This window comes from Megalobrama amblycephala, linkage group LG12 (assembly GCF_018812025.1).
Source record: "Megalobrama amblycephala isolate DHTTF-2021 linkage group LG12, ASM1881202v1, whole genome shotgun sequence".
Classification (NCBI taxonomy): Eukaryota; Metazoa; Chordata; class Actinopteri; order Cypriniformes; family Xenocyprididae; genus Megalobrama; species Megalobrama amblycephala.
Genome location: NC_063055.1, coordinates 1 through 130,000, shown reverse-complemented (window position 1 = coordinate 130,000; position 130,000 = coordinate 1). Strand labels below are relative to the sequence as shown.

Sequence of the window (130,000 nt, the reverse complement as noted above, 5' to 3'; positions counted from 1 at the left end):
ACAGACAGACAGGATAGATAGATAGATAGATAGACAGACAGGATAGATAGACAGACAGGATAGATAGATAGACAGACAGGATAGATAGATAGATAGACAGACAGACAGACAGAAAGACAGATAGATAGACAGACAGACAGACAGATAGATAGACAGACAGGATAGATAGATAGACAGACAGACAGAAAGATAGACAGACAGACAGACAGACAGACAGATAGATAGATAGATAGACAGACAGACAGACAGACAGATAGATAGATAGACAGACAGACAGACAGAATAGATAGATAGATAGATAGACAGACAGATAGATAGACAGACAGACAGACAGACAGATAGATAGATAGATAGATAATGTTTAATTATGTTTCGTAAACAGCTGTGTTTGTCTCATTCAGAACAGTTCTGCTCTGGTCCGCCCTTCTGCCTTCAAACCCGTCGTGCCCAAGAGTTTTCACTCCATGCAGAATCTAGTCGGTCAGTCAGGAGGAGGCGGACGCTCAGCTGGAAGCGGCGGCGGATCCGACGCCCCACAGTCACTCTGCGAGCAGGACAGTCCGGACCGGGACCCTTCAGGTGGAAACGATGGTCAGGGCGGCATGTCTGACTCCGGAAGGAACTCCTTGACCAGCCTCCCCACATACGCGGGGCCCAGTATGAGCTACGGCCCTCCTCAAGCTCTCGGTCCCCTCAGTGCCTCAACCAGCCACATCAACAGACTGAGCAGCACAGCGGCGCCGCTGGAGAAAGCCGACAAGCCCAACTATCAGAACGGCCTGAGCGTATCTGACAGCGGACAGTCCTCCTCCGGGAAGAGCTGCTTATCATATCACAGACTCTGTCATCTGACGGACACGAGTGCCACCGTCCAGCCGTCGCCCTCCACCGATGACATCATTCAGGACCTGGAGGATCGGCTCTGGGAGAAGGAGCAGGAGGTGAGGATCACATTCACAATCACGTCCCGCCATTACACAAAAAAGATCTGTTCCGTTACAATTGTGTACATGAAATATGAAATTCCAGCAAAATAAAGTGAGTTTGTGCTTAAAACAAGAATTAACTGTTCATGCCGTCACGATGCTCTTTCTGCAGGTGATTCACATGCGGCGTAACCTGGACCAGAGCGAGGCTGCCATCGTGCAGGTGTTCGAGGAGAAGCAGCGTGTGTGGGAGCGGGAGATGGAGGAGTTGAGGCAGAACTACGCCGGCCGGCTGCAGCAGGTGACCCATCGGGCCCAGCGCACGCAACAGGCCCTGCAGGCACACATCGGCCGGCTGCAGCAGGACAAGGGCCGCCTGCAGGAGGAGATCAGCGCCCTGCTCGCCCAGAGAGAGGAGCTGGAGAGAAAGTGCCTGGATTACCGCAAGGAGCAGGCGGATATTCTGCCCCGGCTGGAGGAGACCAAGTGGGAGGTGAGAGGAGCAGCAGATCATGAGTTAAACAATCAAAATACAACATTTATTAAAGAAATATGTAATATTTGTTAGTAATCGATCACCAATGTTCTAAATAACTAATTAAATTATACACCAATCAGGCATGACATTATGAGCACTGACATGTGAAGTGAATAACACTGATTATCTCTTCATCACGGCACCTGTTAGTGGTGGATATATTAGGCAGCAAGTGAACATTTTGTCCTCAAAGTTGATGTGTTAGAAGCAGGAAAAATGGGCAAGCGTAAGGATTTGAGCGAGTTTGACACGGACCAAATTGTGATGGCTAGACGACTGGGTCAGAACATCTCCAAAACTGCAGCTCTTGTGGGGTCTTCCCGGTCTGCAGTGGTCAGTATCTATCAAAAGTGATCCAAGCTCATCTGTTGGTCCGATCCAACAGACGAGCTCCTGTAGCTCAAACTGCTCCAGAAGTTAATGCTGGTTCTGATAGAAAGGTGTCAGAATGCCTCAGTTTGTTGCGTATGGAGCTGCATAGCTGCAGACCAGTCAGGGAGCCCATGCTGACCCCTGTCCACCGCCGAAAGAGCCAACAGTGGACACGTGAGCATCCGAACTGGACCACGGAGCAATGGAAGAAGGTGGCCTGGTCTGATGAATCACGTTTTCTTTTACATCTCATGGATGGCCGGGTACGTGTGCGTCTGTTACCTGGGGAACACATGGCAACAGGATGCACTATGGGAAGAAGGCAAGCTGGTGGAGGCAGTGTGATGCTTTGAACAATGTTCTGCTGGGAAACCTTGAGTCCTGCCATCCATGTGGATGTTACTTTGACACGTACCACCTACCTAAGCATTGTTGCAGACCATGTCCAGCCTTTCATGGAAACGGTATTCCCTGGTGGCTGTGGCCTCTTTCAGCAGGATAATGCTCCTGCCACAAAGCACAAATGGTTCAGGAATGGTTTGAGGAGCACAACAACGAGTTTGAGGTGTTGACTTGGCCTCCAAATTCCCCAGATCTCAATCCAATCGAACATCTGTGGGATGTGCTGAACAAACAAGTCCGATCCATGGAGGCTCCACCTCGCAATTTACAGGACGGCACTTACCAGATACCACAGCACACCTTCAGGGGTCTAGAGGAGTCCATGCCTCGACGGGTCAGGGCTGTTTTGGCAGCAAAAGGGGGACCAACACAAAATGAGGAAGGTGCTCATAATGTTGTGCCTGATCTGTGTATATTCACATAGAAAACAGCTGTTTTACATTGGAATAATATTTCACAATTTTACTGTATTTTTGATCAAATAAATGCAACCTTAGTGAGCAGAAGAGACTTCTTTCAAAACATTAAAAAAACTTAATTATTCCAAATTTTTTGTACATTTTTCATTTCAAGTTTCAGAGGGGTTCACAGACAGTGACTTGTGTTTGTTTTGCGTTGAGCAGCTGTGCCAGAAGGCGGGCGAGATCTCTCTGCTGAAGCAGCAGCTGCGGGAGAGTCAGAACGAGGTGACGCAGCGGGCCGGAGAGATGGTGGCCCTCAGGGGTCAGCTGAAGGAGCTCAATGCCCAGCTGAAGGAGCGCGAGGAGACCATGATCGGCCTGAAGGACTCGTACGCCAACAAGAGCCGAGAGCTGGAGAGATGTGAAGGAGAACTGAAGAGGACGCTGACAGAGGTACACACATACTCATATCCAGTGTTTGTTATGTTTTAAATGACTCCACACATGCTGTAAGCGGTGGTTTGTGTCTCTGCAGGTGTCGATGTTGCGTGACAAGCTGGTGGTGTTCGAGGCTGAGGTTCTGGGTCTCAAACGGGCTCTGAGCGAGCTGAGCTGCAGGAACGATCGCGCCGCGGCTCTGAGCGCCATCAGCGGCAGCAGCAGTTTACCGTGGGCTGGACTGCACTCGCCCCGCACACCCGAACCCCTGACCGCGCTCACGCCGCTCAGCGCCACCGTCGACACCTTCCTCAGCCTGCAGAGCGACGAGGCCAAAGCGCAGCGGCAGGAGGCAGGAGAGCTGCGGCGTCAGCTGGAGCGTCTGCAGGGCGAGTTGCACCTGGAGCGGCAGCAGCGCGAGCGGCAGGCGCTCACCTTCGCTCAGGAGCGCCACACCTGGCAGGATGAGAAAGAGCGTGTGCTGAAGTACCAGGCACAGCTGCAGCTCAGCTACGTGGAGACGCTGCAGAGGAACCAGGCACTGGAGGAGCGGGTCGGGCAGCTCGGAGCCAAACTGGTCACGACGCCCGGATCCCCGCCGCCCATCAGCCTCTCGATTCCCGTCCCGGTGACCGTCACTCTGTCCCCGGCCACGGACGATCCCAAACCGCCCGCCCTGCATCAGCTGGCACCACCGTGGCCGGGACCTTCTCGCTTGGAGCGGATCGAGTCCACAGAGATTTAGACATGAACTTTTGTAAGAGACAATCGACGTCTGCGCAACAGAGACCCGAAGAGGGCTGAGATGAGAGAACGACAAATGCACACGTTTCTCCAGCTTTTATTGACCTTTTGACATCTGCTCATCAGCGATATGAAAGGGGTTCTACACTACCAGTCAGAAGTTTGGAATAATTACGATACTTTAATGTGTTTGAAAGTCTAATATTTGATCACAAATGCAGTAAAAATTATGAAATATTTTTGTAATGTAAAACAGATGTTTTCTATGTGAATATATAGTAAAGTGTAATTTATTCCTGTGATGCAAAGCTGAATTTTCAGCATCATTACTCCAGTCTTTAGTGTCACATGATCCTTCAGAAATCATATCAACTGTTTTCATGTTTCTTGAGCATCAAATCATCATATTAGAATGATTTCTGAAGGATCATGTGACACTGAAGACTGGAGTAATGATGCTGAAAATTCAGCTTTGATCACTGGATATAAATTACACTTTACTATATATTCACATAGAAAACAGATGTTTTACATTGTAATAATATGTCACATTGTTTCATATATTTGTCATATTTTTCCTTTTTTTTAAAATATTTTTCATCAAATAAATGCAGATAAGTAAGAAGTAACTTTCCGATATCTTAAAGGTCCAGTGTGTAATATTCATGAGGATCTATTGACAGAAATGCAATATAATATACATAACTATGTTTTCAGTGGTGTATAAAGATCTTACATAATGAACTGTTATGTTTTACTTTAGAATGAGACATTTCTATCTACATACACGGCGGGTCCCCTTACATCGAAGTCGCCGTTTTGCGCTGCCATGTTTCTACAGTAGCCCTAAACGGACAAACTGCTCTACAGAGCGCGTTTGCTTGACTGGCTACTCTCTGCCATCTCAAGGCAGGTACACACCAAGCCGACGGTCGGCTGTCAGGCAGTTTTCCTTCGTCGACCGACTAAGTTTTCTCAGTGTGTTCCGCACCGTCGGCTGAAGTTGGTCCTCGTCGGCTTTTTTTCGGCCGATTCGAAATGTTGAATCGGCGTTGGAGCTCGTCGGGCCATCTGATCATTCTGATTGGCTGTTCAGCTACTGCCGCCTGCTGGTTCGGAAAGGCATTTCATCTCACGCAGGCGCAGAACTGACGTGCTACTTGGTCGTCGGCTGTTTAGCGTCGGTTTGGTGTGTCAGGGCAACTTTGGACACAGACGCTGCCGATGTGAGCCAATCCCGCAGTCTGCTTTCGTCACCACTAGTTTGTCGGCATCGGCTTGGTGTGTTCTGGCCTTCAGACAACATTTTTGTCCTGTGTTGGCCACCGTAGCTTCTCCATGTGCTTCAAAAGGGAGGGGTGAGCGGTGGACTGAGCCAATTCGCAACCTCACCGCTAGATGCCTCTAAAATTTACACACTGCACCTTTAATTACTCCAAACTTCTGACCGGTGGTGTGTGTGACAGAGGGATGTGTTCAGTATTTAAAGGAATCTGGAAGCTTCAGTGATGGTTTGGTGTTTCAGGGATGTTGGGGAGCAACAGTTCCCATCACTGCTACTGCCTGTAGTGACTCAACGTGAACACCAGGGGTCATTAGACGACAAACCGAGGGCTCCTATCTGCAGATAGAATTACTTGAAAAAAAGAAAAGTTGTTTTTGTCTCAGATTTTTTTTTTTTTCATTCGGTGCAAAATAAAAGCCAACCGAACTTGCTTTTACTTATTCTACATTGGTGTTTCTGGAAGGTTCTCTGAGAGTTGCTGCTATGTTCTGATGTGACGTCGCGGTGTCGTGGGTAGACAGGCAGGCTGTGAATATGATGGTTATTTATGTGAAATCGTTATTTCCAGTATACCAACATATTGAGTGTGAATATTTTGAAAAGATGAAAATTACTGTTATTTCATTGTTCTGATTATTGTGAATTAATAAAGCCGATATTTCAGCTTTGTTTTTCTGTAACATGTAACCTGCTGGGAAAAAAACCTGTTAAACCAGTCTATGCTGGTTGACTGGTCCCAACTGGTGTTCAGCTGGGTTAAACTGGTTTAAGATGATGTTCAGCTGGTTTTAGCTGGTCTCCCAGCCTGACCAGGTAAAGCAGTGCAAACCCCTCTAAAACCAGCTTGCCAGACTAGTTTAGGCTGGTTTTAACTTGTTTTTTTCCAGCAGGGAATACTTTTCACCTATGAAATGGTTCAAATGCATCAACAATTTCCAAAACCACATTCCTTTTGATGTAGTTCTGATGTAATTATTTGATTTGATGATGTAATTAATTGATTTAGAGAACAAATGCTATGTTTTTATACTTCTATTGTTTGTATTTATGTTACTGTAATGACTTGGGTAAAAGCATAATCAATCAAAAACACATTAAACGATAAAGACACATCAATAAAATAAGTCAAATAAGTGTATTATTGTGTACTTCAAAGAATACCACAGCCTAGTTTATATTTTTTCTGGAACAAAAACAATAATATAGCTACAGTCATAACCCAGATTAAATAAATATGAAATAGATCATAAAACAAGTAAAGTAAGTATATAATATTACAATAATCTCTCATGGTGTTTCTCGCGTGGCCTCTAGCGGGCGCTGTGACGAAACGCATATTGCAGTGAACAGGCAAATCTGGAGGAAGATTATATTCGATGCCTCGTTCATTTCTGTGATTTAGTCTCTCATTAATGAGTTAAACGACGTTTCGTGAATCCGTCAGATCCGTGATGTGCGCGTCCGCGTTATTAGAAGCGCGCGGTCTCGCGTCGTGACTGTTTTCGTTTACCTTTAAATGGAAAACGTTTGGACGAGACCGTGATTGGACCGTCTAGCTGTCAATCACTCACAGCGGGGCGGAACCTTCTGTTACAGACTGGAAAAATCAGCAGTGGAGCAACATTCGTCGAGTTGAAAGAAACAGCTGAGATTACAGCAGAAATGGACATTAAAGCAGAATTATGTTTGTTCCGTGAAGCTCGTTATGCCGCGATGATCGCGTGTGTTTGATGAGGAGGATCGCGCTCGATGTTACAGGAAGCGGGGGAGGAAGAGCCGCAGCGACTCTATTTTTATCTTTTTGTATTATTTGGACTCGACATGAGCTAAAGTACCGTCACGGTCTGTGTGTCTGACAACACCGAACAAACGGGCCGTTAACGGACACGATCGAGGCGGAGATCAGCGCGAGCGGTAAGAGCTGCGGCCTCCGGAGCCTCAGAAACCGAAACACGAGCACTATTCACGGGTCTGAGAGAAAACAAGTACACATCTAGTTCGATAAATCCTGTTGTTTGCTGTCAGACACCCCGAACAGTGAATATGACAGAAACTCTGATCATAATGATAATATGGGAATAGCTGATGGTGATTGGTCAGGTTTTGCTGTATATAGTGACACTAAACTGTATAATCGATCGTCATTATATAGTAAGTGTTTATATACGTACACTGTAAAAGGAATTGTTGGTTTAACTTGAAAAAGTAAGTTGCCTTTAAATTTTGAGTTAATTTAAATTAAAATTTGAGTTAATGAAGGCGATTGGTTTAATCAACAGAAATTAAGATATTGTGCTATCTGAACCACATTAATTATTAAGTTGTGATAAAATATATATATTTTTTTTACAGTGTAGATATGTCAGTGTCACGTGATTAAAAACATTTACACTTCAACCTTCATGTGATTTATTTGTCAATATTTATTACTATAGCTCTTTATACAGTAATAAAATATCAGAAGTAACATTAAAAAATGTTGGGTTGAAAATGGACAAACCCAGCGGTTGGGTTAAATGTTTGGGTTAAAAAATGTAGTTTTATTTATCTCAACTATTGTTTAAAAATTACTGTATTGCTCGCTTAAAATGATCCCAAAGTATGTTGGAAATTAACATTTCTTAAGTTTCATGAATAATAATTAAACATACTTTTATTAAATTGCTTATTATTAAATGTTCACTTTTTGATTATTATTGTTGCCTCTAGTAATTATGTGTCTGATTTTACACTGTAAAAAGGAATTGTTGACCCAGCAAACATTTAACCCAACCGCTGGGTTCGTCCATTTTCAACCCAACATATTTTTTAATGTTACTTATGATATTTTCATGTTTATTACTGTACAAAGCGTTATAGTAATAAATCTTGACAAATAAATCACATGAAATATCGGTAAATGTTTTTAATCACGTGACACTGACATATCTACACTGTAGAAAAAATATTTTACCAAATGTTAACTTTTGTCAAATCAACTTAAATAATTAATGTGGTTCAGATAAGACAATATCTTGAGTTTCTGTTGATTAAACCAATTGCTAATTGTATTAGCTCAAATTTTTAATTTCAATGAACTCAAAATTAAGCCTATTGTTTAAAAATTACTGTATTGCTTGTTTAAAATGATCCCAAAGTATGTTGGAAATTAACATTTCATGAATAATAATTAAACATACTTTTATTAAATTGCTTATTAATAAATGTTTACATTTTGATTATTATTGTTGCCTCTAGTAATTATGCGTCTGATTTTTAATTTCCAACTTATTTTGGGTCCATTTTAAGCCAGACATATAGTAACTTTTAAACAATAGTTGAGTTAAATAAAACTACCCAGCAAGCATTTAACCCAACCGCTGGGTTTGTCCATTTTCAACCCAACATAATTGACGAATTTTGCAACATTGACACTATTCTTGATGTGATTAATGATTGCAGCAGAATTTGAATTTGTCTATTTGAAAGCTGACATGTTGATTCAGTTCAGTTCAATAACTGTGTAAACTTCATCAAGTATGAACTGATTTCAGTTCAGCTATAAAGCAAAATGTTCACAACAACAATGCAAACTTGTGTGGAAACCGTAAAGCATTAAGATGTCTGATTTTGTGTTGTTTTCATCTGCAGGACGGAGCCGCAGGGAAACCCTGTGCCATGGATTTAAAAACGGCTGTTTTCAACGCCGCCAGAGACGGCAAGCTGAGGCTCCTCCAGAAACTCTTGGAGAACAAGAGCGATCACGACGTCATGAAGCTCATGGCGGAGAAGACCAACGGAGCCACGCCGTTACTCATGGCGGCCCGTTACGGGCACCTGGAGCTGGTGGAGTTCCTGATCGAGTGCTGCTGCGCTCCCGTGGAGATCGGCGGCTCGGTGAACTTCGACGGCGAGGTCATCGAGGGAGCGCCGCCGCTGTGGGCCGCGTCGGCCGCGGGACATTTGAAAGTCGTCCAGTCTTTGCTGGGACACGGTGCCTCTGTCAACAACACGACTCTCACGAACTCCACCCCGCTCAGGGCCGCGTGCTTCGACGGACATTTGGATATTGTCAAATACCTGGTGGAGCACAAGGCCGATCTGGAAGTGGCCAACAGACACGGACACACGTGCCTGATGATCTCCTGCTATAAAGGCCACCGGGAGATCGCGCAGTACCTGCTGGAGAAAGGAGCCGACGTCAACAGGAAGAGCGTCAAAGGTATCATATCAGTGCCAATAGAGGATATTTACAGTAGCTCCGCCCACCAGTGACTGATTGGGCCAGAGAAAATTACAAAAGAAACCTGTCTGATAACCGGATGAGGGCGTTAGCTTCAATATCTGCCTGAATGATACATTTAGTGTCCAAACTCTTTTCTTTTTTTTTCTGTTTTTTTCAGATGGTTATTTTTGTAATAATTTGTTACTCATTGTCATGGATCACAAGATGTTACAGACCAAAACAATATAATATTTTCTGTAAGAAGTGTCTAATATAGCTGAAAATCATGATTTCTTGTTGTCCGAATTAGTCAGTGTCAATTCTGTTACTGTCAAACTCTGTTATCAAGCTAGAGTAACAGTGTTGACCGTGTGTAACAGAACTGACAGTGAACAGAGAAACACACACTCTCTCACACACACACTCTCTCACATACATGATTGTCAACACTGTTACTCTATCGTGGTAACAGAATTGACACTGATTAATTCAGGCTAGAGCTGTCAAAAGTACCGACTTCGGTACCAAGTCAGAACAGAAATTTTAAAAATGACTCTTTGAGCGCTGTTGAGCGGATTCATAAACGCCTCTGATTGGTCAGCGCACTCATCATATGTGTCTGTGATTGGCTACAATGATCAATGCTTCATAAACGTTGTAAATAGTCATCAGTAGCCGTATTTCCATTATACGCAAAACTTCTGTGATATTTTCTAAATATCGATAAAAAAACGATTGTGAAATGCTGGCATTTACATTAACCGATGTTATGCGACTAAAACGCCCCCCCCCCCCCCGCGCGATAAGTCATTCCAAAAGTCATGGAACGGATGTTGGTAGGTTTACGTATATCCCAGTCACTGCTCTAGCCATTATTCTTAATCAAAGGAGCGTGTTGATCATTATAGCCAATCACAGACATATCTGATGAGCGTGTGAACACAGTGGCCAATCAGAGGTGTTTACGAAATCGCTCAACTGCACTCAAAGCGTCACATTTCAAAATTTCAGTACCGAATTCAGTACTTTTGAAAGCACTAGTCGGTAGTCGGTGTCAATTCTGTTACCGTCAAACTCTGTTATCACGGTAGGGTAACAGTGTTGACAATCGTGTGTGTGTGTGTGTGTGTGTGTGTGTGTGTGAGAGTGTGTGTTTCTCTGTTCACTGTCAGTTCTGTTACACACGGTCAACACTGTTACGCTCAGAGTTTGACAGTAACAGAATTGACACTGACTAATTCGGACAACAAGAAATCACGATTTTCAGCTATATAAGACACTTTTTAAACAAAATATTATATTGTTTAGGCCTGTAACATCTTGTGATTCATGATAATGAGTAACAAATTATTAAAATAATTAAAAAATACGATCATTTGAAGAAAGCAGAAAAAATAATGACTTTGGACACCAAATGTACCTGCCATTACAGAATCACTCGCCTAATTCAAATCCACCTTTTTCCAAACTCATTCTTTTCCCTATCAATTATCAGCACGGAGAGGAAATAGAGAGGTGAGAAAATAAATCGAAAAATGGAAATAAAGTGCCTAAAGGTTATTTAATAGTGGGAATAAAATGTAGGGTTAGGGCTTTAGGAACAGGTACAAGTAATGTCCTAATGATATATTGATATATTGTGTCACAAAATATTCCAATACAAAAAAGAAACGGTATGTATCGTGGATAGTTCACCCAAAATGAAAACTGCTATGTGAGAAAAAAAAATTCAAGTTTACAGAGTTTTAGTGTCAGTACTACATTAATCTACTTTATATAATGTATAATAATGCAGCGGGGGAATATTTGTGGGTCCTGATAATGTCAAATGTCTTGTGTTAGCAGTAAAAGTGGCCTGCATTATTTTAAATATATGTAGTCAAGGATAAAGTGCATGCATATTTGTATTTTTCTCTATTTTCAGTGTTTGAATCATGAATATTTTTATTGTGGTGTCACCATTGTCCTGTTCATTGGGTTACCAGCACCAAGTGCAAGCTTATTCACTTCCACCCCCAATATAATACCAACTTTTGTCTTGTTAAAGGGTTAGTTCAGACAAACATGAAATTTCTGTCATTAATTACTCTCCCTCACACCCGTAAGACCTTCGTTCATGTGCAAAACACAAATTAAGATATTTTTGTTGAAATCTGAGAGGTTTATTATGACTCAATATCTATAATCAACACTTTCAAGATCCAGAAAGGTACTAAAGACATCGTTAAAACAGTCATGTGACTGCAGTGGTTCAACCTTAATGTTATGAAGAGACGAGAATACTTTTTGTGCGCAAAAACAAAACAAAAATAACCACTTTATTCAACAATCTCTTTTGTGTCATTCTCATACGTTGTTTACGTCCAGCGCTTCCAGGTTCATCGTCAGAACGGCGACTCATTATTGGCCGGCTCCTGCGTCAACTGATCACATGATCAGCTTCGGCCAATACTGAGCCGGCATTCGGACGTAAACACGGAAGCTTCACTGTGTTACTGTGTCACCTGCGTGAGATAATGACAGAAGAGAAGAGATTGTTGAATAAAGTGGTTATTTTTGTTTTGTTTTTGCGCACAAAAAGTATTCTCGTCTCTTCATAACTGCCACTGCAGTCACATGACTGTTTTAACGATGTCTTTAGTACCTTGAAAGTGTTGATTATAGATATCGAGTCATAATAAACATCTCGGATTTCATCAACGATATCTTAATTTGTGTTCTGAAGATGAACGAAGGTCTGACGGGTGTGGAACGACATGACAGAAAGTTCATTTTTGTCTGAACTAACCCTCTAAATCTTTGTGCATCTCTGGCGGTTTTGGGCCGTTGGCCTTCCGTTTCTCATCCAGCGTTTGTTGTGTTTCACTGTCGTATTGATCAGCGGATCCCTGACGTCTTCGGCTCTCTGTGCTTTTTGTCCTTCAGGTAACACGGCTTTACACGACTGCGCTGAATCCGGGAGCTTGGAGATCATGAGGATGCTCCTGAAGTACGGCGCCACCATGGAGAAGGACGGTTACGGAATGACCCCGCTGCTCTCGGCCAGCGTGACGGGCCACACCAACATCGTGGACTTCCTGACGCAGCACCCGCAAACGGGCCGGACAGAGCGCATCAACGCTCTGGAGCTGCTGGGCGCCACGTTCGTGGACAAAAAGAGGGATCTGCTGGGAGCGCTGAAGTACTGGAAGAGAGCCATGGACCTGCGGCACGGCGACTCCAACCACGTGCTCTCCAAGGAAGAGCCCAAGCAGCTGGTGATGGCGTACGACTACACCAAGGAGGTGAACACGGCGGAGGAGCTGGACAGCCTGATCGCCGACCCCGACGACATGCGCATGCAGGCGCTGCTCATCCGCGAGCGCATCCTCGGCCCGTCGCACCCCGACACGTCCTACTACATCCGCTACCGAGGAGCCGTCTACGCCGACTCGGGGAACTTCGAGAGGTGCATCAAGCTGTGGAAGTACGCGCTGGACATGCAGCAGAGCAACCTGGAGCCGCTCAGCCCCATGACCGCCAGCAGCCTGCTGTCCTTCGCCGAGCTCTTCTCCTTCATGCTGCAGGACCGCGCCAAAGGCCTGCTGGGGACCTCCGTGTCCTTCGACGAGCTCATGGAGATCCTCGGCAAAAGCGTGCTGGAGATCGAGCGCGCCGTCAAGCGGCCCGGCCCGGACCCGGCCCAGCTCAGCAAGGTGTTGTCCATCATCCTGCACCTCATCTGCCTGCTGGAGAAGGTGCCGTGCACGGTGGAGCAGGACCACTTCAAGAAGGAGACCATCTACAAGTTCCTCAAGCTGCAGGCGTGCGGGAAGAACGGCTTCAGCCCGCTGCACCTGGCCGTGGACCGGAACACCACCTGCGTGGGCCGCTACCCCGTCTGCAAGTTCCCGTCCTTCCAGGTGGCGTCCATCCTGCTGGAGTGCGGCGCGGACGTCAACTGCCGGGACGAGGACGACAACAGCCCGCTGCACGTGGCGGCGTCCAACAACCACCCGGACATCATGAACCTGCTGATCTCCTGCGGCACGCACTTCGACAGCACCAACTCCTTCAAGCAGACGGCGTGCGACCTGCTGGATGAGAAGGAGATGGCCAAGAACCTGATCCAGCCCATCAACCACACCACGCTGCAGTGTCTGGCGGCGCGCGCCATCGTCAAGCACGGCCTGACGTACCGCGGCAACATCCCCGAGCGGCTGGAGGCCTTCGTGCTGCTGCACAGATAGTGACGCTCCGGCTCGGGATCATCGGCATGCAGCTCCTCCTACCATCTTTGCTGGGATTTCTTCTGTGTTTCTTGCCGCTTGTCGACGGGTTTGCTTTCTCTTACTATCTCTATGCAAAGACGGTAGGACCCGCCGGTTCACTGGAACGCTGTCATCGCTCCCCTCCAGCGTAAACGAACATTATGATGAAGATGATGATGATGTGCTTAATGTTTGCAGATACCATAAGTGCTTTTACTCCTCTATGCACAGGCTGTAATATCGGGACTGTTCTGTGTTACTGGATTGTGCCACGTGTTCATGTGAATGCCTCTTTTTTTGTTACTGTACATTTCCTCAGCATCTCCTCATCTGGATCATGTTTGGCACGAGGTTTTAAATCTGTGATCTCTGAACCCGGACGAGCTGTAAAAACCAAACCATTGGCCCAATAGTCATTGCACAGCATGAGCTGAAGTGTAACGGTTTAGAAATATTGCACCGACATTAGCTTGAAGTCGAATTTATTTTGTGATGATGATGATGATGATGATGATGAATCTTCAGCTCTGTGTAGTTTAAGTTCAACTTTACATGTGTGCGGTTTGAACTCAAGGGCTTCTGATTCTTTTACAGGCACGATACACTAGTAAATGAAACAAATGTACAGTCAAAGGGACTTGCACTTTATTGCAGTGAAATTTGATATTCATATTACAATAGCATAAAGCTTGTTGATGTCCTTAGAGCATAATTGATAATAAATCTCTGTTGCACTCGAGCGTTTGTCCCTGTTTTTCAGTGATTCAGTCATGTGACCAGGCTTTCCTCAGAGCAGAAGTGACGTTCTGTCATGTGATGATGATTCAGACCTCTTCAGACCGAAATATCAGCAGCGTAACATCACATAAAAACTGAGTCAGGTGCGCTTCAGAGATAATTTAGCAAATATTTTTGTTCTTTGTAATAATAAAAGGCACTTGCTATTTTGCCACCGTGTGATTGAGTGAATGACGTGATGCAGGAATTCCCCTGGTTCTGCTCGTTCTCTCTGACGGGTGATTGGCTGTTTTCGGTTTTTCACTCCTTCATTTCCTTGTTGCACTCTTGCTTTCTCAACACTTTCCTTCAGTCTCGTTTGAAATGTCCTTAAAGTCAGAATGAAATTTTTTGAATGTCACTTCTCACAAGCTGATGGATAATCCCTTTATTTATTTTCTTGTTCGATGCCGTTTGGAAATGCGTGGGTATATTTACCGTGTTTCATCATGTGACACTAACTCTAACACACAAACAGATGCCAGAAGCAGTTAGATGTCAGTCAGATATTGTGTTTTTTCTGCATGTTTGTCTTTAAAACAGCAGTTTTACTCCTCCTAACCCTGATTTCTCTGCTCAGTCAAATGTACGTCTTCTAACATCTTAATATCTGATGCTTCAGGCTCACATGAATGAACTTTGAGCATTTACGGGTCATTCTGCAGAACTGGTTCAAAGTCAGAGTTGAGAAAATCTCTTTTTCCACAAATTTTGTATGTTTGCAAATTGTATAATATCCAAGCTACACATTTCTAGTAATTCTGCAGTTAATTCTCATATTGTATTTTCAGAAAGTTTTGAATATTTTTCCTCTCCCCACTTTTGTCACTACCGAGACACAATAATAAATCATTTAATAAGAAGGGTCACATTGACCTGTTAAGATTTTGTTTACATCTACCTTGGAAATATATTCTTTGCTATTTTTAAAAAAAAAAAGTTTTCACAGGTAAATCAATAACAATTACAATTTTATCAATATTTCAAGTGTAATTAATGAGATTTGTTGTATTTTGAATCCAATCTTTCTTTGTAAAAGGCATAAAGTTTATCAAACTGATGTCAAAGTAAAGGATTCATTAGTATGAATAAACACTATCATAACATCTTAGTTGATCATTCAATATACTTTATTTCTGACAAATCATCCCATGTTTCGGTCGTGATGCACAGTTTCAGTAGTGACAGTAATGTGTTGGTAGTGACCGCATCACATGACACAATTCAATGATTATGTGTTCCCTTTTGTCACTACCAAAACAATGATGACATGTTTCGGTAGTGACGATTTCAGACACTTTTGAGCCGCTCAAAGATGCAGATCAGCACATGGTTATCTTGCACAGTTCTGAACATTTGTACACAGAAAACAAACTAAATTTTATCAGATAACACTCAAAAAAACAATAATGTCACTACCGAAATGTGTGTTGAAGTTTCGGTAGTGACATAATTGTTTTTTGAGTGTTATTTGATAAAATTTAGTTTATTACCCACACATAAAGACTACATTTTATACAATAACACCCAAAAGAATTTGCTTCATTGCAGAAAAAGGTGTTTGTTTCGGTAGTGACATGAACATGCGGGACACTTTTTTTACATAGTTTCATGATTTAAAAAAAAAAAAAATATATATATATATATATATATATATATATATATATATATATATATATATATATATATATATATATATATATATATAATTTTTTTTTTTTTTTTTTTTTTCACTTTAAAAAAAAATAAAAAATGGAAAAATTGCAAAATTTATTTCTATATTTTCACAAGTTGAAATTTAGGGGTCAGGGTTCAGGACAGACACTTCCCAATTGAAAGTACCCAATAAATGATGATTTTATATATATTAATCTTACTGATATTTTAAATATCATTGTGGGATTCAATAGATAATAGAAGAATCTTAGTAAACATCTAAAATCTGAATACTTAAATGCTTTTTAAATGTGTTTTTATGGTTGTGGGACAGCAGATTGCACCAGTTCTGTAGAATGACCCATAATTTTTTGTGTATATCTAACCTCTAATGCTGAATTCAGACAATTATCTTCTATATCACCATCTTTTATTAATCTTGAGGAACTCTTTCATCATCCCGCTTGACTTGTCTTTCTGTGTTTTTCGTTCGGGAGTCGACACGTGACACTTAGCCTACTTTTGTCACGTCTTTAAATAACCTTGAATAATGTGGCGCTCAGAATCTGTCCTACATACTGAACTACATCAGAGCCGCTCAGGTACAGAGATGAAGCCAGCGTGAGCTTCACGTGTGCTCGATGTGTGTCATGAGATATCACTGCCAGCAGATCCAGCAGAAGAACATCAGACCTGCCGCTCCGACAGAGATCCGTCTCTAAAATAAACCAGGATGGAAGAATTTCTGTCACATTAACAGCTGAAGAAGTTTCTGTCACAAAAGCCGTTTTGGTCATTATATAGTGGAGTGATTGTTCTTCATTGGCTCCTTTGGCAGGTTTTGCACACGGTGTAGTAACACTGATTCTGGTCCAACATCTGAACTCAGATCAGCGTGAAGAACTTCCGGATCTGCAGTGAAACACCAGGTTCTTGTGATACTGATATTTTAACAGAAATGGGCCTAAAACATGACAAGACCCATTATAAACCTTAAACTAAAACTTTATTCAGTCAAATCTAATAAATCCAAACCATCAAAAATTATGAAATCATCTTTGATAAAGTTCTGGTGATCAAAGAAAACCAAACTAAGCAAATATCTGAGTGTGTTTTCACACAATGATCTTGTCTCGCTTTCTCTGAAACAGACACAGATGACCAATTATTTAGTGATAAAAATAGCTTTCAAGTAATTAGCTGATTAACCCAAAGAACGTGTTGATCTTCAAGACACTGAGAGTTAAAGTGTTTGTTTGACTCTTTATAGTGTTAAAGAAACTAAATTCAGACTGTCGTTAGTTTTCTCTCTTTCTGAGGCTGAAAGTATAAAGTGAGACTGTAAACGAGCCCTCGAGGCTCAATCTGTTAAAGCTTCAGGATAATTATGTCTTCACATCATGATGTCTCGCTCAGAGAGAGTTTCTGCACGACACTTACATCATCTCTGAGAGAAACCAGAAACACTCGATGAAACCGAGTCACGAGAACATCAGAGGCCACACCGCTCATGAAATAACCTTTCATTCATACAACATTATTATTTATAATTCTTGGTTATGTGAAAGTTAAGGGAATATTCCATAAATCATTATGGGAACGTTACTAATTGAGGAAATCGATAAGAAATATGTAGAATTTTTATAAAGCATTTGACACCATAAATCATGATATTTTACATAAACTCGAGAGGATTCAGAGAGACTGAACTGGGTGAATATTATTTGAGAAACAGGCAACAATTTGGTGAACATGAATCTACATGAACATCACTTGTGGTGTACCGCAAACTCCTCATGATGTGTGTGATGATGATGAGTGATTATAGGGTGATGGTGCAAAATATAAAAAATTAGTTGGTGTTTATTAGTGTACCTAAATTAATTTGTTATCTTGCTATGAATATATAATAATAACACACACACACACACACACACACACACACACACACACACATACAGTACAGTCCAAAAGTTTGGAACCACTAAGATTTTTAATGTTTTTAAAGGAAGTTTCGTCTGCTCACCAAGGCTACATTTATTTAATTAAAAATACAGTAAAAAACAGTAATATTGTGAAATTTTATTACAATTTAAAATAACTGTTTTCTATGTGAATATATTTGACAAAGTAATTTATTCCTGTGATCAAAGCTGAATTTTCAGCATCATTACTCCAGTCTTCAGTGTCACATGATCCTTCAGAAATCATTCTAATATGCTGATCTGCTGCTCAAGAAACATTTATGATTATTTTCAATGTTGAAAACAGTTGTGTACTTTTTTTTTCAGGATTCCTTGATGAATAGAAAGTTCAAAAGAACAGCATTTATCTGAAATACAGAGCTTCTGTAGCATTATACACTACCGTTCAAAAGTTTGGGGTCAGTAAGAATTTTTATTTTTATTTTTTTGAAAAGAAATTAAAGAAATTAATACTTTTATTCAGCAAGGATGCATTAAATCAATCAAAAGTGGCAGTAAAGACATTTATAATGTTACAAAAGATTAGATTTCAGATAAACACTGTTCTTTTGAACTTTCTATTCATCAAATAATCCTGAAAAAAAATATTGTACACAAATATTTTGTACAATTGTACACATTAAATGTTTCTTGAGCAGCAGATCAGCATATTAGAATGATTTCTGAAGGATCATGTGACACTGAAGACTGGAGTAATGATGCTGAAAATTCAGCTTTGATCACTGGATATAAATTACTTTGTCAAATATATTCAAATAGAAAACAGTTATTTTAAATTGTAATAATATTTCACAATATTACTGTTTTTTACTGTATTTTTAATTAAATAAATGTAGCCTTGGTGAGCAGACGAAACTTCTTTTAAAAACATTAAAAATCTTAGTGGTTCCAAACTTTTGGACTGTACTGTATATATATACATACAATATATACTGGAACTATAAAAATAACAAGCTTTTGCTTCATGCTCCTTTTCAGAAATGCAATTATTGTTTATAAAACTTTATACATATTGTTTTTTCCTTCTCTTATATGTTGTAACTCACTTATTGTATTTTTATATTGTATTTTTATTTTTATTTTTTTTGAAAAGAGAAAGAAAGAAAGAAAGAAAGAAAGAAAGAAAGAAAGAAAGAAAGAAAGAAAGAAAGAATGTTCTGGAACAAGTTCCAGAAAAAAATTTAAAAAACGTTAGACGAACGTCCACCTAAACGTTTCATGAATAATGTGATAATATTTTGAGAACATTCCTACTGAACAAACGTTCTATTAAAGTTACTGAAATAACGTTTATTCATAACATTGAGAGAACATTGAGAGAACTTCTTCCGCTTGCTGTAAATAAACAAAAAGGCTAAAATCTCTCGTGGACTTTTAACTTATATTTTCCCACTCGTATTTACGACTTTGTGGTGATGTTCAACTCGTAAACACGTGACCCGCAGTGGCCGTTATAAAGGAGTCGTTGCCATAGCAACAGTTCAAAACAAAGCCGCCATACGGATATTTCACTGACTGACATGATTTCAGCTCGATATCTGCACATGATTATATTATTAATTATATGATTATATGATTATAACATTCAGCCGTTTCTCGTTTTGATCGCGCGCTTCATTTAACCGAATGTCTGCCTCGGATTTTCTACGGGAAGCGGAAGGTCTCAGAAGACTGTGAGTTAATTCATTTAACTCTGTTTAACAGAGACTCTCGTGTGTTTATGGGTTATTATGACAGATTCTCTTCATTCTCAGGCTGTGTAAAGAGGAGCGAGAGAGCAGAAGAACCGACCTGAGACACACTTTCAGCGACTGTACCGAGCTCAACAATCAGCTCCGCGCGGACAGTACGACACACACACACACACACACACACACACACACGTTTGTTTTTGTGAATTGTGGGGACATTCCATAGGCGTAATGGTTTTCATACTGTACAAACTGTATTTTCTCTCCCCCTACCCCTAACCATCACAGGAAACTGTGCACACTTTTACTTTCTCACAAAAACTCATTCTGTGTGATTTATAAGCCTTTTGAAAAGTGGAGACATGGGTAATGTCCTCATAAGTCACCTCTCCTTGTCATACCCATGTCATTATACACATTTGTGTCCTGATGTGTCACAAACACACACGGGTTCAGGGGTCATGAGGGTTCACAGTTCACTGTGATGTGCGTATGGACGGCATTTTCCGCCACAATAAAAAATATGCTTTTGTAAATTACATAAAATCGAACTTTTGACATACTAAATTATGACAAGAAGTCGAAATTATGACACACTAATTCATATTTGAGATGAAAAGTAGAAATTATGACAAAAAATTGAAATTATGACATACTAAGTCATATTTATGAGATGTCAGTGTTATGACATACTAAGCATACTAATGACATGACAATTTGAAATTATCCCATAAAAAATCAAATTGTCATACTAAGTCATATTTATGAGATGAAAAGTGGAAATGAAGACATAAAAAGTCGAGATTATGACATACTAAGTCATTTATGAGATGAAAATTCAAAATTATGACAAACATTTGAAATTATGACATACTAAGTCATATTTATGTGATGTCAATGTTATGTTATGACATACTAAGCATACTAATGACATGACAATTTGAGCTTATCCCATAAAAAATCAAATTGTCATACTAAGTCATATTTATGAGATGAAAAGTAGAAATTATGACACTGCATAAATATGAGATTAAATCATAATTATTACATAAAAAGTCTAAATTATGATATGAAACGTCAAAATTTCGAATTGTGCGATCTGTACAGTGTCATGATGGAATATTAATATCAGTGTTTGTCCGTCAGTGATGAAGGTTCAGCAGCAGCTGCAGAAACTCAAGAACGCCGTCTTCAGGTTCCAGCAGCAGCTCATGGACGCCAAACCGTCTGCGGATGGTAAAACTCCACCACTGATCATTTCCCACAGAACTTTAGTGTTTAATTCAGCACGTGTGTGTTTGTTCCTGTTGAATTTCAGTGATTGACAGATTAAAAGACACCATGATGGACATCGAAAACTCCATCAGCATGTTCAAAGACACGCAGCATCAGAGGTACGAGACGTGTTTCTGCTCAGATGTGTTCAGTGCCGCTCGATTCCTGCTCTCACACACACCTCTCTAGTTTTGAGGAGCTGCTGAAAGACGAGAGGATCTTCTGGCAGGAGATCTGTGCCTTCGAGAAGAAGATTGAGGCTTGGAGTTTGCCTGTGAAAGCAGACGTCCGTCTTCCCAGCGCTCGCTCGGACCGGCTGCGCGACGACAGGAGGAATCTTCCGGCGGAGGTGACGGAGCTCGAGACCTTCCTCCAGCGGACGGGAGGCCGGCGGGGCGGCTGGGACGAGTACGACCACCAGAGCTTCCTGAAAGTGTGGACGAAGCACAGCGGGAAGCCCTCGTACAGACAAGAAGTGAGGCTTTATTTACCTGGAAAGACTGAGGAAGAGCTGAAGCTGCACGAGGAGTGGTTTCTGGAGCTGCGGCGCCGGCAGGAGAAGAAGAGGGAGGTGCGTCCAATTTATGATGTTTACTAAAATATGTGATCGGGAAAAAAGATTAACTGCGTCCGTTGGTCCTCCAGGCCGTCCGCAGATGGAGAGAAGCCAAGCAGAGAGAGCGAGAGCTGCAGAGAGAGCAGCAGGACGCAGGCGACACGAGGACGGAGCCGCAGGACGAGGAGCAGCGGCGGCTGAAGCAGGAGGAGCGGCGGAGGGAGGCGGCCGAGCGGCTGGAGGCCTGGAGGAGCCGGAGAGAACAAGAGCGAGAACAAGAGCAAGAGCAGCGGCTGAGGAACGAGATCCTGCAGAGAAGAAGAGCCAAAGAAGAGCAACGCCGACAGCTGGAGGTCAAGCTGATGGTGGAGGCTCACGCCCGGCAGAAGAAGGAGGAGGAGGAGCTGCGTCTGCTGGAGGAGGAGGCGCAGCAGCGGGCGGAGAGAGAGGAGCGACAGCGGCAGGCAGCCGAGGCCATCAAACGCTTTCAGGAGAGAGTGAGCTGAGATCTGTGCTGATGATCCAGTAGAGCAGATCCTGAGGGACTCAATGACCTGTTGCTCTTTCTCTCCTCAGGATTCACTTCGTCTGGAGGAAAAACTGCAGGAGAAACAGAGTAAAGAGGAGGAGCGCTGGGAGCGGCAGAGGACGCTGGAGAAACTCAAGGAGAAGGTTTGCTGAAGAGATGTTATAAATGATGTGTCAATCTCACAAGCAGAGCTGGCACTGTGGTTTTATTATTTATTTTATTTTTTTATAATAATATTACTGAATATCTTAAAACAAATGAAGCAGCCCCAGCTCTATCTGCGTCAGGTTCATGTCAGCCGCGATCCCTCCAGACTGTGGAAGCGCACTAAAGTCTGGGAGGAGCGCATGAGAGAGATCGGCCCGTCTGGATCTGGAGCCGCACCGCTGCTGCACGTCTTCCACAGGTGATGATGATGATGGTGAAGATGATGATGATGATGATGGTAGTGATGATGATGATGAAGATGGTGATGGTGAAGATGATAGTGATGATGATGATGATGATGGTGGTGATGATGATGATGATGAAGATGGTGATGGTGAAGATGATAGTGATGATGATGATGATGGTGAAGATGGTGATGGTGAAGATGATAGTGATGATGATGATGATGGTGGTGATGATGATGATGGTGATGGTGAAGATTATGGTGGTGATGATGATGGTGAAGATGATGATGGTGATGGTGAAGATTATGGTGGTGATGATGATGGTGAAGATGATGGTGATGATGATGATGGTGGTGATGGTGAAGATTATGGTGGTGATGATGATGGTGAAGATGATGGTGATGGTGTAGATGATAGTGATGGTGATGGTGAAGATGATGATGGTGAAGATGATAGTGATGATGATGATGATGATGGTGATGGTGAAGATGATGATGGTGAAGATGATAGTGATGGTGATGATGATGGTGAAGATGATGGTGAAGATAGTGGTGATGATGGTAGTGATGATGGTGAAGATGGTGGTGATGATTGTGATGATGATAGTGATGATGATGGTAAAGATGGTGAAGATGATGGTGGAGATGGTGGTGATGATGATAGTGATGGTGAAGATGATAGTGATGATGATGATGATGGTGATGGTGAAGATGATAGTGATGGTGATGATGATGATGGTGAAGATAGTGGTGATGATGGTGATGATGATAGTGGTGATGTTGGTGATGATGGTAGTGATGATGATGGTAAAGATGGTGAAGATGATGGTGGAGATGGTGGTGATGATGATGGTGGTGATCATCATGGTGATGGTGAAGATAGTGGTGATGATGGTGATGGTGAAGATGATAGTGTAATGTTGGTAATGATGGTAGTGATGATGATGGTAAAGCTGGTGATGGTGGAGATGGTGGTGATGATGATTGTGGTGATGATAGTGGTGATGTTGGTGATGATGGTAGTGATGATGATGGTAAAGATGGTGAAGATGATGATGGTGAAGATGATGGTGAAGATGATAGTGATGGTGATGATGATGGTGAAGATAGTGGTGATGATGGTAGTGATGATGGTGAAGATGGTGGTGATGATGATAGTGGTGATGGTGATGATGGTAGTGATGATGATGGTAAAGATGGTGAAGATGATGGTGGAGATGGTGGTGATGATGATAGTGATGGTGAAGATGATAGTGATGATGATGATGATGGTGATGGTGAAGATGATAGTGATGGTGATGATGATGATGATGATGGTGAAGATAGTGGTGATGATGGTGAAGATGGTGGTGATGATGATAGTGGTGATGTTGGTGATGATGGTAGTGATGATGATGGTAAAGATGGTGAAGATGATGGTGGAGATGGTGGTGATGATGATAGTGGTGGTGATCATCATGGTGATGGTGAAGATAGTGGTGATGATGGTGAAGATGGTGGTGATGATGATGATGGTGAAGATGATAGTGTAATGTTGGTAATGATGGTAGTGATGATGATGGTAAAGCTGGTGATGGTGGAGATGGTGGTGATGATGATTGTGGTGATGTTGGTGATGATGGTAGTGATGATGATGGTAAAGATGGTGAAGATGATGATGGTGAAGATGATAGTGATGATGATGATGGTGATGGTGAAGATGATGATGGTGAAGATGATAGTGATGGTGATGGTGAAGATAGTGGTGATGATGGTGAAGATGGTGGTGATGATGATTGTGATGATGATAGTGGTGATGTTGGAGATGATGGTAGTGATGATGGTAAAGATGGTGAAGATGATGGTGGAGATGGTGGTGATGATGACAGTGGTGGTGATCATCATGGTGATGGTGAAGATAGTGGTGATGATGATGATAGTGATGATGATGGTAGTGATGATGGTGAAGATGGTGGTGTTGATGATGATGGTGAAGATGATGGTGATGGTGAAGATGATAGTGGTGATGTTGGTAATGATGGTAGTGATGATGATGGTAAAGATGGTGGTGATGGTGAAGATGGTGGTGATGATGATTGTGGTGGTGATCATCATGGTGATGGTGAAGATGGTTGTGATGGTGATGATACTTTTTATAATTTATAGTAAATACTATAGTGTTTTTGAACCATACTATAGTAAATTGTAGTATACTTGTATATATTATAGTATTTACAACACTTTGTTAATGAATGCTTCAGCATACTGTAGTATTAACTATAGTGAACTGATTAACTGTAATAAATACTGTAGTATACTTTAGTTTTTACTTCAGTAAACTGTAGTCTATTATATAGTATAATATACCCTATAGTTGTAAAAATGAGTACAGTATTGGGTAAAGTAATTTGTTTATATTACTATAGTTGTTATATTATCACAGCAACTATAGAATTACCACAACAAATCAATTCAAGTACTTTACTGTAGTATGGTTAAAAAAACTATAGCATTTACTATAAATTACTATAGTATTTCTTCATGTGGGTGATACACAATTATAGATAAACTGTGATTTATTGACAATATTCCAAGCACACATTTGTCATTATTACTCTGATGATGATGATGATGATGATGTTTGTGTTTTCCTCTCAGGGCTGTTCCAGCATGGAGACAAGACTTGTGAAAGTTCTGCTCATTCTACATCACTTACTGCAAATCAAAACTCAATCAACTCAAATGTTGCATTTTTAGGTGAAGTTTTTCTTCAGGATAAGAGTTCGCGCTCATTAAACATCTTCACTCAGAATCAGAGCAGCACAGAAGAGACTCTTATTTTGCCGCGTGTCTGTGCAGCGGAAGCGGAAGCGGCTCTGACAGTGGTGTGTCGCTGTTGCTGTTGTGTTGATGATGATGATGGCGGATTTTGACCAGGTAGATTTTCTGCGGGAGCGGCACGTGCGGTTCTTCCAGCGCTGTCTGCACGTGCTGCCCGAGAGATACGCGCCGTACGAGACCAGCAGGTACCGAGACACGAGCTGCGCTGAGCCGCGGGAGCGACAGACCACCGACACACTCTCACACACACACACATATCACTGTAATAGCGCGAGATCACTGTGTAATTCTTCTGTTTGTGCTGTAAACTGTTGGAGAGAATCAGACTGTCACACTGAGTGTAAATATGAAGTGTTCTTCATTCAGTCTTCATCGATCATTATAGTTTATGATGTATGTGTTTATACAGTGATTAAACTCTGAACATAATAAACAATGACTGGATTTTACTGTCCTTAAAGAGAAAAGCAATCATATTTCTGTTATATTTGGCTTAATAATAGTAATATTATTAATAATAATAATACATCAATAATAATCAATTTCAAATAAAAAGTGCCTGTTCTGATGTTATGTGGATAAAATATTATTGTATATTAAAGGGTTAGTTCACCCCAAAATGAAAATAATGTCATTAATTACTCGCCCTCATGTCGTTCCACACCCGTAAGACCTTCATTAATCTTCAGAACACAAATTAAGATATTTTTGATGAAATCCGATGGCTCAGTGAGGCCTGCATAGCCAGCAATGACATTTCCTCTCTCAAGATCCATTAATGTACTAAAAACATATTTAAATCAGGTCATGTGAGTACAGTGGTTCAATATTAATATTATAAAGCGGCGAGAATATTTTTGGTGCGCCAAAAAAACAAAATAACGACTTATTTAGTGATGGCCGATTTCAAAACACTGCTTCAGGAAGATTCGGAGCTTTATGAATCTTTTGTGTCGAATCATGATTCGGATCACGTGTCAAACCGCCAAACTGCTGAAATCACGTGACTTTGGTGCTCCGAATCATGATTCAACACAAAAGATTCATAACGCTCCGAATCTTCCTGAAGCAGTGTTTTGAAATCGGCCATCACTAAATAAGTCGTTATTTTGTTTTTTTTGGCGCACCAAAAATATTCTCGTGGCTTTATAATATTAATATTGAACCACTGTACTCACATGACCTGATTTAAATATGTTTTTAGTACATTAATGGATCTTGACAGAGGAAATGTCATTGCTGGCTATGCAGGCCTCACTGAGCCATCGGATTTCATCAAAAATATCTTAATTTGTGTTCTGAAGATGAACGAAGGTCTTACGGGTGTGAAACGACATGAGGGTGAGTAATAAATGACATTATTTTCATTTTTGGGGTGAACTAACCCTTTCATGATAATTAATTTAAATAGACCCTCTTTTATTAATGCCAATGATTACACTATTATAATATGATTATTATCTTACATTGACATTTACTGTAAATAATGTACTGTTTAAAGCTCCTGATCACATGACACTATCAAAATTCAACACTTTCAAACTGTTTCATGGAACATTAAAAAAAGCAGTTATATATTTTCATGTATAAAAACACAATCAATCTGTGCAGAAATTAATATTATAAATGTGTTGATGATGTCACATTGTGTTTTTTCCTATTCTCTGTGTATTTAAATAAAAATGTATTTGTTTAGTTTAATCTTTTATATTATGTATTTATTTGTATGTTCCTGCGGTTCTTCTGCTCTCATCATGTGTTTATTTACAGAAGAGCAAAATCTGACGGCTGACGCTCTGACCCGCACTGCTTCTTTATAGAGTTTATAGAGTTTGTTTAGAGTTTATAGAGTTTGTTTATAGAGTTTATAGAGTTTGTTTCTCCGCCGCAGGTTGACTATAGTGTTCTTCGCTCTGTCGGGTCTCGATGTTCTCGATGCCTTGGATGTCGTGGACAAACCCGGTCTGATCGAGTGGATCTACTCACTGCAGGTTCTTCCCACTGAAGACAGTGAGTCTCTCTCTCTCTCTCTCTCTCTCTCTCCATCATGTATCATCAGCTCGTGTCAGTAATTAGTTTGGATTATTTCTCATCAGACGTGTGTTTTCTCTTCAGAGTCCAATCTCAGACGCTGTGGCTTCCGCGGCTCCTCTCACATCGGCGTTCCCTACAACACCTCTAAGGTACGGCCGTTCAGCACACAGACAGCAGGGGGCAGAACTGACCAGAGAGCTCTGATGAAGCTCACTTTACAGCCGTGACATCAGAGTCTCTCAACATGAAGTTATTTCACTCAAACTCTTTCACAGACGTGTTTAACAGTCACCCTGAATCCATTTGAGAGTTTTTATCTAAAGCAAACTTTAGAATACTTATATAGGTTTTCAAACTGCTCATTTATTATAGGCTGTTGTGATTATTGATTCATTTTCTGATCAATTCTAATCACAATTATTTGAGATAACTGCAATAATTATGTGTTTTAAATTTTAATCACATTTTGCCAAAGAATATTAAAAAATGTTGTGTACATAAAGTACTTATGAAATGAAGGTTTGTGTGTTTAATTGCATTATATTTTATTATATTATATTATGTTAAATATATTATATTACATTAAATTATACTATATTATGTTATATTACGTCAAATCATATTATGTTAAATATATTATATTAATATTATATGTTAAATTGTATTATATTATATGAATAAATAATCTTTCCATTGATGTATGGTTTGTTAGGACAATATTTGATCGAGACACCACTATTTGAATATCTGGAATCTGAGGGAGCAAAAAAATCAAAATATTGAGAAAATCACCTTTAATGTTGTCCAGATGAAGTCCTCAGCAATCCATATCCACTCTCAAAAATATTTTTTTATATATTTATGGTAGGAAATTCACAAAATATCTTGTGATCTTAGTATCCTGATGATTTTTGGCATAAAAGAAAAATTGATAATTTTGACTCTTACAGTGTATTGTTGGCTATTGCTACAAATATACCCATGTGACTTACGACTGGTTTTGTGGTCCAGGGTCACATATTATTATATTATATTATGTTAAATTATATCACACTATATTATATCAGTGAGAAAGCGCGTGTCTGTCCGCAGGGTCCCGGTTCGGCTCATCCGTACGACAGCGGTCACGTGGCCATGACCTACACCGGGCTGGCGTGTCTGATCATCCTGGGTGACGATCTGAGCCGCGTCAATAAAGCGGCGTGTCTGGAGGGGCTGAGAGCGCTGCAGCTGGAGGACGGCAGGTCTGTCAGGATCTTCAGCGCTCCTCTCGTTATAGATCACGTTTGCAGTGCATGAATGTGTTGCTGTTTTTGCCCTGCAGCTTTTACGCTGTCCCAGAAGGCAGTGAGAACGACATGAGGTTCGTGTACTGTGCCGCCTGCATCTGCTACATGCTGGACGACTGGTCTGGGATGGACTGCCAGAAAGCCATCGATTACATCAGGAGAAGCACAGTGAGTCCCATAATGCACCATCACCCTTCTCCCGTAACTCGATCCTCACCATTATCCCAAAACATTCACCTCCTGACCTCCAGCGGAGAGAGTCGGCCGGGGTCAGAGGTCGAGCCGAGGGGAGCATGATGTAATCCAGTCATTGGATGTGCTATAAACTGACACTGCAGAGGGTAAATCCGCTTCCTGACTCCAGCGGGTTCAGGGACCTCAGCTGACATCACAGCAATCCATAAACACATGACGCGCTCGCACAGAAACGATCGTTCTGACATCATTTACTTTCCTTCTGAGAAACACTAAAGAATGTGAAGATCAGAACAAAACTTCTTCTTTTGTGTTTTTGGGTCATTGACGAATAAGGTTTTTAAAAGTGTAAAAAAACATAATGGAGATATAATTAATTTAGAAGTTTTATTAAGTGTTAACAATGAGATTATGTGCTTTTTATAATCAATTAATACTGCTTTTGTCAGTTTTTACAAGATGGTCAGAATTTGTCACCAAAAAAGTTTAACCAAAATCTCAGTTTTACCGAATGGCAATATTTTCAAACAATGCTAACAGCTGATATCTAGCAAAAGGACAATCAAACATTTTATATTTAGTACAAGTTTTTAAAATATTACATCATTTTCCATGTTTTATAGCGGTTGCACCGAATGACCTGATGTTTCGGGACATGCGTATGATCAAGAGAAAACATGAATTTATCAAATAGTTAAGAGAGAGTTAGTTACTTTGTTTCACAACCATGTGCTCCTTTGCAGGTGTCTGAATGATGTCACATCCTGTCACATGATACTGACCACATGACTTGATCCAAAATGGTCCCTTTATATCGGTTACTCTGAATGACATCAATGAAATTCATTTTTCCGGACATTCTTTCTCATAACAAAGCAACGACTTCTACACATAATTTTAATACTATTTTGCACTATGTTGATATATGATGTTATAAAATCATGCCAGAATAAAAAATATATACATTTATTACATTTTAAGATATTTATTCACAAATAAACGGTTGGACGGTAAAACCGAATGAACTTTTGACACTTCAAAATCTTTAAAATACCTTTATATGAAGCAAAATATAATTAAAACCTTTTGGATTCAATAAAAGAGATCTAGTTGTACTGCCTTACACACTCTGGATGTCAAATCTTTGTTTTTTATTATTATTGAGGCCTTTGGACAGAAAAAATGACCCGTCACATCATTGACCCACACACAAGTCAAGTCATCTTCATTTATATTACACTTTTTACAATACAGATTTTTATTTTTACATTTTTAACAGGAGAAATAAAGTCAGAGGTTTGAAGATGGAGTGAATGATCATGTTTGTGTGAACGAACACTTTAAAGACTGATTCCTGCTGATGTTGATCTCATTATGTTCTTGTTCTCTGTCATTCAGTCGTATGATAGTGGGATCGGTCAAGGAGCCGGACTGGAGTCACATGGTGAGTTTTCACTCTTTTACACACACTGAACAGTGTCAATAAATGACCTTCCCAAGAACTGAAAGTAGGAAGTGCTGTCATTCGAGTGTGTCTGAATGTTAAGATGGCAAGAGTTTCTTAGTTGAACAGTGTTTTACTGATGTAAAGAGTGTTTCATGTCCAGCGTTGGGACACGTTTGATTTAATTATAAATGATGATGGTGTTTTTTATTAAACTATCAATTACAGTAAAAAGAAGGGATGAATGTGTTCATAACTGATCATGTGAAGTCAGTCTGTTTGCTCCAGAAGTCATGAGATCACGTCTGTATTTACTGAAGGATCAACAGACACTTGAACACGTTTTACTGGACCGTCCTGCTTTTATTCACTAATAGATGTTTGTAAAATGGTTTTGAGAACATTTTTAAACTTGTATCAAATGTTAAACTGAATGATATTATGTATTTATATAGTTTAATTGTGTATTGAGTTGAAATTGCGATGAATATAGCTCATATGGCTTAATATAATGAATGTAACACAGACGAGCATCGGTTCAGTGAGTGAGTCGGATGTTGATTCAGTGAAGTGATTCAGTGAACACTGACTCATGAAGCTTCTCCTGTCCTTCCCGTCTCTCTCTCTCTCAGGTGGATCCACCTTTTGTGCCATTGCTTCCCTTTGCATGATGGGAAAGCTGCAGGATGTTTTCAGCGAGCGCGAGCTGAACCGAATCCGGCGCTGGTGTATCCTCCGACAGCAGAACGGCTTCCACGGCCGTCCCAACAAACCCGTGGACACCTGCTACTCCTTCTGGGTGGGAGCGACGCTGGAGGTACGTCAGTCACGGATGTCTTTCTGCACCTGATATCTTGAATGTTGATTATTCTCCTCATATTCTCCATTGTTCAGCTCCTCTCTTCCCAGTCTGTCAGTAACGCTCTGTTTACTTCCTGTCTCTATGAAGCCCCTCCTTCTGAAAAGCACACTGTGCTCTGATTGGTCGGCTGGAGCAGTGTGTTGTGATTGGTGTTTGGGAAATGCCCCGCCCCTTACCATAACCGCCAGTTTCAACACACTACTGACTAACTCAACCAGGCCCCGCCCCTTTATTCTGCACATGAATTATTTAAATGAGGAACATTGGCCTCTCTCAGAGTCACATGTGCTCCTCTTGCGTCCCGCAGCTCTTGGACGTGTTCCAGTTCACCAACTTTGAAAAGAACCGGAACTACATTCTGTCCACGCAGGACCGTTTGGTGGGCGGCTTCGCTAAATGGCCCGACAGTCATCCAGGTAAGATTACAGCAGCGCCGGAGAACTTTTGTTTGCCGTTGTCAGTCGAAACCACAGTGAAACTCGATCCAGCAGAGATGAATGTGTAATTGATGAGGTGTTCCTGGAGATCTGGAGATGTGATGCGCTTCATTGTTACTCGTGACCGATAATCACACTGACCTCTAAAACCATCAAAGTCAAGTGACCTTTATTGTCTCCAAACTGCAGATGAACACAATGCTGTGCCTCATGGGAACATGTGAAATGCACACATGAACACAAGGAATCAGAATGAAGGTGTAGTTTACGACATGTGATGCAGAAACGAGCGGAGGACGTTAATACTTAAGATACATTTATATTTTAATATTTTAAATAAAAAAAAGGATTTTAAAAAAGAGTTTGAAGCCATGAAGCAAACAACCATATGACATCATCACATTAAAAATGATGGATAAATAAAACTTTTGATTTAAAGATGCTGATTTTGAATATAGAAACAATATATTTTGTTTATTGCAAAACAAGGGCTTGTATATAAATTAGGGCTGTCGATTTAATGCATTAATTTAATTAATTAGTTATAGAAAAATAACGCTTTAAATTATTAATGCATTTAACGCACTCGCCCCAGATCAACGTCAGCCTAAAATTCAAGATATCAGGGCAAAAATATCAGCGTTTCTGTTCTGAATGAATCTTTTTTGAATCTTTTTTTTTTTTAATGAACTCTGAATGAATCTTTTGAGCGAATCAGTCGGGTGAACGAATGATTCAATGACTCATTCATAGAGAGAGCCGTTTATTTCATTTCTGAATCAATCAGCCCTTTGAACGACGAATCGAATCGAATGAATGAACGACTCAATGACTTACTTGTTTAGACATTTACCGCCACCTACTGGCAGTTTTAGTTTCTTATTTAGAGTATTATTTTATTTAAAAAAAAATATTACATAATAAAAAACCCATTAAAGATATAGTTCACCCAAAAACTTAAATTTTATCATCGACTCACTCTCATGACCGCTGAAACCTAAAAGTTTGTGTAATAAATTCTCTTGAATCAATTTTTTGTTTCTAAAGCTTCTTTTTGTAATGATGCTTTTCTCATTTAACACAATAATGACTTTAAATGATCTTTTGAGAGTAATTTCTCAGCCAAATTTGATGTGCAATTAATTTGCAAATAATTAGATGAATCGCCACATCGTGTAATTAATTAGATAAATTATTTTAATCGCTTGGCAGCTCAAATATATATATATATAAAAGTAGTTAGAGAGCGATATTATTATTCGCAGTGCGTTATGGGAGTGAGCGGCACTAAAGGATTCTCCGATTGGTGTTGATTTCTACGCAGAATCATGGGTAATGTAGTCTTTCTGCTGTTAAACATAATTATCTAAAAAATATGTTGAAATAACGCAGGCTGATGACTGAACGGTTTCTAAACGATCATTCAATCGGAACAAACTCGATCCTGGAGGGTTCAGCTCAACCCTAATCAGTTCTAGAAACTTCCAGGCAGGTGTCTTGGAGCTGAACTCTGCAGGAGCGGGTTTGGACACCCCTGCTCTGTAGAGAGCGACTGATGACATCACAGGTCCTGAATGAGGTCAGCGTGAATTATTCATGAGCTCTTAAAGGCGCAGTAGCCGTTTGTTTCTCCGCAGTGGGTCTGTCAGCAGCAGGTGTTGCTCGAGTGTCTGACCTCTTGTCCCGTCTGTCTCCTCCGTCTGTCTCAGACCCTCTTCACACCTACTTCGGCATCTGTGGCTTGTCTCTGATCGGAGAAGCGGACCTGCGCAAGGTTCATCCCGCCCTGAACATCAGCGTCCGGGCGTTCGACGCTCTGCGGCAGCTGCACGGGACGTGGAGGCAGAAGAGCACATGACCGTCCGTCCGTCCCGACCTCTGATACCTCAGCAATAACAGCCAACGTGATGAATAAATGATCAGATCCAGCGTAATCTATTATTAAAGGTGTCGCTCTTTAGCCGTAGGTCACAAGATCGCTTCGTCCCGTCGAGCAGATTCATCGCTCCTCTTCAAGCTTGTTGTTATTATTTGTGCTGATTTCTGCCTTATGAAGGAGGACGAGCGGATGAGAAGATGGACGAGACGAGCTGATGTTCCTGCAGTAACACTGTATATCTGTTCATATTTTCACACGCAACAGACGTATTGTTTCTCTTATTCTGTGTAAAATCATGTACCTTCAGTGTCCTCTTCTGAATGTGCCTCTGACAGTGTGTGTGTGTGTGTGTGTGTGTGTGTGTGTGTGTGTGTGTGTGTGTGTGTGTGTGTGTGTGTGTGTGGCATCTTGACACTTGAATGTGTGTTTCAAGGATCAAAAAGTGAAATTATTTTTTCTACACTGTGGAAGTGACACTGCTCATATTTTATGATGATGTAAAGTTCGAGTGCTGGAGCTGACGGTCAATAAATCCAGAGCTTTTATCATGTGAGAAACAAGCGTTTATGACGGTTCACGTGTTTAATAGCAGTTCAATAAAACGGATGAATTTGAGATTTCTTCTGTCAGTGTTCAGTTTCTGAAGATTTAATTCATTATTTTTAGTCGCATCAGGACAAAAACACCAGTGTGAAACATTACATTATCTATCTTCTGCGCTTAATGTGTGCTTTGAGTAATATATTCATTAAGGGTTGTGTGTGTGTGTGTGTGTGTGTGTGTGTGTGTGTGTGTGTGTGTCAGCTAAAGTAAATCATTAACTTATAATCATGTTTGATTTTGAAAATAAGAGTGCTATTAAACGTCCTTGAGCAGAAAACATGACGGATATGTGAAGGACTGACCACACACACACTCACTCATACACACAGACTCACACTCGCACACACACACTAATAAACACAAACACACACACTTATTGTTTGTCTATATTGTGTTTTCTTTGACTGTCGAGACTGAAGAGCTGCACAAAAGTACGAATGTTTTATTCACATTAATTTTTTATTAATTTCTCTCAGAATCTCTGAATTTCAGGTACAAAGACACAAATTCCTGAATAAAACTCTTCCTTTATATTATTTTATAAAATATTGTGTCTGTCTGGATCTCGTGGAATAAGAGACTTCGATGCTGCAGAAGTTCATCAGGTGATAAATCAGATCATGCAGAATTATGGGTCAAAGATGGTTTGGATGTGAAGTCAGTCCCTCTAGAGCATCAAATGAATTATTGGATGTAACATTTAATAAACATCTGAGGAACAAATACTGTCTGAAAGACGAAGGACTGCAGATTTGTGTTTTGAAGTGAATAAATGACCCACAGATGTAATGAAGGTCACGTGTGCAGTCTTACACTGTATTTACTGTAACAAACTTCAGAGCTTCGACTCGATTCTGCGGGAGCTTCAGCGTCTGATTGTGTGACATGATGAAAGTTTTATCAGATCCACACAAAGAGCTGTCAGTCAGGCAGGCCACGCCCACAGCCCGAGCGAGTGGGCGGAGTCTCGCGTCTCCCGGAGTTGAATGAATCTCTCTGAAGATCCGCTCGCGGTTCGTGACAGAATCTCCCGGAGAGCGGATGATGCTGACTCGAGAAAACACATAATCATCTCCTCCACACCGCCGATCTGACCGTCAGGATGTCGGACTCCGAGATGTCCGAGTTCGCGAGTATCGTGGAGCGCCTCGAGAGAGGAGAGGTGAGGCGATCTGATGATAATAATGATGTGATCGATCGATTTATCACTGTCTTCCTCTGCAGGAATATTCCCTCATTCATCCGCTGCTGCTGTCAGTATATCCCGAATGACGTCACTTCTGTACGTTGCGTTGTTTTCGATCGTTTATAATATTTTGCGCTCATTTTCAGCGCGAGGAATCTGAATCCGAATGATGATTATTTTAATGTATAAATGTGCCGTTCTGTCGCGGACCCCGCCCCTTATTTAAATACTAAATGGTTTCGCTGCAGGGTTGCTATAGTGACGGCAGTGACTCCGCCCCACAGGCGGCTGGTCGGTCTCGCGCATTAACGCGCGTCACGTTGTTCGGTTCGTACTGAGATTCCCTCATTCAGAAGTTGAAGCGGAACGCGGAGTTTCTTTATTCCGCTCGCGATGATGTCCAGGCGAAGCTCGATCCTAGTAAGTCCCTGTTCATCCTCGTCAATGAAACTCCTGTTGTTTGCTGATTGTTTTGGGTTTATTTGATAAATGAGGCACTTTTAGGCTCTGAATAGAAAGGCGAAAGTGAACAATGGAAGTTTCGTTACTTCCCCAAGCGCGCGAGAGATCATCTGACCCGGACTCTGGGAGTTTAATCGCTGTGTTTGTCGTCGACAGGTGCCGATGAAGAACATCGAGCGGGAGCTGATCTGTCCCGTGTGTAAGGAGCTCTTCACGCACCCGCTCATCCTGCCCTGTCAGCACAGCATCTGCCACAAATGTGTCCGAGATCTGCTCATGCCGAACCACGACGACTCGTTCAGCACAGACGCGGGATCCGAGAGCTCGAACCCGGGCAGCCCTCGCTCCAGAGTCCCGTCCCCGAGCATGGAGAGGCTGGACCGGCTGGTGCGATCAGGTAAACCGCCTTGAGTCCGGATCAGAGAGACAGACTCTAGATGTTTTGAGGCTCCTTCCATCCGGAAGACCGTTAATTAATCAGGTTGATTAATGGATGGAAGTAATGTGGTTTAATTATTATTTATTTTTAAATCTGATTCTAAGATTTCTGCATCTTATAGGGTGAATTCAGGTTCACGTTAAGTGTCCTAATCACCCTGAATTCATTATATAAGAACTTATAATTAGACGCAAATCAGCTTTATAAATTCTAAGCCAAAATTGTTTATTTGTTGTTATCCTATTAAAGCAGATTTAAAGGGTTTGTTCAGACAAAAATGAAAGATCTGTCATTAATTCCTCACCCTCATGTCGTTCCACACCTGCAAGTTCTACGTTCATCTTCAGAACACAAATTAAGATATTTTTGATGAAATCCGAGATGTTTATTATGACTCAATATCTATAATCAACACTTTCAAGGTACTAAAGACATCGTTAAAACAGTCATGTGACTGCAGTGGTTCAACCTTAATGTTATGAAGAGACGAGAATACTTTTTGTGCGCAAAAACAAAACAAAAATAACCACTTTATTCAACAATCTCTTCTCTTCTGTCATTATCTCACTCAGGTGACGCAGTAACACAGTGAAGCTTCTGTGTTCACGTCCGAATGCCGGCTCAGTATTGGCCGAAGCTGATCACGTGATCAGTTGACGCAGGAGCCGGCCAATAATGAGTCGCCGTTCTGACGATGAACCTGGAAGCGCTGGATGTAAACAATGAATGAGAATGACACAGAAGAGATTGTTGAATAAAGTGGTTATTTTTGTTTTGTTTTTGCGCACAAAAAGTATTCTCGTCTCTTCATAACATTAAGGTTGATCCACTGCAGTCACATGACTGTTTTAACGATGTCTTTAGTACCTTGAAAGTGTTGATTATAGATATTGAGTCACAATAAACGTCTCGGATTTCATCAAAAATATCTTAATTTGTGTTCTGAAGATGAACGAAGGTGTGAGGGTGAGTAATTAATGAGAGAATGATAATTTTCAGCTGAACTAACCCTTTAATGACACGAACTCCATTATGTTTTGTTATCATGACACAATAACTGGTGTCGTTCAGACGCAGGAGTGGATCAGGAGGTTCGGTCACTGCTGTTTCAGTGTCTCATCTCTCCTCTGGCTTTCACTGCAGTTTTTCCCCCACAAGAAATGTGATGCTGTTTTCATGTTCGTACAGTCATTGGTTGTGAATCAGGTTTCACTCCACTTCTGTTCACGTTTAATCATTGTTAGTCTTGTCTCACTCTTCTCTCTGTTGCCTGCAGCCTCACTGAGGAGGTCGTTTGGAGGGAGAGGTAGATGTGGGTTATGTGATCTAATTAGCTGTAGTGAGTGAGTGTCTCTAGAACCCTGTGTGCTCGTTCTCTCGCCCGCCGCGAGCGTGTAGACGGACTCCGCCCGTACCGAACCTCCGCAGTGCGTCTGAGAGCGTGAGAACCGAGAGACGGCGCGCCGTTGCCGTGGAGGAGCACAGGAATCCCAGAGCGCCTCAGTTTCCAGCGTTAGTCTCCTGCTGAGAGACAATATTGAGACATTTTTTCTTCTAGACAGCAGCAACTAAATAAACAGCAGTGAGCTTGAATCAGGCAGTTGTTAAATAACGTCTCGTCACGTGATAAACGAGTGAACCCGCTCTACCCTTCTGTGTCAAACGCTTCTCTCCCGACTAACCGATTAACACTCCGTCACCCGCCGTCATCACTGACAGGCTGATGTGTGGTTTTGTAGGGGCTGTTTCTGGTCTGAGCGTTTATTTTTTTTCCCCCCCTCTGCACTGAGTCTCATTGCGGCAGCATCAGGTCCCAGCATGCCGTGCTGCAGCCTCCCCTCCCCGAGCGGCGCAGCACACTCACGGCCTAAGTACACGCTTTATTTAATCATGCACACTCCCATCCCTGATCTGACCCGGCGCTCGTTCAGATGCTCGTCTCCGCTCGTCATCTTCATCTTCATCGTCCGCATGCGTCGCTTCTCTCCATCTGTGCTGCACGAGTGTCTCTGCTGACGTTCTCTTCATTCAGTGTTTGTTTGGATGTTCTGTGTTTCAAATGCTTGCTGGAGAAGTGATTCTTTCACCCTGAAATGATTTTCCTGCTTGTGAAGCAGAACTGACCTGGACAGACGGGAGAGAGAGGCTTCGTGCTGCTTTAAAGCTGCAGTGTGTGTTGATGTGATCTCTGGGATAGATACCGTATGTTGACGGTAATGAGGTCACAGCATTAAAGGGGTGGTTGATTACGATTTGACTTTTTTAACTTTAGTTAGTGTGTAATGTTGCTGTTTGATCATAAACAACATCTGCAAAGTTACGACGCTCAAAGTTCAATGCAAAGGGAGATATTTTCTTTTACAGAAATCGCTTTTTAAGGACTACAACGAGCTTCTTCCTGGGTTAGTGACATCACAAACCCTAAAATTTACATAAACCCTGCCCCCGAGAACACACAACAAAGGGGGCGGGGCCATGTTGGGCTGCTTTAGAGAAGAAAAAGAGTTGTTTTTGTAAATGCCGTCATTTTACGCCGGACTGCTTCACAAACGAGGGTCAATTCAACACAAAAGATGAACATGACGGCACATGCTAGTGGATGAGTTGAATCAACTCCACAGCAACTACATCAATTTATCCACTAACCATTCAGAAACGTCTAAAAGTTGTAACTTCTTCCTGAGTCTCTCCATCAGTGTCGACTCCGGTTTGAACAATGTAAGGCTGAACACCGTTACTGACAATCCTCATTTTGGCTGCGTGAGATTCTCCAGCTTTGTTGTTGTTGAGCTGTTAAAGCTCCGCCTACTTTCCAGAAGAGCAGCAGCTCATTTGCATTTAAAGGGACACACACAAAAACGGCGTGTTTTTGCTCACACCCAAATAGGGGCAAATTTGACAAGCTATAATAAATGATCTGTGGGGGATTTTGAGCTGAAACTTCACACACACATTCTGGAGACACCAGATACTTTATTACATCTTGTGAAAGAAGCATTTTAGGTCCTCTTTATTAAAGCTTGTTTACCTGCAGATTCTGTTGAGCACAACATCTCGCGCTATACAGACCGTAAATGAAGCTTGTTCTGCCTCCTTTTCTGTTGAAGTGAGGAAAAAATCTTCTGTATTCTAAGCAATATTTTAAAGTATTATACAATATTGCAAAAGTTGTTGTTGGAGTCTAGATGTTAGATTAGTAACACCACCTGAAGGAAGAACAAGTAATCATTAAAAACAGATTTAACTGTGTGTCCAGAAATACTGGTTTTGGTTCCAGCCAAGTTTCTTTAAATAATGATGCATCACTAATTGGTGAAACACTGTGACTCTTTCACGACATTGTTCTGTTTGTTTGAGCAGACCAACATCTGCTAGTCATGTGGGTTTGGGGCGGGACTATCTGTTTGACTGACCAATGACTGACCAACCTGTTAGAAAATGATATTTGATCATCTTTGTAGTTCCGTTTGACAGAAATGACACACTGCAGCTTTAAAAACGGTGACCTCGATCTCATTCATCACTGTGAAATTCCTTATAATCATGTCTGTCATTCAGTTTTGTGGTTAATTTGCATTTTTGACCCATTTGAAGTTTCTCTTGTCCAGATCACTGTCTGCTGTTGTGCTGTTTCACTTTCTCTCTGAGTCTCTCCACTGTGTCTGACCTTATTTGATAGTGCTTCATTGTGTGTGTGTGTGTGTGTGTGTGTGTGTGTGTGTGAGTGCCGTCCACCCCTTTCATCTGACCGTTTCACGTGTTGAATCAGGGTCCATATCTTCTCCCGGATGGAGGCGTTCCTCTGTCACTCCCCGCGTCACCACCTTCCCGTGTCCGGGGTGTCAGCATGACATTGATCTTGGGGAGCGAGGGATCAGCATGCTCTTCAGGAACTTCACGCTGGAGAGCATCGTGGAGCGATACCGTCAGGCGGCCCGCGCGGCCGTCGCCATCATGTGCAACGTGTGCAAACCGCCCGCTCAGGAGGCCACCAAGAGCTGCATGGACTGCAAGGCCAGCTACTGCAACGAGTGCTTCAAGATGAACCACCCGTGGGGAACGCCGAAAGCCCAGCACGAGTACGTGGGACCCACCACCAACTTCAGACCGAAGGTACGAGAGATCATCCCCTAATCTGACCCTCCTCTCCAGAAATGTACTGAGCTGATGTTATCCGTCGTTTCTAGGTGTTGATGTGTCCCGAACACGAGATGGAGAAGGTCAACATGTACTGCGAGGTGTGTCGGCGTCCCGTGTGTCATCTTTGCAAGCTTGGCGGATCTCACGCTAATCACAAAGTCACTTCCATGAGCAGCGCCTACAAGATCCTCAAGGTACGTCCGGTTAACCCTCAGGGGTCTGAGGCTGATTTGGGGCCTGGAGAAGTTTTGACATGCCCTGACATTTTGTGCTTTTTTCAGTTGTTCATAAACATATTAATGGAAAAAGTGTCATTACACTGTATTCAGCACAAACTAGGCTACAATAATATGTGAGGAACATGTATGTACATGTTTGTGTTTTTGAAGGAATAACGTTTATGTGTGGTTATTGAAAAAACAAAAAGTGACTTAAGTCACTGAAATAAAGCCAAAAAATATATATTAAATCTGTGTTCACAAGACTTCTGGGTATTGGAGGTTGTAGACTAGAGTTTTTGCTTCAAAATTATGTAAAAATTATCCTTCCTACTCCTTCATATAAAACAATAGAGAGATTTCAATTTTCTAAAACATCTTTGGTCAAGAAACACAGTATGTGTGGAGGTGTGAATCATCATGAATAATGGGTCATTCTCATCTGAGAAGACAAAAGAATCGCATAAAAGAGCTCTAATGACCTGCATAAATAATGAGGCCTTTCAGTCAGATAGGCTGTGAAAAAACCCTCTGTTGATCATGTCTCAGCTCATTATAATGTAAATCAAACATACAGAAAAAACAGCAATACTGTGAAATATTATTACAATTTAAAATAATGGTATTCTATTATTAAAATATGATACTATGATACAAAGTGTCTGAACAGTTATGTTACCTCTATGTCATTTCATATAGGCTTTTAGCTTAAAAGCATGCACATTTGGAGAAATATTGATGGATTCTCATGTTTATGTCAATTTTCTATACAGAGGAGTAATATTTATTCAATATTTATTGTTATCACTATGAACGCTGGATACTGTTTTTAATTCATACTTGCAGCCGGAGGGCGCTCTGTGCACTTTTAGTCCACAAATGCCTGCTAAAGAAGAATAGACAATCCAGGAAATAACTGAACTAACAGAGGCCAGAGATCGCTAACTATGGCTATTCAAAACACTTTTCAAGACAATAAATACACGATTGAGACGATGAATGCATGTATTGACTGAATTTGCGTCTGAATAGCGCTGGCTCCGTGGGCGTGGCCGCATTAGCGGATAATGAATCAAGGACTTCTGACATGGCTCTCTTTTCATACAGATTACATAAACACAGAAGGTTTGTTTTCGATTTGACTTGTACGATTTAAAACCTGACATCTTAACGTTTCTTTAGACATAAGTGTAATTTTTTTTGTCATTCGTATTCACTAAGTTACAGTTCATTTTCTGAGAACTATCAGATTGGAGTTCCTTCAGAGGGAGAGGAGAAATCACGCATCATGTTAGTTTTCTTTATTTTACAAAAAGCACAACATTTTGTTGTTACTCTGAGTGTACACAAATAAAAGAAGATATTCCACAGATTAAAATGGTGTATAGCTCTTAATTGTATGTGCAACATTGACGGAGTATTTTGAGTCTCTTTCACACTAGTTAGAAAAAAAAAACGCGGTGATCACACCGGCGTGACCGCCGACCCGAGGGAGTTAAAGAGCCGCCACTGAACATCGGCCTGTCCTTCATCATCAGTGCTGGGGCGACGCATTACAAGTACCTCCAGTTATGTCATCAGATTACTTTTTCAAAATAACTAGTAATGCATTACTTTTAAATTTACAACAAAATATCTGAGACAAAAAAAATATCTACCACAAAAAAACAAAACAGATTCAGAATTACTCAAAATTAATGAAAACAATTAAATGCTATCTCAGAATATTACCCAAACCTGCAATAATTAAATATATTAAATTACACAAATATACTTTATGAACTTTTCTGCTGACCTTCAGTGATCCACATCAACTGTACTAATAAGCAAAAAAGACTTTAGATAAACAGCACATTTGTGTCTCATTTTTAAAAAATATTTATTGCTGAAGTGTGTGTTGAACTTTGAATGGCAGAACAGCTGAAAGGTTTTTTGTCCTGTGCTCTCTGTACAGGCGTGAATTTGCATTTCCTTCAGCCTGAGGCTTATTCACTTCACTTTTAGTGTGAAAGAGCATTTACATTTGCCAAAAATAGAACTTTTTTTGTTATTAAAACAAACAAACAAACAAGCCCAGCACAGGAGAGAAAAAGTAACACAAAAGTAATGTAACACTTAGTTCCTTTTCATAAAAAGAAACTTAGTAACAGTTAATTACTTTTTAGGGAGTAACGCAGTATTGTAACACATTACTTTTATAAGTAACTTTTCCCAACTCTGCTCATAAGAGCTCATGAACTGCATTATTTTTATTATTTTATAAGGTTTCTGAGCTGCACTTATAATATTAGTAGGATTTTTACATTAAAAACTGTCATAATTTAGAAATAAATGGTCATTTTCCACCCTGATTTTAGTCTCCTCAGTTGAACTGTTTAAGACTTCAGTGTAAACGCCCACCTGCTGTGATTGGCTAACATCTCTGCATGTATAATAATAGGGCTGTCAAGTGATTTTTGAAGTGAATTTTTAATCTAATTAATTACATGATGTGGCAATTAATTAAAATCATTAATCGCACATCAAATTTGGCTGATTACCCTCAAAATTAGTTTGAAATCATTGTGTAAAGCATCAAATAGACATTATTAAAAAAAAAAAAAAAGCTTCAGAAAGAAATATTTTATGTGATTCAACAAAGTGTATTACACAGAAACTTCTGGACCATGAGGTTGAGTAAATGATGACTCTGATGATTCTCATTTTTGGGTGAACTATACCTTTAATGTGGAAATACGGAAAGAAAAAAGAAATTATACTCTAAATAAGAAAATAAAACAGCCAGTAGGTGGCGGTAAATGTCTTAATGATTAAGTCATTGAGTCATTAATTCATTCGTTCAAACAGCTGATTCATTCAGGAGTGAAGTAAATGGCTCTCTTTATAAATGAGTCATTGAATCATTGGTTCGACCGATTCGTTCAAAACACAGAACAGTTCTGCTTTATTATATTTTCTTTGGCAAAAATTGAGCAAAACAGACAATATTGTGTCTAAAATAACACAACATTAACTTCTTTTTATTGAACTGTTGTATAAAATTTGTGTATCGCATTTGCACTCGTGTTATTCTGGACAGAAAAACGGCACATGTGATAGCTGCTGCGCTCCTTACTCGTGTGATATTGCTTAACTACATGATGTAAATATGAGTCAAAAACTCAAACGGCATTTTTGCCCCATATCTTGAATTTTAGGGACATTCTGACTCATTGTATATGTTCAGTGAGCTGTTGCCCTGCATCAGATTCATCATCAATCAACTCTATGAAATGTCACATGACCTACCCAGGTCTGGGCTGGGGCAAGTGCGTTAAATGCCTTAATAATTTTAACGCGTTATTTTTCACCGTAATTAATTCATCTAATTAACACGTTAAATTGACAGCCCTAATAATAAGAAGTGACACTCTTTTGAAAACCTTTACTATGTTTTTACTATTTCAGCTGCTGAGATCAGCTAATCCTGGAAAGTGATGATCATTATATCTAGATCTGGTCGTTAGGGTAGCTTGGTTTCAGGTTTTTTGTTTAGTTTAGTTTTTTTGTTTAATGAATGACCTCTACTTATATGCCAAAAGGTCAAGGAAGTTTTGATTTCTCAATTCAGAGAGTTATTCCTGTATCTGCCGGAGCTGAAAACGAGCGCTATCGTGTTTCTGGTGAATAGATTTTCCTGCGAGGGACCGTGATTAAGAGGCTCCGCCGGCGTCTGCTGAGTCAGAAATATTAGACGACTGTAAACAAGAGCTGTGACTCATCCATTTTTAATGTGATCGTTTCCATCTTATGATGTTCTGGGCGGATCACGCCAGTAGAGCTGTATTGTGTGTCTCTCGCTGTGCGGAAATCATGCGGGAGGTCGATGTTTCCACTGTGTTCTAATGGGCTTGACTTTTCTGTCAACAGGAGAAGCTATCGAAGAGTATCCATTACTTAATTAGCAAAGAAGACCAAGTGAGGACTCAGATTTCTGAACTGGAGGTGTTGATCAATCACACAGAGGTAAGAAGCCTGCTTGATCCTGATTGGTTGAGCTTCCAGAAACTCATTTTTATACGATATATTCTCCGTATCGCACACCCTTCTCTGCGTACGTCAGTGTTTTTGCACGATCGTCTCACAAGCTTCTCGTGAACGCAGGAAAACGGGCAGCTCGCAGAGAGACGAGCCAACGAACACTTTGAGCGTCTCTTCGAGACCCTTCAAGAGAGAAAGACCGAGATGTTGAGGTCCATCGAGCAGTCCAGGAACCTGCGTGTGGACCGGCTCCGGGGTCAGGTGGAGGAGTATCAGGGCATGCTGGAGAACAGCGGCCTCGTGGGATACGCACAGGAAGTGCTGAAGGAGACCGACCAGTCCTGCTTCGTTCAGACAGCCAAACTGCTGCACGTCAGGTTTGTGTCTCCAGGCTGGTTTGTCTCGCACTCGTTTTAGGGTCTCGCTGACGGAAGCTGATTAGTGACGTGTCTGTAATCCACTGGCTTGTGTTTCCAGATTTAAACCTCAAGGTTCACGGTACAGTCGCTGTAATCCTGATAACTGATCTCTATTAGTCCACAAAGCAGCTTTGACTTTCACTTTCCCACAAACCCTCACTCATTAATAGCAGCTATAATATAATGTGGCGAATCGACTCATTAGATCATCCTGGTCCGGATGGACTCTGTCCAGTCTCGTTTATTTCTACAGCGCGTTACACAATACCGATTGTTTCAAAGCAGCTTCACGGTAATAAATCATGTTGATTCTTCCTCTCCTGTAGCAGAGAATGAACGACATTGTTCCTCTTCTTTTTTGCTGTATGTCTTGTAAATGTTAGTGCGATGTGAATGACCTTCGTTGTTGTTGTTGTTGTTTTGAACAGGATTCAGAAAGCCACAGAGTCCCTGAAGACCTTCCAGCCCTCGGCGACCCCGTCGTTTGATGAGTTCGTGTTGGACACGTCGAAGGAGGAGATCTTGCTGAAGGAGCTCAGCTTCGGTGGCGGTAAGAATGAAGATCAGCACTTTCACCCGCCATGGCTCTGTTAGCAGAAGCTCTTTAGCACAGTAATCCCGTTACAGGCGTCACGAAGTCAATGAGAGAGTCTTGTGTAACACCTGGCCGACGCTGACAGGATGTCAAACCCAGTTTATGTGGAACATTCTGCACATCATTACAGGGTCAGAGGTGAATGATTGGGTTTTATTGTGTGTTTATTCATGGCACACTCGTCCTTGAGCTCAGGTCAGTCCTGCGGCTTTATCCTAATTAGCAGTTCCGCCACCTGGAGGATTTTGTCTTTGTTTAGATGATGGCATCTCTGCAGCGCTTTTACCTTAAGTTTCCTCTGTGAACGAAGGAAATGCTCACTTGCTGACCGCAGAAACGAAGGCACTTTCCTCTGAGAAACATATTGATCGACACTAATGCTCCTGTTGGCTGTAATCTTCATCACGGCAGCCGTCTAATGTGATTGCTGACGAGGCAAAACTCAGCGATGCACTTAAATCTTCAGTCTGCAGTGCAACAGATTCTCTCGTCTTCCACTCAACGTTTTTTTTCCCCTGCCATATTTCCTGGTTCTGCCGTCTCATGGTCTCCTCTGTCCGGCTTAATGCGGCTCCTGTTTGGATCAATAGCTTGTTATTCACGGAGAAGCTTTTGGGCGTCGTGCCCGGGCTCTTGGCAGACTAACTGGCAGCGACGGGCCCCGTTTCCACGGTGAGCAGCGCAGCTCCGTCCTCGGGTCACGTGTGTCTCGCGGTTGGAAGGGTTTAAGGTCTTTCTTAGAGGAACAATAATAGGACTGTGTGACGGCAGGATGATGCCACACTTTAAACCGGTTCACAGCAGCTCTTATTAGGGCTGGGTATTGACACAATTTTCACGATTCGATTACTATTTGATTTGATTCAATATCGATTATTTTGGATGTAGTATTTCAGTTTCAGCACATGGCAAATTTTCTAGAGGAAAAAAATGCTGTAAACTACACATGAGAGTCAGCTGGTGCTACTGTAATAATACTGAAGGTTAAATTAACTTATTGATATACAAACACTTAAATTACACTCAATTATGTTTTTATTATAAATAAAGTTCAGAATTACATAATCATATTTCTACTCCAATTCGTTTTTTTTTAAATATAAACATTTAAATCGTGGCTGTCATAACTGATTTATTCAAACATGCATTAAATATTGAAGAACATTAAAGATTATAATGAATATGTAACGGTGCATAGCTATATTTATCTTTCTAGAGTTCACTTTTCTAGCTGACTAATGAGTTTATGGTCACTGAATGTGTTTTTCTGAGGTAAATGTGACGTCACGTGACATTGAAGCTGTTTTATTGACGTCTTTCCGAGGTTGAAGCACTGATTGAGCGATTACACAAGACATGATACAGATTTCAGTAAGTTGTACTGTATATTTTAACATACCTTCAGATGTTCATGTTTATTTCGCTGTAACTGGTATTAAAGCGGAGGAGAGGATGATCACATGCTTCTCTTTAACTGAGGCGCTAAAGCGATCCGTCACGCCACATTAAACAGTGTTTATTTTCTGAATCTCATAATAAGATGGACGTCATTTGAAATCTGAGACTTTGCTTCATATCAAAAGTAACAGATTATTGCGATTTATTGGATGGGAGGAGCTACATATTCTGCTCATTCATCAACTGAAAACAGACTAGACTAATCGATTCTTGGGATTTAAGAATCAATATCGGTTCGTAAAAATGAGAATCGATTAAAATCGAGAAATCGATATTTTTTTACCCAGCCCTAGCTCTTAAGTGACTCTGAGATTCATCTCGACCTTGTGTCACGTCACTTCTTCTGTTGTGTTTTGTGAATAAATATAATCATCTGAAGGTCCAGTTATTTGTGAGTTGTGTTTTTAGAAGGAGTTTATTGTCTGTATATTATTTTTCTGCCAGCACAACCTTCTATTGTGCCGTCCTCTCGTGAACATGGTGTTTTTTCTTTTAAAGAAGCTGCTTATATAGAAAATAGTAAAAAACTGCAGACTCGTGTTCTGTATGTTCCCTGAGAGAGTCACATGACAAACAAGAATGACAGAAACGTGTTGTTCATCCGTCTTTATTGCAGCAGTTTCACGTCATGTGACAGTGACGTGTGGATGCTTGTGAATAACTAAAAGACTGAAATGCTGTTCATCTGTTTCCCATCAGCCCCTGAACCTCCTGTGATTGACCTTTCTCGCTGCCGCGTTTACAACGAGGGCCTGATCCACTGGCGTCTGTCTGAAGACTCGCTGCCCACAGATCATCATATTGTGGAGTTCAGGAAGCTGGGCGGAGAGGATGAGGAGGAGGAATCGCGCTGGATGGTGACCGAACGCGTGTACGGCTCCAGCACGGTGGTGTCGGATCTGGCCGGCGACTGTCGTTACGCCTTCAGAGTGAAGAGCTGCCGTAACGGCCTGTTCAGCCCCTGCAGTCCTGAGGTGACCTTCCACACGCCTCCGGCTCCAGGTAAAACACTCCGGACCAGATCATCACACACACACACACACACACACACACACACACACACACGTTCATCGTTGCGTTGCTCCATTTATCAGACGCTGCAGTGAAGTTCCTGCTGATGTTGATTAAATCTGAAAGGCTCTATGAGTCAAACAGCCATTGATTGAGATCTGTGACTGATGAATTGTGTCTCTCCAGTGTTTGGCTTCCTGTTTAATGAGAAGTGTGGATTCAGCGCGGAGCGGCTGCAGCTGAGCAAACGCCGGGACTCTGTGGAGAGCATGGCGGGGATGAGTTTCCTCTTGGCCGCAGAGCGCGTTCAGACGGGAAGTTACATATGTCTCGACTACATCATCGGTGATACGGGCATCTCTCACGGCCGCCATTACTGGGCTTTCCGTGTGGAGCCCGATTCCTATATGGTGAAGGTCGGAGTGGCCTCTGACTGCAAACTAACAGAGTGGTTCCACAACCCTCGTGACACCAGCAGCCCCCGGTGAGACACACACACACACACACACACACACACACACACACTCATTCAGTAGACACTTTTATCCAAAAAGACTTACAAATGATTCATCTTAAAGGGGATCTATTATGCAAAATTCACTTTTATAAGGTGTTTGAACACAGTGTGTGTAAACAACAAAATCCACCCACTCCTTTTTTATAATCCCCATAAATCATAAACAGTCTCTCCAGATTTCCCCTACTCTTAAAGTCGGTAAAGTGTTATATATTTGCCCAAATCATTTTACACCAGACTGCTTCACAAACGAGGGTCAATGGACCATATGCACGGAGCGTTCTTTAGAACTTCTGCATTAATATAATCCAGCTGGAGAACGTCCGGTGAGAGTCATGTGCTGGTGTGTGGAGCATCAGTAGTGTCATACTTAGTTTATCATCAGAATATAGTCACTTAAATAGTCAGGCATAGCATTAATTTAGTTATTCAAACGTGAGACGGCATAAAAAAATAAATAAATAAAGACGTTCCTCAGTGTTCCTCCTTGGATAAATTCAATTCGACCATCAGTTTTCACTCTTTTATGTGGAAAAAAGCTTCAAAAATTAAATATTGTGCACTTTAGCTAGTTAGATTAATGTGTGTTTTCACAAGTGTGCTGAAATCACTGATCTTGTGCTGCACTGACTGACAGCTGCTGTGATTACAATAGGTGTCCGATTTCTGTGTCATTTATTCACAAGAAAAGTTATAGTTTTTATTAAGATTTTTTTTAACATTTCATATTTCACACTGACAAAATGTATTTTTAAACCTAGTTATTTTATAATGTTCAATATTTAGCCAAAAACAAAGTGAAAAAGGAAATGGCTGATATATGCGCAGATAAATGCTACTTTGCCGCCACCTGCTGGTTAAAGTAATTATTATTATTGGTAATTATTGTCTTATTTATTTTTAAATAAGTGTTTTCTATCAAATGTTGAATTTCCTACATTTTTAAATGTTCGATTTTACAGTGAGGACAATCTCAGAAGGATGAACAAATAATGTTTATGGTCATCACATTAAAAATAACATTTGAAGTGCTGAAGTGTGTGTCTAATTACAGACACGGCATTTATAAACGGTCCCAATAGCTTCATCTTTATTGCAGTCAATAAAAACGTCCAGTTTCATTCTAAAAGTTGTAACTTCTTCCTGAGTCTCTCCATCAGTGTCGACTCCGGTTTGAACAATGTAAGGCTGAACACCGTTACTGACAATCCTCATTTTGGCTGCGTGAGATTCTCCAGCTTTGTTGTTGTTGAGCTGTTAAAGCTCCGCCCTCTTCTGGAAAGCGGAGCTCATTTGCATTTAAAGGGACACACACAAAAACTGTGGTTTTTTTGCTCACACCCAAATAGAGGCAAATTTGACAAGCTATAATAAATGATCTGTGGGGGATTTTGAGCTGAAACTTCACACACACATTCTGGAGACACCAGAGACTTTATAACGTCTTGTGAAAGGAGCGTTATAGGTGCCCTTTAAAACACATCAACACATATTGCTCGCATTACAGTTTGTAAAATTCTCCCCAACATTTTCTGTCCCTCTTCTTTCCACGCAGGTACGACCATGACAGCGGGCACGACAGCGGCAGCGAGGACGCCTGTTTCGAGGTATCGCAGCCCTTCACGCTGGTCACCATCGGCATGGGCCGTCTCTTCATCCCCAAAGCCTCCGCCAGCGCCGCCTCGGGGGAGCACGGCAGCCGCGTCCTGCCCGCGCCGCAGAGGATCGGAGTCTGCCTGGACTACGACGCCGGACGGGTGTTTTTCTACGATGCCGACAGCATGCGCTGCCTGTACGAAAGACAGGTGGACTGTTCTGGCACCATGTACCCTGCATTCGGACTCTTGGGTGGGGGGGCGGTCCATCTGGAAGAGTTCATCACAGCCAAGCGGCTGTCCTACATGTGAGGGATCCCGTTTTGGGGCGTCCCGGAATATTGGTGTCTGTTAGTATTCTGTGTAGTTCTCTCGAGTTCCTCAGTAGATCGTCGTGTGGGTCGGCCGGGGGCGTGTCGCTGTCCAGTTATACAAGTGAATCTGGTTCAAGAGCCAAATCCGATCTCGAGTGCCTACGTGCCTTCAATGACATCAGCCGAGCGGAAGTTTCACACAGACCATCAGGTTTCACGCAGGGCACCTTAATACACCGAAATATAATGCAAAGCCTCACAATGTCACTTTCTGAACAATGTGCACTGATACTGTTGATTACTTACCACCGTTTACACGCAGTTAATGAGCTTAAGGATGATTTGAACACAAGAATTCACTACTGATTGTGCACGGTTTTCTTTTATTGTAGCAGCACCTGCAAAACTTAGAAATGTTTGAGAGTAAATAAAAACAAATAAGTCTGTCCTAGAACATCATGTAGATATGATTGTGAGTTTTCTGAAACGCATGAAACACCTTTAAACGAAATGTAGCCTCTGAATCAAACCGGTGCTGATCAAACAGAACCTAAATATGATTCTATGAGACAGACCTGAACACCTTAAATGTACTTACTGTATGCACTATAATTGCCAAGGCAAATGTCTTGACTGGACTAACATGGCCTTATTGAATAACCGCAGGCTCGTCGCTTCATTGGGCAGATTACAGGCTAGAAAGGGATTGGACTGACTCCTGCTGGGATATTGGAGTGATTCTGCAGGCACTACCTACCTCTGAGTGAAGCTGGTTCTTGTAGTTTATGATGTAGTTGTGCTGCACAAGTCTTGTGATTTGATTCGTATTCTTCTGAGGAGGATATAAACATGTTGGAGCATTTTAGGGACGCGTCCTACTACTTGATTAGTGTGTTATTCTGTGAGTTATTTCCCTCTTTATCTTGTCAGTAAATCTCATGCTAATCATTTTGGTACATTGTGAGCGCATAAAAGGAAACTTGTCTTCTGAACACTTTAGACGATTAGATTGAGCTTTTACCTGTTTGTGATCATTTAAAAAAGTGTGTTAATGTATGAAATCAGTGGTTTTTCCAGAAGGACTAGTGTGCCGTGTGTGCAATTCCACAGTTTTCTTTCAGGGTTGTTTAGTTGCTGTATGATTTAATTTTCACTTTTTCACATACTCACTATCAGAACGGTTTATTTTCTTGGGTTCGATGAGGAGTTAATGTCACAGGTGTGTCATGTCACAGAACGTGTGTGTTTTGGAAGCCTGTAACCAAATGTTTTGCCAGTTTCTTGTACATGTTAAACTGGGTCTGTAATCGTTGCGGTGTGTCGTGTGCGGTACTGAGGCACTTTAAAGCATGTCAGCCACTGAGCTTGGTGCAGGTGCAATATCATGTAGAAGACAGGTGGCGCTGTACGATGCTTTAATGGACACAAGGATCTGTCTCTGTCACCTGCTGTTATTTTTAATGTACTGTGGGCTTTTGTATTAAATAAATGAATGTCCTTTTAGGATCTGTATCAGTCCTGTTGTTTCTTTCACCCCATAAGAACTGTTTAAATAACAAAATTAAATGATTAAAAAGGGATTTAAGGGGATAACGAAAAAGAAATAAGATCTGTAAACATTCCAGGTCTATATTAGGTAATCAATTCAAACTATTTGCAAATAATAATATATTTTTTATATTTAAAAATAATAATATTTTTGTTTCTTGTCTCGTTACATTCAGTTATGAATTGCATAAATCATTTCATAATAATCAAATAATATCATGTTTTCTATTCAAAACTGTGAAATTTCATAAAAATGGTGAGTAGTTTGCAACACTACATATTAATGATGAACGCTGTTTTGTCATCTTAACAAAAAACAAAGTGGTGCATAATGGAGAGCAGCATCAAATATTTGGAGGGACATTTTGGCCATTTCTAATTATTATCTCAGTGTCTATGGTGGTTAAGGCCCTGCTATGACTGATGAATATATTCTGATGATGAAATATAAATAAATTAAAGCCTACAGAAGAGTCTGTCAGGCTGTAGAAAGAATAAAAAAACAACTACAAAAAAAGAAGAAAAAAAAAAGTGGCTGTCCAGGTTTGAATAGATAAGTGTAAATAAGATAAGAAAAGAATGAATGTGTTCTTAAATTGGTTTAATTTTTGCGTCATTCTGTCTCACAAAGCAAAGCTATTGTCATATAAAAACATCTGCTAAGTAAAGTTAATCCTGTGTAATGTAAAATAATTTATATTTTAAGATGAATCAGTCTAGTGTTTTTTTCCAGTTGATGACGTGCTGCTGCTGATCACGTGAGTGTAGTTCGTTACTGTGAGATTGTGTGGTTTTTATAATAAATTAACACTGCTTTTGTCATTTTTTTACAAGATTTTAGACAAAATTTTAACCAACATTTTGGTTTTACCGAATAACGATATTTTCAAACGATGCTAACAGGCTGATATAACTAGCTATCAAAAGGACGATCAAACATTTTATATTTAGTACAAGTTTTTAAAATATTACAACATTTTCCATGTTTTATAGCGGTTGCACCGAATGACCTGATGTTTCGGGACATGCGTATGATCAAGTGAAAACATGAATTTATCAAATAGTTAAGAGAGAGTTAGTTACTTTGTTTCATGACCATGTGGTTCTTTGCAGATGTCTGAATGATGTCACATCCTGTCACATCCAAAATGGTCCCTTTATATTGGTTACTCCGAATGACATCAATGAAATTTTTCCAGAAATTCTTTCTCATAACAAAGCAATGACTTCTACACATAATTTTAATACCATTTTGCACTGTTAATAAAGGCCTTCTGAAGCGAAACAATGCGTTTGTGTAAAAAAAAAAAAAAAAATCCATATTTAACAAGTTATCTACTAAATATCTAGCTTCTACCAGACCACCCTCCGTATTCAAGTTAGGAAGAAAGTGTAAACAAGCGTCGCGTCAGTTACACTTTTTCCGTAAATTCAACAGGGAAGGTGTAGGACGTAGCGTAAGCTTTTTGAACTCTCTCAAAATGGATTTTACTCTTTCATATGGAAGGCGGTCTGGCGGAAGCTAGATATTTTACTTCATAACTTGTTAAATATGGATTTTTTTTAACAAACGCATCGTTTCGCTTCAGAAGGCCATTATTAATCCCCTGGAGCCGCGTGGAATATGTTAATAATGGATGGATGTGGATGGAGACACTTTCTTCAGCTCATACTCGTTTGGTAACGCTTAACGTTACTGCCATTATAAAGCTCGGATGCGTTTATTAATATTTCTCTGATTGTATTCATCAGAAAAAATAAAGTCCTATACTCCTAGGATGATGGCTTGAGGGTGAGTAAAGCTTGGGGTAAATTTCATTTGAAAGTGAACTAATCCTTTAAGGCCTTTGGAGGGGAAAAAAGACCCGTCACGTCATTGACCCACTAATACACAAAAGTGTTTTTATAGGATGAATCAGTCCAACACACTGAAACTTTCATATGCAGCGACTGAAACTGATGAAAACCTCCTCAGATGTGCATTAAAGCTGCTCATAATATTACATATAATACACAAATACAGAAGTCAGTAATAAAACGCCCATCATATCATTAATTACCAACTGGTCATGTTTAATTCTGTGATTCTGCGCGTTTACAGCTTCAACTTCCGCGCTTTCCTTCTCCAAACCCTATCAACGAATTAGGACCGAATTAATTCTGGACAACTGTCAGTATTTTTATTCGTTGTTATTCATTGTCAAATGTTTTGCAGCTTTTCCCGATAATTCCTATTGAATTGATTACCATGTTGTTGAATATAATTATTGTGTAGTGTGAAACTAACCTGAGCCGTAGCGAGGACAAAACACGGACAGATTCCCTCAGCATTTCTTCATCTGTTTTACCGCTGCGGCTTTAATTCACCAGATTTTCTCTCGCGCGCTTCAGCTTTTAAACAAGCATTTTAAAAAGAGCGCGACTCCGTTACTAGGGCAACGGTGACGTTGACGTTCAATCTCACGCCTAACGGTCATTCTGTCCCATCATGCACTGATGTTAAGCTTCTCAGTTATTTCTTGTGACGCGTTTATTCAAGTAATTCTGTGAAGAGTTTATGAATGTTTGCCCTAGTTAACGCCCACTAATCGGTGCTGAACTGATCTGGAGCGGAAAGTGTTTGATTCTGTGAGATTGTCTGAAAGTTACTGGACTTTAAAGCGAGAGTTTTCTGTCACACCATCGCTTTGATCAGCTATGGTAAGTGTTTGTGATCTTGTTTTAAATATTGTCTTTATTCTTCACTTAAAATGTGTCGAAGACTTGAATTATTTCTATATTTGACATAGGTGAATTAGTTAAAAGCTCTTCAAAATACATCTGTTTAATTGAGATTAAGCTCTTATACAACTGTGCTGTACTTCTGCAGCACATAAAGAAATGCCATGTAAACAAATGACTGTAATCTGTGACTAAAACCCAAAGTCCATTTGCTTGTTAGAATTAATTCATTATGCTGAAAATAAGCAAGTCCAAAAATGTGGAAATTGGTGTGTAATTAGATAAAGGACTGAAATATATACCAGTTCAGAGAGACACGAGGGTTAGATGAAAAGTGACAAAATTAATTTAGAGAAATTAGTTCTTGAGTTTTTAGTTTTTCTCACAGGAAGTTTTTCTGCCACCTGATAGAAAGAACACTTTTAAACTTCTACTTGAGCTTTTAGGCATTCACAGGTCCTGATATACTGTAGATGTGATGATGATGATGATGATGATGAAGATGATGAAGTCACTCATTTACTGAACTCACGCAGTCACCAGGATCAAATCTCTGATCTCTAACCCATACAGGACCTGAGTGGGTTTTTTAGGGTTGTATGAACCTCATCTGTCATCAAACACTGCAGCATTTCTTATGACTCTTGATTAATTAAAGGGTTAGTTCAGCCAAAAATAAAGATTCTGTCATTAATTACTCTCCCTCATGTCGTTCCACACCCGTAAGACCTTCGTTCGTCTTCAGAACACAAATTAAGATATTTTTGATGAAATCCGAGAGGTGTATGACTCAATATCTATAATCAACACTTTCAAGGTCCAGAAAGGAACTAAAGACATTGTTAAAACAGTCATGTGACTGCAGTGGTTCAACCTTAATGTTACTTTTTGTGTGCAAAAACAAAACAAAAATAACCACTTTATTCAACAATTTTTCCTGTTCTGTTAGTCTGTTACGCAGTTGCTGCAGTGCTGCGTTTCTGTGTTTACATCCGAACGCCGGCTCATTATTGGCCGGATCCTGCTTCAGTATCACGCGCATGCATCATGCTGATCACGTGATCAGGCGTCGGCCAATAATGAGTCGCCGTTCTGACGTAGAACCTGGAAGCGCTGAAACGACAATAGTGTAACAGAATGGCAGGCTAAAGACTAATTTGTTGAATAAAGTCATTATTTTTGTTTTGTTTTTGTGCACAAAAAGTATTCTCGTCTCTTCATAACATTAAGGTTGAACCACTGCAGTCACATGACTGTTTTAACGATGTCTTTAGTTCCTTTCTGGACCTTGAATGTGGTTGCTTTCAATGGAGGTAAAAAAAAAAAACCTCTCGGATTTCATCAAAAATATCTTAATTTGTGTTCTGAAGATGAACGAAGGTCTTACGGGTGTGGAACGACATGAGGGAGAGTAATTAATGACAGAAACTTAATTTTTGGGTGAAGTAATGATGTGGTCCTGTAATGAGCACATGTGTGATGAAGGTGGTGGCAGCTTTCTTTCCTCGTGTTTAAAACTGTATTTTGTGTATCTGTGTGTTGGATAAAAACCCTCAATGACTGCTAAACATGTAGCATTAAAAAATGTGTTGATTTTTCTTCACCGTCATCTAATAACAACAAAAAGTAACTATGAGGAGATTGGGGACCTTGAGGAGAAATAAATATGGTTTTCTCTTTCACTTTTGCAGGCACTTTTGAACACATTTGGGCAAATCTAAAGGTTTGAAACGCATCCGTTCTCTAAAGCAGCAGCTCCGTTTGAGAGCAGCATGGCGAACGAGTCTCTGTCCGCAGGCGTCATCTGTGATCAGGAGATCAGGAGGGAATATGAGCTCGTCCCAGCCGTCACCTGCTCCACCTGCTTCGCTCTCGGCCTCATTTACTGCTTCTGCGGTGAGTCTGAAGGAAAATCATTTCAACATTAACGAGGTTAACTCACATGAATGCATTAAGAGTGTTGAAATGATTTGTACTGTGGTTTTCTTTAAAGGTAAAGAAAAGATTTGACTATTTACTTTGTGCAGTTAAATACACATACAGTAAAAACGGAAATTCAGTATAACCAACTATAACTTTAACATGTATTTTATGTGAGAAATTTGAATTTGCTGGCAATTGTTGTGGGTTATTTTGCTCTGATCCTTGCAAACAGGGTCATCTCACACAAACCGTTTGTCTGTGGATCATGAGAACCGATCTGACCGACATGGACTCGCGCGGCTTTCTGCTCTCAGCGTTCATGTTTTGAGCTGGTGCAGCAGTAATAGTTACACAAGGAAACTGAGAACAATGAGAAAGTGTGTAAAATGTTGTGATGTTTAAAATATGATTAAATTCTATTATAAAAACAGATGGACTAAACAAACACTTTCTGGGACCAGCCTTAAATCTCTGTACTTGTTTCTCCAAATTTAGCTCTATTGTTACACAGGAAGGACTTCCAAAAATACCAGAACAGCTAACCTGCTGCGTTTGTATAAAAGCTCTTCCTGTTTTTTGCTGAGCGACAACAGAATTTGACTTTGAGATAGACAACTAACTACTGCATCTGGGATCATCAAAACACACTATTGTAATCGGTTTCTTGTTGTAATAGTGGGAATTAAATAAGTGTGTGCAAGTGAAGCTCTGACTATGATTGTTGTTGTTCAGGTTACCGCTGTTTTAAGCTGGTGATGTTCCTGTCGGGCCTGGCGTTTGGCTCTGGCGTCGGACACCTGCTGTGTCTGCAGGAGCGGCTGCTGGACGGTCAGACGCGTGCGGCCGTGTCTCTGGGCGTGGGGTTTCTGCTGGCGCTCGTGGCGGTGCTGGTGCGCAGCGTCGGACTCTTCCTCACTGGTCTTCAGCTGGGGTCGCTGCTCTCTGTCGCCGCCCTGCTGCTGCTGGGGCAGTATTACCCCATATTTAACCCCGCGTGGGTTCCTGTCGGAACGGTCCTAGGAACCAGCGTTTTCTTCGCCGTGATCACGCTGTGCTGGAGGAAGGCCATGACGGTCGCTGCTACGGCGGCGGTTGGGTCTGCCGTGGCTGTGGCGTGTGTGGATTACTGGGTGGAGATGCCCATGTTGGTGTCCCGGGCGTATGAGGGTCTGCAGAGACGCCAGGGCTTGTGCTGGTACAGCTGGGCAGTGATTGGGATCTGGCCTGTACTTGGAGCACTGGGAACGCTGGTCCAGTGCAGAATCACAGCCGCTGATGGTAGGAGATCATCACTGACAAACCACAGAAAACATCTAGGGCCACATTTCACCACATATCTTATATCTTGAGAAATAAAAATAAAGTGTTTTTTATGGAAGCTTGTTTCTGCCATGAAATGAAAAATAGAAAGGGTAATTGTGACTTTTTATCTCACATTGCGAGATATAAAGTAAGAATTGCGAGATATAAAGTAAGAATTGCGAGTTATAAAGTCAGAATTGCGAGATATAAAGTCAGAATTGCGAGATATAAAGTCGGAATTGCGAGATATAAAGTCAGAATTGCGAGATATAAAGTCGGAATTGCGAGATATAAAGTCGGAATTGCGAGATATAAAGTCAGAATTGCGAGATATAAAGTCGGAATTGCGAGATATAAAGTCAGAATTGCGAGATATAAAGTCGGAATTGCGAGATATAAAGTCAGAATTGCGAGATATAAAGTAAGAATTTTCGAGATATAAAGTAAGAATTGCGAGATATAAAGTAAGAATTGCGAGATATAAAGTAAGAATTGCGAGTTATAAAGTCAGAATTGCGAGATATAAAGTCGGAATTGCGAGATATAAAGTCGGAATTGCGAGTTATAAAGTCGGAATTGCGAGATATAAAGTCGGAATTGCGAGATATAAAGTCAGAATTGCGTGATATAAAGTCAGAATTGCGAGATATAAAGAAGTCAGAGTTGCGAGATATAAAGTCGGAATTGCGAGATATAAAGTCGGAATTGCGAGATATAAAGTCGGAATTGCGAGTTATAAAGTCGGAATTGCGAGATATAAAGTCAGAGTTGCGTGATATAAAGTCGGAATTGCGAGATATAAAGTCGGAATTGCGAGATATAAAGTCAGAATTGCCTTTTTTATTTTTTTATTTAGTGGCGGAAATCAAGTTCTATAGTTTTTATTTTAAAAACAATGTAAAAAATCTCATTCTTTGTACTGTAATTTGAAAAAAGAATGATGTATCATACACTAACTAGAAAAAGAGCAACTGAGGCATTAGCGTGGATTGGAATAGTTGATTTGTTCAGGGTTTTCCTGGATCACGGATGGCGTGTTGATTGACATGTCGTATCTGTGTGTGTGTTAGTGACGGGTAAACAGAAGCAGCTGGATCTAACGAGGATCGGACGGACACATGACCAAGGAACGTGTCGCCGCAGACCGCCGGTCCTCCAGCGCTACACAGGAGACGTGCTGGCCCCGGTACGGCCCGATCACATGACACATCCACAGAGACCAATAAGAACTCATACAGATGAACAGTGTTTAATCTTAGTCTTTCTTTTTCTCCAGAGTTATCTGGCGAGTTTGCGAGAGCGGCAGACGAACACGGGCTCGTCGCTCTGGAGTTTGACTTCCGTTCATCACACCGTAATTGACTTCGATTCTGAAACGGGATCATTGGTTCCTCTCACAACTTCACCGTCGGCTCTTCTCCGACTGTAAGGAGAAGGAGGATCTGTGGATTTTCATAGACAGGTTTTCTGGGCTCTTCATCCTTTCATTCTTCAAATCACTGCTTGACTTGCACATTGTAGGGAGCTGACACTCTGGACGAATGGTCAGTCCATCACAGGACTCACACACACATTCACACTTATAGACTATTTAGTGTCTTCAATTCGCCTGTCCTGCATGTCTTTGGATTGTGGGAGAAAGCGGAGCACCGGAGGAAACCCACACCAACACGGGGAGAACATGCAGACTTCTGACAGAAAGACCTTCTGGCTCCGCTGGGACTCGAACTGTGGAGAACAGTGAAGTACCATTAACTGAGGGGCGAATTCATCGAGCACTGAACACGGCATCATTTCTTATTCACAAGACACTTTGATTACATTGAGATGTTTGCATAAACATTTATATATATATATACAGTGCTGGGTAGATTACTTGCAAATTATAGTTTGTTACTGATTACAAATTACATGACGAAAATTTTAGTTAGTAATTTAATCTAGATTTTCATTTTAGGTAATGTATTCTATTTTTAGATAGATGGATAGAAAGCAGTATAACGCCACCTTGTGGACACACTGTTACTTATATATAAAATTTCACACTTGCTGAATTTTAATTGTCAAGTGTTAGCAGCATTTTTGATTCATCTGTTAAGCATGTTAGCAGAAGATGTTACATTTGTAACTTTGATTAAGCAGTTGTATTGAAGTTGTACTGTTTTTGTGGCGCCCCCTATTGGCAGAACTGGCACAATGTCCTTGTTCTTGTGGGTACTTTCAAAATGAGTGATGTTCTCTTGCTGAGTGCACTAAAACATGTCATGTGACTCATGTGTCATTTGTGTCATTCACTCCAAACTGTGCCAAAACCTCCTGTGCTGTTAGAGGTTCAGATTCATTGTGCTTTTAAATCTCATGTTTAATTTAAAATCATTATTTCTGGCATGACAAATATGTGGATATTCAGCAGATGTTTTCCAGGAGGTCAGATTAACTTCATCAATGATGAGACTGATTCATCCAGGAAAATTCTGTCATCCTCATGTTCATCCAAACCCCTATGAATTTCATCCTTCTGTGGAAAACAAAAGGAGATGTTCAGCAGAATGTCCTTTATTCACACTGGACCTCAACAAGGACACATCAGTATCATAAGAGCGCTCCAAGTGACTAATGATCTAATGATGCTTTATATAAGAAACAGACTCAAAAATAAGCTGATTCTCAATTCCAGCATGAATAGGATGAACAGTGAAGAACACTTTTATGGTGCCTGTTTGGCACTAATGGAGCTTTTTTCATTGTCCAAAAACAGCACATCATGGACCCAATGCATTATTATCCTTTTGTGTTCCATGGAAAAGTGAAAGTCACAAGGGTTTGGAAGCTGAAATATTCCTTTAAATGTGATGCATTTATCTCGGTCGTCACTGAAAATGATGCTGTTTGCACCAATGAAAACATTTACAATTAGTTTCAGTCCTTTTTATTAATATTAATACAGATGAATAATGAGCCACTAATACACCTGTTGCTTCAGTCATGTATCATGTTAGAGAAAGAGAGACTACTAATAAACTGCTGACAATGACTTCCTAATATGTCTTTTATCTTTACTGTAGCGATTTATGATATGAAAATAATTTATATTCATGAAAATAATATTTGATTAAAGCAGGTCTAATCGTCACACGGCATCCATGGCTCTCTGGCGCGGAGCGGATAGCCCTTCTCCAGCAGCATCGCGGGACTCGTGCGCCAGTACTGCTCGCCCCTGAACACGTACACCTGTCCGTCGGTCCGTGCGAAGGCGGCGTCCGGATCCGAGGGCAGGCCGGCGATGAGCTGGGCCAGAGGTTTGGGCTGGAGCAGGAGTTTGTTACCTGAGCCCAGTTCATCCCAGAGCCAGTAATCTGATCCCTACGGAACAGACAAACAATCCCTGGTTACGCTTTTCACTACAATGACTCTGAACTGATAACCAGAAGGTTCTTTCTGCCCTCCTTGTTTTCAGGATTTCGTCACCTTTATGAAGACGAGCGCCCGGCGGCTCTTGAGGTAGAAAGCAGCTTGTATGTTGGCGGGAATACGGAGTCGTTTCGGGTATCCGTGGTCCAGTTTAAAGCCAGAGTATCTCCACACTTTATCTCCTGTGGCAATCAGGTACAACTGGTTATTATTATTAATAAAGGCATGACACCTCAAAACTGCTCCATACTGAAATTACAGCCACTTTTTTATTTGTACCTTAAAACTGCAAGTCTATTTCGGTTTCAAGAGCTCTACATACAGTATCTTATATTCAACACAGTGTTAGTTTACAGTTCACCTTTAAGGAAATAGGATTTGTTGGTTCTTTGAGAGTGAACCGCTGCATTGATGTTGCCGGGCAGTTCTTTCCAAAGGGCATTAATGTGAACGGGAGCGCTATGACCGGAATCTGAGACCGTCCACACGTACTGACCTCTGAAAGCAAATGTCTTGTGGAGAGGCCCTTCAGAGAGGAGAGAAAAACACAAAGACATGAGGCTGATGACCCACTTCAGGTGTTGGACTGATCAGAAATCAGCTGTACTTTTACACATCATGATGGCGTCCAGTGGCGCGGCGCAGTGGTCCGGGGCCGACGGCTCTGCTTCTGGCTTTCTCGGAGCAGCGGAAGGTCTTTCCACAGGTTTTCCTGAGAGAGGTGATATATATATAACCCTTTGGGCTGTGGTTGAACTTCAGGAAACACAACGGCATGTTCTTACCGTACAGAGTTTGGATACCGCGGATGTCATCATGGTGCAGTTTGAAACCGTCCCGATATCCCTTGTACACGGGGCCCATGAGAGCACTGTGGAACTGGGAGTGGCCTAGTCCAAGGGCGTGGCCTATCTCATGGGCAGCTACGATGCGTAGGTTTGCTCCGTAACTCCGCCCCTCCGTCCACACCTCATCGGCATCAAAGTGAACCGTGCCAGACTCCGGGCCTTCGGCGTGACCCAAAACCTGGCCTGAACCCGGACAGCAACAGAAGCTGAACAAACATTTTGCTCCCAAACAGACAAATTTCCTGATGTTTAGATAACAATTTTCTCAGGTGGACAAGCCATATTTCACAAAAATGCCTTGAGGAGTCATTTTAAACGCTAATATCTAATGTTTACTGGAAATACGTGTTGTATAAAGGTGAAACGCAGTCTCACCTGGTCCGTCAAAAGGAACCGGGCAGCCCTGGTCTCTTCTGTGGAAAGAGAGGTTGATGTCCGCGTGACCTCTGCTGACCTCCTGGAAGTGAAGTTGAGAGACGTCGCTCCAGTAGCCGAAGGCCGCGCGAATCGCTACTCGTGTCCGAGCCAATCCCAGATGAAGCGGATGGTTATAGATGCGATAAGTCAGTCTCTTCTTACGCCAGTGACCTGTGGCCGGATGCATACACTGCTTATGGCACATTTCCACTGCATGGTACGTCCACAGCTGTACCTACTGCTGTACCGATACTAAAATGTGACGTGTAAACACTGCAGATCACTGATTGGTCAGAGAGAATAGCAGCATCCACAGAGACACTACCAGCGTCATTGGATTTGTGAAACGAGACACTAAAACATATAATATAAGCTAAGCTAGCAGGCTAATTGGGTAGATGTATGCTATGCTACTGTAGTACATAAGCTAACTAAAAAACAGTAAGAAAGAGAAATGCTTGATTTCACAACCTATAGCTTCATTTATAGTAGTATATATGAATCATGTAATTTAAAAAACATTAATGGTCATCATAACGCATTTTAAACTATATAAATCTTAACGTGATTTTGCAGGAATTATAATCAGGCGCTAAAAATACACTATATTGCCAAAAGTATTGGGACACTCCTCCAAATCATTGAATTCAGCTGTTCCAATCACTTCCATGGCCACAGGTGTATAAATCAAGCACCTAGGCATGCAGACTGCTTCTACAAACATCTGTGAAAGAATGGGTCGCTCTCAGGAGCTCAGTGAATTCAAGCGTGGTACCGTGATAGATTGCCACCTGTGCAATAAGTCCATTCGTGAAATTTCCTCACTACTAAATATTCCACGGTCAACTGTTAGTGGGATCATAACAAATTGGAAGAAATTGGGAACAACAGCAACTCAGTCATGAAGTGGAAGGCCACGTAAAATCACAGAGCGGGGTCAGCACATGCTGAGGCTCACAGTGCGCAGAAGTCACCAACTTTCTGCAGAGTCAATATCTACAGACCTCCAAACTTCATGTGGCCTTCAGATTAGCTCAAGAACAGTGTGTAGAGAGCTTCATGGAATGGGTTTCCATGGCCGAGCAGCTGCATCCAAGCCTTACATCACCAAGTGCAATGCAAAGCGTCGGATGCAGTGGAGTAAAGCAGCCGTCACTGGACTCTAGAGCAGTGGAGACGTGTTCTCTGGAGTGACCAATCACGCTTCTCTGTCTGGCGATAAGATGGACGAGTTCTGGGTTTGGCGGTTCCAGGAGAACGGTACTGGCCTGACTGCAATGTGCCAAGTGTAAAGTTTGGTGGAGGGGGGATTATGGTGTGGGGTTGTTTTTCAGGGGTTGGGCTTGAACCCTTAGTTCCAGTGAAAGGAACTCTTAATGCTTCAGCATACCAAAACATTTTGGACAATTTCATGCTCCCAACTTTGTGGGAACAGTTTGGGGATGTTCCAACATGACTGCGCACCAGTGCACAAAGCAAGGTCCATAAAGACATGGATGAGCGAGTTTGGTGTGGAGGAACTTGACTGGCCTGCACAGAGTCCTGACCTCAACCCGACAGAACACCTTTGGGATGAATTAGAGCGGAGACTGTGAGCCAGGCCTTCTCGCCAACATCACTGCCTGACCTCACAAATGCGCTTCTAGACGAATGGTCAAAAATTCCCATAAACACACTCCTAAACCTTGTGGAAAGCCTTCCCAGAAGAGTTGAGGCTGTTATAGCTGCAAAGGGTGGGCCAACTCCATATTAAACCCTACGGATTAAGAATGGGATGTCATTAAAGTTCATGTGCACATAAAGGCAGACATCCCAAAACTTTTGGCAATATAGTGTACATCCCATTAAAAGTCTGTTGAACCAATGGGATCACTCGGTGTCCGAAAGGAGACCTAATTCCTGGGGGGGACTCGACTTCTCACCACACCGGCGCAACTATAACCATCAGTCTATAATCCCGCCCACTAACTGCAGTGGCGCCATTGGACTAGTCTTACAAGTTACTCACCTTATTTAAGTCACTTACATATAAAGGTAGATTGGTCTAATTTGAATCTGAAAAGTATGATGATTAGCCCTAACTAACTGTTCTCAAGACACGGGCTTAATTTAGTGGCTGTTTATGGAACTGCAGTGCAAGGTTTCAGTCAGGAGAACAGTGTAGATCTCAAGAACAAGCCTTGCGTAGATAAGAGCAGCTCCGGGCAAACAGAACAAAACCAATCATAATATATATTGCAAGATATCATGAACATTCTTGAATGAAATGACATAAATCAAGATAAACGGCGCATGGTGTTCCTGAAGGTACATCAGCTGATGTTAGTACAGATTAACCCTAGCGACGCACCCAGGACGCGATACTCCAGCGTGTTGTTGAAGGCGTCTCTCAGGCCGCAGCGGGCGGCTCTCATCATGGCCAGCGTTCGGCCGTCCAGGCGGCCCGTCACCGGTAATTCTGTCACCTTCTGGAAGATTCTGAAACAGACGTTTGTGACATGATGAAGGCTGACGGGTTTGTGTCTGTGTTTATATAGCCCCTTTCACACAGAAAATATACAGATAATGTGTTCGTTTTGTATCGTTTGATTTTGGTTCATTCGCACTGATTTTCTGGCACCTGTGCGTGCGTTCACACACATCCCGTAAAGATCCCGTAAAGACACTTAACATCAGGATGTGAAGTGTGAAGTCTCTGCAGCGTCTTTAGTTTGCTTATGATCTACAATTTCTCCACACTTGTTCGATCAAAAACTAATGCATCGCGTACCGTTCCATAAGCTGGCGAACGATCTCAGCTTCGGCGCCATCATTATAACACACCCCTTACGGCATTGATTACTGCTTTTGTTCACCATGGTAGCTCCCCATCCCGGGATCGATCCTGGAATAAATCCCAGGACGTGTTTGCGTTCACACAGAAGGCACTCTGGCAATTTTATGCCGCTGTGTGAAAGAGGCTTATGTTGGTGTTGACTTCAGGAAAAAGAGATCTGTTCAGCTGTGGACGATCACAGACAGCAGGAGGACAATGGGGTAAGATGTGTCACCCCATTTGTCTAGGAAACTGTGCAGAACAAGTTGGGATCATTTTATCATCTATGTTCATCTTTTTGTTTGAAATGTAAACGGTCACTGATTCACATTTCTGTGTTCGTTACAGACACATTCTTCTCGTTTCAGAGGATAGCAGATATCCTGAAAAAGATTTAGGAGTTTGGGTTTTACCTCATCTTATTTCTCCTTCCCTGGAGGACAACATAAGTAAAAGTGGCACAGCTTACCCCACTGACGTGTGTGTGAGTGTGTGAGATACCGAAGAGCCTCATTCATTTGCTCAGTTTGAAGCCCCTGATGATCTGCGCTGGATGAAGAAGATAAATAACCGTATCGCTTCAGATAGACCTGAGAGACGGAAACAAGCTGATTTAGCAGAATAATCACAGAAGTGTAATGCCTCATCGATGGGTTCCTTCTCACCGTGGCCTCCTTCAGCGCCGCTGGATCCAGAGCGACACACGCTGAGGTGAGCGCCAGCATCATCATCTTCATCATCGTCGCTCCTCTTCTCGTCTCGGGTCCGAGTGCGACTCTGGTGTTTGTGACTCTCGTCTCGTCTGGGCGTGTGCGTCTGCATTTCAGAGGAGGTTTGGTGTAAATCACTGCGGTCATCCAGAACTATGTGATGCAGAACAAACACGAGCTCGTATCTCACCCCACACTCTGAATGATCCCGCAGGAAATGACATCACAATCCAAGAGCCAGGTGCACACGTCTGGGACAGCGGTTACTCGTGATGTTAGCAGATTTAACAGGGCGTTTCACTGTCAAAAACAAACAGTTCTTTGACGAAAATCTTTTCACTCAAGAGATCTGCTAAAAAAGACTCATCTAAATATATTCATGAACAGATCTGAGTAAACAAGCCGATCCTCAAGAGGGTGTTGGGGTTGAGCTACAGGAAGTGACATCAACACAAGTTTATAATTACCAGACGAGGATTGATGTGTGTTTTTGAGTAGTAAATTCTGTCTCTCTTCTGGAAAGCCCTCATTAATTCTCTTGTGTATTCTGTTATTCTTAAAACAAGTTTGTGGTGAGTTTAACCCTAACACTGCGACTCTTTCACACATTGATCAGGGCTGCGTTTCCCAGAAGCATTGATTGTAGAGACCACTGCCTGTTTGACATCTCAACTTCTGACTCACGTGGGTTTGGGGCGGGACCATCTGTTTGACTGACCAATGACAGTGTTTTTGGGAAACAATCTTTGAATCATTTCTGCAGTTCCGTTTGACAGAAATGACACACTGCAGCTTTAAAAACAGTCGATCTCATTCATCACTGTGAAATAACTTTCTTTCATTTTTTTAACTTTTGTTCAAAGTTTCTCCAGATCACTGTCAGCCGTGTCTTTTCTGTTTGAGCGAATAACGGCAGACTTGTTTAAACTGATAAATTTACTACACACTTCAGCTTCAAATGAATGTTTTTTAAATAATATTTTGAATTATTTAAAAAATTGAAATGACACTTTAGAAGGTGGCGGCCGGTCCGAATCATTTATTCAACTGATTCGTTCATTTATTCAGGAAGGAAACAAGTGACTCCCTGCATCCCAACGTGCATCCACCCTAAATAGTGCTGAATATTACTAATGTCACATACTATTTAGGATGGATAGTATGCGCATTGAGACGCAGGTCTTTATGGATAGATCACTGAATCATTGATTCGTTCAAAAAAAGCTGATTGATTCAGTAACAAACACCAGTGAGTTGCTCAGCTCTGTTTGGAAAATAGAGCAAAAACACACAATACTGACTATTGTGTCTAAAATGTAAATGTTGTATAAAAGCAATATCACATTTGCATGATAATCTGTAAAAACAGCAGTGTGATATGGCTCATTTTTACCCCCTTACGCTGAATTTCAGGTTCATTGCGAGGCAGTGAAAGTGTGCACTATTGTCACAATCACGACATTGTCACAGACAGTTTTCCAGACAGGGACAAGAAACAGGAGGATTGTTATGCTATGTTTAATATAACACAATTCTACACATTGTTATTTCATGCCGTTATGCACTACGGTGGTAAAAAAACGATGACATCATGATTTTTAGTCCATCAGTCTCAATGATAACTAACGTTCACTCTAATCTGAGACGTCACACAGATGCGCTCCCGCAGGTGCTGCTGAAGACCTGCACAAAGAGTCCAGAGCGCAGGACGTGCCGCCGCGAGTCTCCATGATGTATAAAACACAAGAATGAAGTGACCGACACACATGACTGGAGACAGTTGATTGACAGCTGGCCTCACAAATCCCCTTCCAGCAGCTGTAGCTCCGCCCGTAACGCCTGGCCCCGCCCCAGTTTGTCCAGCTGTTCCTTGCTGGGGCTCTTCAGCTCTCCGGAGCTGATCTTCTGCTGGAGCTCCTCCACCTGCCGCAGCTTCTTCCGCAGGTTCTTGATCTTCTTGGCTTTCTCGGCGGCCGCCGCCGTCGGGTCTGTGCCTTCGGGCTCGGGGTTCACCCTCTTCTCGTCCTCGCTGACCTTCACTCCGTCCAGCTCCTCGCTCAAGGCCTTCACGTCCTCCTGCTGACTCTGGCTTTGCTGCTTGCGCTTCTCTTTGCGCTTCATGTTGCGTTTGGCCGTTTTGGAGAGTCCGGCGGTGTCGCCCTGTTTCTCGGCTCCGCTGGAAGCCTGCGCCGCGTCCTCCGGGTTCATGCCGGGCGGCAGGTCGGGTTTACTCTTGAAGAACTTCACGTATTTGTTCTCATAGCTGAGAAAGGAGAGAGAAGAGAGACTCGTTAGCGCACGTGTACGGCAAATACATCAGCGCTCTCGTCTGGGTTCTTCGACGCAAAAGCAGCACAATGAACTGTGGGTCGAGCGCTTACACCGGTACCTCCTCCTGCGGAACGTATCCGTCCTTCACGCGCCGCGGTTTCCTCCACGTGCCGTCCGGCCGCTGCGTGGCGGCGATATATTTACCTAAAACACACACACACACTTTCCTGAAAGAGCAGCACAGACTCAATATTTTGAAGCTCTCTGATTTTCTGAATCAGAAAAACTTTTACTCTAATTTACTGCAATTACCTACGTAAAGTAATTAATATTTGTTATAATTAATGCTGTTAAACACTCTACTATACTAAATAATCATCATGATTTGTTGTATATATTAATATTGCATATATTATAGATCATTTATTGTATATATTATGGTCTTTGAGGCAGTGTTTGTATCAAAGTAACGCGCATATAAAGGAAAGAACCGGATTCGCTTCATTTGTGTCGCGATCCGCGCGAGACTCGTTCTGTTCCTTCAGCCGCGCGCACACACACACGGGCGCGCGCGCGCGACACCGCGCACTGTCGGTAACTTACATGGCAATGGGAATATATGACTATCTACACAGAAATGTATGTTTGTGTGTGAAATGCTTTACCAGATTCATCTGTCACATAGGGGGTTGCCATCTTTAACAAAGACCAACTTCCGTTTCCGGCTTGTTTAGCTATCGCGAGACAGCGACAAAACACGGTAGGTGGCGGTAATGATCCTGAACGGCCATTAACAAGACGATGAAGAAGAAGAAGAAGAGTTTGTTTGTCAGTCAGAAACACAAGGGAAATGCGGCTAATAATAATATTCTCCAGAGCTCTCTGCGATACACAATGATTGTGCTTCTTTTGTTTTTCTTATTCATCAATTAAAATAAGCTTGTATTTTCCAGATTTCTCATGTTCTGGTGGTAATAAATAGATGTTACACAAATTGAAAAATAAAAAGGTTCATTTGTACAATGAACGACATGATCTTAAAGTTAAACTGGTTTAAATGCAACAACATCAAAAGAGGATATTGTGCCACTTATTTATTAATGCTAATATTATAATACATTTAATCAACAAAAAAAGTGAATTATTGTTTAAATCATCTATAAATTGGAAAAGAAAAAATGAGTCAAACCGTTTCATTTCATGGATGTGGAACTGCTCAGATCAATATAAATGCATTTCTTTATTTCTCTCCTATTGCCATTAAAAGATATTTGAGTTCCACACATCTGTAAAACTATATTTTTCCACATTAGTCAAAAACACTTATCAGATGTTCTTCAAGATTCACACATCCAATAAATATTGTATTTAAAGGGACAGTTCACCCAAAAATGAAAATTACCCCATGATTTACTCCTCATCAAGCCTTCCTTCAGACGAACACAATCTGAGAAATATTAAATAATATCCTGCCTCTTCCAAGATTATAATTGGAGTGTTTTTAAGCCCCCAAAAATGCCTCCGTCCATCATAAAAATAATCCATACGGCTCCAGAGGGTTAATAAAGACCTTCTGAAGTGAAGCGATGGGTTTTGTAAGAAAAAATATCCATAATTAAAAGTTTATAAACTATAATAACTAGCTTCTGGCCGTACGCCTGACATGATGATGAACGGGGAAGCTCAGAGGAGAGAGCAAAGCAAAACACCGGTCATGAGTTAGAAGTCTAAAACGAGAATTTTAAAGAGAAATGATGAAGGATTACGATATAAGAGAAGAGGAGCTTGAGTTGTTTTGAACCGTGAGGCGTCTGAGCTGACGATACTCTGCGTCACACATCCCGCTGTATGAGTACTGCAGTTATTTTAGTTTAGAAAGTTTTAAATATAGATTTTTTTTTTTTTTACAGAAACCCTTTATTAACCTGGAGCTGTATGGATTATTTTTATAATGAATGGATGCATTTTTTTGGGCTTCAAAACACACCTCCCATTCACTCCCATTATAAAGCTTGGAGGACTAAGGATATTTGTAAATATATCTCCGACTGTGTTCGGATCTTCATATACAGCTAGGGTTGTTGGATGAGGAGTAAAACATGGAATAATTTTCATTTTTTGGGTGAACTCTCCCTTTAAAGGCCCACTGAAGAGTGTTGGAGCGCGCAGCATTATTCAATGTGTTGACGTTAGCTGTGTTCGACATCGGCTGCGGCCGAATGCAACCGATCGGCAAGAGTATCTGCGTGCAGTCAGAGAGGAGCTGAAAACGAAGACATGAAGTCGGACACTTTCTGCTTCCCGTAGTGACGCTCGCGCTGCGTTTGCATACTTTATCACAGCTGAAGTGAAATAAATGCAATTTTTGACTAATACACTGATGTTTCAGAGACATTTTCATTCAAAACTTTATGTACTGCTTACAGCGTCTGTTTTTACAAGAATAAAGTTCAACATAAGCATATATTATTTAAATGCCAATGTAGTGGGGTCTACATTTTTTATCCATTTTATTTTGATAAACATGACACAATATAACATCGCGACTACATGAAAAGAGCTTTAACTGTTATAAAAACACAGATTTTTGAGTATAACTTGAACTGAAGGCGTGACAATAAACACGAAACACACGTGATCGTTGTCATGCAGTGAATCCGGCCAATCGTGGAACAGCTGTGTCGTCATCAGCGCTCGTGCAGCTGCTCTTGAGAAACTGCGCTGGCTGCCTCAGGCGGCTGATCTCGAATCGCTCTCGTGGTACTTTGAAGCCATACGTCACAGTCACATGATGTCAGCGCTGTCTCAAGTCAGACAAAATTTCTTACCGGCATGCACTGCTTCAAGTCAGCCGCCGATCGGTCTGTGCGGCGCTGCATGAGCTCGAACACTCCTTTTATCTCAACTGAAACAGGAAGACCGGGCGATGTATCGAACAGCCCCGCCCCTTTTTAAATAGCCAATAGTGTTTATTTTGTTACAGTTCGCCAGAGCCGTTAGACTCAACCTCATTTTCCTTCTAATCTCTAACATTTCTCCTCATGATCTCCTCTATATCACTTATATACAGCATTCTGTGCAGAATTCAGATGGGTCCGATAGGTTTTGTGGTCAGATCCGCTCTGTGCGCTCGTGTCTCTGAACCGGAGCAGACTGTGCTCGCGCTGCAGCGGCTCACGTGACACTAACGTTAAAACGGACTTCATAGAGTGCCCCAGGGATGACGCGTTTTTGTAGGCCAACCCGGAAGTTAGCGGCGCGCGGGTTCCCTCGGTTGAAAGCCTATGCATTTTTCCCATAGACTTTTGGAAAATCGCAGAAAATAAGCTCTGTTTAACAAAGGGTTATGACACTTACACGTTTTGTCTATCAAGATAATCTTTACAAGTGAACACAACATTTATAGATTTTGAAGCCTAAATAAAGTCGTCAGATATAAAAGGCTAACAGTAGGCTATAAACAGACTACGTCGCGGATCAACGTCGTCACCACCAAGCTTCCTCAAACTTTATTTAGAAAACAACTCTATTTAAAAACATGCTCGCTGATTATGATCTGTGCTGTTATGAATACTTATCCACTTTTTCATGAGAAATGCTGTCCAAATGTCCCGTTTTTAATGATGACGTCTAAAGTCCCCGCCAAAGGAAGTAGTCCCTTTTAGCAATTTATTAGCAACCGCCGATTTTAAGACACAGTAAAAGTTTAAAAAATCACAAGTGGGTTATAACTGGTGTGTTTTATGTCATAGATCAAAACGTGAAAGTATTTAGAGGCTTTGTTAACCACAGACCTTATTTCAGGCGATTTAGCAAAAACCAATTCAAAAAACCCATAGACTTTACGGCGTTGGAACCGGAAGTCCTAAAATGCTAACTCGCTTCCGGGTTTTGCCTACAAAAACGCGTCATCCCTGAGGCACTCTATTCGCGTCAAAGAAAAGCATATGTGTAAAGATTTTTTGGGTGGATGTGGAAATTTTCATTAGAAGGAAAACAAATGTTATATTTAAATTAAATAATTTTGATATATGTATGTATTATTCCAATGAAAATAACAATAATAATAATAATAATTTTAATTTTATTGTACAACTGTTTATTATTTGGGGAAAATTTCATATACACAAGAAGGAATGGTCAGGATCCAAGCCAAATTTTATTCATTTTCTTCAGGAGACAAAAGACTACGGCACCAGTTTGGAGAACATTATAAATAAAAAAGCAAGGAAGATTTGATTTTTAAAGAATATTCATTTTTTTTCATGAATCAATCAATGGTTTGTACACTCTGGCCTGTTTTTTCTGTGCATTAATATGTAAATTTCTGTTTATTATTGTATATTTCTGGTTTCTGGTTAATAAATAAAAAAAAAGCGTACGTGTAGGAGGAGGCGGGACTTCAGATTCTAGAGAGCATTTGATTGGCGAAGTGTGAAGTGATGTCATGAAAATACATGATCCATTTTAGCAGAAATGAGAGACTAAGTTTTGAATGCTTATGTGAGTTTTGTCATTGTTTTGGAACACACCAGCGTATTCATAACCTTAAGGCTAACATATTCATTCTAAAAGCTAAAAAACTTGACCTCTTGACTTGTTCAGGTTCATCTGAAGGATCTTCTGGAGTTTCCTGTGGCCTGTTTGAGATTCATGAGTACAGTAAAGTCTGCGGTTAACTTCACTTTGTGAGACTTTCAAGTGTTTTTCTACAAAGTAAAAATGACACGAAGCAGTTTTCTGGCGCTTCCTCTCGTGTTGACTTTGCACGAGCATTAAACTGTCAACATGCACCTCCTGCTTGATCAATATTGAACTTTTGATGAACTTCTACTGTATTTCCGAATGGTTCAGCCGCGCGCGCCGATATATAAACCAGGGCGGATGTTCGGGGCGCGCGCTGGTCGAGCGGAAGTGACGCGTGAGCCGGCTGAAAGAAAAGACAGTCGTTCGCACATAAGCGATCGCAGAAAAGTCAAATAAAAGAGCGTGCGCTGCAGGTGTGTGAGCCTCGGATTCCTGCAGCTCTCTCAGGTAAGATTTTCCCGCCATCAGTCTCGTGATTAGACGCTTTCTATCATCCGTCAACGCGGCAGCGCGCGTGATGCGAACGCGAACAAAAACAGCAGCGTTCACGCGTCTGGAGGGAGAAAGGCAGCGAAAGTGATCTGTTAAACCTTGTGCTTTTACAGCTGTTTTCATCATTTGTGTGTGTGCTTCTCTCGCTAGCATACATTAGCTCAGCGGCTAGCTGAGGCGTTGCTAAGATACTGCCACATATGCATCGCGCGAGCCGCGATATGACTGATGTTGTGAACGCGCTTCTCCGTTATTAAACTCGTGAAGAATGAAATGCAGATGCGGAGAGAATATGAGAATAAATGGCCGTTATTAAGGAACATAAACAGAGTTTCAGAAGCTCCGCAGATGCTTGAAGATCCGCGTGCACTGATTGTTTTGACACCTGTCAATCATCGCCTCAGCTGTACATGTGGCGCGCGCTGCCACATCACCGCTTCCCGCCTCAGCTTCAGGACTGTTCCTCGCTTCCTGTCGCAGTGTGTCGCATTAATAACAGGCTGAGCAGGATCCTGTTATTATTAATTATTAGGTGTGGAGCAGAAATTCACTTTCACTTCTGGAATCTTCTGATTGCGTCACAGAGTCTAATCGCCGCGTTCCGCCTCTTTAGTCAACAGAGTTCGTGTTCGTGTGGGTTTAAATATAGCATGAATGCGGCTTCACCTGTTTGAGGCACGCAGGTGAGTGACGCAGAGGCCGGGCGTGTGCGTGCGTGAGTCTGCGCGTGTGCGTGTTTGCATAGTTTAGGTTTCTTTTTCCTGAGAGAGAGAGAGAGAGAGAGAGTCATAAAGGAGAAGGACTGATCCTGTCTTCTGTCAGTGACTCTAGAGGAGGAATAAACTACATCTCACTCTCGAGTTTCTTCAATATCTTGATCTGAGTTCAGCAGGTGATTACAGGGAGAGGTTAAAGGTCAGTAGATCTGTGAGGTCCAGGTGTAGATGTGGAAATCAGGGTCATTTCTGATATTATGTAATATTGTTGTAAGTTCGGTGGTGTGTCTGTCATAACATCTAGACTCCAACAGCTTGATTAAAGTATTGGATAATATTTTAATGAATGTAAAATCTACAAATGAAGGAAAGCTGGCAGGTTCGTTCTTCTCGTAAACGCTCCACTTCTCGGCACTTTAATGATCAACTCAATGCAAATACTGACTAAATGTCAATCGGATTTAAGTTGAGCTTCAGCTGCTGCTCCTATTTTGAGTTTTGAACTGAATGTCTAACTGCGGATTTCTCTCTTCCTGTAGAATTGACTGACTGAGGAAGAGGAGGAGGATGGCGGCGAGGAGGAGCGGTTATAAAGGTGAGTTTAGAATATTATCCTGACCATACAAAGTTTAGCGTAGTTAAAGACTGATTTATACTTCTGCGTCGAGTGTTAGCTGTGTGCACCTCTTCAAAAATGTAACAACTCGTCAATTCTATGTGGACTTCAAGCGCTGTGATTGGTCTGCTAGAACCCCTCCCTCGGGTCAAAAAACTGGCGCAGAGAAGAACGAGTGTTTTCAACTTCCATAGGAGTGAAAAAACTAGGGCTGGGTAAAAAAATATTGATTTCTTGATTTTAATCGATTCTCATTTTTACGAACCGATATTGATTCTTAAATCCCAAGAATCGATTAGTCTAGTCTGTTTTCAGTTGATGAATGAGCAGAATATGTAGCTCCTCCCATCCAATAAATCACAATAATCTGTTACTTTTGATATGAAGCAAAGTCTCAGATTTCAAATGACGTCCATCTTATTATGAGATTCAGAAAATAAACACCGTTTTGGCGCTGTTTAATGTGGCGTGACGGATCGCTTTAGCGCCTCAGTTAAAGAGAAGCATGTGATCATCCTCTCCTCCGCTTTAATACCAGTTACAGCGAAATAAACATGAACATCTGAAGGCATGTTAAAATATACAGTACAACTTACTGAAATCCGTATCATGTCTCGTGTAATCGCTCAATCACTGCTTCAACCTCGGAAAGACTCAATAAAACAGCTTCAATGTCACGTGACGTCACATTTACCTCAGAAAAACATATTCAGTGACCATAAACTCATTAGTCAGCTAGAAAAGTGAACTCTAGAAAGATAAATATAGCTATGCACCGTTACATATTCATTATAATCTTTAATGTTCTTCAATATTTAATGCATGTTTGAATAAATCAGTCATGACAGCCACGATTTAAATGTTTATATTTAAAAAAAAACGAATTGGAGTAGAAATATGATTATGTAATTCTAAACTTTATTTCTAATAAAAACATCATTGAGTGTAATTTAAGTGTTTGTATATAAATAAGTTAATTTAACCTTCAGTATTATTACAGTAGCACCAGCTGACTCTCATGTGTAGTTTACATCCAAAATAATCGATATTGAATCGAAATCGTAATCGAATTGAAAGCATGTGAATAGTAATTGAATTCAACTGTGAAAATTGTCAATACCCAGCCCTAGAAAAACACTCTGTTTCTCTGGACGGACAGTGATGAGCGCAGCGTTTTACCCAAAGTTGAATATTGTTCACCTCGAGGTGACGGTAAAAAATGGCAAGCGCTCAGTGCTTGACCGTGAAATGGACGCTCAGCGCCTCAAGGCTCTTTCAGACAGCAAAACCCTTCAGATACAAAGCGATATGAATACAAAATACAAAACAGTCAAAATAATAACCCTGTGTAGACTCCAGCTCATATTTCACATCACTAGAAATTGACAACAAGAGATTCGAAGTTGATTCTCCTCGTTCATAACTGGACTTTTAAGTGGACTAACTTCATCTGTGTTTTTGGTTCTAATATGGGTAAATTAAACGTTTGTTTTGTCCAGTTTATTTGTGTGTTTTTGCTATCCCACATGAATCTGCACGGGGTGTTTATTTGGAAATTGACAGGATTTTGGACTTTTATTTTGTATTTTGTGGCTTCGACGCTGCGTCCGTCAAAAATGCTGGTGTGAACGCAAGCACTGACTAGAGTGTGGATCAGCTCCGGCAGACGAGTGCAGCGTAAACGAGGCATCATCAGATGCTCCTGTGTGTATTTGTGTGACACTTTCTATTCTATTTAACGCTGAGCGTCGCAGCCAATCACAGTCATGTTACCGAGACGACATGAGCGACAGCTTTGAGTGGAAACACAACTGGAGCCGTTCTCAGAACCGTTCGGCGGAAAAGCAGCTAGTGATTATCTTTCTGTTAATAAACCTTTCACAGTTTAAATGAGTATTATTTTTATTTTTCATGGTACTAATTACACACTGCAACGTCTGGGGAATGACGACCATATTTAAATGTGGGACTGAAGATCTTGATAGAAAAATCAAACTGAATTAAAACGAGTGTAAATGCAAACTTGAGCTTATTCTGTGATTGTTTGTGTGTCTTAGCTTTTTGTAGGAACACTGCACAGTATGTACTCTGTAGCTCTAGATCTAGATGTCTTTTTCTTGGGAGGCAAAAAAAATCACTTGTTTGTTATTCCAGAGCGAAGGTTTTATGGCGGTGACTAATGAAGAGCTCGTCCTGCCCGCGTATGAACTGAAGCACGTTTCCGTACTGTCCCGAAGCTTTTAGTAGTTTTATCTTGCATTTGTCTTTGTTGTTAGATACTTGAGAACATCATCTGTGGCTTTTGTTCGTGGCTCGAATCTTGTTTCATGAGGTTTTGTTGCCTGTGTTCAGAGTTTGAGGAGGAACCGGTCATGTGACCTGCTGATTCACTCTTTCTGCTCTGTTCCGTCGGTCTGGGCGGTTGGATGTGGTTCAGATGGTGATCTTTGGAGTCTTTGGTAGAAACACAAATCACGTCAAAGACTGGCCCGATGAAGCGTTTCTTTAACTCTTTCAGTGCAGTTCAGGTGCTCGGTCTGCACTCGGTCTAGTTTTGTTTGGCAAATGAAAACTTTGCGTTTCAATGACTGTGCAAATTCCTGAACTCTGATCGAGGGGTGGGGGTGTGAAACGGAGCTGAACACACTGTAAACTGTGAGCAGCAGCATCTTTAGAACGGCCTTTGACCCGATTAAACCACACGTCACTGCAGTCCGGCTGCTTTATGGCTGAGGTTTCTAACAGCTGTGTGTGTTATCAGCTTCACCGCTGAAGAGCTGGAGAAACACTGCTTCAAGGGAAATCCACAAACACGCACAAAAGCCTTTTCCAGTAATGGAAACCAAGTTGAATGAACCGAAGACGCTCCGTGCCCGTGGACAGTGAATGACCGTGCGGCCGTGTGCTTTTTACTTTCGAAATATCACCGATCCAGGTGCATGAAAACAACAACAAAACGGTACAATGACAAACTCGCTTAAATGGGCACTTTTACATTTCACTTTGAAACCAAATCTTCCGCTGTCGTCTTGTCAGTCAGGTGTGAGGCGAGGTGAAATCTGTGCTGCGACTCTCGTTCGGCTGAAATGATAATGATGGTTAAACTCACATTTTTTTCTGTTCTGCGCCCCACAACACTTCCCACCTCTCCATTTTGGTCATGGGACAGATTTAAAGGGTTATTTCACCCAAAAATTTAATTTCTGTCATTAATTTCTCCCTCATGTCGTTCCACACCCGTAAGACCTTCATTCATCTTCAGAACACAAATTAAGATATTTTTGATGAAATCCAAGAGAGATAGACTGCACTTATCACCATTTTCAAGGCTCAGAAAGGTAATAAAGACATCATTAAAACAACTACACAAGTTTTAATAGTAGAAGATCCACCAAAATGTTCTTTCTGTCAAAACTCTTTATTGTTTTAGCATGTTTTATTATATTGTGCTGGTTTTAACTCTTGTGAGAAATCTTTTTTTAAGTTTTTAACAAGGTTAAAACAAGTTTTTAGCAAAAATAAGTTATAAACGCGTACCATAATTTTTTCTCACTATGAAAATAGCCACAGAGGCTGGCATGGCGTTAAACACAATGTTATGGAGTGACGAGAATAATTTGTGTGCAAAAAAACAGAAAAATATTCTTTATTCAACAATTTCTTCTCTTCCATGCCAGTCTCCTACACTGTTGATGTAGTAAACACAGTGTTGTACGTCAGAACGCCGCTTTGACGTGTTCCTGTCCAAAAACACGGTCCTAACCCTACCCATAACTTATCCTAAAAATCAGAGGGAGAGAAGTGAATAAGACCGTTCTAGAAGCCGCTTCGTAAGCCTAAACTTGACATTAACTGTAACTCTAACCCTCGAATCTGATTGGTTGATCCAGGAACTTGTTGTACTTGGTAAAATCACACTGTTGCTTAATAATCAGCGGTTTGCCTTAAGCAAAAAGCTCCGACCGGAAGCCAGTCATACAGTAGATGCTATAACACACTGTAATGCTGAATTAAAGGTGCCATAGAATTAAAAATTGAATTTACCTCGGCATAGTTGAATAACAAGAGTTCAGTACATGGAAATGACATACAGTGAGTCTCAAACTCCATTGCTTCCTCCTTCTTATATAAATCTCATTTGTTTAAAAGACCTCAGAAGAACAGGCGAATCTCAACATAACACCGACTGTTACGTAACAGTCGTGATCATTAATATGTACGCCCCCAATATTTGCATATGCCAGCCCATGTTCAAGGCATTACACAAGGGCAGCCAGTATTAACGTCTGGATCTGTGCACAGCTGAATCATCAGACTAGGTAAGCAAGCAAGAACAACAGCGAAAATGGCAGATGGAGCAATAATAACTGATATGATCCATGATATCATGATATTTTTAGTGATATTTGTGAATTGTCTTTCTAAATGTTTCGTTAGCATGTTGCTAATGTACTGTTAAATGTGGTTAAAGTTACCATCGTTTCTTACTGTATTCACGAAGACAAGAGCCGTCGCTATTTTCATTTTTAAACACTTGCAGTCTGTATAATTCATAAACACAACTTCATTCTTTATAAATCTCTCCAACAGTGTAGCATTAGCCGTTAGCCACGGAGCACTATCAGACTCATTCAGAATCAAATGTAAACATCCAAATAAATACTATACATGATCCGATGTATGCATGCAGTGTGCATGACGAACACTTTGTAAAGATCCATTTTGAGGGTTACATTAGCTGTGTTAACTGCAATGTATTATAGAGTCGCGAGCTCGGGGGGGCGGGGAGCGCGAGGATTTAAAGGGGACGCGCGCTGAATCGGTGCATAGTTAATGATGCCCCAAAATAGGCAGTTAAAAAAATTAATAAAAAAAAAAATCTATGGGGTATTTTGAGCTGAAACTTCACAGACACATTCAGGGGACACCTTAAGCCGAGTTCAGACTGCACGATTTTAGCCCCGTTTTGAGAAATCGCCGATAAATGTCCGAAATCACAGGCAAATCGCTGCTCGTTCACGTGAGTGACAATCACGCAGTGTGAACGAGCAAAGAAATCTGAGAGAATCGCCGTAGAGTCGCCGACACCCGTGAGATATTTGGCATGCTAAATATCTGGACCTGTCGGCGATTCAAAATCCTGCTGTGTGAAAAGTGTTCTGACTGAAAACTACATCGGCAATGACCGACAGCCAATGAGAGAGCAAGATACAGAGCAGCGGGGAGTTCGGGGAGGAGTTATAGACCACAACATCAGCAAGCATGGCTTCATTCACATAAACATTACAATTCTATCAAACAGAAACAAAGCACAAACATTTGCTTGACCATCAACAGCAGCACATTGAAAAGTTATGTATTTACCTCCAACTCTTGTTGCAGAACACACAATCCACAGTCTCCCCAAACATTTCCTCCTCCATATTATTCTTTTTGTTGTTTTCGCTGCAAATCAGCGCACAGGCAATTCGTATTTCAAGCTTCTTGCGGGCTACTATTTTAAATAATAATCCCACCGTGTGTCTCAATCAGCTCCCTAGTTCAGCAGTCAGGGCACTGATCAGGGTATCAGCCACATTCACTTTCATTATATACTGATTCACGACCTAGGGAGCTAGGGAGCTGATTGAGACACAGGGCCAGTCTCACGTGAGAACTCTGGTCTTGCGCGCGTTGTTTCCTTGTCATGTCTCGCGTGTGTTTGGTTGTGAAACGTAGTTTGTGTGCCAGACAGAGTTGTCGGCGATTCTTCCTATTGTAAAGTCATGCAGTGTGAAACCGTCTGTCGCCGATCCATCGTGCAGTTTGAACACAGCAGCGACTGAATGCTGGCCAAGATAGTCATGCAGTGTGAAAAGAACAGTGACCCGACTGCTTTGAAAATCGTGCAGTCTGAACTCAACATTAGACTTATATTACATCTTGTGAAAGAGCGTTCTAGGGCACCTTTAAGCAGAATTGAGTTTTATTTTGTCTGAATGTTGAAGTTGATCTGTTACACCACTTCACTCACTTTGAATGTTTTACTGCTGCTGAGAGCGGTCTCTGAAGTCTTTTAGTTACATTTTGGTTTTGTTAAAAAAAATCAATGCTGCACTAAGTGGAATTATGATAAGAGCCATATAAAATAATTTTTAGTTTGAACAGTTAATTTTATTACTAACCTTAATGCACTGAAGTGTGAAGCTAGCAAAAATACAAGAATGGGATTGGGAGTTGATTTCAGCAGCTTCATATTAAATGATTCTGATTGGATCAGGGGCTACAACAAAAAAACCCTGAGTGGGCCGTCCCTCCTGCTCTCTCTGGCTCTTCTCTTGACCTACATATTTTTGGGGAAAAGCTTTAACTGCCAAGCCTCTCTCTCTGTCGAAGTCGAGCTGAACACGTGGAATCTGTAAGAATGTTTCCTCCCCTTTTCTTCTTCCAGATGTGACAGGAGTGGTGTTCGACACGCACTCAAAAATGGTGATGTCTCAAGGAGGAACTTTTGAGAAGATGAAGGAAAAGGTACAAATGTCTTCTCTTCTGTTAGTCTCGGGGTCGTTCGCACCGAACGAGAGACGCTGATGGTTCTGTGCGAACGGCCCCGGCCAGACTGAAGATGCGACGTGAGATTATTTATGATGCTCTTTGTCGTCTCTTTCCTGTGAACCGGACGGCTCGACTCACTGAATGTTTTTTTTTTCTCGTCAGATAAATGCTGTGCGAGCCGTGGTTCCCAATAAGAGCAATAATGAGATCGCTCTGGTGCTGCAGCACTTCGAGAACTGCGTGGATCGAGCGGTGCAGGCGTTTGTGGAAGGTACAGACACACATTACTGTGAGCTCCTGAAGAGCTGCTGTGTTTCCTGTGATCTCAGAGACTCTCACTGGAGACCTGCTGTAAAATGACCTGTGTGTGTGTGTGTGTGTGTGTGTGTGTGTGTGTGTGTGTGTGTGTGTGTGTGTGTGTGTGTGTGTGTGTGTGTGTGTGTGCGCTGTCAGGTAGTGCCGTGGAGATCCTGAAGGAGTGGAATGTCACTGGAAAAAAGAAGGTGAGAAAATCATAATGTGTGATGATCATGAAATAAAACTGTAAACAAAACATGCAATTTAACCCTTCTGTGTCCTTAAATGAAAAAAACAAAGCCGTCATTTTGTTTATTGATAATTTTGCATGTTAATCTCAACTGCATAACTACTGACAGAAGTGTGTTTTTATGGCAATTTTAATATTTGATCTTCATTTCCTTTCATAAATCTATTTTATATTAGGTACAAAAAATAATTGTACTGTGACCTTAAGGACAAAAATGTCCACATTAAAACCCATGTGAACTGCAAATAATAATAATAATAATAATAGGGCCTTTAACTCGCTTTCATTCTGTTTGCAAGGCTTCAAAATTAAATTTAACTTTTTTCACTATTTTTATTTCCACCAGATGGCGCCATTTTCTTAGGTTTTGCCTATATAGCAAACACTCACCGTTTCCTGTTTTCTGCTGTATTATAGAGCCAGTGTGTGAGTGTGTGAGTGTGTGAGTGATGTTTGAGAGGGAAATTATACTGTGGTTTGCTAGCTGTTGTCTGGAGCTACTGGAGTTTTGCTGCCATCTAATGGAAAGAGTTTGGTACTGTGGCCAAACAAAATGTTACTGAAAGCTTTTTTTATTATTATTAAGAGTATCAGCCTCAAATTTGAAGCACAAATTATTTACATTTACGCCATTGATTTTCTAGCGGTTTTTCAGTTAAACATGTTTTAGAAAATATACATTTTATATAAAAAATGTTCATAAATCATAAACTAAAACCTGTAACTTTTTTTTTTTTTTTTTTTTCACTTCAACAATAATCTGCCAGGGGTGTTTTTTAAAATGAGACCAAACTTAGTCTGTTGCTCCAAAGCTTTTGGACATGGATGTTTTTATCCTTTAAGAACCTCAGCGTAACTAAAGGGTTAAACGTATGTGAGAGGATCCAGTTTAATAATCAATGTTTAAAACGCATGAATGTTGATCTCGAGTGTGTTCCACATGCGTTTGCTCGGTCATTCACAGCCCAAGAAGAAAAAGAAGCCGAAAGCACAAACCGACGTTCCCGCAGACGCGACCCTTACCGAATCGCCCGCAGATGCTGAATGTCAGGAAGCCGTCAATGGTTTCCATGCCAACGGTTCGGCAGCGGCCGACATCGAATCTCTGGATTCTCTGAGCGAGCAGCTGGACTCCGTCTCCCTGGACGCAGCGGAGCTCGACTCGGAAACTGCCGTCCCTGAGGTTCCAGAGGTTCCAGAGGTTCCTGAGGTTCCAGAGGCCACAGGTGCGTTAGCTGAGGTCATGTGATGCTCGTCACACGAGGCCTCCGGTGTGTGAGTGCTGATGGGGTTTATCTCTGCTGCAGGTGGAGAGGTGACGTCCACGTCGAGCCCCGGCACCAGTAACGGACCGCGGCACAACCATCAGAGTTTCCGCAGTAACAAGTCTCACCCCAAGCCCGGTTCCAGCTCCCAGAATCCCTCTATGCCCATTCCATTCGAAGATGCGTGGCGAGGTTCTGCTGCCAGAAAGATCGGTGAGAATTTGTTTGATTATTATGATCATCATCATCATCATGTGACTGATGGTAACCTCTGCTGCTGTGTGTGAAAGTTTGACGAAATTACAAACAAACAATCCTGTCATGTGACGTGTGTTAAATTCATGAGAGAGACCGCTGCTTCAGCATTTATCATTTCATAACTTAATATAAGTGTTCAAACATTGTTTGTCTGCGCGACTGAAAGCGGTCTAATGTTCTGCTAGAGATTGCTATAACATGAGCTATATTAACATTAAAGGGACAGATCGCACAGAGATCAGTGTATTCACACTCCTGTATGATCTTCTGTCGTCAGTGGAACATGAAGTGTTTAGAACGACGGCGTCAGTTACTTCAGTTTCACTGCATGATTTATTTATTTATTTTTTTGTGTTAGTTGTTGTTGTTTAGGGAAAGTGTGCATTTATGCAGTGAAATACGCCCTGAGAAGAATTGTGACACAAAAAGCCTTACAATGGAAAAAGAGCATTTTGTGGTTTGAATAAAATGGCTTGTAAATGAAAAACAGAAGAGTTAAGAGCTTATAATTCATCATTGCAAAAGTCGCCAGAATAGTCACCTGATCGATCCAGTGATTGATTCTCTGTGTTACTGTTATCATCGGGAACAAGCATTCAAGGGTTTGGATCGTTCTGACCACATGTTAGAATAATAGTGCAGTGATCATCGCTGAAATGACACGTGATCAGTCATGTGACAAACTCTGTTCTTCACCATCTTTTTTCTTCATATTCATCATCATCTTGAGGCATTTAAAACACTAGTGAAGGTGGAACATGTATGACATGCATTGGTGAAAGTGAAAGTGTTGTAAATGTTTGCGGTTTGCTCAGGGCCTAACGTGGACCGCTCTGTGAAGGACCTGCAGCGCTGTGCGGCGTCACTGTCCCGCTACAGAGTCGTGGTGAAAGATGAGATGGACTCATCCATCAAGAGAATGAAGCAGACGTTTGCTGAGCTGCAGAGCTGGTACCTCACACACACACACACACACACACACACACACACACACACACACAGTTATGAGTTTTGGCTGGTGATCAATTGTTATACAACTGATAAACTTTGAATAGTCTGTTTTGTTCATTTTACCTTAAAGGGACATTCAGTAGACATGCATATATCTATCGATGAGGATCACATGATAATCTCTGAGTTTTATGTTAATGACTCTGATATGAGTGATTTTTCGAGTGCTCTATCCAGTAATTAATTCTCTTGCCTGTCCAACAAAACTCGGGCATCATTTCTGTCATCACGAGTCGACGCTCGGTTTTTGTCTTTGTAGTTTGTTGATGAGCGAAGAGCGAAAACGGGAGAATCAGTACGAAGTAACAGAAAAGGACAGTCCGAGCATCAAACTACTGATGCACCTTAAAGAAATCATTTATTTATATTTTGGAGTTATGTAATAAAGCAGGCTTGTATGATTTCTGATCGTCTTCCAATCAGAAAGGACAAAACCATTAAACCCTGATCAATAAGAATATCTGAACCCGCCCACTGTGTCAAGTCAAGTCACCTTTATTTATATAGCGCTTTTTACAATGCAGATTGTGTCAAAGCAGCTTTACATTGATAACTGGTACATAATTTTGGCTGCACAGCAGCTCTTAAAGAATAGTGTCACTGCAGGCAGATCAAAGCACTGCTGAATATCAAATGTCAAGTGTCCCCGACTAAGCAGCAGCACATTTACACCAAACTTTAGCAAACAGACTCCTCATTCAAACCACGTGGATAATCTCAGGGTGTCTTATGGATACGGATCAGTTTATGACCAGCGAAGTGTCAAGTGTTTATTCAGCGGATCTGTTCGTCTCTAAGTGTTCCTGTTCTCTGTCCAGCCTCATGGATCGAGAGGTGGCGCTGCTCGCCGAGATGGACAAAGTCAAAGCAGAAGCCAGTGAGTAGAGTGACAGCACATCTATCTATCTATCCATCTATCCATCTATCTATCTCATCTATTAGGGCTGGGTAAAAAAAATATTGATTTCTCGATTTAATCGATTCTCATTTTTATGAACCGATATTGATTCTTAAATCCCAAGAATCGATTAGTCTAGTCTGTTTTCAGTTGATGAATGAGCAGAATATGTAGCTCCTCCCATCCAATAAATCACAATAATCTGTTACTTTTGATATGAAGCAAAGTCTCAGATTTCAAATGACGTCCATCTTATTATGAGATTCAAAAAATAAACACCGTTTTGGCGCTGTTTAATGTGGCGTGACGGATCGCTTTAGCGCCTCAGTTAAAGAGAAGCATGTGATCATCCTCTCCTCCGCTTTAATACCAGTTACAGCGAAATAAACATGAACATCTGAAGGTATGTTAAAATATACAGTACAACTTACTGAAATCCGTATCATGTCTCGTGTAATCGCTCAATCAGTGCTTCAACCTCGGAAAGACTCAATAAAACAGCTTCAATGTCACGTGACGTCACATTTACCTCAGAAAAACATATTCAGTGACCATAAACTCATTAGTCAGCTAGAAAAGTGAACTCTAGAAAGATAAATATAGCTATGCACCGTTACATATTCATTATAATCTTTAATGTTCTTCAATATTTAATGCATGTTTGAATAAATCAGCCGTGATTTAAATGTTTATATTTCAAAAAAACTGAATTGGAGTAGAAATATGATTATGTAATTCTAAACTTTATTTATAATAAATGACACTAAATGATGTTTTTAAGTGTTTGTATATAAATAAGTTAATTTAACCTTCAGTATTATTATAGTAGCACCAGCTGACTCTCATGTGTAGTTTACAGCATTAGTTGAGAGATTTGTGTCCTTGTGTCAATACCCAGCCCTACTGTCTGTCTGTCTGTTTTCTCATTAATTATTGTGTGTTTGTGTGACAGTGGCGATTCTGGACGGGCGTCAGAAGAGAGCGGAGGCGCTGAAGAGACTGGCTGACCAATCAGCGTCGCTGACTGAAGAACAGCTGACTGAACTACGAGCTGACATTAAGGTACACACACTCACACACTCACACACTCACACACTCACAACACAGCAATTTAAAGCATTACAAGCATCACTCTTCTTTAGCTGTTGCCTAATCTCTCTCTCTCTCTCTCTCTCTCTCTCTCTCTCTCTCTCTCTCTCTCTCTCTCTCTCTCTCCAGCACTTCGTCAGCGAGCGCAAGTATGACGAGGATCTTGGTAAAGCTGTGAAATTCTCCCATGATCTGGAGCCTCTGAAGTGCAGCATCATGTCGTTTGGATCAGGTGCGGCAGTGAACGAGACTCTGTGTTTTTTCCGTATGAATGAACACATGAGGTGTTTATCTGTGTGTGTGTGTGTGTGTGTGTGTGTGAGTGTGTGTTCCCACAATGTAAATGGATTTATGAACATACTAAATGATGTTTTTTTGAAAATGTAAAAATGCAGAATGTTTCCTGTGATGGTTAGGGTTAGGGGCAGTGTGGGGGGAGAGAATGTACAGTTTGTTCAGAGTAAAATGTATTACGCCTATGGAAAGTCCCCACAATTCACAAAAACCTAACGTGTGTGTGTGCGCAGTGTATCATCCTCAGACGAGCTACTCCAGCCGTTCCCGCTGCAGCTCCACCTCTTCCTCCGTCACAGGCTCAGTTCCTGTCAAAGCTCCGCCTCCCTCTGAGCTCCAGCATCAGGCCTCCACGTACACGGGCCGTCCCAGTGTGCCGCACAAACAGGTGACGAGTCGCGTACGCTCGTGTGTTCCGGCTGTCGTGTGCTCTTTCTGAACTGTCTCTCCGCTCCGCAGATTTTCCAGGGCAACAGGCGCTTCATTCACGGTTACCAGGGAAATCAGCGATATAATGGAAACGCCCATCCCGAGCGAAACCCCGGCCGGAGCGGCTACCGTCATCCGGGAGAGCGCAGTCAGCAGAGCGACCTCAACTCTCAGCCGGCCAATAGCGCGAGAGGCTCCTCCCACTCCTCAGGCTATCGCTCGGATCGACCCGCCTACAACGGGCTTCCACAGAGGCAACCGCGGACCCACTGCCCGTGATGAACACACACACACACGCGCACACACACACACACACACACACACACACACACACACACACACACACACATCCGTCAGATGAAGAGAAAGTCAAGTTTACATCTGAGTTGAGCTGCGGCCCGACTTCTGCTCTTCATTCTTCTGTCTTACTCTTCTTTTACACCTCCTGTCTGTCTGATCTGAGTTCAGTGTTAGTCTCAGTAGTTCCTGTGAGTGTTTTCTCGTGGGCTTCCTCTTTCATATCGTCAGTGTCGAGGAAAAAGATGGTTTTCCACATACCAGATGATCAACACTAAGATGGCAGGCCGAGTTTCAGTGGGCTGAGTGTAGTTTGAGTTGTTTGGAGATGTTAGTCCGTAGTGACGCTCTCTTTCATGCCTTCGGTCACGTTGATCGAAGCCGACGCGTCACGTCCTCTGGTCTTCATGCTCACGATATACCTCACTCGCCGCCTCATTTCATGCCGCGCCGTTCTTCCGCTCGCAACGTCAGCTTCCTTTGGCCTTCCTGAAAGACTCTCGTTGGAAAGAATCAGATTCGCAAGCGTCCGTGTGTTTGATCAGGATGCAGAACAGCTCGTCTGTCTGTCTGTCTGTCAGGAGGTCTGGATTTCTAATTCGGCCTCTCCGTCTCTCTTTTCTTTGGTTGCTTGATGTTGTCATGAGGATGATCAGCTCTTTTCAGCTCAATCCTGTATATATGTAAACTACATGTATAGTGTTTTTGTAGCCTCCGGCCATGTATGTAGTGCGACTTATTAGTTCTCTGAATGAACTCCGTTATCAAGCGACTTATGTTCTTCCTCACGTATGGAGAAAGAGACTCGTTTTTGTTTTTCCAAATGATCCGAGACCGCTGTAATCAAGTGCCTTCAGTCATTCGCTTTCACCGTCCCGTTCCTTCTGCTCCGGTTCGGACCAAAGACATCAGATGCGTCGCCTGCTCCTGTCGTGCGAACACTCATTGTCTTTCTTGCTAATTGATCTACTTGCTTTTCCTTTATTATAAATAAAGAAGGATTGGTAGCAAATGCTTAAACTGTTTGCAGACTCTTTTTGTTTGTTAGTTTGTTTTTTGTTGTCATGATTAAGATCACTGCGATTTGTGTCAATTTTCTGGTATTTTGGACTTTTTGAAAGTCAAGCCAAGTTTTTCACTCGATCTCAATAAGACCAGTGCAGTATAATTCTCTAGACTCTCTAGGTCAATAATTATCAACTTTTGCATTTAGATGGCTATAACAGGTTTATTTAGAAAAGGGGGGTGGCCAAATGCCTATAAATCCTAAACAAAAACTCAGAACTTCACGAAATTCGGTGAGCTCATGCTGATTCTAAACAAGCATGCAAACTTTTATGGCGATCGGACCATAGGTGGTGCTATAACAGTTAACAAAACATTAACAACCATATATTTCCTGTGGTAAATTGGCTGTAAATGGTGTTTTCCATCAATGATCCAGATGGTTACAGGCTTGCAAAATAAAACGCTAGGGCCCGGTTTCACAGACAGGGCTTAGCCTAAGCCAGGATTAAGCCTTGGCTCAATTAGGATATTTAAGTAGCTTTTATAAAAGTACATTAGAAAAAAACATTGCTGGTGATCATCTTGAGACAAAACAATGGCTCTGACATATTGTAAGATCTATCAGTGAAAGTTGCTTTCTGTTAAAACCGCTTAAACATGCATTTTAGTCTAAGACTAGATTAAACCTCGTCTGTGAAACTGGGGAATACCTTTTCACTCATGTTTAAAGCGCTTGAACCCCGATAATCAATTGCTAACCCACCTCACCTCCTGATCCGAGTCGCTCGTTCTTTTGTTTTGTCCCGTCACATCCCTGCTCTGGAGCATTGCTGTCTGCCCCGGAAACATAAATCACAAATTTATGGGTTTTGGATGAATGAACAACTCAAACCCGAAGACCTGAGAGGTGAACTAATCATTTGGGTTTCCGGTACAGAACCTATAGGATGTTGCACGTTTTAGATGTTTACTAAGATCCTTCTATTATCTATTGAATCCCACAATAATATTTAAAATGTCAGTAAGATTAATAATAAATAAATATATAAATATAATATCATCATTTATTGGGCACTTTCAGTCTGTCTTGAACCCTGACCCCTAGATTTCAGCTTGTAAAAAATATTGAAATAAATTTTGCAATTGTTTTTAAAAATACTTCAGTTTTCTAAAGTGAAGTTAAAATATTTTATATATATATATATATATATATATATATATAATATATATATATAATATATATCTATCATGAAACTTGAAAAATGTGTCCCTCATGTTCATGTCACTACCGGAACAGTGTGTGTTTGAGTCATTGAGTCTGATTTTAACACACTTCTACATGTTTGATCAGGAGATATTCCTGTGTTGCTCCTCTCACAGCCTCTCTTTCACAGCAGATCATCATTCTGAGTTAAATGAGTTCAAAAGCCTGAAAATCGGTGTGGAGCTTTAAGAAACGTCACTAACAAACAACTTTTTCTGCAATTAAGCAAACTTTTTTTGTGTGTTATTCCATAAAATTTAGTTTTTATGTGTGGGTAATAAACTAAATTTTATCAAATAACACTCAAAAAACAATTATGTCACAACTAAATAGTTGTTTTGATGAATAAATACTATAACAAATGTATTGCTCATTGAGTCAATGGATGAACTAATGGAACCTTATAAGAGATCATATTTTTTTCAAACAAAGTGCATATGAATACTTAAATGTGTTTCAATAATATAAAATACTGAATGTGTGTACATATTTTTATTTTTTACTTAAAATGTGACTATTTTTGGAAAACAAAATCATGGTGGGTCAGTAATACTGGTAAAAGTTGGCTTGGCTTCATTGAGAAATGTGCAAATATTGGGATTCTGTCCTTTTCAATGATTGAAACTTCCTTCCAGCTCGAAAGTCACTGGAGTCCGAGCTGAACAAAGCCGTCATTGACCGGCAGTGAGGGCAGAGACTGGTGACAGAGGTGTACTCCACTATCACTGATTAGAAAGCCGAGAAATATGTGTTCCTCCCACGTCCGAGAGATTGCACATTATTTCTGAAAAGGAAATGAAAGAATTGGTCTCGTTTATTGACCTGCGGCTTATGCGCGCGTCTGCTTCCCCTCCGTCTTGACCGTCGACTGCATTAAACTTTGTTCTCGGTAAAGTTATTCATATCAAAGGATAGTAAAATGGAGGAAGGTTTTCTTCAAAATGTGTTGCGCTTCTACGGTGAAAACGGCTCTCTGTCCACGGGAAACCTGGAGAACTTTCTGCAGCTGATGACCATCCGCCGCGCGGCGTCCGTCGATGATGACCGCAATCCTCTGAAGAACACTGAGGTAACCTTCATCTCACTCTTTCTGTCACGAGGCTTTTCCCATTATAACATAAGACAGGTGCAACTTGTCACTTTTTCTACTAGAACAAGCAGTGAAAAGGAGTATTTTAGTTGATTCAGTTTAACGTGTAACTGCTTCTATTTCTCACGTTTTTCCTCGCAAAACACTCAATATGCATCAATACCGTCATATATTTATTTGAAACGTTGGTCTATAGTTGTGCTTTAGTACTTTACACAAAGACAGCAATATAAACTGGTCGGATTGGAGAACATCAGCCGAATGTACACTTTACTATTTATTATTGGAATGATAAAGCTTAGAAATGTATTTTGAGTTTGTTTAAGAAGAGTTCAAGGCCTCTTTTATTCTTTGAGTTGCATGTTGAGTAGAAATGCACCGATATATCGGCCTGAAAACAGCCGATATCTCCTGTCAATCAAAAGAGGGCAAGAAAATGTACTGAATTTGTGCTTTGTGTAAAGAAAATGCTAATAAACTAGTTTTTAATGTTCAATATTAGTAGTAATTATATGAATTAATAACATTCAGAAAGTTAAGATATATTAATTTAATCTTCAGAATTTAGTTTATGTGTGTTAATATTAATTACAGTAATGTGTTTGTTTATAACTGATACCAGTTACTCTGATCAAGTTCATGAAATGGAGAGAATAAAGTTTTTATTTGTATTTTTTATTACAAATATAATAAAATAACATGAGTAAGTATTAATTATAATGAAATGATCATTAATTTAAAAGAATCAGTAGACGTCACTCTGAATATCGTATCGGTGGAGAAATTTAGTATCGGTGCATCTCTAATGTCGAGTATTAATAATGTTTCAGCTTTGTTTGTCATCCCCCCCCCCTCCCCTTTTTTTTGTTACTGCATTTTGCATATTTTCAGAAGTTTATTAGTGATCTATGATTATGTTGAATATCAAAGTTTATTGTGTCTCTTTGGATTTGTGAAGTAAAAGTTATATGTGTATATATGTATATGTTAATCTTTTATTTTGAAGTTAAAAGATTAGACCCTTAATTAGACCCTTACCTTGGGGTAAGATGGGCCACCCAGAATTGGCACAGGAGACCCCGTGGCATGTTGTTAATTGTTATTATTTATAAATGTAATACTAACTGCAATTAATGGGGTTCTTATTCAGTATTTCGATGAATTATATTTCGAACCTCTTTCCTTTCACAAGCGAAATCGTTGAATTTGCACTCGTAGTGTTGCTATTATGACACATCTTCCATTAAAATATGGGCAATTAAATAATCATAGAATCATTTTACCTTCAGATGAATTTCTTTTACTGGGTTTCTGCTTTGTCTGTCCTCAGTTATTCAATTATTATCAACTAAATTGTCAAAATATATTTTTAAAATACAATATAGTTTATTTAGTATTTTACATTGACACTTAATTCTTATTAATATTTATGACAAAAGTCATTTATTAATTCTGTGAAAGTTTATCCAGGTAGGGGGCCAACTTACCCCATTACCCTCTTTTAATATTTGACATTTTGTGCTATAACAAAAAAAATGTTTGTACATCCTGTAATAACACATTAGCTGATGCATCATCATCCTGCACGTGATAAACTTATATATTTCTAAATATGTTAGAATTTAAAAGTAAATCCACCTTGTCCCTCTGAAGAGATCTATAGGTATGATGATTATCTTTGGGCTAAAATAATTATCTGTTCAGCATCATTTAATGTTAGTTCTTTATAATAATCATAATAATATTCTTAATGAAAGTAGAGGGTCTATGACGGTTGAAAATCCTGAATAAACTGAACTGAAACTCCATGATGGTTTCAGCTGATTTTCAGATAAGGAATTGTTACTAAATTCTGCATATCACACTTTATATTTGTTTATCTGGTGTATAGGAGCTACTTAAAACAAGACCTGTTTATCTTATGTTGTTTTACTCGTACAGTGTCCATCATTGACAGAGCTGCTGTCCGTCTTTGGGTTGGGTAATGCTTCTGCGGTCAGTCTCGGTGATCTGGAGACGATGTGTCCAGCTATTCTCAATCAGGTCCTTCTCCCTGCCTGTCCTTACACCTTCCCCTCAAACCTTAATGAATCCGCGTCCTTACCGGATCACAAAGGTGAGTCTGATTACCACAAAGCCCTTCAGTTTAATGACCGTATGGAGTCTGGAGATGTGTTTTGAGCAATGAGGAAACATGCAACACACTTAAATCTTATCAGCTGGGAGTTACAGATTGATTTTGTTGTGTTTATTTTGGGTGTAAAGTCTATTTATAGTACAGTACGTTTTCTTGTCATTCCTTTCAAGAATTACACACTTTTGTGTAATCATGGTTTTGCCCTTTTTGCTTGTGAATCATGATGGTTAAAAGGTAATATTCTTATCACAGATTCTTTTAGAGAGCAAACACTTGTGGAATAAGTGGAATTTCCATGAGCCGTCGTCACATTGAGTGAATCAGAGCTTATTTTGTTAAAGGATCTGAACTTTAAAGCATCAGTTTCTCGTTTCACATTCAGGAAGAAAGCCTTTGTCTGAATCCATTTCATATGGTAATGAAGTCCTCACTAACAGACTGTACAAGAGACTTAAACCTTATACTTTTCCCTTATTAGATTTCTAGATTGGGATGCAGAAAAGCAGAACTAGTTATGTCATTAACTAAGCCTACAATTTTGTCTCACTTCTTGAATTGAAGTGATGAAAATACTTATAATATAACTAATAATATGCCTCAGTATGTGTGTGAATTCATTCCTCAACTCGCTTTCTGTAGTTTGGGGTTATGGGTTCCTGGCTGTGACCGTGATAAACTTGGCGGCTCTGCTGGGTTTATTTCTGGTGCCTGTGACGAAAAAATCATATTTTCCAAAAGTCTTGACGTACTTCATTGGACTGGCCATCGGGACACTGTTTTCAAACGCTGTACTGCAACTTATCCCAGAGGTATGAATGAGTTACAGTGAGATCATGAGATGATATATGACTAAACAATATCATAAAACAATTACTCAAAATCTTCATGCATGGAGTCCTAACTCACTTCTTGCCGTCTGAACAGGCCCTTGGCTTAGATCCCAGAGATGATGACTATGTGCTAGACGTAGTTGGGATCTTTGGCGGGTTTTACATTTTGTTCTTCACTGAACGAGTTTTAAAGATGCTCCTGAAAGCAGATCCAGAGGTAAGAGCTTAGACGTGTTTGGACAGTGGAAGAGATTGAGCTGGTTTCTGGCCTAACTCAGTGGTTGACCTCCCCGACAGCTCGGACACAGTCATTTCCCTCCCCTGCAGTCATCTGATGATGTCACCATCTCCACCTTCAGCAACGACATCATCATAAGCAACATCAGCGGCGACATCATTGCAAACAACACTAATCATGAGACGAACCCTGTCAATGAAAAGTCCACCAACCCATGTGAGAGTCCACCTGCTGAACAGGTAACACACAAAATTCATATGTTGATAATTACAACATACATAATTAACTTGTGTTGTGCTCATTTAGTTAATTGGGTGTTCTTGGCCAAAATGGCCAGTCTTTCTAATTGCTCGTAAATCTCTAATTTTGCTTTATTATCACCAAATGTCAGCTTATTTTCCTTCAGTTAGTACATGTTTTGTATTTCTTTGCAGGCCGGTCATATTGTTTATGAAAATACAAAAATTATCAAATGATCACATTTTTTCAGGAAGTCGTTATACCCTGTGTGAGCAAAGTCCGTAAATTTTAGTCCAATGTGATAACATTAACATTAACTAGCATTTTCAGGAAAAAGAAAATCCTCTCTAGGTCAGAATGACCGGAACACAACATGAGGATTCAACAGAAATAAACATGTACGATTATAAATCTTTATTGCTTCACTGTTAGTACCCAGAGATTTTTACCAGATTCTCCAGATAATGATTTCCTGATGTAGTGAAAGTACAATAAATATTAGATTATAAAGATTATTGATTTACAGAAGCACATTATCGATCTGGCGTGCACCGACCACTGTTTACTTTGACTTCTTTAGTTCACTCACAAATTCTCATCCACTATCTAATGACATTTAAACTATACGCTTATTGGCCTGTTCACACAGAACACGTTTTTGCGCTAATTGTTTTTCCATGTAAAATTGCACTAGACTACGGAAGCCCGAGTTTCTATCTCGTAATAGCAACTTTAGGCCTATATGTCGCAATATAACTATATCACCAGCACTACTGTGAAACGTTTCCATTCTAGACCAACATATATGACCATTGTGCCGCATCTTGCTGCTTTTTCTGCGTCTCGCTAATGAGTTTTCTAAAAGTTTACCTGTTAAATTCATATCGAGACCCATGTTACTCAACATAAGGGACTTTTCACACAGAACGAGTTTTTGCGTTTAAAAATGTGAGATTCAGGACAGAGGAATGAATAAAGAGCAATGGCAAACACACATGTATAGCTCGTGTTTACATAGATATCTCACAGAGTTTATGTCTAAACCAGCTGCTTTTTCATTGTTTTTCTAAAAATTGTGATATAAATTTGCAATTGCAAGAAAAAAGTCAGAATTGCATGTCTATATCTTTGTAGATGTAAACTCATAACTCTGAGGAGTCAGAATTGCATTGAATTGCATTGGTGTGTTTTTGGGTGTAATAAACAAATCAGTCAGAGTCTCTTCTCCCATTCCCTTTAAAAGCCAGTTGCGTTTGCGCCATGGCGGATTCGCTTTACATGGCGGAATATAGACACCCTCAACCTGTCGAGTCAGCGTGTGTGTATTGCCACGATTGGTCAAATAATTAGCCAATTTCATTCATCATTAATGATAATCTTTGCAACATAGGTCGTTTGTCACTTCCCTGAAATACGACTCATAGGAGCGTTTACTAAAGTGGCGCCCCTATCGACAACAGCACACTTTCATTTTAATGCATTGTTCCCTTTTATCTGCGTCATATTTTGGGTTTCGCGTAGCTCAACTGGTAGAGCATTGCAATAACAATATGCAATCATGTGATCATGCGATCCCAGGGAACACACGTGCTCAGAAAGTGTGTATGCACTATGAATCACTAAGGGTAGGTTTAGGGGTGGGGTGGGTGTAGTCATTAATAAAAATGAGTTTTGGTAAATGGAAATAGGATAAATGGTGTAAAAAGTCCACACGCTGCATTTAAATGAACACGCATTTTGATTGGTAATGACAGTCATACGTCATTTCATGACGACAGACGTAACACGACACTGTTATTATTTTTACACCCGCTATAGAGGGCGCATGACTTCAAAATGTAAATATAGGTTGTAATATACAGTCGTTTTTTTTGGAGGACAGTCTGAATCTTTTACATTGTAATCCTTTTATTTTTAATATTTGGCATGTGTGTGTAACAAGCATGTTTGCACCTACATATAGGCTCAAATTACTAACACGCCCTTTAAATAACAAAACAAAATACTGCACCATTGACTTTAGAGCAGGTTCATTTTCAGTTCCTCAAAATAGCCACACGCCAACAACGCACCTGAACACACCTCGTTTCAGACCGTGGGTGAACAGAGGAGCGCGAGTGCATTTGCTATTTAAACAGCATTAAAATGATAACTGTGTCGGGCTGAAACTAGGAAAAAACACTTGCGTCACGCCTGGAATCACATTGCGCTGGGTGTGTGATAGATAGTTTAGTTTATAGATGTAAACTCAATTGTGTGAAAAAAAATCAGAATTGTGAGATAAAAAGTCGCAAAATGCATTCTCTGTGAACGAGTTTTGTGTGAACGCGTGCCTCTAACAGAGTCTATTGTGTTATATTTGTGCAGAATGCTTGTGTTTTAGCTTGTCGCTGGATTAAAGGGGCTGGAATGTCGAACATAAAGACTACGGCGTGGATGATCACCGTCAGCGATGCCGTACATAACTTCATAGACGGTCTGGCCATCGGAGCGTCCTTCACAGTCTCTCTGCTCACGGGCTTCAGCACCTCCATCGCCATCTTCTGTGAAGAGTTCCCTCATGAGCTGGGTAAAACACAGACACCCATCATCAAAACATCACTTCAATGGGATCTTTAAGTCAGATTTTCTCTCTGCAGGTGATTTTGTGATTCTGTTGAACTCGGGCATGAGTGTCGGTCAGGCTGCGTGTTTTAACATGCTGTCGGCGATGTGCTGTTATCTGGGTCTGGCGCTGGGGATCCTGCTGGGCAGCAGTTTTGCTCCAAATGCCATCTTTGCCATTGCTGGAGGAATGTTCCTCTACATCTCCCTCGCAGATATGGTGAGACGTCTTTCTTCTAACTGTGGAAAATGTTCAAACTTATTACAGTAATCATGACAGCCTCCCACTTATTACAACTCAGCATAAAAAATGGCCATGAAATATTGATTTGAGTTGAAATCATGTGATAATCTAACCCACATCTGAAATCTCATACTCTCCTCAGTAGCTACTTATTTTGAATTGGTAATTATTTCACAACTGCTAAAATAAAAAGTATGTTCTATATAGTATGAATGTAATCCGGACGTACTACATTCGTCATGTTGTCATGATCATGTGACCAACCATCGCTTCTCTGCCTTTAACAGATCCTCTCCCGTGGCCTCATGGGATAGTAAATCTTATCCACTCTTCAGATGTAGTAGGGTTCTTGATCTGGGCATCTGTGAATTCAGACATACTTATTTTGTCACATTCTGTGTTTCACCTTCTATATAGTAAGGAAGTATGAGATTTCAGATGTCCACCCTATCCGCCCTACACAGTACTGAATATTACTAATGTCACATACTATTTAGGATGGATAGTATGCACTCTGAGACGCACACCTGGAGTCGTGACAAATCGGGTCTTCGCTAGGACCCCAAACGATCCCATTGGATCAAAGAACTCTCTTTAGTGCCTGATTACAATTCCTACAAAATCACATTATGATATGTTGTTAGAACTGTTATAATGACCGATGAACGTCCATTTTAGTACTAGCCTGATTAGACTGATAACTTGTACTCATTTGCATTATTTGGCACCAGCCTAGTAGTGAAACAAACACTGCAACCATATTATAGTGATATTAATACTAAAGTCCTCTAAGATCATTTTCACTACAAACAACTGAAATGCAAGATGGTGCTAAAAGTTAGTCTGTGGTGTGATACAAGAGCCGCTTTCAGTCAAAATTACCCAAAAATGTCCCGACGGATCAGAATCAAGTATTCCAGAAAGTCTCTTTAAATGTCTGAACACAGCGCTGTTTCTCCAGTTCCCAGAGATGAACAGCATCATGGCGGCACACACCAGAGGCTATCGAGGAAGGGTCGTGTTCTTCCTGATCCAAAATGCTGGGCTGCTCACCGGATTCACTATAATTCTGCTCATTACCCTGTTTGCTGGAGATATCAATCTGGGGTAGAAAGAAAGAATCGCACGAAAACAACATGAAAAACAAAGGACAATTGTTTTCAGTGCCAGAAACCAAAACCTGTTGGTTTTTCTGTTTGTATATTAGACTCGTATAGTGTGATGGGAAAAATGTGACACAATCATATAATCCTGGAAGACATGATTTTTGTGATGTTGTTTAAAGAGATTTTTTGTTGATTGTCTGATGTGAGCTGTGTGTGGAGGAATTCCTCTGAACGCCGGCGCTGAAGCACACAGTCTTTAACCGAAGGATATGAAGGTGAAGATCATTGATGTGTGTCTTTCTACAGCTCGTTTCATTGGAGGGAAAATCTGTGTATTCAAACCTTGTTTTATATATAATAAAGTGCTGGGGTTATAATATTGGGTCAAAAGGTTTCACTGTTAACAAAGTACATATTCTTTATTTTTCAGGTAATTCAGTATTGTTCAAAAGTTTGGGGTCAGTAAGATTTTTTTAATGTTTTAAAAGAAGTATCTTCTGCTCACCAAGCCTACATTTATTTGATTAAAAATGCAAACAAAAACAGTAATATTGTGAAATATTATTCCAATGTAAATCAGCTGTTTTCTATGTGAATATATAGTAAAGTGTAATTTATATCCAGTGATCAAAGCTGAATTTTCAGCATCATTACTCCAGTCTTCAGTGTCACATGATCCTTCAGAAATCATTCTAATATGATGATTTGATGCTCAAGAAACATTTCTGATTATTATCAATGTTGGAAAAAGTTGTGTTGCTTAATATTTTTTTGGAAACTTTTTTTCAGGATTCATTGATGAATAAAAGGTTAAAAAGAACAGCATTTATTCAAAATATAATCTTTTCTTACAATATAAATCTTTACTATCACTTTTTATCAATTTAACACATCCGTGCTGAATAAAAGTATTCATTTCTTTCAAAAAAAAAAAAGAAAGAAAAAAATATTGTTACAAAAGATTTCTATGTTAAATAAATGCTGATAGTTTTTACCTTTTTATTCATCAAAGAATCCTGAAAAATATTACAGGTTACAAAAAAATATTAAGCAGCACAACTGTTTCCAACATTGACAATAAATCATCATATTAGAATGATTTCTGAAGGATCATGTGACACTGAAGACTGGAGAAATGATGCTGAAAATTCAGCTTTGATCACTGGATATAAATTATATTTTAAAGTATATTAAAATAGAAAACCATCATTTTAAATTGTAATAATATTTCACAATATTATTGTTTTTTCTGTATTTATTATGAAATAAATGCAGCCTTATTGAGCAGAAGAGAATTTATTCAAAAACATTAAAAATAGTAATGTTTCCAAACTTTTGACTGGTAGTGTGTGTATATAATACATTTTTTTATAATAAAATATTTTAAATTGTAATAATATTTTACAATATTACTGTTTTTACTGTATTTTTATTTAAATAAATGCAGCCTTTGTGAGCAGACGAAACTTCTTTCCAAACATTTGGACGGTAGTGTATATACGTACATACTGTATACACACACACACACACACACACAGACAGTCAAACCTAAATGTATTCAGACACCTTGAACATTTCATTCATTAATTCAGTTTAAAGTTAAAAAGTTATATAGTTAAAAAGAAAAATGGTAATAAAATATGACAAGATCTCAGAGTTAAACTGTGTCAGAAAAAAATAATCTTAATTATGTCAGATAACACTTAAGCAAAACATGGTCAGGTCAAAGTGTCTGAATAATTTTTGGTTGCAAATTTTTTCAGTTGTACTGGTAGTCCACTGTATGAAGAATTTTGGGTATAAAATGCCACTTTATTTTGCTATATCTCACTCGTGTGTGTGTGTGTGTGTGTGTGTGTGTGTGTGTGTGTGCGTGTGCGCGTGTGTGCGCATGTGCGTGTAATCAATCAAACTGTGATTCAGTGTTTTTGATGTCCATGTGTTTGCTAACCCACCCAAGGCCTAAGGCTCTATGAAATACTATAGGAGTTCTTCCAAGTGTTTCTGAAGTGACTGACTTTTTTCACCCATAAACTAAATTTTAAAACATAAACATGCAAGTTTAGATATTAATAGGCCCAGGGATGGGCAAAAATACATCAAAATATATTTTAAAATAAAATACCAAATACCTTAATTTTAAATGTATCAACAAATAAACAACAAAATACAGCAGCCAAACCATGTATCAAAATAAACTACTGTATTTTTGTATTTTGAAAATACTACAAAATACTTTTACAAGGGAGCATGAAATTTCTTCGCAAACCTTCCATCAGTCGGCCTGTTTGATCGATCCCTTCACCGTTACACTGACTTGATTTATGTTTGATAGCACCAGCTTTTCTCTGCCCGAGTCATGCAATAAATCTGACATAAGCAACCAGTTAAAGACACATATATGTAGGATTTTTAGATTAAAACATTCAAAAACCACTAAAACAATGTTATATTTTTTGTTAACGTGTGTACTTACATTATCTCAAATGTTTCCAAGAAATTCTAAATCCAGAGAAATAAGCAATTTTAACCAGGACACACACGTGTCCGTGTGCCGCCTATCAATGACATCATTACCCTCGATTTCCCCTTTTATTTTGGCATAATAACAGATCCGCTGCTGTCGCGCTCGTCTCTCATTAGTAATCACTCCAGTGGGCTCGTTACTGCTCTCACAGCACTCGGTCCTGCTCTGCTTCACACTACAGTAACGTTAATAATCTCTCCATCAACATGATTTCTGCCTGAGTCCTGTCCCGATTCTTTGAACCCGTGACTCATAATCGTATCCTAATTTTGATTGAACCGGGAAGTGCTGCAGAGAACAGTGTTTACGGCTTCAGGTGGTCAGAGATGAGTTTGGTGGTGTAAAGTTGGCATGAATCACGCGGTCTGGTGCTTTGCGTGCTTTTGCCTGTTCGAGGCGGTTTCTCTGGAGATCTTCTCTCTGGACGGGGAATGGAAGCTGCTGAACTCGAACTCGTCTGTTTCTGTCAGCGCCGAGGTCCCGGGCTGTGTTCACACTGCTCTTCATCTCGGTATATAACAGACACACTTCCATTCTTCCATTCAGAGTCATTCACTGAGAAATTAACTTTATTCTGCGTCAACAGGATCCATATTACAGGTTTAATGACCTGAACTACAGATGGATTTCACTGGACAACTGGACCTACACTACATCATTCTCAGTGAGGTGACGTCAGAAACCCTCTGATTCAGAGCTGGAGTGTTAAAGCGGTCATGAACTGCGTTGTTTTATCATTTTATAATGTTTCCTAGGATACACTTATAATGATAGTGTGATTTTCACATCAAAAATGGTCATAATTTAGAAATAAAACCCTGATTTTATCCTCTGATTTGAACACTCTGTTTTAAGGGGCGTGTCTGCTGTGAGACTTCAGTGTAAACGCCCACTGCTGTGATTGGCTGACATCTTTGCATATGAAATAGCCAAAATGTACTCTCTTTTTTAGCACATTTTTATGGAGTCAAATTAATGCCTTAAAGTTTTGCACAAAAATAAAGTTTTGCAAAACAAAAAAAAGAATTGAGCAATAAAAAAATGTTTTGCAAACAAAAATAAAGAATTGCAAAGGAAAAATAAAGTATTGAGCAGAAAAAAATAAGTTTTGCAAACAAAAATAATAAATTGCAAAATAAAATTACGTAGTGCAAAAATAAAAATATAATCAATTACAAAAATCAATGACAGTTCCTGTGCGCAATTCTCAAAACACCCACAAGATGGCGGCGTTTATCGGTAAATCCGATATCACAAAACCGATATCCGATTATGGTAAAATGCTTAAATATCGGGGGAAATGTCAGTAAATGTCATTTGAATCTCACACAGGTACTTCTGGCGTGAGACGGGAAAATCCAGTCCAATGTACAGGTGTGTTATTCGTCACTTTAAATAAACTGTAAAATTCATTATTTTATTCATCAAAAGTACTGCTAAATTATTGGATCTTCTGTATGTAGAAAGGGCAATTCTGGAAACACTGGAGAAAATGGACATGAATCAACCACCTGACTTCACTGGTCCAGTTTCTAGTGGGAAACGGATGAAGAGGATGAAGAGGATGGTGACGGGTCTTTCCTCCAGCATCTACTGAAGATCACACAGGCTGAAGCAAAGCTGGGGCCTCATTTATAAAACTTTGCGTAGATTTCATCCTAAAAGTGTACGTACGCGCAAAAGCTAGATTCTGCGTACGCACAAAATAAAAATACAAAATCAGATTTATAAAACCATGCCAGATCCTGCGCACAAATCCCTTTATAAATCCCAGTCAGTGGAAGATTGTGCGTACGTACATCTCCACCCTTCCTCCTCCCCGAAATCACCATATAGTTTTACCTCATCTGCATATCATTTCCATACACGTTCCCATCCACGTGACAGCATGGATAACATTTGTGCCGTACACATTATATTGCTAAAAATCATCCAATATTCTTATGTTTTAGAATAAATATATCAAAATATGCATACAAAAAAAAAAAAGAATTGTATTAAATACGTAAGATGAAGGTTTTAGAATAGAGTTGATTCATTCATTTCCACTGGCCAAATAGTATTTTAATTGTTTTAAACAATTTGAATCAAATTTATGCAGTTTTGCTGATAAGGTGAAGATATCTTTTAGGAAGTTTATAGGCTATATTTTTTAGTGGAAACAGATTGGTCTACTTATTTATTGCAGTGTAAATACAACTGTCTGTCTCGGCGCTTCACTGAAGTATTTAAAAAAGGAAACGTGCAAATCTTACCGTTTTCCTCAAATTATACCCTTCAAATACAGTGGCGGTAATTGTTTGAAGATCCTTTACACGACATCAACACCTCCTGCTGCTGCGGTTGAACAGTACCTGCGACCACCGAATCCAGCCCCGTCTTCCATAATATCTAAGTTAAGTGTGCATCACTGATCGTCGTTCTCGCTAAAATATTTTGTCATAACATCTGCAGTTTAGTTTAAAGAGGAATTATTGCGCTCCCAGCGCTCCTCGCTGTCATTAAAGCAGTGGAAAAGTGATCGACATCTACCATCTGAATTCATATCACGTTTGATTAACTTCTCCGTAATGACTGCGTAATGTAATTTCAGCGCTTATTAGTGAAAGTGTAATATTAATGTAAATGTGTATATCAAAGTGAATAAATGTTTGATAAATGAGGCCCCTGATCAGACAGAGAAAGGGAAGAATCATGGGAATTGTGATGTTTACACACTAATAAGATTCTGAAAGAAGTCTCTTCAGCTCACCAAGGCTGCATTTATTTGATCAGAAACAGTAAAAATAGTAAAATTGTGAAGTACTACTATACATTACTTCTCGTTTTGAATATATTGTAAAATCTAATTTATTCTTGTGATTTTCAGCATCATTACTCCAGTCTTCAGTGTCACATGATCCTCCAGTAATCATTCTAAAATGACGATTTGCTGCTCAGTTATTACTGGTGCTCAGTTATTAATAATTTTTCTTTCCATTAATGTTAAAAATAGTTTTTTTGTGGAAACAGTTACAGATTTTTCAGGATTCTTTGATGAATAGAAGGTTAACGGGCATCTTTTGTAACATTATATTTTAATTTAATGTGTCCTTGCTGAATAAAAGAATTATTACTCTAGCCCAAACTTTTGAATGTGTATCACAGTTTACACAAAAACCTGAAGCAGCACAACTGTATTCAACATTGATAATCAGAAATGTTTCTTGATCGGCATATTGGAATGATTTCTGAAGGATCACGAGCTGCTGAAAATTCAGCTTTGCATAACAGGAATACACAGCATTTTAAAATGAACAACAGTGCTCATAAATAATGCCATAATATTACTGTTTTACTGCATTTCAGATCAAATAATGCAGCCTTGATGAACAGAAGATATCTGACCTTTTCCAAAGCAGTAGTGTGTAGAGCAGAACAGGCCCATCTTCATGTTAAAAACGTACCTGTTGAAGGTGAAGAGGTTCTCCATCAGTGGCGGCGCCGTATGAAGACGACGGTGTGGAGAATCTGCTCGGATTCACCCAGAAGCTGAACTGGAGACGAGAGAGGAAGAATAAAATCAATGAGTCCAAATGTTGAACAAACACAAGCTATTGAACTAGATATACCCTTTAACTGCCTGCTCGACCAAATGGTTGAGCACATTTTGAGTCACTGTATTTCACTGAGAGGAGCACCTAACTTAACTCAAGCTGATTGAGCCATCTCTACCATCTGCTTGAGGTATGTTATGCCAAAAAAATCCACTAGATGTCAGAGTGTCAATCAACAGCACTTGTCACAAACACTTCCTCTAATGTCAGAAACAAAGAAATCACTCATGCCATGTGAACTGTTCTTGGTGAAAATTTGCAAGGTAAGCTCATTTTTTTTGACATATTACACTGTAAGAGCCCTAACTTTACAAAATTATGTTACTTGGTGCCATGAAAAAACTTTAGGATGTTTTTAGTAATTATTCAAAAACATGCTCAACCAAACAGTTGATTTGTCACTTTATGGTAAATGCAGAAAAGCTAAGGTAATCTTTTCAGATCATCCATTTCTGCAGTCAGAATGGACTATTTGCTGAGAAATGCAAACTTCTGATCATTCTTAGCTATGAATATGACAGCTATTGTTATTTCTTCATGAATATGCTGAGATAATTTTTTAAATATGTCATTTTTGCCACTTTTGAAGTAAATATAATGAATTCATTGAATTAATGTGTGGAAATCATAATTATCAGAGGCAGTTACTTCTTAAATGTCATGCTGATGTACTAACATTGCTAAAATTATAAGAGATTGTTGTTTATTTCTTTGTTGTTGGTTTTTTTTTTACAATTACTAGATGGATGTCAACAGTTTCTCTGGTACAAGAACACGCACTCTTCTGGCCCTTGTCCCAGAAAACCCCCGAGATTCTGATTCTGAGCTCAGTGATGTTGATGACCCAATAGAGGATCAGGATTATCACCCCGTCCGAGAAGAGAAATGTTCATATGTCTAAAAAAATAAAAATCCTGTTGTGTTTCTTGAATCATAAAAGCCTAAAATGCCATTATATTACTATATTTTACTATTTTGTTTTTAGTTGTTGAATGCAGAAAAAATGTAATGTCTTTAGTTTTGTTACTTTTAGTTATTTGTGTTATTTATTTTTGTTTATTGTTAAAAAACAAGAAAACATGTAATTTCCTGTGTTAAAATGAAAATCTGAAATATTTTATTTCAATAAATAAACAAGATTCAATACATAAAACTATTTTAGCCGCGCGCTCCCGTTACAGTGGACGGAGATGCTGCAGGAGAGAAGATGAAAGACTGATGATCCACTTCATTAGTTTGAGGTAATTGTGCTGCTCTTGTTGTGTTGAACCTGTAATGGCGCGTTTTTTAAAAAGAAATGAGTGACAGGTTTATTTCATCTCTCTGTAAATATCTTGATATTGATCAAACTTGCTTATTTTGTGGTCTTGTTGAAGCAGCTGCCAGTAATTTAGTGATTGTAGTACAAATTTTGGGTTTAAAGTTTTTAACTTCTAATGTGACCCACAGTTTATTTTTTCCTGCAAAAACCCAAATTCATGTGAATGTTGTTAATTTCTTTATTTTAGATGCAAAAATGCTCCGCGCGCTCCCGCTACAGAGATGCTGCAGGAGAGAAGATGAAAGACTGATGATCCACTTCTTCATTTGTTTGGTCAGGTGATTGTGCTGCTCTTGTGTTGAACCTGTAATGGCGCGTTTTTTAAAAAGATATGAGTGACAGGTTTATTTCATCTCTCTGTAAATATCTTGATATTGATCAAACTTGATGATTTTGTGGTCTTGTTGAAGAAACAGCTGCCAGTAATTTTGTGATTGTAGTACAACTTTTTGGTTAATTTAAAGTTTTTAACTTCTAATGTGACCCACAGTTTATTTTTTCCTGCAAAAACCCGCACCAGAAGCATTTCAGAAGCGAAGCGGCTGGATTCGCGAGAACACTAGATTTGCCTGTCCAACGTTGTTTTCATTGATTTTTTTTTTTTTTCTTCATGTTTAATGGCTAAATGGTTATATTTTGTCCGGTTTAATTGCTTATTGCTATGCTATAATTTATTTTGCTGTAGCCATACAGATGAAGTTAATACTTAAAATTCCAGTTATGGACAAAAAAAAAAAAAAATTCAAGTTTTTCAACTTCGAATCTTGTCGTCAGTTTCTGGCATCATAGTGATGTGAAATATGAGCAGGAGTTTACTCAGGGTGATTGTTTAGACTTTATTTTGTATTTGAGCTGCGCGTCTTGGACACGGCGTCCGTCAAAAAAGGCGAGGCGCCTATCTTTAGCGAAGCGGCGCGTCGAGCCGCTTCTGGGACGTTTCTCTAACGCGGTGCGGCGCGGCTGGTGTAAACGCGAGCATTGACTAGAGTGGCCACATATCAGCTCCGGTAGCCGCGTCGCAGCCGTAACGCACCGCAGACGCGTGCAGTGTAAACGAGGCTTGATGATCCACTTCATTAGTTTGAGGTAATTGTGCTGCTCTTGTTGTGTTGAACCTGTAATGGCGCGTTTTTTAAAAAGATATGAGTGACAGGTTTATTTCATCTCTCTGTAAATATCTTGATATTGATCAAACTTGCTTATTTTGTGGTCTTGTTGAAGCAGCTGCCAGTAATTTAGTGATTGTAGTACAAATTTTGGGTTTAAAGTTTTTAACTTCTAATGTGACCCACAGTTTATTTTTTCCTGCAAAAACCCAAATTCATGTGAATGTTGTTAATTTCTTTATTTTAGAAGCAAAAATGCTCCGCGTGCTCCCGCTACAGGGATGCTGCAGGAGAGATGAAAGACTGATGATCCACTTCTTCATTTGTTTGGTGAGGTACCTCGACGCGCCGCTTCGCTAAAGATAGGCGCCTCGCCTTTTTTTGACGGACGCCGTGTCCAAGACGCGCAGCTCAAATACAAAATAAAGTCTAAACAATCACCCTGAGTAAACTCCTGCTCATATTTCACATCACTATGATGCCAGAAACTGACGACAAGATTCGAAGTTGAAAAACTTGAATTTATTTATTTTTTTTGTCCATAACTGGAATTTTAAGTATTAACTTCATCTGTATGGCTACAGCAAAATAAATTATAGCATAGCAATTAACAATTAAACCGGACAAAATATAACCATTTAGCCATTAAACATGGAAAAAAAAAAAATCAATGAAAACAACGTTGGACAGGCAAATCTAGTGTTCTCGCGAATCCAGCCGCTTCGCTTCTGAAATGCTTCTGGTGCGGGTTTTTGCAGGAAAAAATAAACTGTGGGTCACATTAGAAGTTAAAAACTTTAAATTAACCAAAAAGTTGTACTACAATCACAAAATTACTGGCAGCTGTTTCTTCAACAAGACCACAAAATCATCAAGTTTGATCAATATCAAGATATTTACAGAGAGATGAAATAAACCTGTCACTCATATCTTTTTAAAAAACGCGCCATTACAGGTTCAACACAAGAGCAGCACAATCACCTGACCAAACAAATGAAGAAGTGGATCATCAGTCTTTCATCTTCTCTCCTGCAGCATCTCTGTAGCGGGAGCGCGCGGAGCATTTTTGCATCTAAAATAAAGAAATTAACAACATTCACATGAATTTGGGTTTTTGCAGGAAAAAATAAACTGTGGGTCACATTAGAAGTTAAAAACTTTAAACCCAAAATTTGTACTACAATCACTAAATTACTGGCAGCTGCTTCAACAAGACCACAAAATAAGCAAGTTTGATCAATATCAAGATATTTACAGAGAGATGAAATAAACCTGTCACTCATTTCTTTTTAAAAAACGCACCACTACAGGTTCAACACAACAAGAGCAGCACAATCACCTCAAACTAATGAAGAAGTGGATCATCAGTCTTTCATCTTCTCTCCTGCAGCATCTCTGTAGCGGGAGCGCGCGGCGCATTTTTGCATCTAAAATAAAGTTCAAATATTCGTTACTGTTTTCTCTCTCTCTTTTTTCTCTTTCTTTTCTGCTTTTTGAGGTACTCTGACATCAACCATGAACATGGCTCAAGAAACAAGAAGGGAAAGTGACTTCCAAGACTGGCAACACTGTACAAAAAAGCCGTAGTACTGAAAAACTTGTAGGCCTACTTTTTGTTTTTCCTCCACATTTGAAAAAAATGTTAAATGTAAATAAGATTGCTGTATTGTTCACTGATAACTGCTGAGTGCATTTAAAATGTTGACATTTCAACATTGCAATTTTCTGCTTTTTTCCATAAAAAAAATAGGTTTTAAAACTCAGAGTGTTGCTTTCCATTTCCTTTGCCATAACATAACAAAAGTATATTTTTTAATTATTTAATGACAAATATAAGTGTAGTATGAAAAGCTGTATAAATGCAGTTAATAGCTGTAGATAAACAGTATAATGCTGTAAAAGTACATAATCTTACAGCACTATACTGTAAATGTTGTTTACAGAAGTAGTACTGTAAAAATACAGTAAGTGGCTGGCAAACCAGCTGCCAGTATTTTACTGTAAATTTACAGTGAAAAGGTTTACAGTGTACATCATTTTCCTGAATGGCTGTACAGTACATTTGAGCATTTCAGGTTACAGCATAGGCATATAACTTTTAATATTAAAACAGGAATTGATCAAATAACAGAATTCCTTACATAGAGTCAAACCAAAATGTATTCAGACACCTTGAATATTTTATTCATACAGTTTATTCACTATATTTAAAAAAATGGTAATAAAATATGACAAGATCTCAGAGTTAAACTGTCAGAAAAAATGAATCTTAATTATGTCAGATAACACTTAAGCAAAACATGGTCAAGTCAAAGTGTCTGAAAGATTTTTGGTTCCACATTTTTAAAAATTTTACTGGTAGTCAACTGTATGAAGAAATTTGGGTATAATATGTCACAGTTTACTTTATTTTGCTATCCTCACTTACATAAATGAACTACAGTGTCCTACACACACTAGTAAAAATATACCAAAAATGTCTGAATAATTTTTATAAGAAAATAATAAACTTTTAAAGAAAATATTTAACTCTAAAAATCTCAATTATTCATTCAAAAGTGAAAATGGCCATTCAAACCCGTTAGACCACTTTCACAAAAGATGTAGCCTCAGTCACTGTTCACATCTGCTTTTTTTGCGTATAACAAAATTGTAATGAAGCTGGACTCAGACAGGGATCCATGTGCAAAGCTTTTATTAAAAGTGAGCGTGGTCATACAGGCAGGGTCAAACGGGAACAAACAGGAGCAGCAAGGGACAGGCAGAGTCGTGGTCGGGATACAGGCAATGATCAGGACAGGCAGGGAATCGTAAACGGGTAAAGCCGGGTTCACACTGTGCGATTTATAATAGTCCTTTACGATGGTTGCTTGTCAGACTGTACGAGCATGATCCTCATGTCACACTGTGGGATCTCAGATGACATTAATGTCAGACTGCACGACAGTCAAGACACCTTGAAAACAGACGCGCACATGAAAACTTTTCCGGAGTACTATATCATCAAAATATGCACATTCGATGATAATGAGCTGCGTTACACATGGACTGAAATGGTGGCTAACAAAGACATCTCTATCATTAATTTTGATCATGGCTTGTCTTGAAAAACGAACACAATTTGACGTTTGTCGTAGGAGAAGTCACACTGAACGATTGTGCGCCAAATCTTCTGACACTGCCAGAATTTTGTCGGAGGTAAAGTTTGATCGCAATGGTCATTAAGCAGCTTAATGTCAAACTAGTGATCAAAGACAACAGATTTTAGGCTAGGATTATAAGAATCTTTTAGGATTTGCAAAATTTGTCTCAGACAACCAAATCGTGGCCAAAATCGCACAGTGTGAACTAGCCTTAACAGGCAAGATCAATAACAGACAGGCAGACAGGATACAAATGCTCAGAATTGCAACACAGGGTAAACAAGACTTCGCAATGAGGTGGTGTGTGTGTGAGTCCTTTATAGTACAGGTGATGAGCTACAGCTGTATGTGGCAATTGGTAATTGGTGTGGAATGTGTGCTTGTGACTGGCAGGGAGGATTATGGGAAGTGTACCGGCGAACTTGAGTGCGTTGCAACCGACGAACTTGAGTGCGTACCAACCGGCGAACTTGAGTGCGTTGCAACCGACGAACTTGAGTGCGTTGCAACCGACGAACTTGAGTGCGTTGCAACCGACGAACTTGAGTGCGTTGCAACCGGCGAACTTGAGTGCGTAACAACCGGCGAACTTGAGTGCGTAGCAACCGGCGAACTTGAGTGCGTTGCAACCGGTGAACTTGAGTGCGTAACAACCGGTGAACTTGAGTGCGTAACAACCGGCGAACTTGAGTACGTTGCAACCGACGAACTTGAGTGCGTTGCAACTGACGAACTTGAGTGCGTAACAACCGGCGAACTTGAGTACGTTGCAACCGACGAACTTGAGTGCGTTGCAACCGACGAACTTGAGTGCGTACCAACCGACGAACTTGAGTGCGTAGCAACCGGCGAACTTGAGTGCGTAACAACCGGCGAACATGAGTGCGTAACAACCGGTGAACTTGAGTGCGTTGCAACCGACGAACTTGAGTGCGTAGCAACCGGCGAATTTGAGTGCGTAACAACCGGCGAACTTGAGTGCGTAGCAACCGGCGAACTTGAGTGCGTAACAACCGGCGAACTTGAGTGCGTTGCAACCGACGAACTTGAGTGCGTACCAACCGGCGAACTTGAGTGCGTAACAACCGGCGAACTTGAGTGCGTTGCAACCGACGAACTTGAGTGCGTACCAACCGGCGAACTTGAGTGCGTAACAACCGGCGAACTTGAGTGCGTAACAACCGGCGAACTTGAGTGCGTAGCAACTGGCTGTCTTGCGTGCGAAGCGGCCGGCGGGCTGGAGTGCGGTGGATCAGCCACACTGGAACACAACCCTCTCCGCTCCCGGACAAATCCAGAGATGTGACATGATTCTAGGCGATCAGTGGAGACTTGACTAGGCTCCGGAAGATCAACGGAGCCGTGACTTTGCTCTGGAAGATCAGTGAAGACATGACTTGGCTCTGGAAGATCAGCGAAAACGTGCGTTGTGAATGTTCTCTTTAGCGGCAGCCATTACATGAAGAGGCGAGGTGTTACGTGTCACGTTCCTCCGTGACAACCACAGTAAAGGGAGAGCCACTTCACTGAAGAAAGTCATACAGGTTTGGATTATTTTATTCTAAACTGAATTGTTTAAGTGCAAATCTTAAAAAAACACAAAAAAACGTTTAGTTTTACGTTTAAACTTTAGTTAAAAACCCTAACCCTGATTACATTAATTCATGGAGAAGGTGCTTTTATTCAAAGCGACTCACAAATGTGCAACATCACGAGCAATGTGTCAAAATAAGAACCGTCACAGTAGGCTAAACTATCCCCTGTTAAAACCTCATCAACATGAAAGACAGTGGCACAGATCCTCAACAAACCCATCTCCATACCGGCGTGATGAATTTGATCATCAACCAGATGGAACTGGATTAAATATTTTGAATGTTTCAATTCATTCTAACTTCTGACCTGTAATGATGACTGAATCATAAAAACACAGGAGTCATAGTAGGTGCCTTTGTTTATAGTTGTGAATTAGTTCAGAAGTGTTTGCAGAAATGGTGTGTCGTTAGCTGGGTGTTGAAAGTTATAATGGCCTCAGCAGATCAGTTGGAGGTTGGTAGATCATTCCATCAGAGAGGAACAGAAAGAGTGAAGACTTCATGGCTCATTGTGAAGGACCAAGCATGAAAACCAGAGACTCCTGGACTGATACTGAAAGCAGTAAATGAAATTTTTTTTATAGTCAGCAGTGTAAGTAATAGCTGTGTAAGAGTTTCAGTATCAGTGCAGCTGGCAAATTATAACAGTTAGTGACAAATCTTACACAGCACACAAGTTCTATAATGTTCCAATGCTCTAACATTCAGTCAGTAAATGGTCAGTTGTCTGCTGAATGGCGGTCATATCAATATCTGAGGAGGGTTAGAACTATGAATACAAATAAACTACAAACATGGCATGAGACCTACAACTATTAATCACTTTTTAAACATTTTAAATATATATTTTAAATTTAATTAAATGTTATTAAATATTGTGTAAGTAAAGCTTGAATGCTGTAAATAATAAAAAATACTGCATTCTTCTTGTAAAAGACCACTGATGAGCTCATATCACAAGACCAGAAAATGGTTTTAGTGATTAATAACCAAAATCTTTATTTGATGCTCTCAGTATTATATTTTCATTACAATACATTGTGGACTTAGCCTGATACATGGTCAAACGTCCCTGCATCAATTATATATTAAGAAATTAAGTATTAAGAAAGTTCCAACCTACATTTCATGTGAATACTGGCAGAGAAAGCACATGGCAAATGAGCAGCAGATGAACTTATGCATCATCACATCAGCCTGACTGAATGAAAAATAGACCAAAATTGTAGAGCAAACTAATTCCTACCTTTTAACTTTAAACAGGTCTTGGATCTTTCTAAATTTAAACTTAATAGTAAAACTTAACCCTGAACCTAACCCTAACTTGACTACTTTGCACACTTCAACAGTGTTGCCAATTGCTTTCAATTGAAAGTATCTAAAACGGGTTGTTAAATGTCACTAGATTACATCATAAAGGTAATTTCACTTATCTATATAAATATAAATATAGGTCAGTGTTGGCGAGATAAGAATCTAGAGAAGGTTCCTCCAAGAAGTTGCTAGATTTGTCCCTAGGCTTTTGAAAAAAGTCTCAAATGGGGTTGGGAAGTCATTAAATCTAGTGACAAAATCGCTAAATTGGCAACACCGCACTTCAATAACACCAGCCGAAACAAACAGAAAGACATCCAGTGTGACAGTGTGATAGTACCAGCTGAAAACCAGAACAGCTCCTAAAATAAACTTTTATATCTTTGGTGTGGTGCATCATGGGAGGTGGGAGACACCAAGTGTAGAAGTTGAAGGGGGTTGTTTGTTGTTTTAAAATTAAATAGTTTTTCAATGAGCAAATATGTATAAATGGCTGTTAAATAGTAATGTACAAAAAGCTTATTATATTGAGATTTGGCTGTTCAGTGATTTTAATTCCTGGTTGTTTGCATGTCTGTCAATGGTTTTGCCCATGAGTATAAATGCTGAACTTGCACAGGATTATCAGTCTGTGGTGGGAAATGTGGAGTGAGGATGCTGCTGAAGTCTGTGTGAGTGGACAATCTGTTTTTTTGCCAGGTTTCACAGACAATGCTTAAACCTAGTCCCAGACTAAAATGCATGTTTGAGCTGTTTTAACTGAAATCAACTTGTGCTGACATACCTTAAAATATGTTAGTGCCATTGTTTTATTTCAAGATGAATGTCAGTAATGTTTTTTTTTTGTTTTGTTTTCTAAGGAATGTTTATAAAAACGTATTTAGACATCTTAAATTAACTAAGGCATACTCCTGGCTTACTCCAAGTCTGTGAAACCAGGCCTGAATGTTATTTTTCATTTGTGCTTAATTTGCTTTGTAGATTACAAATATACTGGCAGGGTAAGTTTTTTTTTTTTTTTTTTTTTTTTTTTTTTTTTTTTTTTTTTCCTTCAATAAAAATATAGGACATTCATGTTGAGTTTAAATATAATAAACCAATTATAAGCTTTTTTGAAGGTGATAGTAATGTAAGTGAGAGAGCACAGTTTATGGTGTGACACTGGTGTAACGATTGTGTCAAGAGATTGAAAAGAAACTGTATATTTTTGACATTGTGTGTATATATATATATATATATATAATCTATCTCATATTTGATATCTTCATATCAAAAAGCCAGTTTAGCTCAGAGAGCAGATGTATAAGGTCGCCCCCATACATGGTGGCACAAAAATTAGCGAACAGATGAATTTAGCAAAGTTTTAGGGATGATTGATCACTAGTGCATCAAGTCAACATTAACAAGCTGTAAAAGTGTTTCTCAGACTAGCATGTTTACAAAGGGTCTCCAGATTTCTGTTTCTTGCTCCTGTCTGTCACGGTCATGTCATGTCTTTCTCACTCTACCAACAATCACAATCCCCAAATGTCTAATCACACCTGTCACTTGAAGCTCTACCTGGTGGCAACACTGGTTCTACATCTGAGGTCTATATCAAGCTTGTGTTCCTGCCTGGTCTTTCCTTTGAGCTGCCTCTATTGCACTCATTTCATTGCCAACAACCTCCTGCCTGTCATCGTGTCATGTGCCCTGCCCTACTGTTTGAACTGTTTCTCTTTCCCTGCTGTCTCAAGTCTTCAGTCTTGTTAATAAAAAACCCTTGTCTGTTCATTTGCATCTGGGTCCTCCCTCTCTGAAACCTGACAAAGGAAGTGGCTGTATATTTTGTAAGTTGCCGTTAATCTTTGCCTGTCTGCATGTTCTCCTTTAAACTGTAAGCTATGCCTTATGTCCCCTTCATGTTTTTCTGTTTAATTGGTGGCCCATTGTGGTTATGTTTTTTGTATTTATTATTTAATGATCTTTTTCAGTTTTATTTATGTTCCTTTCATTGTTTCTTTTTCTTCATGCATTTGCCTTTTTTGAATTAAAAATGTTCACTGTATTTCATGTTGCTTTTTCCTTTTTCCCCATTGTAAATATTAACTTGTAAATACACTTTTCTGCAAGAAATCATTGTGCCCATAGAGCATTAGCACTGATGAAGTTCAGCCTGTTATTTTGTTTGGAGACCTAACTTGTGAAGATTGAGGGTCTACCAGCACAAATTCACTGATCAATGCTGCAGATAAGGCAATTAATTTCATTTTTAATTTTTTTTCAGCACATTGCTGTTTGATATGCATTACCCCTGTTTCATATGCAGGAAATTCTGTAGTCCCATTTTTTTTTTTTTTTTTTTTTCTTTTCCCTGCATCTCACCCAAACCTTTCATTTTATATTTACAGCTGACTGGCTATTCCAGAGTTCCCATGCTGACATTATTCCAGATGTAGCTACACTCCACTTTTCTTTGACCTGAATGAGACCATGATTTGACCAGAGAACACTGACACCAAAAACTGGGAGAGGAGATGGAGCAGGTGTCCTTCTCAAATACTTGGTTATAGTGTTTTATGCAACATTTCCTTTTTGAGTTTCTGGCAGTTAACCAACTTAATTTACCATGTCTTCCAGGTGAGCGGTGCAACTTTTTGGTGTTTTTCCAGCTGTTGTCCTGTTCCTTGGTGTCACTTCAGAACTAACCTGGGTAAGCCTCCGTAATTTAAGTCTTCTACTCATTTGCTATATATGTGGAGAACTTTCTTTAGTAAACCCTAACCCTAATCCAAGCTCAGGTATCAGATAGGGCCACCCCAAACATGGTTTTAGCAAATTAGGCAGCAGAGTTGTATTTAGCCATCTGTAAGGCAAGGCAAATTTTGTATTTGTATAGCACATTTCATACACAATGGTAATTCAAAGTGCTTTACATAAAGAAGAATAATAAAAATAGAACATAAGGAATAGAAATAACAGTAAAAACAGAGAATTTTGCTATCTGGATGGATGAGCTAGGAAGTCTCAGGGAGGTCGTCGTCGTCGTCCATCAGAGTGGATCTAAACGGATCTATCCATTAGAGCAGATCTGAATGGATCTTCCTCACACGACAGGACTGCTACCTGTTAAGGCACTTCAAACTGATACACAAAGTTTCAATCTCCCCTTTTGCCAAGACACCTCAAACTGCACCACACAGCCCTAATCCCCCCTTCCGGAGATATCTTATCTATGCAACGCAGTTCAAATTTCCCCTTTGGAAATTTCCCCCTTTGAAAAGTGTCCTGACTGTAATCCAGAGATATCTTAACCATGCACCACAGCTCAAATTTCCCCATGGTTTGTACCAAATTTTAACCTAATCACAAATGCTTTCTTCCTAATTCTCCCAGCTCTTTCAACCAGACAGCAATATTTAAAATGCATTAAAAGTCAGAAAACAAGATGATATATAAAAGATATAAAATACATTAAATGGATACAGGAAAAGGAATTAAAAGAATAAAAAGATAATACGTATAAAATAAAATGCAAACAGTTCGGACATAGCACAGTGCTCAATCAGCAAATACATAGGTAAAAAGATGTGTTTTGAGTCTGGATTTAAATGTGGCTACTGTTGGAGCACACCTGATCTGTTCTGGAAGCTGGTTCCAGCTGCGGCTGGCATAACAGCTAAAAGCAGACTCTCCTTGCTTTGAGTGAACCCTTGGTATTTCTAAATGACTTGATCCTGATGATCTGAGTGATCTGTTAGGTTTATATTCTATGAGCATATCTGCATTGTATTGAGGTCCTAGGCCATTGAGTGATTTATAAACAAGTAACAATACTTTAAAATCAATTCTAAATGCAACTGGAAGCCAGTGCAAAGACCTGAGGACTGGTGTGATGTGTTCATGTTTTCGGGTTCTGCTCAGTATCCTGGCAGCAGCATTCTGTATGAGCTGCAGCTGTCTTATGGTCTTTTTGGGAAGGCCAGTGAGGAGTCCATTACAATAATCCACCCTGCTGGTGATGAAAGCATGAACAAGTGTCTCTAAGTCTTGACTGGAGACAAAGCATCTAATTCTTGCAATATTTTTGAGATGATAATATGCTGATTTAGTTACTGTCTTTACATGGCTACTGAAACTCAGGTCTGACTCCAAAATCACACCAAGATTCCTGACTTGATTTTTAGTTGTTTGACCCCTAGAGTGAAGGTACGTGTTCACTTTGAGAACTTCATCTTTGTTTCCAAACACAATGACTTCAGTTTTGTCTTTGTTTAACTGAAGGAAGTTTAGGCACATCCAGTTTTTAATTTCATCAATGCACTGGCACAGGGAGTCAATGGGGCTGTAGTCGTTAGGTGATAGGGCTAGGTAAATCTGGGTGTCATCCTGCATAGCTGTGATATGCAATTTGGTTCTTTCTCATTATTTGGCTCAGTGGCAGCATATATAGGTTGAACAGGAGGGGTGCGAGTATTGAACCTTGAGGGACTCCGCATGTCATGGATGTCCACTCAGACTTATGGTCACCGATACTCACATAATAGCCTCTCCCTTCTAAGTATGACCTGAACCATTTAAGGAACCATCCCAGAAAGCCCAACCCAGTTTTCCAGCCTATCAAGAAGAATGTTGTGATCGACAGTGTCAAACGCAGCACTGAGATCGAGAAGAACCAGCACTGATAATTTACCTGATAACTTACAATCTGTATGCAAAAGTTTTAGGGAAAGTTGCTCATTGGTGATCATCTAATGAAGCAATGTTAAGTTGTTAGTGTCTGTTTGCAAAGGCTGTCCACATTTGTTGTTTCTGTCTTTAGAGAAGTTTCTGTTAATATGTGTGTAAGCTCTTGTAATTTATGTTTGCCTCCACATTCTTGGTTGTTCATCTGTGTTTATTGAACATAATGCTTCCATACCTTTGTTCCCCTTTTTCCCCATATACTATTTGTATTTATGTCCTATTTGTTCTGCTGTAAATTGTAGTTGTATAGTGCTTCTTACAATAGTTTCAATGTGGCTTTATTTCCCTTTGTACTTCAGCTTTTTTGTTTTATGCCACTTTATTTTAGCCTTTGTTCTGTTTTGCATTTGACCCATTTTTGTAATTATCCCCTCCTGTATGCACCTTTTTAAGCTGCTTTTTTTTTTTTTTTTTACTTTATGCCCCTTTTTTGTATTCCTTCATTCGCTTTTTGTATTTATGAATATTTTATGCGTATTACTTACTTACTTATGGCCCTTTCTATTTGAGCTTTTATATGAAATTAATACTTTTGTATTACCTTTGGCCTCTTGTATTCCTGTATGTCAATTGTTCTAGTATTTATTTATTTTTATTTTTATTTATTTTTTTATTTTTTGTTCCTTTTTATGATTTTTTTTTTTTTGCCCATTTAATTGCCTTTTTTTATTCCTATTGAGCCATTTGTATTATGCCATTTTGGGTTTATTTTAATCCTTTGGTCTCATTTGTATTGAGAATTTACCTGTACCCTTTTTCATTTTTGTCCCTCTTATTCATGCACCCGTGCCCTTATTCCACTCCATTAAATCTATGCAGTTTAAGTTTTGTGTTTTGTGCAACTAAGACACGGAAGATGATCCTTAAATATGGAGGCCCATCTGTTCTACAATATGCCAAAGTCACACCTTTATAAATGAGCCAGTAGAATGAGATCAGTTTGTGTCATTTTAAACAATCAAATTTAAGGCTTTTTACACTGGCTTTAAGGACTGCCACTGAAATCACACCCCTACCTCAAAACACTTGTTCAAGAAATGTTACTGCAGAGAAGGAGCATTGTACTTGTAAAAGTGTGCCATGTTTCTCCTCAGTAATGCAATCAGAGCAGATGTTCACTACCTTAATGCCTATTTTTGTTACTTTCTGGAGGTATGCAAGTAATTGCTTTGTAAAACACCTTATTTGCTGTTTTTTTTTTTTTTTTTTTTTTACATTTATGCCTTCACCTTCTTGTATTCCAGTTTAAGACTTGTATGTCCTTTGTCACAGTAACCTTTTTGTATTTATCCCCGCTCTTGTCTGTAATTTGTTTTCCAAGCCTATTTCTTTGTCTTTTTTTTTTATTTTTTTTTTTTTTTTTAATTTTTTTTTTTTTATATACTTTCATTTATGCTCTTTGTATTGGCCATTATGTTTTATGGCCCTGTACCCATTGTCTTGACTTATGCCCTTTTCTATTTTTAACTGTTGCATTTTTTTAAAAGTGTACTGTATAAATCCTCTTGTCTTTACGGTTATTGTCTTTTGTATATTTATGCACTTCTTTTCATTCTCTGCCTTCTGTATATTAGCAGTAATGTTTGTCTTACTAAGCCCTTTTTATTTAAATTTTGTGATTCTCTATGACCTCTGTGCACATTTGTATTTGTGTCTGATGTAATTTCATTTAGCCTGTTTGGATTTATCTATAATAACTTATAATATACCTATTTCTTTTTCTTCTTTTTTTCCCCCTCTTATACCATTGTTTTTATGCGTATTTATCTAAATTTAGTAATGCATTTTCAAATTTTTTTTTTTTTTTTGTCCCTTTGTACTTTATGGCTTTTTAGTGTTAATGCCTTGCATTGTCTTTTTTTTATTTTATATATATATATTCCCTTCACTTATGTCTTTGTCTGCTGTGTAAGCTCTTTCTTATATTGTAAATTTTTTTTTTTTTTTTTTTTTTTTTTTTTTTTTTTTTTTGAGAGTGGCTATTTGTAAACTGACTTGTATGTATTTTGTTAGGCCTTGTTTTGTATTTATGCTTTCATTTTGAAGTATCTTTTAAGGTTCCCTGTCTTGTTGCAGTGTTAATTTTTAAAGTCCATTAACCTTTTTCTTTTTTTCCACCTAACATCTTAATTTATTTACCTTTATTCTTGTGCCCATAGGCTCCTTTGTATTATTTGTAATTTTACATAATTCAAATGTTCAAAATGACTTATGTAAAATTAAGTAATTGTCAGGTTTTTATTTTATTTTGGTCCCAGTTCCTGTAAATTTCCTGTCTTAGCGTCTGTTCTATTGATAAGTTTCTTGTATGTTAACATGGCAACCTATTGTATCAACCTGTTTTATGTTGACTCTGTGTCTGTATATATATGTACTCCATTTATTTCCTTGTCTGTTTTTCCATCTAATTAATTTTTGTTCTTTCCCTGAGTATTTGTCACTTTTGATTTATTCAAGTTTTACTGCTGCAACTAGATTGGGCTTCCTGTATGCCAATTGTGCCTCGGTGTGTCAATCCCCCTGGCTTTGACTCGAGTACCTAACCATCACCCTGGTTTTGACACGGACTTCCTGTCCTATGGCTTTGCCTTCCTTGTCCTTGCCTTGTCTGTCCACCCCTTTGGCTCTATTGTTGTCCTTTCTCCCTCCATCTTGGGTTGCAAAGTCATCCTGTCACCCTGGGCCATTGGCTCAGCCTGGGTCCTTACCTACAACTTGTTCACTTGTCCATCCTCCAAATCCATTGAGGGCCTGCATCCTGGTGATCTTTTCCTGCCATTTTCTCCCTGAATCATGCTTAGCGAAAAACACCAGAGATAATCCATCAGCCATTGTTTGCAGCTCCACAAGGTCCACGACGCACTTTGGTTTCTTCCCTCTTTAAATAAATGTTCATGTTTTTGTTTATGTAATCATTTGTAATTGTTTGTTTTCGTGTAAATGTTTCAGTAATTTTTGAGAATAAATAAAAGCTTTAAATATTGTCATTTATACAGTTTTATTTTATCTAAGCGAAGGTTAGAGTGCGAGGGTTAGAGTGCGTAGGGTTAGGGTTAGGGTTAGGGTTAGGGTTAGGTATATAGGTAAAAGCGAGTTTCACCCTCATTAATTCGACCCTCATTAGCATATGCGATCTGATTGGCCGAAGCTTACCTGGCCGTATCTTTTGAAGCGGAGGTCCGACGTGCACATAAGTGGTATCGTTGGATTCAGAAATCTGTCTTCTTTCAGGTAGCGTGGATGTCTGGAAGACAGGTATATAGATAAAAGCGAGTTTCACCCTCATTGGTTCCACCTTCATTAGCATATGCGATCTGATTGGCCAAAGCTTACCTGGCCGTATCTTTTGAAGCGGAGGTCCGACGTGCACATAACTGGTATCGTTGGATTCAGAAAGCTGTCGTCTTTCAGGTAGCGTGGATGTCTGGAAGACAGGATGTTGCTAGGGTAAATTTTAAGTCGGGTTATCCTGAGTAGGTCAGTGAGACGGTTAGGTTTAGGGTCAGTTTTAGGTCGGGTTATCCTGAGTAGGCCTGTGAGACGGTTAGGTTTAGGGTCAGTTTTAGGTCGGGTTATCCTGAGTAGGCCTGTGAGACGGTTAGGTTTAGGGTCAGTTTTAGGTCGGGTTATCCTGAGTAGGTCTGTGAGACGGTTAGGTTTAGGGTCAGTTTTAGGTCGGGTTATCCTGAGTAGGTCTGTGAGACGGTTAGGTTTAGGGTCAGTTTTAGGTCGGGTTATTCTGAGTAGGCCTGTGAGACGGTTAGGTTTAGGGTCAGTTTTAGGTCGGGTTATCCTGAGTAGGCCTGTGAGACGGTTAGGTTTAGGGTCAGTTTTAGGTCGGGTTATCCTGAGTAGGCCTGTGAGACGGTTAGGTTTAGGGTCAGTTTTAGGTCGGGTTATCCTGAGTAGGTCTGTGAGACGGTTAGGTTTAGGGTCAGTTTTAGGTCGGGTTATCCTGAGTAGGTCTGTGAGACGGTTAGGTTTAGGGTCAGTTTTAGGTCGGGTTATCCTGAGTAGGTCTGTGAGACGGTTAGGTTTAGGGTCAGTTTTAGGTCGGGTTATCCTGAGTAGGCCTGTGAGACGGTTAGGTTTAGGGTCAGTTTTAGGTCGGGTTATCCTGAGTAGGTCTGTGAGACGGTTAGGTTTAGGGTCAGTTTTAGGTCGGGTTATCCTGAGTAGGTTAGGTTAGGGTTAGGTATATAGGTAAAAGCGAGTTTCACCCTCATTAATTCGACCCTCATTAGCATATGCGATCTGATTGGCCGAAGCTTACCTGGCCGTATCTTTTGAAGCGGAGGTCCGACGTGCACATAAGTGGTATCGTTGGATTCAGAAATCTGTCTTCTTTCAGGTAGCGTGGATGTCTGGAAGACAGGTATATAGATAAAAGCGAGTTTCACCCTCATTGGTTCCACCTTCATTAGCATATGCGATCTGATTGGCCAAAGCTTACCTGGCCGTATCTTTTGAAGCGGAGGTCCGACGTGCACATAACTGGTATCGTTGGATTCAGAAAGCTGTCTTCTTTCAGGTAGCGTGGATGTCTGGAAGACAGGATGTTGCTAGGGTAAATTTTAGGTCGGGTTATCCTGAGTAGGTCTGTGAGACGGTTAGGTTTAGGGTCAGTTTTAGGTCGGGTTATCCTGAGTAGGCCTGTGAGACGGTTAGGTTTAGGGTCAGTTTTAGGTCGGGTTATCCTGAGTAGGTCTGTGAGACGGTTAGGTTTAGGGTCAGTTTTAGGTCGGGTTATCCTGAGTAGGTCTGTGAGACGGGTTGTTTGATTGACCGCCGCAATCTGTTTGTTTGTTTGGTTGTCTAAAATGAGCTTAAAACGTTCTGTTCTTAGTCACTGCCCAGATTGGCTTTGTTCTGTTGAGTAGTTAAATATTGTATTAAATTGGATGCTAATAAAGTACTATAAATCGAATCCATCTTGAAAATTCCACTCTAAGTGGCCAAAAGGTCAAAGGTCAAGACTGGCGGATATGGCCTGGTTGGCATCTTGCAATAATAAAACGTACGTAATAACTACTGTAAATCAAATGAAGTCTAAAAATCGAAAGATAGGCCTAAGACGTTCCCAAAAGGTCGAAGGTCGTGACTGGCGGATGCAAAGAATAAAAGGTAGCAAAAAGGTAATACAAGTCTTTATAAAAACAGTTTTCCAGCCAGTTTGTGTGTGTGTGTTTGTGAAAGAGAGAGAGAGAGATAGAGTGTGTGTGTGTGTGTGTGTGTGTGTGTGTGTGTGTGTGAAAGAGAGAGAGAGTGTGTGTGTTATTTTCTGCTAAAATATTGGAATTCTTAGCAGTTTCTTACACATGGCTATTCACAGTTTTATCCAGGAGAGGGCGACGAGAAGCCAAGGGTAATATCCTGGAATAGATAGATAGATAGATGATAGATAGTTAGTTAGAGAATAAAGAAAAAAAAATAGATAGAAAATAGATAGAAAAAATACATCCAAATGAAATAACCTGTGAAATCAATTGTCTTTTTAGCAAAAAGGAAATGCAAGTCTTTATAAAAACAGTTTTCCAGCCAGTTTGTGTGTGTGAGTGTGTGTGTGTTTGTGAAAGAGAGAGAGAGTGTATCATTACAATTCAGAATTGAACAATTTAAGATAAAACAGCAGATAGGCTTGAGCAATTTAGACTATTGAACATGTAAAGGAAGAACATATTGTTCCTCTCAAAGGTTGTGTAAAGTGTTGGGTGCTGGTATGGATGGATGGATGGATGGATGGATGGATGGATGGATAGAGATTAGTTTTACGATATTTCTGTGCAGAGTTTGATGAAGTTTTGTGTTAATGAAGGTTTATGGAGCATAGGGACTAGCATGTTTAAAGTTGGTGGGGTGAGGAGTTAATTGGGTTAAGGGTTAGTGAGGCTAGGGCTAGCAGCTCTGAGGTTTGGGTTAGGGGCTAGTCTGGGGGTTAACTGCGAGTAGGTTAAGGGTTAGTGAGGCTAGGGTTAGCAGCTCTGAGGTTTGGGTTAGGGGCTAGTGTTAGGGTTAGGGTTAGGGTTAGGGTTAGGTATATAGGTAAAAGCGAGTTTCACCCTCATTAATTCGACCCTCATTAGCATATGCGATCTGATTGGCCGAAGCTTACCTGGCCGTATCTTTTGAAGCGGAGGTCCGACGTGCACATAAGTGGTATCGTTGGATTCAGAAATCTGTCTTCTTTCAGGTAGCGTGGATGTCTGGAAGACAGGTATATAGATAAAAGCGAGTTTCACCCTCATTGGTTCCACCTTCATTAGCATATGCGATCTGATTGGCCAAAGCTTACCTGGCCGTATCTTTTGAAGCGGAGGTCCGACGTGCACATAACTGGTATCGTTGGATTCAGAAAGCTGTCTTCTTTCAGGTAGCGTGGATGTCTGGAAGACAGGATGTTGCTAGGGTAAATTTTAAGTCGGGTTATCCTGAGTAGGTCAGTGAGACGGTTAGGTTTAGGGTCAGTTTTAGGTCGGGTTATCCTGAGTAGGCCTGTGAGACGGTTAGGTTTAGGGTCAGTTTTAGGTCGGGTTATCCTGAGTAGGCCTGTGAGACGGTTAGGTTTAGGGTCAGTTTTAGGTCGGGTTATCCTGAGTAGGTCTGTGAGACGGTTAGGTTTAGGGTCAGTTTTAGGTCGGGTTATCCTGAGTAGGTCTGTGAGACGGTTAGGTTTAGGGTCAGTTTTAGGTCGGGTTATCCTGAGTAGGCCTGTGAGACGGTTAGGTTTAGGGTCAGTTTTAGGTCGGGTTATCCTGAGTAGGCCTGTGAGACGGTTAGGTTTAGGGTCAGTTTTAGGTCGGGTTATCCTGAGTAGGCCTGTGAGACGGTTAGGTTTAGGGTCAGTTTTAGGTCGGGTTATCCTGAGTAGGTCTGTGAGACGGTTAGGTTTAGGGTCAGTTTTAGGTCGGGTTATCCTGAGTAGGTCTGTGAGACGGTTAGGTTTAGGGTCAGTTTTAGGTCGGGTTATCCTGAGTAGGTCTGTGAGACGGTTAGGTTTAGGGTCAGTTTTAGGTCGGGTTATCCTGAGTAGGCCTGTGAGACGGTTAGGTTTAGGGTCAGTTTTAGGTCGGGTTATCCTGAGTAGGTCTGTGAGACGGTTAGGTTTAGGGTCAGTTTTAGGTCGGGTTATCCTGAGTAGGTTAGGTTAGGGTTAGGTATATAGGTAAAAGCGAGTTTCACCCTCATTAATTCGACCCTCATTAGCATATGCGATCTGATTGGCCGAAGCTTACCTGGCCGTATCTTTTGAAGCGGAGGTCCGACGTGCACATAAGTGGTATCGTTGGATTCAGAAATCTGTCTTCTTTCAGGTAGCGTGGATGTCTGGAAGACAGGTATATAGATAAAAGCGAGTTTCACCCTCATTGGTTCCACCTTCATTAGCATATGCGATCTGATTGGCCAAAGCTTACCTGGCCGTATCTTTTGAAGCGGAGGTCCGACGTGCACATAACTGGTATCGTTGGATTCAGAAAGCTGTCTTCTTTCAGGTAGCGTGGATGTCTGGAAGACAGGATGTTGCTAGGGTAAATTTTAGGTCGGGTTATCCTGAGTAGGTCTGTGAGACGGTTAGGTTTAGGGTCAGTTTTAGGTCGGGTTATCCTGAGTAGGTCTGTGAGACGGTTAGGTTTAGGGTCAGTTTTAGGTCGGGTTATCCTGAGTAGGCCTGTGAGACGGTTAGGTTTAGGGTCAGTTTTAGGTCGGGTTATCCTGAGTAGGCCTGTGAGACGGGTTGTTTGATTGACCGCCGCAATCTGTTTGTTTGTTTGGTTGTCTAAAATGAGCTTAAAACGTTCTGTTCTTAGTCACTGCCCAGATTGGCTTTGTTCTGTTGAGTAGTTAAATATTGTATTAAATTGGATGCTAATAAAGTACTATAAATCGAATCCATCTTGAAAATTCCACTCTAAGTGGCCAAAAGGTCAAAGGTCAAGACTGGCGGATATGGCCTGGTTGGCATCTTGCAATAATAAAACGTACGTAATAACTACTGTAAATCAAATGAAGTCTAAAAATCGAAAGATAGGCCTAAGACGTTCCCAAAAGGTCGAAGGTCGTGACTGGCGGATGCAAAGAATAAAAGGTAGCAAAAAGGTAATACAAGTCTTTATAAAAACAGTTTTCCAGCCAGTTTGTGTGTGTGTGTTTGTGAAAGAGAGAGAGAGAGATAGAGTGAGTGTGTGTGTGTGTGTGTGTGTGTGTGTGTGTGAAAGAGAGAGAGAGTGTGTGTGTTATTTTCTGCTAAAATATTGGAATTCTTAGCAGTTTCTTACACATGGCTATTCACAGTTTTATCCAGGAGAGGGCGACGAGAAGCCAAGGGTAATATCCTGGAATAGATAGATAGATAGATAGATGATGGATAGATAGTTAGAGAATAAAGAAAAAAAATAGATAGAAAATAGATAGAAAAAATACATCCAAATGAAATAACCTGTGAAATCAATTGTCTTTTTAGCAAAAAGGAAATGCAAGTCTTTATAAAAACAGTTTTCCAGCCAGTTTGTGTGTGTGAGTGTGTGTGTGTTTGTGAAAGAGAGAGAGAGTGTATCATTACAATTCAGAATTGAACAATTTAAGATAAAACAGCAGATAGGCTTGAGCAATTTAGACTATTGAACATGTAAAGGAAGAACATATTGTTCCTCTCAAAGGTTGTGTAAAGTGTTGGGTGCTGGTATGGATGGATGGATGGATGGATGGATGGATGGATAGAGATTAGTTTTACGATATTTCTGTGCAGAGTTTGATGAAGTTTTGTGTTAATGAAGGTTTATGGAGCATAGGGACTAGCATGTTTAAAGTTGGTGGGGTGAGGAGTTAATTGGGTTAAGGGTTAGTGAGGCTAGGGCTAGCAGCTCTGAGGTTAGGGTTAGGGTTAGGTTAGGGTTGGGTTAGGGTTAGGGTTAGGGTTAGGGTTAGGGTTAGGGTTAGGGTTAGGGTTAGGTATATAGGTAAAAGCGAGTTTCACCCTCATTAATTCGACCCTCATTAGCATATGCGATCTGATTGGCCGAAGCTTACCTGGCCGTATCTTTTGAAGCGGAGGTCCGACGTGCACATAAGTGGTATCGTTGGATTCAGAAATCTGTCTTCTTTCAGGTAGCGTGGATGTCTGGAAGACAGGTATATAGATAAAAGCGAGTTTCACCCTCATTGGTTCCACCTTCATTAGCATATGCGATCTGATTGGCCAAAGCTTACCTGGCCGTATCTTTTGAAGCGGAGGTCCGACGTGCACATAACTGGTATCGTTGGATTCAGAAAGCTGTCTTCTTTCAGGTAGCGTGGATGTCTGGAAGACAGGATGTTGCTAGGGTAAATTTTAGGTCGGGTTATCCTGAGTAGGTCTGTGAGACGGTTAGGTTTAGGGTCAGTTTTAGGTCGGGTTATCCTGAGTAGGCCTGTGAGACGGTTAGGTTTAGGGTCAGTTTTAGGTCGGGTTATCCTGAGTAGGCCTGTGAGACGGTTAGGTTTAGGGTCAGTTTTAGGTCGGGTTATCCTGAGTAGGCCTGTGAGACGGTTAGGTTTAGGGTCAGTTTAGGTCGGGTTATCTGAGTAGGCCTGTGAGACGGTTAGGTTTTAGGGTCAGTTTTAGGTCGGGTTATCCTGAGTAGGCCTGTGAGACGGGTTGTTTGATTGACCGCCGCAATCTGTTTGTTTGTTTGGTTGTCTAAAATGAGCTTAAAACGTTCTGTTCTTAGTCACTGCCCAGATTGGCTTTGTTCTGTTGAGTAGTTAAATATTGTATTAAATTGGATGCTAATAAAGTACTATAAATCGAATCCATCTTGAAAATTCCACTCTAAGTGGCCAAAAGGTCAAAGGTCAAGACTGGCGGATATGGCCTGGTTGGCATCTTGCAATAATAAAACGTACGAATAACTACTGTAAATCAAATGAAGTCTAAAAATCGAAAGATAGGCCTAAGACGTTCCCAAAAGGTCGAAGGTCGTGACTGGCGGATGCAAAGAATAAAAGGTAGCAAAAAGGTAATACAAGTCTTTATAAAAACAGTTTTCCAGCCAGTTTGTGTGTGTGTGTTTGTGAAAGAGAGAGAGAGAGATAGAGAGAGTGTGTGTGTGTGTGTGTGTGTGAAAGAGAGAGAGAGAGAGAGAGAGAGAGAGAGAGAGTGTGTGTGTTATTTTCTGCTAAAATATTGGAATTCTTAGCAGTTTCTTACACATGGCTATTCACAGTTTTATCCAGGAGAGGGCGACGAGAAGCCAAGGGTAATATCCTGGAATAGATAGATAGATAGATGATAGATAGTTAGTTAGAGAATAAAGAAAAAAAATAGATAGAAAATAGATAGAAAAAATACATCCAAATGAAATAACCTGTGAAATCAATTGTCTTTTTAGCAAAAAGGAAATGCAAGTCTTTATAAAAACAGTTTTCCAGCCAGTTTGTGTGTGTGAGTGTGTGTGTGTTTGTGAAAGAGAGAGAGAGTGTATCATTACAATTCAGAATTGAACAATTTAAGATAAAACAGCAGATAGGCTTGAGCAATTTAGACTATTGAACATGTAAAGGAAGAACATATTGTTCCTCTCAAAGGTTGTGTAAAGTGTTGGGTGCTGGTATGGATGGATGGATGGATGGATGGATGGATGGATGGATAGAGATTAGTTTTACGATATTTCTGTGCAGAGTTTGATGAAGTTTTGTGTTAATGAAGGTTTATGGAGCATAGGGACTAGCATGTTTAAAGTTGGTGGGGTGAGGAGTTAATTGGGTTAAGGGTTAGTGAGGCTAGGGCTAGCAGCTCTGAGGTTTGGGTTAGGGGCTAGTCTGGGGGTTAACTGCGAGTAGGTTAAGGGTTAGTGAGGCTAGGGTTAGCAGCTCTGAGGTTTGGGTTAGGGGCTAGTCTGGGGTTAACTGCGAGTAGGTATATAGGTAAAAGCGAGTTTCACCCTCATTAATTCGACCCTCATTAGCATATGCGATCTGATTGGCCGAAGCTTACCTGGCCGTATCTTTTGAAGCGGAGGTCCGACGTGCACATAAGTGGTATCGTTGGATTCAGAAATCTGTCTTCTTTCAGGTAGCGTGGATGTCTGGAAGACAGGTATATAGATAAAAGCGAGTTTCACCCTCATTGGTTCCACCTTCATTAGCATATGCGATCTGATTGGCCAAAGCTTACCTGGCCGTATCTTTTGAAGCGGAGGTCCGACGTGCACATAACTGGTATCGTTGGATTCAGAAAGCTGTCTTCTTTCAGGTAGCGTGGATGTCTGGAAGACAGGATGTTGCTAGGGTAAATTTTAGGTCGGGTTATCCTGAGTAGGTCTGTGAGACGGTTAGGTTTAGGGTCAGTTTTAGGTCGGGTTATCCTGAGTAGGCCTGTGAGACGGTTAGGTTTAGGGTCAGTTTTAGGTCGGGTTATCCTGAGTAGGTCTGTGAGACGGTTAGGTTTAGGGTCAGTTTTAGGTCGGGTTATCCTGAGTAGGCCTGTGAGACGGTTAGGTTTAGGGTCAGTTTTAGGTCGGGTTATCCTGAGTAGGCCTGTGAGACGGTTAGGTTTAGGGTCAGTTTTAGGTCGGGTTATCCTGAGTAGGCCTGTGAGACGGTTAGGTTTAGGGTCAGTTTTAGGTCGGGTTATCCTGAGTAGGCCTGTGAGACGGTTAGGTTTAGGGGTCAGTTTTAGGTCGGGTTATCCTGAGTAGGCCTGTGAGACGGGTTGTTTGATTGACCGCCGCAATCTGTTTGTTTGTTTGGTTGTCTAAAATGAGCTTAAAACGTTCTGTTCTTAGTCACTGCCCAGATTGGCTTTGTTCTGTTGAGTAGTTAAATATTGTATTAAATTGGATGCTAATAAAGTACTATAAATCGAATCCATCTTGAAAATTCCACTCTAAGTGGCCAAAAGGTCAAAGGTCAAGACTGGCGGATATGCTGGTTGGCATCTTGCAATAATAAAACGTACGAATAACTACTGTAAATCAAATGAAGTCTAAAAATCGAAAGATAGGCCTAAGACGTTCCAAAAGGTCGAAGGTCGTGACTGGCGGATGCAAAGAATAAAAGGTAGCAAAAAGGTAATACAAGTCTTTATAAAAACAGTTTTCCAGCCAGTTTGTGTGTGTGTGTTTGTGAAAGAGAGAGAGAGAGATAGAGAGAGTGTGTGTGTGTGTGTGTGTGTGAAAGAGAGAGAGAGAGAGAGAGAGAGAGAGAGAGTGTGTGTGTTATTTTCTGCTAAAATATTGGAATTCTTAGCAGTTTCTTACACATGGCTATTCACAGTTTTATCCAGGAGGGGCGACGAGAAGCCAAGGGTAATATCCTGGAATAGATAGATAGATAGATGATAGATAGTTAGTTAGAGATAAAGAAAAAAAATAGATAGAAAATAGATAGAAAAAATACATCCAAATGAAATAACCTGTGAAATCAATTGTCTTTTTAGCAAAAAGGAAATGCAAGTCTTTATAAAAACAGTTTTCCAGCCAGTTTGTGTGTGTGAGTGTGTGTGTGTTTGTGAAAGAGAGAGAGAGTGTATCATTACAATTCAGAATTGAACAATTTAAGATAAAACAGCAGATAGGCTTGA

General features: G+C 40.3%; 10 protein-coding genes and 4 long non-coding RNA genes across 40 annotated transcripts in view; 10 read left to right on the top strand and 4 right to left on the bottom strand.

The window, feature by feature from the left end:
- lzts3b (leucine zipper, putative tumor suppressor family member 3b) overlaps positions 1 to 4,074 on the top strand; it is an 8,782-nt gene extending 4,708 nt beyond the window's left edge. The window contains exons 3-6 of the mRNA XM_048211359.1: positions 402 to 941; positions 1,099 to 1,419; positions 2,862 to 3,092; positions 3,175 to 4,074. Coding sequence (XP_048067316.1) covers positions 402 to 941; positions 1,099 to 1,419; positions 2,862 to 3,092; positions 3,175 to 3,822 — 1,740 coding nt within the window. The 3' untranslated portion in view covers positions 3,823 to 4,074. The remainder of the gene's footprint in view (positions 1 to 401; positions 942 to 1,098; positions 1,420 to 2,861; positions 3,093 to 3,174) is intronic.
- Positions 4,075 to 6,439: 2,365 nt separating this feature from the next.
- fem1c (fem-1 homolog c) lies at positions 6,440 to 14,299 on the top strand. The gene is made up of 3 exons (XM_048209456.1): positions 6,440 to 7,020; positions 8,737 to 9,307; positions 12,236 to 14,299. The coding sequence occupies exons 2-3, from the start codon at positions 8,764 to 8,766 to the stop codon at positions 13,537 to 13,539; spliced, it is 1,848 nt and encodes a 615-aa protein (XP_048065413.1). The 5' UTR covers positions 6,440 to 7,020; positions 8,737 to 8,763; the 3' UTR covers positions 13,540 to 14,299.
- A 5,148-nt stretch (positions 14,300 to 19,447) lies between these two features.
- LOC125279317 (coiled-coil domain-containing protein 112) lies at positions 19,448 to 25,397 on the top strand. Of its 2 annotated transcripts, XR_007187372.1 has the most exons (10): positions 19,448 to 19,651; positions 19,733 to 19,824; positions 20,816 to 20,905; positions 20,988 to 21,063; positions 21,134 to 21,515; positions 21,590 to 21,997; positions 22,077 to 22,172; positions 22,317 to 22,435; positions 25,058 to 25,156; positions 25,259 to 25,397. XR_007187372.1 is itself a non-coding variant. In XM_048208829.1 (9 exons), exons 1-9 carry the CDS (start codon positions 19,605 to 19,607, stop codon positions 25,086 to 25,088), a joined length of 1,341 nt encoding a protein of 446 aa, XP_048064786.1. In that variant the 5' UTR covers positions 19,448 to 19,604; the 3' UTR covers positions 25,089 to 25,193. The 2 variants fall into 2 exon arrangements, 1 of the variants encoding a protein (XP_048064786.1); XM_048208829.1 differs by lacking the exon at positions 25,259 to 25,397 and having other exon boundaries at positions 25,058 to 25,193.
- On the top strand, positions 25,294 to 33,995 carry pggt1b (protein geranylgeranyltransferase type I, beta subunit). Its single transcript, XM_048208831.1, has 9 exons — positions 25,294 to 25,425; positions 27,132 to 27,250; positions 27,356 to 27,423; positions 28,367 to 28,518; positions 28,599 to 28,731; positions 30,157 to 30,202; positions 30,835 to 31,019; positions 31,372 to 31,480; positions 33,211 to 33,995. The coding sequence occupies exons 1-9, from the start codon at positions 25,310 to 25,312 to the stop codon at positions 33,357 to 33,359; spliced, it is 1,077 nt and encodes a 358-aa protein (XP_048064788.1). The 5' UTR covers positions 25,294 to 25,309; the 3' UTR covers positions 33,360 to 33,995.
- Positions 33,996 to 34,923: 928 nt separating this feature from the next.
- On the top strand, positions 34,924 to 51,872 carry trim36 (tripartite motif containing 36). 3 transcript variants are annotated; one of them, XM_048208826.1, is made up of 10 exons: positions 34,924 to 35,145; positions 35,788 to 36,028; positions 39,840 to 40,183; positions 40,258 to 40,404; positions 44,338 to 44,433; positions 44,572 to 44,825; positions 45,296 to 45,417; positions 47,620 to 47,922; positions 48,118 to 48,415; positions 50,004 to 51,872. In XM_048208826.1, exons 1-10 carry the CDS (start codon positions 35,086 to 35,088, stop codon positions 50,353 to 50,355), a joined length of 2,217 nt encoding a protein of 738 aa, XP_048064783.1. In that variant the 5' UTR covers positions 34,924 to 35,085; the 3' UTR covers positions 50,356 to 51,872. The 3 variants fall into 3 exon arrangements, with proteins under 3 accessions (XP_048064783.1, XP_048064784.1, XP_048064785.1); XM_048208827.1 differs by lacking the exon at positions 34,924 to 35,145 and adding an exon at positions 35,429 to 35,589; XM_048208828.1 differs by lacking the exons at positions 34,924 to 35,145; positions 35,788 to 36,028 and adding an exon at positions 37,045 to 37,941.
- A 2,199-nt stretch (positions 51,873 to 54,071) lies between these two features.
- LOC125279797 (transmembrane protein 198-like) lies at positions 54,072 to 60,893 on the top strand. 3 transcript variants are annotated; one of them, XM_048209830.1, is made up of 6 exons: positions 56,402 to 56,522; positions 56,782 to 56,926; positions 57,045 to 57,156; positions 57,282 to 57,827; positions 58,922 to 59,037; positions 59,128 to 60,893. In XM_048209830.1, exons 4-6 carry the CDS (start codon positions 57,305 to 57,307, stop codon positions 59,278 to 59,280), a joined length of 792 nt encoding a protein of 263 aa, XP_048065787.1. In that variant the 5' UTR covers positions 56,402 to 56,522; positions 56,782 to 56,926; positions 57,045 to 57,156; positions 57,282 to 57,304; the 3' UTR covers positions 59,281 to 60,893. The 3 variants fall into 3 exon arrangements, with proteins under 3 accessions (XP_048065786.1, XP_048065788.1, XP_048065787.1); XM_048209829.1 differs by lacking the exons at positions 56,782 to 56,926; positions 57,045 to 57,156 and adding an exon at positions 54,072 to 54,605 and having other exon boundaries at positions 56,318 to 56,522; XM_048209831.1 differs by lacking the exon at positions 56,782 to 56,926 and having other exon boundaries at positions 56,384 to 56,522.
- On the bottom strand, positions 60,872 to 67,406 carry LOC125279796 (matrix metalloproteinase-19-like). 4 transcript variants are annotated; one of them, XM_048209827.1, is made up of 10 exons: positions 66,243 to 67,406; positions 66,008 to 66,158; positions 65,844 to 65,932; positions 64,878 to 65,005; positions 62,486 to 62,698; positions 62,048 to 62,293; positions 61,870 to 61,974; positions 61,624 to 61,788; positions 61,320 to 61,444; positions 60,872 to 61,214 (listed from the first exon to the last, which is right to left on the bottom strand). In XM_048209827.1, the coding sequence occupies exons 2-10, from the start codon at positions 66,080 to 66,082 to the stop codon at positions 60,975 to 60,977; spliced, it is 1,386 nt and encodes a 461-aa protein (XP_048065784.1). In that variant the 5' UTR covers positions 66,083 to 66,158; positions 66,243 to 67,406; the 3' UTR covers positions 60,872 to 60,974. The 4 variants fall into 4 exon arrangements, with proteins under 4 accessions (XP_048065784.1, XP_048065782.1, XP_048065783.1 ...); XM_048209825.1 differs by having other exon boundaries at positions 66,008 to 67,406; XM_048209826.1 differs by having other exon boundaries at positions 61,876 to 61,974; positions 66,008 to 67,406.
- A 148-nt stretch (positions 67,407 to 67,554) lies between these two features.
- Positions 67,555 to 69,111, bottom strand: pym1 (PYM homolog 1, exon junction complex associated factor). Its single transcript, XM_048209832.1, has 3 exons — positions 68,989 to 69,111; positions 68,434 to 68,527; positions 67,555 to 68,315 (listed from the first exon to the last, which is right to left on the bottom strand). The coding sequence occupies exons 1-3, from the start codon at positions 69,017 to 69,019 to the stop codon at positions 67,850 to 67,852; spliced, it is 591 nt and encodes a 196-aa protein (XP_048065789.1). The 5' UTR covers positions 69,020 to 69,111; the 3' UTR covers positions 67,555 to 67,849.
- Positions 69,112 to 73,193: 4,082 nt separating this feature from the next.
- Positions 73,194 to 88,376, top strand: spats2 (spermatogenesis associated serine rich 2). 4 transcript variants are annotated; one of them, XM_048209594.1, is made up of 14 exons: positions 73,194 to 73,357; positions 74,658 to 74,713; positions 81,165 to 81,244; positions 81,431 to 81,539; positions 81,722 to 81,771; positions 82,780 to 83,041; positions 83,123 to 83,293; positions 84,154 to 84,289; positions 85,168 to 85,226; positions 86,200 to 86,309; positions 86,466 to 86,568; positions 86,864 to 87,018; positions 87,090 to 87,339; positions 87,376 to 88,376. In XM_048209594.1, the coding sequence occupies exons 2-13, from the start codon at positions 74,686 to 74,688 to the stop codon at positions 87,336 to 87,338; spliced, it is 1,512 nt and encodes a 503-aa protein (XP_048065551.1). In that variant the 5' UTR covers positions 73,194 to 73,357; positions 74,658 to 74,685; the 3' UTR covers position 87,339; positions 87,376 to 88,376. The 4 variants fall into 4 exon arrangements, with proteins under 4 accessions (XP_048065551.1, XP_048065553.1, XP_048065552.1 ...); XM_048209596.1 differs by lacking the exon at positions 73,194 to 73,357 and adding an exon at positions 74,067 to 74,085 and having other exon boundaries at positions 87,090 to 88,376; XM_048209595.1 differs by lacking the exon at positions 73,194 to 73,357 and adding an exon at positions 74,090 to 74,317 and having other exon boundaries at positions 87,090 to 88,376.
- Positions 75,609 to 86,123, bottom strand: LOC125279670. Its single transcript, XR_007187426.1, has 2 exons — positions 86,057 to 86,123; positions 75,609 to 75,717 (listed from the first exon to the last, which is right to left on the bottom strand). It is a non-coding gene; the product is annotated as an uncharacterized LOC125279670 (long non-coding RNA).
- Positions 88,377 to 89,798: 1,422 nt separating the features above from the next.
- Positions 89,799 to 98,649, top strand: slc39a8 (solute carrier family 39 member 8). The gene is made up of 8 exons (XM_048210894.1): positions 89,799 to 90,697; positions 92,660 to 92,834; positions 93,495 to 93,664; positions 93,780 to 93,902; positions 93,983 to 94,162; positions 96,531 to 96,732; positions 96,803 to 96,987; positions 97,973 to 98,649. The coding sequence occupies exons 1-8, from the start codon at positions 90,548 to 90,550 to the stop codon at positions 98,120 to 98,122; spliced, it is 1,335 nt and encodes a 444-aa protein (XP_048066851.1). The 5' UTR covers positions 89,799 to 90,547; the 3' UTR covers positions 98,123 to 98,649.
- A 15,051-nt stretch (positions 98,650 to 113,700) lies between these two features.
- On the top strand, positions 113,701 to 114,954 carry LOC125280243. The gene is made up of 3 exons (XR_007187563.1): positions 113,701 to 113,720; positions 114,531 to 114,548; positions 114,832 to 114,954. It is a non-coding gene; the product is annotated as an uncharacterized LOC125280243 (long non-coding RNA).
- Positions 114,955 to 121,071: 6,117 nt separating this feature from the next.
- Positions 121,072 to 129,339, top strand: LOC125279958. Of its 6 annotated transcripts, none has more exons than XR_007187482.1 (7): positions 121,072 to 121,118; positions 121,640 to 122,203; positions 124,043 to 124,077; positions 124,982 to 125,143; positions 126,774 to 126,935; positions 127,043 to 128,880; positions 129,098 to 129,339. It is a non-coding gene; the product is annotated as an uncharacterized LOC125279958 (long non-coding RNA). The 6 variants fall into 6 exon arrangements; XR_007187479.1 differs by lacking the exon at positions 124,043 to 124,077 and adding an exon at positions 123,935 to 123,969 and having other exon boundaries at positions 121,073 to 121,118; XR_007187480.1 differs by having other exon boundaries at positions 121,076 to 121,118; positions 124,599 to 125,143; positions 127,043 to 128,826.
- On the bottom strand, positions 121,669 to 129,706 carry LOC125279960. Of its 11 annotated transcripts, XR_007187494.1 has the most exons (11): positions 129,678 to 129,706; positions 128,594 to 128,684; positions 128,414 to 128,504; positions 127,628 to 127,684; positions 126,469 to 126,739; positions 125,718 to 125,774; positions 124,677 to 124,947; positions 123,737 to 123,827; positions 123,557 to 123,647; positions 122,761 to 122,817; positions 121,898 to 121,988 (listed from the first exon to the last, which is right to left on the bottom strand). It is a non-coding gene; the product is annotated as an uncharacterized LOC125279960 (long non-coding RNA). The 11 variants fall into 11 exon arrangements; XR_007187488.1 differs by lacking the exons at positions 128,594 to 128,684; positions 129,678 to 129,706 and adding an exon at positions 121,669 to 121,808 and having other exon boundaries at positions 128,414 to 128,521; XR_007187489.1 differs by having other exon boundaries at positions 128,414 to 128,684.
- Between the last annotated feature and the right edge of the window lie 294 nt (positions 129,707 to 130,000).

Bases quoted from the DNA above. Each gene is read 5' to 3' on its own strand.
- LOC125279796 (XM_048209825.1), bottom strand. From the start codon at position 66,199: ATGACCGCAGTGATTTACACCAAACCTCCTCTGAAATGCAGACGCACA. The intron at 62,699-64,877 runs GTGCGTCGCTAG...ATCCGGCCACAG, and splicing joins GCTGGAGTATCGCGTCCTGG to GTCACTGGCGTAAGAAGAGA. The intron at 62,294-62,485 runs GTGAGACTGCGT...GTCCGGGTTCAG, and splicing joins GGTTCCTTTTGACGGACCAG to GCCAGGTTTTGGGTCACGCC.
- pggt1b (XM_048208831.1), top strand. From the start codon at position 25,310: ATGATGATGATGGCGGATTTTGACCAGGTAGATTTTCTGCGGGAGCGG. The intron at 27,251-27,355 runs GTGAGTCTCTCT...TTTTCTCTTCAG, and splicing joins GGTTCTTCCCACTGAAGACA to AGTCCAATCTCAGACGCTGT. The intron at 28,732-30,156 runs GTGAGTCCCATA...TCTGTCATTCAG, and splicing joins ATTACATCAGGAGAAGCACA to TCGTATGATAGTGGGATCGG.
- pym1 (XM_048209832.1), bottom strand. From the start codon at position 69,019: ATGGCAACCCCCTATGTGACAGATGAATCTG. The intron at 68,528-68,988 runs GTAAAGCATTTC...TGTGTGTTTTAG, and splicing joins CTATGTGACAGATGAATCTG to GTAAATATATCGCCGCCACG. The intron at 68,316-68,433 runs GTAAGCGCTCGA...CTCCTTTCTCAG, and splicing joins CCGCAGGAGGAGGTACCGGT to CTATGAGAACAAATACGTGA.
- trim36 (XM_048208826.1), top strand. From the start codon at position 35,086: ATGTCGGACTCCGAGATGTCCGAGTTCGCGAGTATCGTGGAGCGCCTC. The intron at 45,418-47,619 runs GTAAGAATGAAG...GTTTCCCATCAG, and splicing joins GGAGCTCAGCTTCGGTGGCG to CCCCTGAACCTCCTGTGATT. The intron at 47,923-48,117 runs GTAAAACACTCC...GTGTCTCTCCAG, and splicing joins CCACACGCCTCCGGCTCCAG to TGTTTGGCTTCCTGTTTAAT.
- slc39a8 (XM_048210894.1), top strand. From the start codon at position 90,548: ATGGAGGAAGGTTTTCTTCAAAATGTGTTGCGCTTCTACGGTGAAAAC. The intron at 90,698-92,659 runs GTAACCTTCATC...TTACTCGTACAG, and splicing joins ATCCTCTGAAGAACACTGAG to TGTCCATCATTGACAGAGCT. The intron at 96,733-96,802 runs GTAAAACACAGA...TTCTCTCTGCAG, and splicing joins AGAGTTCCCTCATGAGCTGG to GTGATTTTGTGATTCTGTTG.
- spats2 (XM_048209594.1), top strand. From the start codon at position 74,686: ATGGCGGCGAGGAGGAGCGGTTATAAAG. The intron at 86,310-86,465 runs GTACACACACTC...CTCTCTCTCCAG, and splicing joins AACTACGAGCTGACATTAAG to CACTTCGTCAGCGAGCGCAA. The intron at 86,569-86,863 runs GTGCGGCAGTGA...GTGTGTGCGCAG, and splicing joins CATCATGTCGTTTGGATCAG to TGTATCATCCTCAGACGAGC.
- fem1c (XM_048209456.1), top strand. From the start codon at position 8,764: ATGGATTTAAAAACGGCTGTTTTCAACGCCGCCAGAGACGGCAAGCTG. The intron at 9,308-12,235 runs GTATCATATCAG...TTTGTCCTTCAG, and splicing joins CAACAGGAAGAGCGTCAAAG to GTAACACGGCTTTACACGAC.
- LOC125279797 (XM_048209829.1), top strand. From the start codon at position 56,399: ATGGCGAACGAGTCTCTGTCCGCAGGCGTCATCTGTGATCAGGAGATC. The intron at 56,523-57,281 runs GTGAGTCTGAAG...GTTGTTGTTCAG, and splicing joins CCTCATTTACTGCTTCTGCG to GTTACCGCTGTTTTAAGCTG. The intron at 57,828-58,921 runs GTAGGAGATCAT...TGTGTGTGTTAG, and splicing joins CAGAATCACAGCCGCTGATG to TGACGGGTAAACAGAAGCAG.
- LOC125279317 (XM_048208829.1), top strand. From the start codon at position 19,605: ATGTCTGCCTCGGATTTTCTACGGGAAGCGGAAGGTCTCAGAAGACT. The intron at 20,906-20,987 runs GTAAAACTCCAC...GTTGAATTTCAG, and splicing joins CGCCAAACCGTCTGCGGATG to TGATTGACAGATTAAAAGAC. The intron at 21,998-22,076 runs GTGAGCTGAGAT...TTCTCTCCTCAG, and splicing joins TCAAACGCTTTCAGGAGAGA to GATTCACTTCGTCTGGAGGA.